General features: G+C 42.4%; 1 long non-coding RNA gene across 1 annotated transcript; it reads right to left on the minus strand.

Annotated features, from left to right (window-relative positions):
* Positions 1-14,170: 14,170 nt before the first annotated feature.
* On the minus strand, positions 14,171-110,305 carry LOC127528804 (uncharacterized). Its single transcript, XR_007935415.1, has 3 exons — positions 110,186-110,305; positions 49,788-49,827; positions 14,171-14,291 (listed from the first exon to the last, which is right to left on the minus strand). It is a non-coding gene; the product is annotated as an uncharacterized LOC127528804 (long non-coding RNA).
* Positions 110,306-144,179: the final 33,874 nt, after the last annotated feature.

The raw sequence follows: 144,179 nt of genomic DNA on the forward strand, positions 1-144,179 counted from the left end.
GTATCACTGTCTGGTATGGCAGCTGCAACATATCCGACCGCAAGCGCCTGCAAAGGATAGTGAAGACAGCAGAGAACATTATTGGGGTGCCTCTCCCTTCACTACAGGACATATTTTACAAACGCAGTGTCCGCAAGGCCTGCAGCATTGGGCAGGACCCCTTACACCCCTCACATGGACTTTTCACATTTCTGCCATCCAAGAGAAGATACTGCAGCATCAAAGTCGGATCTGCCGGGCTGCAGGAGAGTTTTTACCCTCAAGATGTTAGACTCAACACCAGGCTGACCCCTGGGACCTTCCACACGGCCTCAACCACCTCGAAAAACAGAACTTTTATACATGTGAGCCACTGTCCTGTAAAGACGAGTGTGCAGGGAGAAAAGAACTGAAAATCTCATACTGACCTTTAAGTATTTTGACACTCTTGTTATCCTTCTGCTGTGAAACATTCTGACCTGTCATTGTTTACACGTCTTAAACAACTATTATCATACACTGATCATTTCTGTATTATCTATATCTATTTTTTTATTATTTATTTATTATATTACATATCTTACACATCAATATTGCTGCTACTTCTTTGTCTTGTCTTTGCGCAATGTCTTGTCTTGTTTGTGTTTTAATTTTAACTTAAATTTTAATTCTGTTTTTAAATTATTATTTGCACATCATGTTCTTACACTGTGGACCCTGAGCTTCGCAATTTCGTCTATCTGTATACTTGTATGTGGTTGAGATGACAATAAAGTTCACTTTGACTTTGACGTGGTTAAAGACAAAAAGAGCAGTTCCACTAAATGCACATTTGAAATACCAAAGTTCATCATCAGCAGAATATAAAACCTCACCAGTTCTCCCCATTTCTTGAGATTTTTTAAATCTGATTTGTCGTTTTATAATACATTTTCACATTCAGTCTGCTGCTAATAAGAACTTTAAGCATTCATTAACAAAGTGCCAGTGTTTGGCCAGAGGCGTAGCTAGGGTTTTCAGTGTCCGGGGACAACTGAAGATTTTGTGCCCCCTCCTGTTTGCCAAAATGCAATGGGGAACATCAATTCGGTGCCCCCTGGATGCTTCGCCCGGGGACAGATGTCCCCCCCTTACCCCCCCCAGCTACGCCACTGTGTTTGGCGTATTCCCCATCTTATTACACTGCATTTTCAAAATAGCCAGCTTACCAGTTAGACGTTTCTTTTTGTTTTGTTTCTAGAGAAAAATAAAGTTCTGTGGAAGGAATATTGGCTTCCAAAAGAACAAGAAAATCGACCAGAAGTATTAGTCAAGTGCAGTGTAGAATATCACGTAAAAGTGTTTCACGGTTATGGCAAAAAGGACATTTATCAACAGTACTTGACCCAGTGGGTTTTATAAAAGAATCAGCAGCAGCTGCGACCTGCAGAGTCCTCCACTGAATCTCCTCAATTCTTTTTTTTCTTTTCTTTTCAATGGAGTTTTATAAAAAGTTTTCAAGTGCGAGAGTGTCATCGACGACTACGTCTGTAAAAGATTCCTCTGGCATGAGTCTGCCGTTCCTTCCAATGAATGAAATGGGACACTTTAAACATAAATCATAAAAAAAAAATTCTTTCTTCCTAAGAAACTGAAATAAAACACCAGCCATGTGTTTCATTTTTAAAATCTCACGTTTAGTTCTGACTTCATCCTTCACATTTGGATTGATCAGCATCCCACATTTCTCTTTTAGCTGTTGTGCCGATAAGAAGCCTTCACAAAGGGGACCTGCACTCAGGTTTGTTAAAAGTGTTGTGACGTGTGTAATTAATGAGCCCACAACAGATAAACAGATAAGTGGATAGGAAAGGCAATATCTCCGAGAAAGACTGGCAGTTACTTTATCTTAGATGTGAAAAGTACAATAGATACGTAGATAATTATGAATATGAAAGCTAGGAAGGGCAGTGTAAATGTTTTTAGACAAATAGATGAAGGGCACAATATCCTAGATCGATAATGTGAAAGTGCTACTTAATAGATATGTAGATAGACATGAAAGACACTGTATATATTAGATAAATAGGTGAAAGGCACCATATCATTAGTAAATAGATAGATAGGAAAGGTATATACAGGTGCTGGTCATAAAATTAGAATATCATGACAAAGTTGATTTATTTCAGTAATTCCATTTAAAAAGTGAAACTGTATATTAGATTCATTCATTACACACAGACTGATGTATTTCAAATGTTTATTTCTTTTAATGTTGATGATTATAACTGACAACTAATGAAAGTCCCAAATTCAGTATCTCGGAAAATTAGAATATTGTGAACAGGTTCAATATTGAAGACACCTGGTGCCACACTCTAATCAGCTAATTAACTCAAAAGCCTTTAAATGGTCTCTCCGTCTAGTTCTGTAGGCTACACAATCATGGGGAAGACTGCTGACTTGACTGTTGTCCACAAGACGACCATTGACACCTCGCACAAGGAGGGCGAGACACAAAAGGTCATTGCTAAAGAGGCTGGCTGTTCACAGAGCTCTGTGTCCAAGCACATTAATAGAGGGGCGAAGGGAAGGACAAGATGTGGTAGAAAAAAGTGGACAAGCAATAGGGATAACCGCACCCTGGAGAGGATTGGGAAACAAAAATGTGGGGGAGATTCACAAAGAGTGGACTGCAGCTGGAGTCAGTGCTTCCAGAACCACCACACACAGACGTATGCAAGACATGGGTTTCAGCTGTCGCATTCCTTGTGTCAAGCCACTCTTGAACAAGAGACAGCGTCAGAAGCGTCTCGCCTTTGGACTGCTGCTGAGTGGTCCAAAGTTATGTTCTCTGATGAAAGTAAATTTTGCATTTCCTTTGGAAATCAAGGTCCCAGAGTCTGGAGGAAGAGAGGAGAGGCACAGAATCCATGTTGCGTGAGGTCCAGTGTAAAGTTTCCACAGTCAGTGATGGTTTGGGGTGCCATGTCATCTGCTGGTGTTGGTCCATTTTGTTTTCTGAGGTCCAAAGTCAACGCAGACGTCTACCAGGAAGTTTTAGAGCACGTTATGCTTCCTGCTGCTGACGAACTTTATGGAGATGCAGATTTCATTTTCCAACAGGACCTGGCACCTGCACACAGTGCCAAAGCTACCAGTACCTGGTTTAAGGACCGTGGTATCCCTGTTCTTGATTGGCCAGCAAACTCGCCTGACCTTAACCCCATAGAAAATCTATGGGGTATTGTGAAGAGGAAGATGCAATACGCCAGACCCAACAATTCAGAAGAGCTGAAGGCCACTATCAGAGCAACATGGGCTCTCCTAACACCTGAGCAGTGCCACAGACTGATCGACTCCATGCCACGCCGCATTGCTGCAGTAATCCAGGCCAAAGGAGCCCCAACTAAATATTGAGTGCTGTACCTGCTCATACTTTTCATGTTCATACCTTTCAGTTGGCCAACATTTCTAAAAATCCTTTTTTTGCATTGGTCTTAACTGATATTATAATTTTCCGAGATACTGACTTTGGGACTTTTATTAGTTGTCAGTTATAATCATCAAAATTAAAAGAAATAAACATTTGCAATACATCAGTCTGTGTGTAATGAATGAATCTAATATACAAGTTTCACTTTTTGAATGGAATTACTGAAATAAATCAACTTTGTCATGATATTCTCATTTTATGACCAGCACCTGTATAATATATAAAAGATAGGTGTGGAAAGTGCTACATAATGGATGAAGAGATTGATATGAAAGGCACGATATAAGATAGATAGGAAGGGCGCAATTTATGTTACATAAACTAGAAACATGCTGTAAAATAGATATCTGCATAGATATATAAGAAATGATATCAGATAGATAGGAAGGGCAATATATACTGTGCATTGGACAAATATGAAAGGCACTAGACCAAGAGTCCCCCACTGTGGTCCTGGAGGGCCCCAGTGGCCGCAGGTTTTCATTCTAACCCTTTTCTTAATTAGTGACCTGTTTTTGCTGCTGATTAACTTCTTTTGAATTCATTTTAATTGACTTGTTCTTTTAAGGTTTGTTCCTCTGAATTTTTTCATCGTCCTCTGAATTTCTTCATTTCTTTCCTTAAATGGCACCCAAACAGAAATGAAATGTGATGTGAGGGAGTCAACAGAAAACCACCCAAGTCTGGGCCGCAAACTTCAACCAGTTTCACTCCAAACAGTTGCTTCATAAGGCGTCAGCTCGTTGTTAATTAAACCCGTTCTTTAATTCCATGGCTTGTTGCTCCTCCCATTGTGCAAGAGCAGACATTTTGGAAATTATTGATTTTCTCTTTACTAAGAACACCATTAAAATGTTTTGTGGACCTGAGCAGATCAGCATTCCCGATACCTTTACCTTTCTTTATTTTCAGATATCGTATGAAAGACAGTTTGCTGGTCATGTTTTGTAGCTTATTATTGTTTTCCTGCTAATTAAGGAAAAAAGAAGCAATTAATGGGTCAAAGTCTTCAAGAACAAGTCAAATAAAATGAATTCAAGAGAAGTTAATTAGCAAAAACAGGTCACTAATTAAGAAAAGGGTTAGAATGGAAACCTGCAGCCACTGGGGCCCTTCAGGACCAGAGTTGAGGACCCCTGGTCTAGAGGAAGGTGCCAGTGATGGATGCTGATGCCAACTCTACCTTTTCCTTCCACTCCATGTGCCACATAAAGAACTGAAAGGGTGGAATTCAGCATTTTGATTACATTGGAACATTAAGTGAGGCATCTTCTGCTTCTTCTCCAGACCCAGCGGGTGGTTGTGAATGCTGGCTGTGATGACTGCTGACTCTACTAAGAACTTCACCAGAAATGTTGCTTATTAATCTCTACCAGTTTGTCGTGGACCCCTGCACTATACCATAGATAGATGTGAAAAATGCTACCTAATTAGTATGTGGATAGATCTGAAAGGCACAGTTTGTGACAGACACATTGATAGGTAATTAGGAAGGGCATTCTGTATATTAGGTGAAAGGCAGTTTATCCTAGACAGATGTAAAAGTGCTATATAATAGATAAACAGAGAGATGAGAAGACACTATGCAAGACAGATGCATAGGACAATCCTCTATATTTAGTATTAGGTAGATGTTGAGGGGGGCGCGGCACGGTGGCGCAGTGGTAGGACTGCTGCCTCGCAGTTAGGAGAGCTGAGTTTGCTTCCCAGGTCCTCCCTGCATGGAGTTTGCATGTTCTCCCCGTGTCTGCGTGGGTTTCCTCCGGGTGCTCCGGTTTCCTCCCACAGTCCAAAGACATGCAGGTTATGTGCATTAGCGATTCTAAATTGTCCCTAGTGTGTGCTTGGGTGTGTGTGTGTGTGCCCTGCGGTGGGCTGGGTTTGTTCTCAGCCTTATGCCCTGTGTTGGCTGGGATTGGCTCCAGCAGACCCCTGTGACCCTGTAGTTAGGATATAGCGGGTTGGATAATGGATGGATGGATGTTGAGGGTCTGCTGTTTACTGTCCCATTTCTGAAGTCCCATTAGTTGATTGGGGTGTTTGCTGCCAGCAGTGGCTTACACTTCCCTACATGATAACTCCTTATTTTTTGGGTTACGTTTTTTTTTACAGGTATTACAGAGTACAGTCATCCCATCACCATTTCACAGGAGTCCAACCATCATTCATAATTGAGGACTATCTTTTAGCACGCACTCAGGCTCTGCTAGACACAATGCCAGATTAAAGACTGAGGCAGGGGAGGTTGGCTTTCTTTGGTAATGTCTTTCCTGTGTTTCTTAGTAAGACCTGTGAACACATGGAGTCACCTTAATTCTGGGTTCAGTACTATTTACACTCTTAATTTTTTTTGGATCACACTAAGTAAGTGCCCTCCACACACATTTGCCGTTTTCAATTCCACCAGAGTAAACAAGTGGATGACAGTGCGAGCCTTCAAGGCCCGCCAGGTTTTCTTGTCAAATCATGTAAATGAAGTTCGCTTCTCACATTACGGTGGCTTTACTGCCACAGATTTGTATGCGGCAGGTGACTCTCGACAAGGCTGTTCTCATGGGTTTGTTTTAAATGAAATAAAAATTGCAGGTCAAGTATTTGAGTTGAGCTGCTTTCCTGTTTGGCTCGGTGCTTCCTTCCATTTTAAGCCATTTGTCTCGTCATGTTGGGGGACGCTTGTCAGACCTTTCTTTGATGTGTTAAGATTTGTGCTCTGATCTTTGTCAGCAAGTGATATTTATTACCATTTCAGTGTTTGGAAATCATAATGTCACAGATCTAGTGTCCTGGGTTCAAATCCTGTACCTGCCTGTTGGCTGTATGGAGTTTCAACCTTCTTCTCGGATCTTAATGAATTTTCCTTTCTGGTTTTCAGTCCTTCAAAACACACACACACACACTATGTAACTTAAATAGTACTCCTCAGTTCAGCCCTTGGGTGGGTTTCTTCTTCACTACCAGAAACACAGATATGAAATATTAAATAAGACATCCATTTGCTGAAGGCAGATGATCCAAATTTAGGTTTGTGTGGCTCTCAAAGCACCATCGGGCACAAGACAGGAAGTAGCATTTGGTTGGGATGCCTCTCACTAGCACTGCATCTGGATCAGGATGGCACTTAAGCAAATGGCACCATTTTGAGAGATGCTGTTGATCTTACCTCATCAAAAGTGAGAATGGCCAACCATGGATTCTCTTGACTTGGCTCAGGTGAACTGAAGAATTCCGGAGGAGACAGGAGATGGGCATTCTGATGAAGTGGCCTGGCAGGAGGACTTGGCAGTACACGATCATCACTTCAGAGCTACCAGGGTGAGGAAGTTACATTTCATGGAGAGGCAATCCATGGAGAGTTTAGATAGACAGAGAGAGGGATGTATATTGTATATTGATAAGAATCTATGTCCACTCAGAAGCTGAGTTCAGTTGTATGCGACTGCCACTCTGATAAGTCGTCCTTTGTCATGTCATGTAATTATTAGCGAGAGATAGAAGGATGACTATTAAAGGGGCTACAAGTATATTTTATCTACTGTATGTGAATCTTAATAATTTGCCTGTCTCCTCACTCACTCACTCATGTCTGTCCGAAGCCGAATGCGCAGTCGCCTTCTGCGCAGCTGCCCGAAAAACCTTACGAGACCGACATCCAACCCCAACATCGCGGCAGGCAGTGGATTTATGGCCGCAAAAATTCAAAGAGAAAGGCGACTTCGATTAAAGCTCTAGAGACCTGAAAGGCGATTTCAACTACAACTCGAGGCCTAATTACACATTCTGATACAATTATGCATTTATTCAATACACCTATATCAGGTTTGTGGTGCTTATACTTATTACTATTCCGTAGTGTAGTAAAGCGGACTACATGCTGACACAAACTCGTGCCCGTTTCATCTTACGTTGTTGAAACAGGCTCTTTGTCTAGTTTTATATAATCCTTTCAACTGAATCTAGTATTTACAGTATGAATGTAGAGCCTCGTCACTGCTGGCTAAATGGCTTGAGCTGGAAATTGAGAACTGATAAGAAGAGAGCACCAGACCCCCTGATGGGCTGATTTTGGTGCTCACCAGTTGCCAGTGTTTGTGCCCGAATATTTGTCTTTAATCCTAAACGTGGGTGAGTTTTCATGCAGGCCTCCATTCATCCATAATTAACAACATTGACGCCATGGAGTTTCACAAGCACTGTAATTGATCGAGTCTGCACGTCCTGTGAAAAAGCAGCAGAAGGAATTTTTTCGGTCATGGGTGGGATGGGAATTATTTATGGTGTTGTTTGTGCTTTCATGTTTAGTTAATTAAAACGTATTGGCATCCAAAGGCAATAAAAGAGACAAATTAGCAGGGCACAGCCTTAACAGTAAGGGAGCCTTGTATCATGGCAGTTACAAATTAGAGCGCCTCTCAGCCATCTGGTTTTGGCCTGGCGCTGATGCGCGCTGACAGTGTGATGTCATGGGCTCTCCAAGTGCAGCGTGGCTGTTTGGTGTGGTTTATCCAGGCATGGTAAAAATGCCTGCTGCTCTTTTAATTGTATTGAAACAATTAGAAGAACATTAAAGTTGCTTGCTTGAAGTTAATAAAAGAAGGCCAGCACTCTCTCTCTCTCTCTTTCACTCCATTCCTTTCTTTAATTATGAGAGGGATTGCTTAACATAATCGACATTTGGGATGGTGGGCTCTTGGTGAAGCTTGTATTGTTTAATTGAAGGGTTCTGGGATGTTTTCAAGTTATTTACTTGTACTGTGTGTGTGCTTTGCATCCTCTTTACATGGGTCAGGGATAAGAGACTGAGCCCTCACGCCCACTTTTTACTCCTGACCCCAAATGACAAGGCACTCAGCTTAATGATGTGGATGTCCACCGCCTCAGTGCACCTTCAGTTATTCAGTTATTTATTTAAATAGCAGTAACGGCACACTGCTATAACGATAATGTGCAGTGAATCCACTTGACTTGAGCATTCCTAGTTTTCCTCCTCTTTCTTTCTCTGTACGTTTACCATTCATTTGCTCAGAGGTTGATGCGCTTGCTGCTTCCTGAGCAGCTCTTCTTTTCTCCACCCTAGCGGCCTGCATCTTCTCTTCTTTTGTCGCCATCTTTTCACGTTAAAACTGACTAAGTCAGTGTTTGTGTTGCGATTATTTAGTACGTTTTCCTTCATTTTTCACTTAAGCTGGCACTGAAGTCTTCACTCTGCCTCACGAATGATTTAAGATATGAAGAGGAAGGGGAAGTGATGGCAAAGGTGGTAGAGATGTCATGTGCTGCAGTGCTGCCCTGCTGGCCGCTACTGAGAGTTGATTCTACAATAAAATAAAATAAAAATAAAAAGAGAAATAACCTTGGATGTCAATCATCACGTCAAAAGCGGATAGCAGATGTCATGTAGTATATGTGTACCACATTTCAGGTCAATAAGTCAAATGGTTTGCGAGGTACAGGTGTTTAAAATCCTGGACAGACAAACGGACCACCATGGTAGTGTATTATATAAGAAGAAATAAAATTGCACTATGCAGACCCTACATTGATGGATTGAAGGCAGTAGCCCAGATGTCCACATGACCGTCATCATCCAGTTCTTTCACGTGAAGCTTGAAAGCCATCAGGACTGATTTAGATCATTTGTTCAGTAGAATCTCTTGGCATTGGAACCCCTGCAGATTTTGTCTTTTTTGTTTTTCTCCAGCCCATCCGGAGTTTGTTTTTTTTTTCTGTCCTCCCAGCCATCTAACCTTTCTTTATTTTTTGTTACTTATATATAGTTTTGCCTAATCTTATTTTTGTTTTATATAAACTTTTCTTTCTTCATCTTGTAAAGCACTGTGAACTACAGTCATCCCTCACCTATTGCGGGGGTTACGTTCCAGAGCCCCCTGCGATAGGTGAAAATCCGCGAAGTAGCGACCTATATTTATTTTATTATTTATACATATTTTAAGGCTTTATAAACCCTTCCCACACTCTTATAAACCTTTCTCACTCTCTTGTTAACCTTTCCCACACTCTTATAAACACTTCCTATGCTCTTAAACACTTTCTACATTCTTAAACACCTCAGACCAACACTGCACACTGCACGCAGCGATCAGACGTCGATGTGTCTGCACTCGCTTTGTGAAGGGGGGCAGCTGAACTCACGCTGAGCAGAAATGGACTTTGTGCTGCTTCTGCCAAAATGCCTGCTTGTCGCTCTGCGCGTTCGGAAGGAGGAGGAGGAGTGGGGGTATGTGAGGGCTGAACGCACGTTCGCTCAAACCCTCCTCCCCGGAGGCGCAGTACGCTCCTGCCACTTCGCATTGTCAAGGGGGTGGGGAGCTGAATGAACGCTAAGGAGAAGTGGACTTTGTGCTGCTTGTCGCTCTGCGTGTCAATAATTTAAAAGCCTGTACATCACCTATTTTCCTGTCTCACTATCTTGTCTTGCGTGAAGTTAAAATGTTTTATAATAGTGAGATGTTACTCATATCCTTAGCCCGACATCCACATATCATATGTGTTAACAAAGTGTGTTTTATAAGTTTACATGTGTTTAAAGCATGTGAGATGGGTATTTTAAGGCTTAAACTATAAAAATGTTTATTTATATGGTCTTTCTATATCGCAGATTTTCTCCTGTTACTGATGGGTCTGGAACATAACTTCCGCGATAGATAGGCAATCACTTGTATTTAAAAACCCGCGAAGTCGTGAATCCACGAAAAGTGAACCGCGAAGTAGCGAGGGAAAATGTGCTCTAGAAATAAATGTTGTTGGATGAATCAGGTTTAAGTTTTATAAAATGTAAAGTAAGGAAAGGCACTGTATAATAGATTATTAGGAAAGGCAGTATATGATAGACCAGTGTGAATGGTGTTATGAGATAAAGACAAATAGATAAGAAAGGCACTATATAAAATAAGAATAAATATACAATATGGCCTTCCTCTCCATGATGTGTTGTCTTGGAGCACCTAAGCTCAGCTTGTTCCACTATGGTGTGCTGGGGGGGTACACCGGCACCACAAAGGTTAACAACTGTCCCCATCATGCCTTTCTTCTGCCTAGCTATCTATTATTTAGCACATTTCATATATATATCTCTATTATGATAAAAAAAATCTTGGGAGATGAGACTTTTTATCCTGCGATGAGATGTGATCTTTCTCAGAGAGACGCTTTCACATCCCATGAGACGAGACTTTGTGCCAAGAGATTTAAAGACGCCCAGGCCAGAAATAAAAGACAGAGTAAATGACAAAGTAAAACATCGTAAAGAATTCAAAAACGTTGGCGTAATACACATGCAGAGCAGGTTAGAGATGATGGATCGCATTAGTGCAAACAAATGGAAATTATTACTCGGTGAAATAACAGCGAAAAGAGATCGAATATATTGTTCGGATTTAAACTTTAAGTCGGAGACTTGTAGATCTTCTGATTCGTGTTGCCATCAGGGAAAAGTAGTGTTTCTTCCCAATGAAGAAGCGTATCCGCGAGAAATAAAAGATTTGTTGTTTGGTGAAAGTGAAATCCCGCAAGACAAGACTTTATGTAGAGAGATTTGGAAAAGTCCTGCCCACAGTGGGAAATAGGAAATGATGTCATCAAACAGGAACCGGAAGTGACATCTTTGGCCTGGGACCAGAAGTGACATCATCGGATCCAAGTGGGATTTCCCGTGGTTGGTCTGTCAATGAAAAAGAGCAAGGATTAGTGCAGTCTGCCATCCTCTGGTTTGGCGAGGAATTACCGTCTTTTGGGCCCTTTAGCTGCCTCCCATGCACATGTGTGTGACAAGTGCCTTTCTTATTTGATTGATCTATTATAGTGCTTTTCATATCTATCCAATGATTATTTATGTCCTGCTTACTAAAAGACACCAAAGTACAATCATATGCTTGCTGCCCTGCCTAATATTAGCATCATAAACTTGTAATCCATGATTGTCATACGACACGTGCTGTACACTACAGAGACTGAAAGAAACAAAAACTGCACACTGATGATAAAATGTTTTGGATGAGACTAAGAACAGAAAAAGTAACGTCTGCTTTCCTATTTGGTGTATTTTTACTTTGCGCCCTCCCCCACTATAACCTATCATCTATGGGGCAGGAGCAAAAGCTTTAGATTCATCAAAAATTTCAATCTCCAGTTTTTCAAAAGATCACAATGTTTTAGAATGATGAATTCGTCTCGTCAGTTGCTATCATAATGACCTATTTTATGATCAGAAAGATCAGCATCATTACTGAAATGTTAGAGAATAGTTTTGTTAACTTGGCTTCTAGGGTGGAAAGCCTACTGGCGCTCCCGTCTGAAATTTTTATTAAAAAAAATCTTTTTTACAGAAAAAAATGACGATTGTAATGTTGGATGTGTCCCAAATCACATCAAAGGGAAATTATGCTTAATAATAATAATAATAATTCTTTACATTTATATAGCGCTTTTCTCACTACTCAAAGTGCTCTCCACACAGGGAGCACACCCAGGAAGCAAACCCACAATCTCCTTACTGCAAAGCAGCAGCACTACCACTGCGCCACCTGAGAGGATAAGCTGTATAACCTCCTGTGTGCAAGTGTTGTGTCCATCTTACAAAAAATAAATACATAAATAATAAAGCTGCAGTAGAGAAAGTCCAAGAAAGAACATCTAGGCCTATTTAGGACCATGTAGAGCAACTAAGGGGGAACACCTGAAGTAGTCAAACCCAATGGATAATCAGAGGTGACATGACGGCGGTGGACAGAAGCAATTAGGATGTAAAGTTATATAATAGAGCTCTGATGTGTGGAGTACAAAAGGACGTACAAAGGATAAAGATGGAAGGAGCAAATGGAGATTAAGAGAGAACCACATCCAGAGTGTGTGCAGGAGTGACTAAGGAGGCCAGTACAGTGTGAGGTTATATAGTGCCCTGATGTGTGCAGTACAAGTCATGGAGGACATAGCTAAGTTATATAAAACACTACTGAGGTCTCGCCTGTCGCACTGTGTACAGATTTGATCTCCATGTTACAAAAAATGACAAAGCAGCACTAGAGAAAGAACAGAGAAGAGCAATTAGTCCGATTCAGGACCACGGAGAGCAACCAGAGAGGACACACTGAAGGAGCTGAACCTTCATAGGTTAAGTAAATGGAGATTAAAAGGTGACAGGTGACAGGATTGAAGTAGACAGAAGCAATTTACGAGGGCTAGTAGGATGGTGGGTTCTAAAGTGCCCTGCTGTGTGCACCGCAGTTCAATGGAGGTTATGCTTAAGCTTAATGAAGAACTAGTGAGGTCTCATCTGTAGTACTGCTTGCAGTTTTTAGTCTCCATATTACCTAAAAGACAGAGGAGAGTGAGCAAAGAGGACGACTGATGGCGCTGAACCATTAAAGCAAATGGAGATTTGAGAGGTGACAGGACTGAAGAGTTTAAAATTATGTAGGGGATTAGTACTGTGGGGCCAGGCTGTTACTTTAAAATAAAACGTTCAACAAGAATGCAAGGACATATTTGGAATCTTATTAAAGGCTGATTTGCTTAATAATTAAAAAGTGTTTCTTCAAAACAAAGACAACCACAGCCATTCAAAGTAAAAAAAAAAAAAAAAGGAACAAATAGTGTGGTGGACTTAAGGGACCTCCGAGTCTCAGCTTGATGCTAGGAGCTGAATAGGATTGGCAAGCTGGTTGAGCTCGGTCTCATCCAAACTATTGTAATGTTCCTCCCTTCTCATCTATTCATATCAAAACAAGAAGAGCCATCATGTGTGAGACCACAGAGCTATTTGAAGGGTCCCTCAGCAATGACAGATATTTGAATCATCTGCACAGGTTGGTTATTGTTCCCACTTACATCCACCATCTTTTACCCAGCTGGGTAATAAATAAGCTTTTCACTTCGACACCCAAAACCATTGTGTCTACAAACATAGGAAGTTCACTCATGACTGTAGGGGACTGACATCTGAGATCTGACTACACTCCAGTGGTCAAAAACGGGACGAAACCCCATTACACCCGAGACGTCCAGTAACTGATCTGTTTTAAGGTGTCTTTGGCTACTGAAGTGGAGACCCCAGTTATGCTGATGTTTGTCATGTTGTGTTGACAGCCATTCTTATGGGTTTTATTAGACAGTAGTAGGTAAAAGACATTGGAAGCAAAGGGGTCTTGTGGCCTTTGTGAAGTCTGCAGGGTCCCTGCACCATTCCTGGTAAGGAACACCTAAAGTAGGGACACCTAAAGCCAGCGTCACATTGCAAGCCTTCGAGTTTGAGGGTTTCTCAAACTTGATGAGTGCAGTTGCTGATCATGATGTCTGATTACACAGCTAAGTATTGCAGGGTGTGTTGAATTACTGGCTCCATGGTGACTTCACATTGTCAAAGTATTGCCTGCTCAGCTGTTGTTCTCATGGCCACTAACGTCCTGCCTGACTGCGCCAGTTTACAGGTACAGTAAGTTCAGCTGCAGACTCGGCCCTGTTTGTGGGGTGCAAAACATCAGCGTTTCTCATTCCTTGTCACTGCCTTTATATGCATTGTACAGTCATATGATAAAGTCTGGGAACCCCTCTTAATTCTTTGGATTTTTGTTTCTCATTGGCTGAGCTTTCAAAGTAGCAACTTCCTTTTAATATGTGACATTCCTTATGGAAAGAGTAGGATTTCAGCAGTGACATTAAGTTTATTGGATTAAAAGAAAATATGCAATATGCATCCATCCATCCATCCATTATCCAACCCGCTATATCCTAACTACAGGGTGGAGCCAATCCCAGCCAACACAGGGCGCAAGGCAGGAAACAAACCCCGAGCAGGGTGCCAGCCCACCGTAGGGCGCACACACTAGGGACAATTTAGAATCGCCAATGCACCTAATCTGCATGTCTTTGGACTGTGGGAGGAAACCGGAGTACAGCAGACGCAGACACAGGGAGAGCATGCAAACTCCACACAGGGAGGACCCGGGAAGCGAACCCGGGTCTCCTAACTGCGAGGCAGCAGCGCTACTCACTGCGCCACTGTGCTGCCCATATGCAATATGCATCATAATGAAACTAGACAGGTGCATAAATGTGGGCACCCCAACAGAAATATGACATCAATACTTAGTTGAGCCTCCTTTTGTCCTCTAGACGCTGTCCTCCTATAGCCTCTGATGAGTGTCTGATTCTGGATGGAGGTGTTGTTGACCATTCTTCATACAAAATCTCTCCAGTTCAGTTCAATTTGATGGACAGCCTGCTTCAAATCATCCCATAGATTTTCGATGATATTCAAGTCGGGGGACTGTGACGGCCATTCCAGAACATTGTACTTCTCCCTCTGCATGAATGCCTTTGTAGATTTCCAACTGTGTTTTCGGTCATTGTCTTGTTGGAATATCCAACCCCTGTGTAACTTCAACTTTGTGACTGGTGCTTGAACATTATCCTGAAGAATTTGTTGATCTTGGGTTGAATTCATCCAACCCTCGACTTTAACAGGGGCTCCCGTCCCTGAACTAGCCACACAGCCCTACAGCATGATGGAACCAAATTTGACAGTAGGTAGCAGGTGTTTTTCTTGGAATGCAGTGTTCTTCTTCCGCCATGCAACGGCTTTTTGTTCTGACCAAATAACTCCATTTTGCTTCATCAGTCCAAAGCACTTTGTTCCAAAATGAATCTGGCTTGTCTAAATGAGCATTGGCATACAACAAGCGACTCTGTTTGTGGTGTGAGTGCAGAAAGGGCTTCTTTCTCATCACCCTGCCATACAGATGTTTGAATTGTGGAACGATGTACAGATACACCATCTGCAGCCAGATGTTCTTTGGAGGTGATCTGTGGGTTGTCTGTCACCATTCTCACAATCCTGCTCATATGCTGCTCCTGTATTTTTCTTGGCCTGCCAGACCTGCTGGGTTTAACATCAACTGTGCCTGTGGCCTTCCATTTCCTGATTCCATTCCTTACAGTTACAGAAACTGACAGTTTAAACCTCTGAGATGGCTTTTTGTAGCCTTCCCCTAAACCAGGAGATTCAACAATCTTTGTTTTCAGATCTTTGGAGAGTTGCTTTGAGGATCCCATGCTGTGACTCTTCAGAGGAGAGTCAAAGGGAAGGAAGCACAACTTGTAGTTGACCACCTTAAATCCCTTTGTATCTCATGATGGACACACCTGTCTGTGAAGTTCAAGGCTTAACGAGCTCATCCAACCATTCAAATCAGCACAATGACAAGGGGACCCACATTTGTGCACAGCCAGTTTTTCAAATTTGATTTAATTTCATACAACTAAATACTGCGTCACTAAAAATCTTTGTTCGGAAAACACCGCAGTACTCCTAGGAAATGAAAGACATACCACTGTTACCTTTTATGTTGAAAGGAGAGTCAACTATTATGCAGGCTGAGAGGGGGTCACAAACTTTTTCATATGCATTGTACTTCTGCCTGAGTGCTCATCGGCTGTCAGCTTCCACATTTATGCAGAGCCTGCCCCAAGACTAAGGACCAAATCAAACCTGCTTGAGGAACAAGTCACAGATTGGGTCACTGCGGATGTCAGACCACACGACTAGCAGTCACAGGACTCTGCTGCCTCACTAAGATTATATAAATGAAAGTCGCTGTGAAAGTTATGTAATGTGACTTGGTGTTAAAGAGGGCCAAAATGAACACTCAGGTACCGGAACCCTTGAGTTAGTATTAGGACTCATGGAGGACCCACCTATTGGTCCCAGGACTTTTTCAAGAAACCTGTGCACTGTTTATATACAGTGCATCCAGAAAGTATTCCCAGCGCTTCATCAGTTTTTCCACATTTTGTTATGTTACAGCCTTATTCCAAAATGGATTCAATTAATTTTTTTCCTCAGAATTCTACACACAACACCCCATAATGACAACATGAAAAAAGTTTACTTGAGGTTTTTACAAATTTATTAAAAATAAAAAAACTGAGAAATCCCATGTCCATAAGTATTCACAGCCTTTGCTCAATACTTTGTCGATGCCCCTTTGGCAACAATTCCAGCCTCAAGTCTTTTTGAATATGATGCCACAAGCTTGGCACACCTATCCTTGGCCAGTTTGGCCCATTCCTCTTTGCAGCACCTCTCAAGCTCCATCAGGTTGGATGGGAAGCGTCGGTGCACAGTCATTTTAAGATCTCTCCAGAGATGTTCAATCGGATTCAAGTCTGGGCTCTGGCTGGGCCACTCAAGGACATTCACAGAGTTGTCCTGAAGCCACTCCTTTGATATCTTGGCTGTGTGCTTAGGGTCGTTGTCCTGCTGAAAGATGAACCGTCACCCCAGTCTGAGGTCAAGAGCGCTCTGGAGCAGGTTTTCATCCAGGATGTCTCTGTACATTGCTGCAGTCATCTTTCCCTTTATCCTGACTAGTCTGCCAGTCCCTGCCACTGAAAAACATCCCCACAGCATGATGCTGCCACCACCATGCTTCACTGTAGGGATGGTTCCTGGTTTCCTCCAAACGTGACGTCCTGCATTCACACCAAAGACTTCAATCTTTGTCTCATCAGACCAGAGAATTTTCTTTCTCATGGTCTGAGAGTCCTTCAGGTGCCTTTTGGCAAACTCCAGGCGGGCTGCCATGTGCCTTTTACTAAAGAGTGGCTTCCGTCTGGCCACTCTACCATACAGGCCTGATAGGTGGATTGCTGCAGAGATGGTTGTCCTTTTGGAAGGTTCTCCTCTCTCCACAGAGGACCTCTGGAGCTCTGACAGAGTGACCATCGGGTTCTTGGTCACCTCCCTGACTAAGGCCCTTCTCCCCCAATCGCTCAGTTTAGATGGCTGACCAGCTCCAGGAAGAGTCGTAGTCGTTTCGAACTTCTTCCACTTACAGATGATGGAGGCCACTGTGCTCACTAGGACCTTCAAAGCAGCAGAAAGTTTTCTTTAACCTTCCCCTGATTTGTGCCTCGAGACAATCCTGTCTCGGAGGTCTACAGACAATTCCTTTGACTTTATGCTTGGTTTGTGCTCTGACATGAACTGTCAACTGTAGGACCTTCTATAGACAGGTGTGTGCCTTTCCAAATCATGTCCAGTCAACTGAATTTACCACAGGTGGACTCCAATGAAGCTGCAGAAACATCTCAAGGATGATCAGGGGAAACAGGAGGCACCTGAGCTCAATTTTGAGCTTCATGGCAAAGGCTGTGAATACTTATGGACATGGGATTTCTCCATTTTTTTATTTTTAATAAATTTGCAAAAACCTCAAACTTTTTTCATGTTGTCATTATGGGGTGTTGTGTGTAGAATTCTGAGGAAAAAAATGAATTTAATCCATTTTGGAATAAGGCTGTAACATAACAAAATGTGGACAAAGTGATGAAGCGCTGGGAATACTTTACGGATGCACTGTATATAAAAAAAAAAAAACCTCGAGGCTTTACTGAAAGTAAAATGTGGGAAGTGGAGGACAGCAGTAAGCCGTTTGATGAATTCAGGGACACTGACACAATGCAAGAGCTGGAAGAGTAAAGACGGAGGGAGAGAAGGTGACAAAAAACAAGAAGGGGGGCAGGCATCCCCCACACCTAACAGCAGTGAGGTGCTCAGAGTTTCTTGTCTCGTGTTCTATTTGCCATTACCTTCAGTCTTTTAAAGAGACGAGGCTGCTGCAGGGGGCATTGGGAGTGGGAATGAGAAGCCAGTTCAAGCATATGGCAGACAGCTTAGTGGGCTTTCATTTGTGGGCAGGTTAGGGTTCAGAGATGACAGCGGACCCCCAAGGTGACGGCACGGGTGCCTGGATTGTTGTGTTCACCATGAGGATCTGCCTGTCTTTGTTATTATATAGTGCCTTCATATCTGTGTGTCTTGTTATACTGTGCCATGTCTATATATCTGTATAGTGCCTTCCACAAGAGTGTCTCTATTGATTACATGACGGTGTTTTCAGTGTGTCAGTTGCAGAGCACCTTTCACTTCTGTTTGTCTTTCTGTCTTTTCATCACATTGTGCCTTTCACATATGTCATCTACTGTAGATTGTGTCTTTCTCCACTAGTTTTCTATATTTTATAGTGCATTGCCTATCTGTCATGTAGCACCTTTCACATTCTGCACAAGAGTTTGTGGAGCTCAGCCTCTTGGGTCACTGGATCATCCTGTTAGAGCAGCGTTTCCCAAACTCGGTCCTGGGGACCCCCTGTGGCTGCAGGCTTTTGTTCCAATCAGCTTCTGTTTTTAATTGAACTCCTGGGCTAATTAAGTGATGTGTTATTTCCCAAGTTCTGTGTTTAGGGAACAACCTAGAAATTAGAAAAATAAGTTTGCTAAAAAAAAAAAATATTCAAATGTACCAAGCAGTTATATGGGAATAATGTATATATTGTTTCTTTTTAACAGTATTTTCATCTTGATTTTCATTCTACTTTTCTAGGTGTTCTAATTGTCTAATTCAGGGGTCCTCAATCACAGTCCTGGAGGGCCGCAGTGGCTACAGGTTTTTGTTCTAACCCAGTTGCTTAATTAGAAAGCAATTATTGCCAATAATTTAATTTCATGGCTTGTTAGTGCTTTAACTCTGCTATGTCAGGTAATTCTCATATCCTAGATTTTCTTCCCCTTTCTAAGGATATCATCCAAATGATTTGAAAGCTAAAATGGAGGAGTAATTCTCAGTCCTTCACTTTTTCTCTTCACTTTCCTTCCAAGTTTTTCATTAAGTCCAATAGTGCATGATAAATACACACAGGTGTAAATGGTAACAAGCTAAATGGATAAATGCTGGTCTTTTTTGTCATTTGCATGTTATTACTAATTAGGAGCAATTAAAAACCAAGAATACAGCTGTTTAAGACTAAAATAAGTAATAAGGGTTCAAAATCTTAACGAGTGAGACAACTAAAGTGAAACAAAAGTGTTACTTGACCAATTAGTGCTTCTTACCATACCATACCATTTTTATTTGTTAAGCGCTTAAAAACACAGCATTACAACTGACCGAAGCGCTGTACAGTTAAAACAAGCAAGACTAAAAGCAAAATATTAAAAACAAACATTAAGAGAGAATTAAAACAGAGACACTAAAAACAGGTCAGGGGACCCAATAAAACAGAGAAATAGCAAAAAGCAAGTGGAAATAAGACAGGTTAAGAATTAAAAGCCAATGTGAAGAAGTGCGTTTTTAGGTGTGATTTGAATGTGGCGACTGAAGCAGCTTGCCTAACCACTAAAGGTAAGGAGTTCCAGAGCCTAGGTGCACAAACGGAAAAAGCCCTTTCACCACGAACTTTAAAATGTGCCTTGGGAACGGTTAGGAGCAGCTGATCTTCTGATCTAAGAACACGAGGGGGATTGTGACGATGGAGCAAGACATTCAAGTAGGCAGGGGCTAGACCATTTAGTGCCTTATAGGTTAAGAGGAGTATCTTAAAATCAATTCTGAATCTAACCGGCAGCCAGTGTAGGGTTTTTAAAATCGGTGTAATGTGTTGTCTTCTTATTAAGCAATTGGGTTGGAGCAAAAACCTGCAGCCACTGCGGCCCTCTAGGACCGTGATTGAGGACCCCTGGTCTAATTAATCCATTATTTACTAATTAGTGGGTCTGACTCCAAAGCAGTTGCAGCCTTTGATTATTCTGTGTTGTTTGCTGGGTGTCTGATCTGCTTGTTTTAAATTGTCATTAATAAGATACAACAAAGAGAGAAAAACTGCACAGAGAAAGGGCAAAATAGAATGAAATCAACAAAAGAGAGTTAAGCATTTAAATCTATAGAAAAAGCAGAAATATTTCTAAATGTCTTATAAATGTAAAAATCCTGCTGCTGTGCTTTTCTGAATGTCAAGTAAAAGAAAAAAAAACAGCTAATTAAATGAGATGAGTGCTCTCAGGTGTTGTCACTGATTAGGCGTCTGGTTGGAACAAAAACCTGCAGTCACAGTGAGCCCCCAGGACTGAGTTTGGGAAACACTGCGTTAGACAGACAGATAGATCATCCTTTGTATCTTATTACACTCTGCCTTTCATATTGATCTCTCCACTATATAGTGCCTTTCATGACTGGGTTTCTGTTAATTACCTGGCTAGAGCAGGGGTCGCCAACTCCAGTCCTGGAGGACCACCATGGCTACAGGTTTTGATCCCAACCCTTTTTTTTAATTGAGTGCCTGGTTTGTGCTGCTAATTAATTTCTTGTGAATTCATTGTAATTGACTTCTCTTTTAAGATTTGTTCCCCTGAATTTCTTCATCGTTCCCCTGAATTGCTTCATTTCTTTCCTTAAATGGCACCAAACAGAAATGAAATGTGAAGTGAGGTTGCCAACAGAAGACCAACTAAGTCAGGGCCTCAACCTCCAACCAGCTGTTAAATGAGGCGCCGATTCTTGTCGTTAATTAAACTCGTTCTTTAATTCCGTGGCTTGTTGCTGCTCTCGTGGTGCTTTAGCAGACATTTCTGACATTATTGATTTTCTCTTTTCTAAGAGCAGCGCTGTTAAAATGTTTTGGGTGACCTGAGCAGACCAACATTCCTGAGACCTTCACCTTTCTTTCTTTTCAGATATTGTGTGATGGACACCAGTTGTTTTGGCGCATTTTGTATCTCATTCTTGTTTGGTTGTTAATTAAATAAAAAGAAACAATTAAGGGGCCTGAGTCTTCAAGAGCAAATCAAATAAAATGAATTCAAATTTAAATCAATTAGCAGCAAAAACTGGTCAGTCATTAAGAAAAGGGTTAGAATGAAAACCTGCAGCCACAATGGTCCTCCAGGACTGGACTGAGTGACCTCTGCTGCAAACGAACCAAGTATGAAAACACTTAACATTTGCCCAGTGCAATTTTTGGGTTGGGGGGGGGGGTTACCCCAGTGCTGCTGGGACCCTCCACAGTCTTGCTGACACCAGAAGTAGAATACATCTGAAGACAACCAGGAGTGAATTCTGCTTAAAACTGGGTGGGAACAATTAGACAGCCCCTCGAGTGTCCCACTTCATTTAAGAGGTGTCGGTGAGGCCAGCGGGGGGCGCCTACCCTGTGCTGCACATTTTGTATCTCATTATTTATTGTTTGACTGTTAATTAAATAAAAAGAAACATTTAAGGGGTCTGAGTCTTCAAGAGCAAAAAGTAGCGGCTCTGAGACTAGGGATCTGAACTGGCAATCGGGAGGTTGCCAGTTCGAATCCCGTAAATGCCAATAGGGACTCTGCTCTGTTGGGCCCTTAACCTGCAATTGCTGAGCGCTTTGAATAGTGAGAAAAGCGCTATAAAACTGCAAAGAATTATTATTATTAAATCAAATAAAATGAATTCAAAAGAAGTTAATTAGCAGCATAAACAGGTCACTCATTAAGAAAAGGGTTTGAATGAAAACCTGCAGCCAGGTTTGGAGTTGGCGACCCCTGGTCTAGAGAGTAGTTGTCCCATCTATTATTATTGGTTATATAGTGTCTTTCACATCTAGTAACTGCCATTCTTTCAAAATTGAGTTTTTGGACTTACTGGGTCTTTCCTGATGATCTATGGTAGTGGTGATGGCCAAATACGTCTTCATTCCGGTCACAGCACAATGGAAGAAGCTCGTATGGACATCGTATTTTAGAAACACCTGGCAGCTCCACTGACCAAGAAGATGTGACATATCAGGTTTTATAACAGTTGGTGAGAGCTGCTGATCAATACGGTGCAGGGTGTCCATAAAGTCCATATGCAATTTAAAGTAGTTGTAACTTTGAAAGTATATGTGATAGGAAGAATCTGTAAAAAGGATTAGAAAGAAAAAACACTTACATTTTTTTATTGTTCTTATTAATTTTGAACATGTCCACCATCCTCACTAATACAAAGAGTAATACGATTCTGTAGTTCTCGCATTTTCAAGCTGATTTTCAGTAATACCAGCAATCACATCAGTTATCCTCGCTTGCAAGTCTTCTGAAGCTCGAAGTTTGGTTGAATCAACATCCGTTTATTTCTCCCCATAAAAGGAAATCCAATGGAGTCCAATCTGGCGAATGTGGAGGCCAAGAAAATGATCCACCTCCTCCAATCCATCTGTTAGGGACTTTGTCATGTAGAAACTGTCTAACATGCAAAGCCAAGTGATAAGGAGCGCCATCTTGTTGAAACACTGCATTCTCTATCAGTCCTAATTGTTCAAGTTGAGGAAGAAAGTCATTTTGCAGCATTTCTAAATAGTGTGAAAGGCGCTATATAGGCGCCCGACACAGACTGACACCGGAGGCACGTGTAAAAATCAAACAAAAAGACTTTATCTTCTTCAGCTGGGGCCATGTCTTCCCAGTGTCCCTCAGCCCTAGCACAGTCCCACACAAGCACACCAAATGTAACAAAATACTCCATCCTCCGACTCCGGCGCCTCAAGTAGTGGCTGCTGGCTCCTCTTCTAGCCCACCCAGAAGTGCTCCAGGTGACCTAATTCAGGCTGCACTTGCGGGTGGGCTACATCACATCCCATACGGGCCCAGGAAGCCATGCAGCACCCCCTGGGAGGTGGCCACAGAGCCCAACAGGCCTGAGCTCCGAAGTTCCATGATTGTGGCCCTGATGCGACCCAGGGGGGCTGCCACCAAGTGTTCTGGGGGAAGTAAGAAGCCTCTCATGGCTGCTCCCCCGGATTGAGTGTCAAAGGGGCGTCCCGGCCGTCCGCCATCACCATTAACAGCACGCCCTTCAAAACAGAATGGCCCTACGACTCGATTTTTTCCCAAAGCACACCACATATTAACTTTGGGAGAATCTCTTTCATGTTCAACACACTCGTGGATTTTCAGTTCCCCAAATATGGCAAAAATAAAACTTCTAAAGACAATAAAAACAAACCAAACCAGATACGTCAAGCTTTGTAATCCTTTTTACGAATTCTTTCTAGCACAGATAACTCACAAAGCTACGACGGTTTTAAATTGCACACGGATTTCATGGACGCCCTGTATAGTGCCTTTCATAACTGTGCCTCTGTTCTTTTACGCTCCTCAGAGATCATCGTTTGTGGGTTTTCTTGTGTTTTTCTTGCTGATTTCAAGTCTGTGTTTAGTTTTTTTTTCTTGCATGTCCAGCTAATTATATTATTGCATGATATTTGTTATAATTAGCCTGAGCGTATTACAAGATTTAACGGCAGTTGTCAGTATTTTTATGTTACGGACGGCATTAGCAGTGATTGATTGCAGTTGTTTTCTTACCTCGTAATTGTATTCATCCTGCAGTCCGTTTCTGTTTTGTTGTGTGGTTCATTCACGACGTCGCCCAATTACCGCAGATCTTCAGAAGATGTACAGATTGTACTTTAGCTGTCCACTTGGTGACCGGGGTGTATCTTGGGCCCCACATGTCATCTGATTAACAAAAAATAAAATGGATGCATTAAAATGAAAGATCTGAACGAAACAATCGTAAAAACCACTCGCAGGGTTAGAGGAGGCCAATCCTGCTGCTTTGAGAGCGAGAGGCCTGGACAGGGAGGGCCAAAGACTAAACTGTAAGAGGCGGTCCGGACTGGCGCTCGTCATGGTGATGTGTGGCACCGCCGCCACCCTGACCCACATCTCGGCCCCTGCAGACCCAGCTCCAGGTGCTTTATGCATTACCCACCCAGACAGCAGCCGGTGACCACACCTGACCGATTCTTTCATCAATAGGGGTCTCAATGTGCTGACATGATCAGGACCGTCTTCACAGCATTATGGGCCCCCGGGCAAAGCAGTGCACTGGGGTCCCCTACCTACACAAGCACTCAGCAAGTCATAACATACATAGATTAACATGGAGCCCACACAACTGCCCAGCGTGCCCATGTGTTAAGATGGCACCTAGGCATGATATCTGCTCATTGACCTGTCCATGTGGCAAATGGACAACATGGAAACTGTTTATTTCTTTAGGTGGCAAATCGGTAACACCAGGGCCCTGTAATCTGTTTGGATGGAATATGGAGAACACTGGGACCATTTATTCTTCAAGTGGAAAAGGGACAATACTGGCACATTTTATGTCTTGTGTGGCAAATGGGTCACACTGAGACTTGGTTATGTCCTAAGGTGGCAAATGGGCAGCACTGGTACAGTTTCCATCTTTAGGTAACAAATGGGTAACACCAGGAAACTGGGTAACTGTTAGTTGGGACACAGAGAAGCCTGGCATGCTTAATGCTTTAGGTAACACCAGGGCTCAGTGTGTGCTTGGGTGGCAAATGGACCACTCCAGGACATTTATATCTTTAGCTGCAAACTGGTAACACTGGGTCCCTGTTTGTCTAAAGCTGGCAAATGGACAACACTGGTGCACATTATGTCTTTTAATAATAATAATAATTCATAACATTTATATAGCGCGTTTCTCACGACTCAAAGCGCTATCCACACAGGGAGGAACCGGGAAGCGAACCCACAATCTTTTGGTGGCAAATGGGTAGCGCCAGGGTCCTGTATGTGTTTGGATGGCAAATGGAGAACACTGGGACGTTGTTAGGTAATAAATGGGTAACATCTGGGTCACTATGTCTTACATGGCAAATGGGTAACACTGGGCCCCATTATATAATTAGGAGTCAAATGGAAAACACTCTCCATGTTATTAAATGGCCTGTGCTATAAGCCCCACTGCAATGAAGTCACAATTTCCAGCTCCTCCTTCACTCTAACTCACCACTTGAGAAAGACATCAATTTTAAGTAAAGCTCTTCCTCTTTTTTGTTTCGATGGCCATCGCTGTTGCTCAGAAAAGAAAAACGAGGGAAACGAGACCGCGGAGTAAAATGAATGGCGACGGGCGCCGCCTGAAGTGAAGCGAAGCGGCCGGGAGGGAGGGGATCGTGAAACTAATTCCAGTTTTCAATACGGAAAGGGACCTGTTGAGTTTGAAAAGGTAAAACCTCATAAGCGAAATAAAATGCAGATGTAGAAGAGGAAAAAAGGAAAGCGGCCGAGGGGGATGGAGCGATTCGCCCCGGCAGGGTCGACGCAGTTCTGACCTCTCAGTCTCCGGTTTATTAAAGCCCTCAATCGGCACACATGACGCACGAGCAGCTGGAGAGACGGGACGACGCGACGCTACCGTGAAGCGCAGAACCAGAACGTTGGCCGCCGTCGCCTGCCAATAATGAAGACGTGACAGGCCGCCGCACTATGTGCCAAACTTTTTTTTTTGTTCCAGTTAGTCTTTAATCATGTAAGAAAAAAAAATGTCACACGTCAAAGATTTGGAATTGAGAAAAGAGAAGGAACAAAACAACCATAAAGCACATCCAGCCGCGTGATTTATCCAACAAATCTATCTGGGAGCCTGGCGACGCGGAAACGTTAACTGGTCGCGTTCGCGCACATCGCGGGGAGTCGTCGGCGTGCTGCTGCTGTTTGCGTTCTTGCTTCCGAGTATTTGAGCGACTCCGAGATTACATCGAGTGGGCCAAACGACTCCTTTAAGAGGCTCTCCTCGGTCCGGTAAAATTCACAATGAATCTCTGAGACTCCACAGCCGGACCTCCTGTTTGCTAGAAAAATCGAACCAAATGCACGGCAGAGAGAAAAGCCGAGGGCGGGATAGCCGTGTTTCTAAAAACGCCGTTGAACCGGAGAAGGAACGGACATTTGCGCTATAAATAAGTGAGCGAGTCATTTTAAACGAGGGCGGAAAGCCGAGAGCGACCATAGCGCGGCGACTCTTGTCAAGGCCGGCATTACCAATTAGGCGACCAGTTTGGGGCTGGGGGGCGCTCAAATTTTATTAAACAATACAGACCAACGAACACTCGGACACAATGCGACCGTCCGATTGTATTGTTTCGTCAGATGTTCTGCTACACAATCCAATAACAGCAAGAGCAACAATAATGATGACAATGATACTAATACAGAAACTGTGGTATAGAAGACCCGGGCACGGCCCATTAAAATGAAACGATGAGACAGGACTGCAGCAGCGCGTGAACGCATTGCACGAGGCTGATGACGTTCAAACTTTAATCATCACTCGAATGGGTTGACATAAAACCTTCGTGTTAAAAGTTGGCGAATATCATCGAGTGCCGTTCAGTCCCATCTACGAGATTCGCTCTCTGCACGTTAAAGCGCCTCTCGCGGGGAAAAAAGAAAACTCGGTGATTGGATAGTTTGATTGCCATATTTGCATACAGTAAAAAGGAATTGTGGGTAAAGATTCCTGCTTAAAAACAATAATTTATACTTCAGTTTCATTGAATTTTGTGATTGCATTAAATTTGCTGATTTAGTTGACATATATATGTTATTGAGCTACCTTGGTGAAATTTAAGCTACAACGGCACCATCATCTTAAAATGAATATTTGGTTATTTGAACATTTTTTTCGTTTTGTAGGAAAACGTTAAATGCAGTGACTAAAGCAAGCTGATGTCGCAGAGTTTGTATTTGTTTTCTGAATTTGCAGTCCTCAGGGTCCTGTTTTTCTGAGACATTCTTGTAAACACACATTGCTATAAGTGATCAATCGCTGCTCACAACATTCTGAAATTGTAAACTCACTGTTTTTATTTCAGACCCTCCATACTTCATTGTCCCCGGTCCTTTCTTCAGGTTTGGCTGTGATGATTCTACTCAAAGCCAAGGGGGTGGCTGGGTGTCATTTACACCATCACTTACTATTACATTCCATCTGAACTAGTGTGGTGCTGAGGTGTCACCCATTGTATGGCTGCACTTGGGTCCTAATCTGGATCCTGAGTTGGCTTGTCGTGTGGTGGGTGCGGCAATGCACTGTATCAGCGGGTGCTCCTAACCTCTCTCTCTTACACTCATGAAGTATAAAGGTGCTAGGAACGATGCCTTCAGAGAAAATAAGAACCTAAGAAATTTGACCAACGAGAGGAGACAATTCAGTCCATCAAGCCCGTTTGTTTAGCTAATAGCTAAGCTGTCCTAATATCTCATCCAGATTCTACTTAAAGGTCAGATAGATAGATACTTTATTAATCCCAAGGGGAAATTCACATACTGTTGTTGAGGTTTCTCCTTCAACTCCATGTCTCATTTGTTTTGTTTTGTTCCAGAGTCCCGCAGCTCTTTGCGTGAAGAAGTGTTTCCTGACTTCAGTTTTAAATGCTCTTCCCCTTAATTTCCAGTGATGCCCTCAAGTACGTGATTCACCTTTACACTGAACAAATGTTGATGGATATATATATATATATATATATATATATATATATATATATATATATATATATATATAATTATAATAAAAAATACTGGGATGAGACAAGACTTGTTCAGAGAGACACTTTCACGTCCTGCGGGACGAGACTTTGTGCCAAGAGATTTAACCACACCCGGGGACGGAACTAAAAGTCAAAGAGTCGATGACAAAGTAGAACGTTGTAAAGAATTTAAAAACATTGGCGCAAACAAACGGAAATTATTACTCAGTGAAATAATGGAACAGCGAAAAGAGATCAAATATATTGTTTGGATTTAAACTTGAAGTCAGAGACTTGTAGATCGTCTAATTGGTGTTGCCATCAGGGAAAAGTCGTGTTTCTTCCCAATGAAGAGGCCTATCCGTGAGAATTTAAAGATTTGTTGTTTGGTGAAAGTGAAATCTACATACGCGAGTGGCAGAGATGTGAAGTGGCTGGCATGTAGCGCAGGCCGTGCGGTTCACAAGCAAAGCGAGCAGGGGGCAAAGCCCCCTGGTATCTTATATATAAACGTCTACGCCTGGAAGTGTGTGTGTGTCTGTCTGTCCGGCCTGGAAGTGCAAGGCTACAGCAAGGCTACTTAACGAGTCAGAAAAAGAAAGCGACTCTGTCACCAAAGTAAAACTGTCGAGAAAAAAGAGAAACTTGCTTAGCCGCAAACACGCAAGCAAGGTGAGCACGTTGCCAAAACTAAACCTCCTAGGAGAGAGATGCCCAGAAGAGTTTCAATTACCTGACATCTCTGTGTTTCAGTTTTTTTTTTTTCTGATGATTTCATTAGTTTCTAGGACCCCAAGCTTTTTACATCATGGGCTTACACAGCTAGTGTCATAATAAAAGGATAAGTACCTGTGTGTCTGTGTGTCCATCCTGTCTCTGTCATTCCAACAGATGGTGCATCACAAATATTTATTGTAATAAAAATGCATTGCAATTGTCAGCAGATGGTGCATCACAAACATTTGTAGTAATCGCATTTTATCACTACACGTTTGTGATGTGCCATTTGTTGGAAATGCAAATGCAAGGCACTTTATTAATACATGCATTTCAATATATGGTGCACTAGAAACATTAACTTTAATGTCGATGACTTCGATTCCAGCCTGTCTTAGATGGGTAGCACAACTAGTGATTAAAGAAAACATCCATCCATTTTCCAACCTGCTGAATCCGAACACAGGGTCACGGGGGTCTGCTGGAGCCAATCCCAGCCAACACAGGGCAGGAACCAATCCCAGGCAGGGTGCCAACCCACCGCAGGACACACACAAACACACCAAGCACACACTAGGGCCAATTTAGAATCGCCAATCCACCTAACATGCATGTCTTAGAACTGTGGGAGGAAACCCACGCAGACATGGGGAGAATATGCAAACTCCACGCAGGGAGGACCCGGGAAGCGAACCCGGGTCTCCTAACTGTGAGGCAGAAGCGCTACCACTGCGCCACCGTGCCGCCTATTTAAAGAAAACAGTGCTAACTAAAACTAACTTTTATATACACACACATATATAATTATGGGTTATAGGGTACCTGTCAAAAAATACAAAGAGTACACGAGTATTGAACCTTGGACGTCAGAGATTCAGGCCTATGGATATAATACTCTGACTTACACCCTGTCAAGTAAGTAAACCAGCCGCCGTGGTGCAACATCTGAGGCTTCGTTTCAGGCATTGATTTCCAAGGTTCGATCTCCCCAAGGGGAAGCAAAGGTGCGTCCGCCAGTTGAGCCCCAATTAGGGCGAAACACGTGTTGTGTTTTTGTAGTCTCTTTGTATTATTTGACAGGTTTATGACCTGCTTCTCGCAATAGAGAGGGCTCGGTGGATGTTTGCTGAATGGCCAATCAACCACAAGCGCTGCCTGGTAGGTGAGCACCCAAATAATCAGACCTATGAATGGATGTATACTGGTGTGTGTGTGTGTGTGTGTTTGTATAACTATGGAAGCGCAGGTCTGTGATACGGTTTGCATATTCCATCCATCCATTTTCCAACCCGCTGAATCCGAACACAGGGTCACGGGGGTCTGCCGGAGCCAATCCCAGCCAACACAGGGCACAAGGCAGGAACCAATCCTGGGCAGGGTGCCAACCCACCGCAGGGTTTGCATATTAGTTGCTAGAAATCCACAAAGGGAGAAAATGAGTCACGTATCTTAAAATGGTTTTTATTCCTAAGCTTTTGAAAACCTACCAGGTGTCCCCATCAGAGGCAAATGATTAGATGTATAGGAATCAAAGACAATATATAGCGAATGGAGGGGTTAATAATGTAGGGTTCAGAGGGTGTTGGTCATAAAGTCTTTTTTATTATTTAGATGTTCTGCTTTTTAAGCCTGCATATGTTGAGTCCCAGTGTCTGTTAATGGCGTTTTCACTTGTTAGCCACGACTCATGCCACCCAGCTTGTATTCAAATTCTCTTATCAGTCCTCATTTCTATTCTGCCTCCTTATATTTTAGGCCTGTTATCCATAATGCATCAATAAAACATGACATTTTCTCTGTCTTGTTCTAATACTCCATCTTGATGCCCGAGGGCACAGGTATAAACGCTGATTTAACATCTCAAGGCTAAAGGCTGGGATTCTGGTAAAGTCAACATAGTAAAGAGTATACAAGGGGAAAATGGGGTCACCCAGGGGTCTATATGACAAAACAGCACCCAGCAGCCATACCTGAGTAAAAGCAGAGAGACTTCTATGGAAGTGATTCAAGTAAGAGGAGGTGTTACTCAGAAGAAAACTGATCACGGAGAAGTGTACTGAAGTATCAAAACTGCAAGTAAATGTAGAATCTCTCTCCATCCATCCATCCATTATCCAACCCGCTATATCCTAACTACAGGGTCACGGGGGTCTGCTGGAACCAATCCAAGCCAGCACAGGGCGCAAGGCAGGAACAAATCCCTGGGCAGGGCGCCAGCCCACCGCAGGGCACACACACACACACCAAGCACACAATAGGGACAATTTAGGATCACCAATGTACCTAACCTGCATGTCTTTGGACTGTGGGAGGAAACCCACGCAGACACGGGGAGAACATGCAAACTCCACACAGGGAGGACCTGGGAAGCGAACCCAGCCGGGTCTCCTAACTGCGAGGCAGCAGCGCTACCCACTGTGCCACGTTGCTGCCCAGAATCTCTCATTTTATATTATATAGAATTGATATAAAATTAAACCATGCAACCATGCAGGCTGCCTTCTATTTGCCAGCCACTAAAGTCCGAGCCGAGTAACTATGATTGCAGCAGTGCCATTCAGTGCAAGCAGCCATCGAGTCCTAATTCAGCGGGGTGGACACGCATAGGAGAGGCCTGTAGGGTTCCCTGCTTTAAGAAGGAGCTCCTCCATTCCTGAAACCCTCTTTGTAAAGTGAATTTTTGAAATGCAAAACCTAATTACAATTCATCCATCCATCCATCCATCCATTTTCCAACCCGCTGAATCCGAACACAGGGTCACGGGGGTCTGCCGGAGCCAATCCCAGCCAACACAGGGCACAAGGCAGGAAACAATCCTGGGCAGGGTGCCAACCCACCGCAGGACACACAAACACACCCACGCACGAAGCACACACTAGGGCCAATTTAGAATCGCCAATCCACCTAACCTGCATGTCTTTGGAATGTGGGAGGAAACCGGAGCGCCCGGAGGAAACCCACGCAGACACGGGGAGAACATGCAAACTCCATGCAGGGAGGACCCGGGAATCGAACCCAGGTCCCCAGATCTCCCAACTGCGAGGCAGCAGCGCTACCCACTGCGCCACCGTGCCGCCCCAATTACAATTCATATAAATGGAAAATATTTCTTAAATGTTCACAGGCCTGCAAAGCAGCCCCCATTTTTGTTGCGATAACACTGAACTATGTGAATATCGAAGGAATAAGTTAAATAATAACCCAATCAGGCATGTCCTGCATTAAGTAATCTATCTACTATACAAGAAAACACGAAGGTCTGTGTGTCCAGTCCCTCTGAGCAACCTGATTGGTCAGTTTGACTTTGGTGACACAATCAGAAGAGGAAGTGCAGTGTGAGGCACACGAGGAGGAGTGACAGCATATGAGGGGTGCTGAGAGTGTCACCTCTAAAGATGACAACGATAAAACTGGACAGGAGGTGAGAAAGACGCCTTGAATATAATAACAGAGTCTGAGAAGCGGGCTTTATGGAAACACACTTGAGAATGCGTGCCGGTGAAGAGACATTCTCTCACACACACACACACACACGTGATTACCGAGGAAAGGCGCTGAAGGTTCACGTAAAACAACAGATTGCCTGTTACCTGTCCGGCTACTGTGGCAAGTAACTAATAAAGTGCTCACTTCTACTTTCACGTTCAAAGGAATGGCCTGGGCTTTCCCAACTGTTTCACAATCTGTTTCGGAGCAACATCTGAGAAGTCGCATGAAGTACACACGTGACAGTCACAAGACATGAACACACAGGCATTCTGTGGAGTTAGCCCCATTGCACTGGGCAGGCTGTAACTGACACTGGAATTGCATGTTTTCATTATTTAGCCCCGCCCTGTTCTGCAGGCTACCATGACGACCGTGTCTGAGCACCGCAGCATTGGCCGAGGACAGGACTGACGCTGGACTGCATGTTCTCCCTGTCCAGTCCATCCGCATTCCGCAGGCTGCCATGAGCGCAGTCTACAAAAACTCGACATCAGCTGGGACTCCGCGACACCAACATTCAGCCCCGCTGTCCTGACTCAGCCAGAGCTTCACCCCTGACGGGAGTTCAGATTCACGTTTATGTCTTTTTTGTTCACATTAGATTTTTTGGTTTAATTTTGATTAGGTACAGTACATCGTTCTTTATTTTTGATTTTCTCTGTGTATATCAGTTGCCTTTGCTGTGTTCCGTGTGTTTAATGAGAGACGCAGGCCAGGTGCCAATCACCCTATAAATCTGGAGGGTCTTGGTATTGGATTAACAGAAAATATGCAATATGCATCATAACAAAATTAGACAGGTGCATAAACGTGGGCACCCCAACAGAGATATGACATCAGTACTTAGTTGAGCTTCCTTTGAACCTCTAGACGCTGTCCTCCTATAGCCTTTGAGTGTCTGATTCTGGATGGAGGTATTGTTCACCATTCTTCATACAAATTCTCTCCAGTTCAGTTCAATCTGATGGACAGCCTGCTTCAAATCATCCCATAGATTTTTGATGACATTCAAGTCAGGGGACTGTGACAGCCATTCCAGAACATTCTACTTCTCCCTGTGCATGAATGCCTATGTAGATTTTCATTGTCTTGTTGGAATATCCAACCCCTGCGTAACTTCAACTTTGTGACTGATACTTGAACATTATCCTGAAGAAACTGTCGATATTGGGTTCAATTCATCCGACCCTCGACTTTAACAAGGGCCCCAGTCCCTTAACTGGCCACACAGCCCCACAGCATGATGGGACCTCCACCAAATTTGACAGTAGGTAGCAGGTGTTTGTCTTGGAATGCGGTGTTCTTCGTCTGCTTTTTGTTCTGACCAAATAACTCAATTTTTGTCTCATCAGTCCAAAGCACTTTGTTCCACAATGAATCTGGCTTCTCTAAATGAGCATTGGCATACAACAAGCGACTCTGTTTGTGGCGTGAGTGCAGAAAGGGCTTCTTTCTCATCACCCTGCCATACAGATGTTTGAATTGTAGAACGATGTACAGATACACCATCTGCAGCAGATGTTCTTGCAGGTCTTTGGAGGTGATCTGTGGTTGTCTGTCACCATTCTCACAATCCTGCTCATATGCCGCTCCTGTATTTTTCTTGGCCTGCCAGACCTGCTGGGTTTAACAGCAACTGTGCCTGTGGCCTTCCATTTCCTGATGACCTTCCTTACAGCTGAAACTGACAGTTTAAACCTCTGAGATGGCTTTTTGTAGCCTTCCCCTAAACCAGGAGACTCAACAATCTTTGTTTTCAGATCTTCGGAGAGTTGTTCTTAGGGTTTCCATGCTGTCACTCTTCAGAGGAGAGTCAAAGGGAAGGAAGCACAACTTGTAATTGACCACCTGAAATATCTTTATATCTCCTGATTGGACACACCTGTCTATCAAGTTCAAGGCTTAATGAGCTCATCAACCAATCAGCATTGAGCAGTGACAGGCATTCAAATCAGCACAATGACAAGGGGACCCACATTTGTGCACAGCCAGTTTTTCACATTTGATTTCATTTCATACAATTAAATACTGCGTCACTAAAAATCTTTGTTCGGAAAACACCGCAGTACTCCTAGGAAATAAAAGACATCCCACTGTTATCTTTGTAGTTGAAAGGAGAGTCAGTTATTATGCAGGCTGAGAGGGGGTCCCAAACCTTTTCATATGACTGTATATATATACACTTTAAATGTTCCAAAATTACAAAAATATCTTTAATGGGAGAGGAAATTTGAAAAACCTCTCTGGCTTAAACTACAAGGCCAGTGAAGAATCTGTATAGGTATTTTTATTTTTTCTCAAAAATATTCAGAATTAAAAGAAAGATAAATTAAATGTCAGGATATATGCAAAACAGTGTATGAGGCAAATCTGAAATTCAAAGCAGAATCTAAGAAGAAGGCAAATAAACTTTAAAAAACAAAATAAATAAAGATGTCAACACTCCACTGAGGCGTTCATTTCCATCCTTTGAATATAAAGATGGAGGGCGGACGCTCAGTGGTGATGTCATGGCGGCTCAGCTCCCCAATGGTCTACTTTAAGGGGACAGGGCACATAAGCAGACAGACATATTAAAACACAACAAAGACACAAAGTACTGTTCAGTGTGTAATGACAAAGCGTGTATCTGTCTGCCTTATTGTGCTTATTTCCCAGTTTCTGTGTGTTTGTCTTCATTTCTTTCTCCTTTCAGTTCTGATGTCTCTTCTTACACACACACTCGGTATGAGGTCAGCGCCTATCGGGCATTTCCGGCGCACCTCTGTTTGTGTAGCTGCACTATAACAGTGTCACTTCACAAAGCCTAACGGTCCATTTATTTAGTTTTAAGACCCCACCGTCTCCCTGCGGACCGAGGCTGGAGCCAGCAGAGGACTTTATTGTCTCAAGACAAACACGTTTCCTCTTCCATATTCTCCCGAGGGCCACGGGTTTCTTTTCCGGCGTGTCCTCTCAACTTATTAATTTCATTTCTTTAATTAAATAATTTTAGGACAGACAAAGCAGATGATTTCCCCGTTCTTTGTAGTGTCTGTGCACGTTTAGAAACAAAAGCAGCCGTCTCTGGTAGTGTAATAACACGTTTTATTTTTATATTTGGTGTGATTTGACTCCTTCGTGGTGGCCGGAGCACTTGGACAGCTTGCTTCAGCATCTCCAACAGGTCACCTTTGGCCATTTTGTTCCCAGTCAGTGACTTCTTCTCTTTTGAAATCCAATAAAGTGCACCAAAGAAGGCTCTGCCGATTTTCCAGCCTGTTTCTCCTCACTGCAAATCGTCACCTCCTTCAAGTGACATTTAACATCAACTTTATGTCACTCACCATAGTTTGATACCAAAAGTATCCATTTATTCTGTGGACTGAGTGTGTGAAGGGCAGAGCGGGGGTGAGGACAAGAAGGGCAGACATCTCAGACCGGGTGGGCATTTTAAATACTAACAGTCATAATAACAATAATCATCTTTGTTCTTCATGCCTGTTATTATAATACAGTGCTAACTACTGCTGGTCTAATTTATAATGTGCTATTCCCATATAATGTATTTCATTTTTATCTATCTATGGTATAGTGACTTTCCCCATGTAGCTCTACCTATTTTATATATTTCATCCATCCATCCATTATCCAACCTGCTACATCCTAACTACAGGGTCACGGGGGTCTGCTGGAGCCAATCCCAGCCAGCACAGGGCGCAAGGCAGGACACAAACCCCAGGCAGGGCGCCAGCCCACCACAGTTTATATATTCCCTTTCATCTAATTATTGTTGTTTTATCTCTGTTTTTATCTTGTTTTGTCTTTATTTTTTAATGTAGCACTATGAGATTTACTACAAATGTAAAGTGCCTTATAAATAAAATGAAATTATTATTATTATTATCATCTATGTATCTATATTACCTTTGTAACATTCTACTAAATGTATATAGTGCCTTTTGTGTCTCTCTATATTAATCGATTATGCAGTGCCTTCCCTATGATTTTCCAATGTAACCTTATATATTATTAATATCTGTCTATTATAAAGGGCCTTTCCCTTTTAACTTTGTACCTAATATTATAATGTGTGTTATAAAATGCCTTCCTCATTTAACATTTTACTTAATGTGTATAGTGCCTTTAATATATATCAATTATATAGCGCTCTTCCTAATGAACTTTCTAATTCATATAGTGTGTTTTTCTATTTGTCTATATAGTGCCTTTCAGCTGTATCAATTTATGTATTATATAACGCCTTTTACTGCCTATCATTTCCTATGTAACCTTCTACATAACTGATCTAGTGACTTTCATATCTTTCTGTTTATTATATTGTGTTTATATAGTGCCTTTCCCATGTAACTTTCCACCTAATTTATGTGGCGCCTCCCCGTCTACCGTTATTTCTATGTATGGCTGCTGTAGTTAAAATGCACAGATGTATAACGGTGTTTTTTCCCTGTCTGTATGTCACTATTATATAGCGCCTTTCGCGTCTCTCTCTCTCTCTTGTCGATCAAGCTCACGTGTGTCACGATGGTCTGACGTGTCATTTTGAGAATTTCGCGGGACTCCGTGCACGTGACACTATGGACTCCCGCCACATTCCCCGACTGTGAATTCCATGGAAATCTGACCGGCTGTCTTTGATTTCGTGTACGCCCGCGGTGTCATTTTGACATTTTGACGACACGTAAGCCCTTGTGTATTTTTATTTTATTTATTTATTTTTTGCTTGGTACCGAAGTGAAGGTGGTCGTCGCATCGATTGGAGTTGACTCGCGGTGCCGTGCGGTCAACAAGTCCTCCTAGAGCAGTGCGGCAAACGGGAGTGGAGCGCGTGCGGCCTGCTTGACCTCTCCTGGGGGGGCTTTGTGTGCATTCGGCGGGGTGCGAGACCCCTGAAATGAGGCTCAGAAGCCCGCTTCCCCAGCCCCTCTCTTTCTCTGTCTCGCCTGCAGAAGCAGCCACACTGTTGCTAATAGACTTGAGAGCTCGAAAGAAATAAATCTTGGGAATCGTCGTGCAGCTCCAGGGCGGTGACATTTGACAGTCTTTTATAGTGCAGAACGAAACATGTTTGTGAGTTGAAATTCAATTGAGGCGTATTGATTTGTGGCATCAGTCATTATTCCCTGCTGATTGACAAGTGAAAATTGGTTACGTTAAGTATTTCATATGTTATATTGGCTGACATTTGCTTGCCTGCTCCTGTGTCAATATTGTTGTAGAGATCTGCAGCTTTATGAGATAGCAATATACACTGACTGTGGCTTTTGTGTGATGTTCCAGTGTTTTTCCTGACATAATTTAAGATATATTAAAAACCAGCAGCATCTTTCCTCTTGAGAAGCTTAATACCAATATTATTGTCTTCCAGAGGGAGATCATGTATGCTCATAATCGGGTGCTAATTTCCAGGCGCACGCTCATGTTTAGGCATTAGGTGCTCTAAGTGTAAAATGGAGCCCGCTTGATTGATTCATGTCAAGCCTCTCCTCGGTTCTGCCACCCAGATGACCTTCTTTTATTTTATTTTTCCTTTCCATGCCCCCCCTCCCCGACCCCCCCCAGTACAGCCTAAAAGTAGAAATGGGTGTTCGTTTCTTTCACCTGGAACTGTCCGTTTGACTGAATCATCTAATCCATTACGGCCGACATTTGTTGGGTTAGAAGAATTCGAGCAGATCGTCCTGCATGTAATGCGCTCTGATTTCCTGCTGTGTTCCATTAAAGTGACACAATGTCTGCCGGGGAGTTGGGGGGGGGTCTCGGAAGACAGAGAGAAGGGAGGACACCGGGCAGAATAAATATGAAATGAACCCTCCCAAGGCAGCACATCTGACACCTTCTAATTAGTTTACTTGAATTCACAATCATTAAATAATAAAAGTGCTTGCGTTCTGCCGGCCGAGCCTAAAGGCTCCGAAAATGAAATGCGTTGCCGGCTAATCTCCAACAATTTCGTTTTTACCGAAATGCATTTAAATGCAAATGGAGATTAAAAATAAAATAAATACATACATCGGAGGAGAGTTGCGGTTAACGTATGTTGTGGGTCTTGTTTGCGTGAGTGGCAACCATAAAGAAGAGCGGCAGGCCCGCACTGCACACGCACGAGCCGGCATTTAGGACCCGGCTGCTGCCTGGACTTGGCCTGCCCTCTTCTGGCGCCCCAATGGAAGTGCAAGTGTTCTTTGTCGTCTGCAGTATTTAAGCTCTCCCTACTTTCTTTCTCCCGACTAGAGTTGTCTCTCACATTTTCATTTCTCTCCGATTCTTTTTTGTTTCCTAATTTTGGTGTTTTCCTTGAAGTACTTAATGGATTAAAGTTGGACCTCAAAATTCTCTTTCCTTATAAACGCTTGAAAGGGATAACCAGAATAGGTGCTGCGAATGAGCATGGGACGTCCTGCCAAGTCTGTGAATTCTGTGGGTTGCCAGTCCACCCAGTCACTCCCCCCTTCCCCCTCTACCAGTCTGTATGCAGCTGCTGGAGAGGAAGAAAAAAAAAGTAGCAATCAGGAATCTGGATGTGGCCAAACAGAAGTTCTACACAAGTTGTCCGAAATGATGGCCCCCTCCGGCACAGCTCAGCCAGAGTATGCACCACCTGCCAAGGTGAGGAGTCAGGAAATGCTAAGCCACCTTTACAGCCTGGGTGGCCTTTTGTTTGTCGCAGACAAAGCCGCACTAGTGGGGATTACCCGCCGGCGTCACGTGACACCCCCGTGCGTGGAGCTCCTGGTATTCCTGACCGGGACAGATTGTGTCACCCGGGGGGCTTGGGTCTGATCTGGGGGGGGGGGGGGGGGTTGTTTGGGGCGCGTTTCAGAAAGTGCAGCCAGTGCTGAAAAGGCTTCTCTTATTAAAGATTTATGCAAGTCTGACTTCTTTGGCTTTAAACTGCTCTTTAATGAGAAAGCCGTTTTCTCAACGCTCCGCAAAGTGGAGGAGATGCAATCGCGGGTAATCCGCGGATTAGGGCGGATCTTCTAAATGGCTGTGTGTGCCGCTCCGGGGGCACCAATGCGAGAGCACTTCTTTTACCCCACCTTTGTTTTTTAGCTTTGTCTGCGAGCTCTTCTGATGAAACTTCCAAAAAAAATCATTCGCTTCTGGTTACTTAATAAGAAAGAGAGAAAGAAAGAAATAAAGAAAGAGACAAGTCCACTACAGCCCGGCAGATGACAGCCGCTCGGACGCTGGCAAGGGGAAAACTAGGACGGGGTCTACAAGGAGATACATGACATCAAATAAGAAGTGGTCGACCTCAACCCTAGATAGTGGGGGCGATTACTATCGCACATGTTATAACACAACAGAAATAGACGCGGGAACGCAATCTGGGGGGACAGCGTGCAGAAGTGGGAATCTAAAAAGAAAAGCGCGTGTGAGTCTAAATATAATATGTATATATGCTACCTTACATCTAATCTATATGTTTTATTTTCCCCCCACTTATAGATGACCACAGGTATATAGAGCCAATATAATAACAACAATAATACAGTAATATTAATAATAAAAGTAATAATAATCCAAAAGGAGTGGAAATAATAATAATGTCATAATCACTCAATTAATTTGCCTAATGTGTGTGTGTGTGTGTGTGAAATAAATACATAAATATATGCTTTGCAGTAAGGAGACTGTGGAAGATTGGGGGTTCGCTTCCCGGTTCCTCCCTGTGTGGATAGCGCTTTGAGTACTGAGAAAAGCGCTATATAAATGTAATGAATTATTATTATTATATAAATATATTTCAAGACCAGTATAGAGATTTACAGTATATGTCGTGTATGTAACGCAGGACACGGCAAATCAGAGGGTTAGAGCACCGCTGAATATCACAGCCTTGACTCTTTATCTAACTCTGCTGCTCATGTTGTTCTGTTATGTTGCGTGTGTTGTGTTTAGTAATGGAGAGATTGTGTTGATTGTGGGCCTTATTTACTTTTTATTTAATGACTGTTGCTTTTTTACTTTTTTGCTTATTTTTTTTCTGAAACATAAGTACAAGTGTAAAGGGCCAATAAAATAACAAGAGCAAGAGCAGTTCTTCTTCTTCTTATTATTATTATTGTTGTTGTTATTATGACTGTGTATTAATCATTTCATTAATTTGCCTTTATGTTATTATTATTATTATTATTAGTAGTAGTAGTAGTAGTATAATTCTTTGCATGCATGCTTATTTAATGGTCTGAACAAACATGTAATAAAATTAATAAGGATAATAATAATATTGTAGTATTGCCACATCAGCTCCAGGCCATAATATTAAATGGGGCATCAGAAATACTAGGGGGGGGGGGGCATGATGTGATAAATTCCGAAAAATCCAAGTAAAGTAACATAACTGGCAGAGTGAGTGGGGTTGGACTGGACATGATTTTTTGCCGGGGTTTAGCTGGAGCTGGGCCTGCATGTTCATAATGTAAAGATAGAATATAAAAATATGTACAATTAATATATAGTATACATTACACAAATCAGTATGTCAAAACATTTTTTATTATTTGTATTGAGCTGAGGATGAGTTGAACAGACCTGATTTTTGTAATTCATTTTGGGTCATATGTCTGTTATACAAGTAAGAAAAAATAATAATAATAATACAGATGATGATGATGATGATGATTAGCTGGCTCCATGTTCATGACTGGTTCCTACCCTGACAGCATAGGCTCCTGCTTCCTGTGGTGTTATGTTAATATAATTATATTTGGCAGTTTTCATAACCCACTTTGAGTAAAGCTGTCTAAAATATCTGCTAAATAAATAAGCATATTTGATTATTATCATCAGTTCAGTTTAGTGTCATTTAGTGCTTCTCACTGAGTGCAGATGCAGAGCTCTGTGATGAGTTCTTAAGTAAAATGCAATTACAGACTTTACCAGCAACATAAGGAGTACATAAAGACAAGCAGCGTGTTATTATTTTATTTTATTTATTTATTTTAATTTAATTTTTTTTTTCTTAACTAGTCCTGTTGCTACTGCCTTTATCATGACAAGACACAGGGAAGTTTTACGTGATGTTCATGCGTGTGTATTATTATTACTAGTAGTTTTATTATTATTATTGTTGTCCTCATCATCAGTGGCAAAAGCGTAATTTTATAATAATAATAACAGCACTTTAGTAATAATAATGTTTTAACCAGCTCATTAATTATGTCAGTTCCCTATCTATCTGTCTGTCTGTCTGTTCATTCCATGCTTATTTATGTAATTTATTTATGTTATGGCTATCTCTATTGTCATGACAGACATATTATCCAAAGTGAGCTCCAAACTGTCCAAGTCCCCGTCAGCTCTGACAGACCCTTTGACGTTTGTGACTCCAGTTCTATCCAGACAGCCGCCGTGACAAACCTGACAATGCTAAGATACAGAAGGTGATTGTCATGAACAGACGACAGAGGTGAGGTGCCAGCCCCGGGCGTACTGATACTCATTCTGCACATTAAATGTAACACACACACACACACACACACAGAGCCCACTGTGGCATAATGATATCCGTCCGGGTCACCCACAGTTAATTTAAGTTTATTCTTTAAGCCTTTTGTGTTATCCATTTAAGCTTTTTACACCCATTTCTTTCCATTATAAGATGACGTGAAGCAGATGATGTGCCCCTGTTGATATGACGCATACACACACACACACCGTGTTGATTTCTAGTGGTCCGTTAATCTCGTGTGAAAACACCGGAGGACTCGTATCAGACGTCCAGGGCCAGGGAGAGAACATGAAAACTCTGAGCCTTGCCTTAAGCGCGCAGGAGCTTTGAAGCCATAGAGCTGAGCACTGTGCCACAAAGCTGCCCATTTGCATGCTGTTCTTTGTTTATATGGTGAGAGGAGAACTTGTAAACGCTCCCCAGAGCCGGTGCTGATCTACGAATGTGTGGAAACCAATGTTTACTCCAAACACACGGAGGGATGAGCACAGGGATTCATGTAAGCACATAAGCAAGTCAGGGTTTCTGCTGGCCTTTGTCACATGACCATGGGGACCCTCTTAAGGTTTCAAGGCCTGCAGTTGTTGTCCACTCCACACCCACAAAGGTTGCCGTCCTACCACCACTTCTCCATTATTCTCCATATTCGCGGCTTTGCCTGAAGTTGGGTGGGTTTCAGATGGTGGAGTTTCAGATTATTTCCCTTCACACTCCTAGATGTTGAAGCCGGGCGAGAGTTCATTCATCTGCCTAAATGGAAGTGCCCCGTGAGCAGCGAGGCTGAAGTGGCCGTCCAGACGCAGGGCTGGCATCCGTGCGGAGCTTCCCGGCGCAGTCTGTGGGAATGGCGCTTTATCCCATCAGCGCGGCGGCTCTGCTCTCTGTTGGCTTTCATGTTGTTTGACTTGTTTCTTCATCTGGCAACACTGTGTTTGCATGGTGGCTGTTGCTCAGCAACTGTGATTTGAGGCCCCGGTAACACAGTTGTGTCTTATTGCTTTTGAACTTGGGGGGGATCAGAGCGGCAACATGCAGTATAAGAACATGTTGGCGCTCAGAAGCTCCCTGCATCTGTCACTAAATTAGTACAAAACTCTCAGAAACATGCGAGGGCCTAATGGAGGAGCGGAGAGAGCGGCCCATTGAGAAAGGCACCCTGTAGGCTCACGTCTGAAACAATGACGGGCCCCTCTGCACAATTCAGGCTTCGGCGTGTCGATTTCACTTCTTCAGAGAGAAGACCACAATGGCTGAGGGACACGAATGGAGGTGACGTGTGGGCAATTTGGAGTCAAACCGTCATCCGTTCAGTCAAATGGGAGCTGAGCAGAACTGTGAAGAAATCGGGAGTAGCCTGGCCACTGGAAAAGACCACCCGGCCATGAAGAGGACTCGGGTCCTGCCTTACAGTGCGGTACAAAACAACCCAGTGACAAGTCAGGCATACGTGGCGACACGGCGTGGCATAAAGTGACACAGTCTGCACCAATCAGAAGTCACCTGTAATTCTAAACGACTGGTGATCAAAGTGACACACGCCATGTTAAACCGTATGACACTAGGAATCCAGTGCTGTTTATTAATTATTAGGACGCAAAAGGAAGTCTCTCCGTGTTATTGACAATTCATTAACGTCTACTCTAACTGAATATTAAAAAGGTGCCTACCATAATACACCCTCTGAATGATTCAGAACTAGTCCAGTTATCACAAAATGAAATGATGACGCAAGCCACGTTATACCTCCTAAAATACGTCACACACTGTGTGATACCATGACGTGCTGCACCAATCAGAGTCCATGACTCCTCGTTAGTAAAGACAACGGCATTTGTCATGTTAGACTGCGGAAAGTGACACATTCTGGATTAGTCTGAATTAACCGATAACAATTATTATAATGATTGTACTGTCATATTATCATTAATTACTGCTAATTAAGGTGCCATTTTATGAGCTGAATGACATCTTCCTGCATGTTACTCAGAATTCATTATTGCTTATTAATTATTAATTAGAGTACTACTTACCATAATATACTGGACACAAATGTTGCACTGTCTGTCCAATCCAGATTGAATATTATTATTATTATTATTATTCATTAATGACACAAGCCAGTGTATACTGCATAAAACAACACTTTTGGAATATTTAAAATTCATGATAATTAATTAGTCACTTACATATTAAAAATGACACCTGTACTCTTTAGAATGAATCAATAACTATTTATTTTTCATTAAAATGGTACGTGCCTTATTGTCTTGTATCAGATTTTACAGTCTTTACTATTCAGAGCTAACAATTCTGTATTAATTAAAATGAAAATAGCAATATTATACAGTATAAAAGTAACACCTTAAATATTTAGTTTATTAATAATGTGACAAGTTCTGCACTATTTAGAATTAATCAGTAATTATTAGTATTCATTAAGATGTCACCTGCCATATTTCACTGGGTAAAATGACAAAATATTTATGAGTTAGAATTTCTTAATTTCTTAATTAAAAGAAAGCCAACATGTTAAACTGCATAAAAGTTTATTATTGTGATGTCATTAATATTTAATAATTATTAATTAGAATAGTTAATACCATAATTGATACCACAGAAAATGACCCCTTCTGTACTATTCAGAGTAAATCAATATTTACTGACTAAAATAACACAAGCCATACTGTACTGTATAAATATGAAACTTCCTTGTTATTCAGAATTCACTAATGCTTATTAATTATTAATTGTGTTATACTGCACAAAAATACTATTCAGAATTAATCTCTAATTATTATCATTCATTAAAATGACACACATTATATTATACTGTGTAATAAAATACACTTTCTGTGTTATTCAGAATTTATCATTAATTATTATAAATGAAAATGCAAACCATATCCAGAATTGATTACTGTTATTAATTATTTTACATTGAATTACATATCATAATATATGTAATGCATTTTATATTATTTAAAATTAATTACAGCTATTAATATGACCCCTTTGTAATGTGCTGCACAAAATGACCCACAGTGTGACGTGTGTTCAGAATTCCTTCATGTTTATTAGTTCTGATGTGGAAATCCATTTAATCTAAAACACCAAACACACAGTCAGTATGACTAAGAGTGACTTCAAATACACACCTCACCATGTAGAGCCGTATACCGAGTGACACAGCATTCAATAATTCTGTATTAATGTTAATTATTATGACACATGCCATATTACAGTTTATTTAAAGGGCATTCTGTATTATTATTATTCCCGACTAATTATGATTATTGATTCTTAATAATTTAAATATACGTTGTAGTGTCTAATACAAAATGGCACATTCTGTACATTCAGAATTAATTATGCTTATTTATTATGAATTTAAAATACACACGTCATAATATCTTGTACAAAATGGCATTTTCTGTATTATTCCCAATTAATTATAATTATTATTAATTAAAATGCACACACCCTGTATTATTTAGATTTAATTATAATTAGTAATTATTATAACTAAAATGCACAGGTTATAATGTCTTAAACAAAAATGGCACCTTTTGTATTCTTCAGAATTAATAATTATTATACATTTAAAAGCCCTTGTCATAATATCTTCTTCTAAATATATATATGTGTGTGTGTGTATATAAATGTATATTCAGAATTAATTACAAAGAGTCATTACTATAAAATTAAAGCAGAGGTGTCATAATATCCTATAAAATGTCCCACTTTGTTTAGTAATTTAGTCATTTTTTCATTAAATGACCCATTTTTTTCTCCATTAATTGTAGTTTTTACTGACGGTGAGCTCCTGCAGTTTCACACACACACACTGGTCACTCGCTCCCTGCATATCTGTGGTGGCGCTTTATGACGACTTCACAATTCACATTCCTTTACCCGTCTCCCCGCCATGCGCCACACATTTACAAATGAGACAATCCAAGCCAATCCAAAAGGGCAGCCCGACCGCACTGCGCCATGTGCACACAGAGCGGGCCTTCGAGTGAAGTCGTCTTTTCAGCGGGTTCAACTTCTCCAGTGCCAGACATAAATACAAAGTGTGAGCACCAACAAGGGAGAATAGTCAAACCAACCGACAACAACGAGTGGGCATTTTGTGCCGACTCCAGGTGCCCTTTGACCGACTAGTTGTCCAGTCTCACCCACTCTGCTCATTCCAGGATGCCCCTGACGCATCGGTGGCTCTTGCTGGACGTGATGAGATTTCCATGTTGGATTTACCTCTGGTGTTGCTTTCAGCTGCGCCCATTTTTAGGTTCCTGCCATCTTTTTTCATTTAGTTTTGAGTGGCAGGATTATTATCTGTGGATAATTCACTATTCATCATGGAAAAAAGCAAGCAGAAAAAAATGGAGACCCTAAGAAAACCACAAAACACTCAGCTGTACAAAGACACAGCTGTGCATTTCCTGAGCTGCTCTTTAAGGTGCGGCGTGGCAGAGATCTGGCGCCTGTGCTGGCAGGCAGAGACACAAGACAGGAACAAAGCTGGGCTGGGATGGCATCATGAAAAGAGGAGCAGGGCGCCTCCTGTTGATAGTTCAGGGTCATCAGCCCTCCTGTAAAGCAGTTGAAGGTCGACTTGGTGAAGCAAACATAATGAGCACACCACACAAATGTCATGAAGTCCGATTTGAAGGCACTGCCACACACTCCTTCAGAGGCTCACACTTTGATCCACCAAGCCAAGCTTCCTTATCATTCTTTAAAAGTTCAAAGCTTCACACCGCAGACACACGGGTGAGCCAGAGGAGCCCATGACATGTCACCCTTCAGCTTTAGGCCCAGGGCAGTGGCAAAGGGCAAACAGGGAGCAGACCTGAATGATCCAAAACTGGAAAAATGACAAGATGACAAAATGTTTGTCAGACTGTGACATTTGATTCAGTTAAAGACAAATACAGAAATCCCTCCGGTCACTCGGCTCATGTCTGTAATATCTGTCTTTAGATCTCTAACTCCATGATGTTAGTCTCTCTGCTTTACCGCACCTCCGTTTAAAAAAGGCTCCACACTTTCTGAGTTTCACATCTCAAAGGAAATGTCATCATAACGTCTCCAGCCATCGCTTTTATTGTTTTTATGGTTTTTTGTAATTCATTAGTATGATAACCTGCATCTATTTTAAAGGCATATGATTTTAATTGTTAGGAGCTCCTCTGGACGTGTGTCAGCCTTATGGAAGTTTTAGGAACTGGCATGTTGTGCTCTCCAACTCCGTGATAGATGGGCTTTCAGCAAGGTCAGTGCTGTGAAGAAACGCACAGAAAACGGCAATAAAACGTCGACAGGCTTTTAAAGATGACGTGGAATTGCAGAATAGGAACTAGTCAGGATCAGGCACGCACTTTCAGGAGGAGACGTCAAACTGAATTAAAAAATACACATGGAATAAAGTGAAGGAGGGAATGAGAGAATAGAAATGTGGAACTGGCCCAGAAATATTATCTGTCTGCCTGTCTACTATATAGTGTCTTTGATATCTATCAATCTATCTAATATAGCGCCTTTCATTTCTATCTATCTATCTATCTATCTATCTATCTATCTATCTATCTATCTATCTATCTATCTATCTTATATAGTGCCTTTCATTATCTCTATCTATCTATCTATCTATCTATCTATCTATCTATCTATCTATCTATCTATCTATCTATCTATCTATCTATCTATCTATCTATCTATCTATCGTGTCTTTCCCATTTAACTTTTCACTAATTTATATATTCATATATTTATATATTCATATGTCTCTATTATATAGTTCCTTTCATGTCTATCTGTCATGTAGTGTTTTTCATATTTCTCAGTTATGTAGTGTATTACTGTATATAGCACCTTTCCTATATATGATATTTTTTACTTTCCCAGTTAACCTTCTACTATTTTATGTGGAGCCTTTCATATGTACCCATCTATTATATAGTGCCTTTCCTATCTCCATATTCCTCTCCCTAAAATGGCCTTGATTTTTATTATTCTCTTTTCTGACTATCTAGTATAAGCACACGCACACACACTTTTTGCTTACCCTGCTGTTTTTGTTCTCAGTATTTTTAATGCGAGTTACTTTGTTCAGTTTGCTGTTTTAAGAAAGTCTTTCTTTCTTTTCTTTCTCTCTTTCTCTCCTTCCCAGCGGCCCCAGTTCTCTGTCTCAGCCTTTCACTGGCACAGCATTGCCACGGGGCAGAAGCCTCGCTTGCTTTCTTGCCGGAGGTCTCTTTGTCTCGCCTTTTCTTGTCTTTTTTTTTTTTTTTTTGGTCTCTTCTCATTTTTCCGCCTCCCTTCAGCTGAAGCCCCCTTGAAGCCCACCACCGTGTGCCCAGCCGCCCTGATCAGATCTCTTTTCTTGTTGCATTTCTTTTGCCCTCCAGAGTGAGGCTCGCCTTTAATCAGAATTTTTTTTTTCTTCTCACTAATGAGGCATATTTCTGGAGTGAAGAGAATTAGAAGAGACACGCCATAAACAGCTGGTGACACTTTTTAAGCTGCGTGTCATTTTTTAAAATTAGAATTGATTAAATTCACACTCCTTGAGGTTGATCAGACATCTGAACTGATGTTCACTTTCTGGCATGAAGAAAGCAAAGTATGAAATTTTCTGAGACTGCGTTAAGAGTCACAGGCAGATGTGGCTCAGCTCGCTGACTGTAGGTGGGCCGACATGAACGACACGCGCAAAACAAATGGAGACATGGAGTTAATTGTAGATTATTAATGCATAGCTTTGACAATTTTTAAAAGAAGGAAGTTCCGTTTCTCTTGGAATCAAATGCTTCCCGTGCAATGTAAGAAAAAAAAATGGGAAGTGAAGTCAGTTGAGCTTATCGTCACCAGTACAATGTAAAGGGGGGCACGGGGGGTGGGTGTTAGTCACAAGGCACACGGCAAGTGAAGCTCATTTACGTTCTCCAGCCGGCCTGTCTGCTCTGCTCTGACTGGCACAGTCCATACGCTGTACCATCAGGCTGATACCCACTGACAGACTGATGGCTATGAGTAATATGTGAAAGGCACTATATAACAGGTAGACAGATAAGAAAGTAACTTTATAATAGATAGGTCAGGTTTTAGGTTGATCTTATTAATACCCAGGAGGAAACTAAGATGCATACCACAGCAAAAGCAAAAAATACCCAAAAATACCAACACAAAGTACAATACATAAGACAAAATAATATAAAAAAAATACAACACAATGATCGTTCTGCTAAAGTAAACGTAGCGGACAGAGTCTCTATGATCTCCCTGTGGTTTCTGGCTGGAGTGATGGTCAAGAGGTTGGGAAGAAGCGTTAAAGTGCCTAAAGACAGAAGGTAGAAAAGATCCTCATAGACGCTTCTTATTACGCCACGGAGGCATGAGCCTGTGGCTGAACGTGCCCCAAGAGCGAGCGCCCCCCGGAGGTGATGGGCAGAATTATTCACGATGGCATCCACTGTTGCCACCATCCTCCATCGTGGGTCCAATGGTATGTCCTTTCATGGAACTGGCTTTTCTGATGATATTCAAAAGACCACCACATAGGACAGCACACTGGCTACTACTGATGGGACAAACCTTTCTTCAGCTTGCTGCACACATCAAAAGACCCGAGTCTTCTCAGGAAGTCCAGTCTGCCCACTTAACACAGCACCATTGTGTTTTCAGACCAGTCCAGGTTGCTGTTCATGTGGACCCCCAAATACTTGTAGGTCCGCACCACCTTCTCTTCCTCCTCCTGGATGGTGAGTGGTCCGGCAGGTGGATTGTGCTCCTTAACACATCACCAACTCTTCCCCCCTTGTTGACGTGGATGTTGCTGGTGGGTCTTCTTGCACCACAAGTCCCCCAATGACCTCCAGCTTGTCTCCATTATCAATGCCACCTGCGATTGAGGAGTCATCTGAGAACTTCTGGATGTGGCAAGAGCTGGCATTGTAGTGGAAGTGCATTGTGTAGAGCAGTGGTTCTCAACCTTTTGTTTTTGGCCGTGCCCCACCTAGGCCTCTCTAAAATCATGATGTCCCCCACTGTAACATATACCTTATTCTTATGATTACCTCTTCATAAAATGAACTTCTTCTCACGTGGAGGAAGCCCATAATGTCATTAATTTGGTGTAAAGAAGCTTCCAAAGAACATGGAAACAAAAAAGGGAAAGGAGAGTTGAGGTACTGACAAAGAAATTGTTAAAAAAAATAATATATATATAATATGAAGTAATATTGAAAACATATAATAAGAGACGTGATATTCATAAATATAAAATAACTTTAATGACAGCTTTTTCTGTAATATTTTGATCATTTTATATTTTTGTCATATTGCAAAATTTTATAATCATTGTTACAATTCCATCCATCCATTATCCAACCCGCTATATCCTAACTACAGGGTCACGGGGGTCTGCTGGAGCCAATCTCAGCCAACACAGGGCGCAAGGCAGGACACAAACCCCAGGCAGGGTGCCCGCCCACCGCAGGGCACACACACACACACACACACTGGGGACAATTTAGGATCGCCAATGCACCTAACCTGCATGTCTTTGGACGGTGGGAGGAAACCCACGCAGACATGGGGAGAACATGCAGACTCCACGCAGGGAGGACCCGGGAAGTTAACCCAGGTGGCAGCGCTACCCACTGCGCCACCATGCCGCCCTTTGTTGCAATTCATATTATTTAAATGGTAAAAACGATTTCTAAGTAGAAAAACCCAAGCCGGTTGTAAAAGCATAAATTAAAAGGTTCTTCACCGTCCCTTCTATGTTTATATAAATATATAAATGTCTCTGTAAAAAATGAAAAATTATTTATTTTTTCTATCATTTTTAATAGTGAATTTTTGCTTTTTCATTTTATAAATTGTTTAACATACCTAAATTCTCGATTTGCCCCCCTAAAAAATCAAATTGCCCCCCATGTTGGGAATCACTGATCTAAAGCAATTAGTAACCAGAATATAATCAGTCAGTCAGTCAGTCAGTCATTGTCCAACCCGCTATATCCTAACACAGGGTGGTCACGGGGGTCTGCTGGAGCCAATCCCAATCAGCACAGGGCGCAAGGCAGGAACAAGCCTCGGGCAGGGTGCCAGCCCACCGCAGGGCGAATATAATCAGATCAAGAGTTTAAATCGGATCCTCCAAGAGAGTACCTGTAGTAGTAACATAATTCAGATTAAAATAAAAAGTACGACACTAGCTCAAAAGCGTCCATGCCCTTCGCTCAACGTCTCTCTCTTGGAACTGAAGCGGCTTTGGTAAACGATATTAAATTAAACACAAAGTCAGGTTTGGTTCTTCCTGCTGAAGCTTAGCTTAGCTGACGGTTGCTGGTTCAAATCTCAGTACTTTCAGAAGGGGTCCTACGCCATTGGGCCTTTGAGGAAGGCCATTAACCTGAAGTAGCTCCAGGGGGCTGTACAGTGGCTGACCCGCCAAAGGTCACGGAAAAAGACAATTTACCCTTAGGGATTAACAAAGTACGAGGGACGTGCAAAAAGTTTCCACACTTTTATAAAGGGTGGCACACAAAAAACTGAACCGCCTCTGACTGGCTGGCTCGAGCTATTATACAGGTGGGTGCCATCGCGATCAGAGAGCCTCGTTGTCACGACGGGGTTAGCCGCCCCAACTGTGCATTAGTAAGGAAGCTGTGAGCCAGTGGGTACAGACGTGCGCGAAAGAGATCTGGAAGATGTATTCTCTGCAACAAAGGATTGGCATAGTGGAGGCGGATGTGTCTACCGGTTCTTTTACGGAAACACAGGACATTTTCGCATAGAAGTTTCCTGGCGTAAACCTACCAGCAAAGAGCAGAATTCACGAGTTGGTGAAGAAGTGGCGTAAGACTGGGTCAGTTGCAAACTGCAAAAAGAATCGGGCCCTGTTGCTCGTTTCACGTACGGGCTAAGAAACTTACCTCAACATGCGCCATCCTGTATTTTCATTGGAAACGGTGAAGGCGGGAGGAATAGTAATTGGGCATTAAAAAGTTGGTACGACACTGGGAAAATTGCATCGCAAACAAAAGTGACTATGTAGAAAAGTGATGGTATTTGTTTTTGAAATTCTTAATAAATAGAGTTAAAAAAGTTTGGAAACTTTTTGAATGTCCCTCGTATATTCAATCAAATAAATAACAAATCAACCTAACACCAATCCTTTAGCTCAGACCTCACCAGATGCTTCGCATTTCTTCATAAATCAAGAAATACCAAGATATCAAAGAAGTGGTCTTGGGGTGGCTTCTAAAAATGTAAGCGGATTGACTTCCACTGAGGCATTTGTATTAAACATTAAAGCAAATCCCTGCACAATTGTAGTACAGAAAGTGTTGAGCAGGCATCTAAATGTACAAAAACATTTCTGGGTCCTCACTAGAACAGCCTTGGAAACAAACTTAAAAAGCAGGCTTACTTTATGTGTATATAAAAGTAGAGAAAAGCCAAGCAAAATGACACTCTACCTTCATAATGGCTTACACGGTACGACACCCTAGTACTGTGTATATAAAATACTTAAATAAATAAATAAACGACAAAAAGGCAAAAAAGGGTGTGACTGAAAGGGCAAGACAAGACGATCATGTCCGTGGCACAATTGAACAACAAAGGAAAAAAATCTCCAAAAGCAGAAAATCCAAATGGCACGAACAGCCATAGTGTGCACTCCACAGCCTCTCAATAGACCTCTGCCAGGATGTAAAGGCTGGGGGCGGTGCTAGTCAGTGATGTCACTGTGGCCCCGCCTCTTGTGGGTAGTACTTCGAGAGCACAAGCGTTATGTCACAGCCACGGTTTGCCTCCAGGCATATGTTTTGTGTGTTTGTTTATTTATTTATTAATTTATTGGTTTATTTAGTTATTTCTTTTGTGCTTGTTCTTGAACTGTATTTTTTAATGTTTTTTGTTTTTATGTTAATATTGTTTTAAGTGTTAATTTAATGCATAGTGCATCTAAGTTATGTTCTTATGTTCCTTGTGTTCTGTGAGAGGATCCCAAGGAGGCGGGGCCACTCTGACATCACTGCTGCTGGGACAGCCCTCTGCCTTTTTGTTCAGGTGATGGTGTTTCATTGAATGTCCTCACTATTGTAATAATAATAATACATTGTGAATATTAATTTGTTTTTTCTGGTTGCTGCTTTTTTTTTGTATTATTTTTGGGTGTTGCCTCTGATTTACAGATGTGCACTTGTTTGCCTTGGTATGCAATTTTTTCCTTTTTCTTTGATTTCTTTGTTCATTCATAATTATCTGGTCGCTATGTATAAAATACTAAAGGTTATCCATCTGTCACAAAAAATAACTCACAAACCACTAGACCTTGAACCTTGATTTTGCTCTTAATTAAGAGCATATGATATGATAATAACACGTGCCAAGAATTGGAGGTGTGGGTTACCTTGGCCATATAATTGGGCTTCAAATACTTCTCATGACAAGCATCTGCATACCGCAGCTGACAGAGAAAAGAATAACGGAAGAAGGCATGTTACATTACTAGCAGGAGATGAACCATCGCAGCATCTGCTTATAGTGAGGCACATTGCACAAGCAGACCGGTCACTGGTCATACACTCCTCACACAAAAGAAAGCCTACATCAGCAAAGAACTGGAGGTGCAGGCTATCTCCACCATGTACTTGCCATCAGCATCAAGTGACTCCGTGAGAACCCTAACTACAAAGAGGACTATTTCATTTATGTTAGGTAGAATGCCCAGAGGGGACTGGGTGGTCTCATAGCCTGGAACCCCTGCAGATTTCATTTTTTTCTCCAGCTTTCTGGAGTTTTTTTTTTTTGTTTTTTCTGTCCACCCTGGCCATCGGACCTTACTCCTTTTCTATGTTAACTAATGTTGTCTTATTTTAATTTCTTATTTTGTCTTTTATTTTTCTTTTCTTCATTATGTAAAGCACTTTGAGTTACTTTTTGCATGAAAATGTGCTATATAAATAAATGTTGTTGTTGTTGTTGTAGACCAATAAGTTGTTTATTGATAAAGTTTCTAGTTTTGACGTTGTCTCTTCATACCACAGGTTTGGTTGCTCTCTCTCAAAGAGCATTCTTGTGAATTTTGAACATAAATATTTTGAATTTTTAAAGCCAGAGCCCTTTGTCAGCCTGTACAGGCCAAAGCCTGTCTGTGGTGGCTGGCTGGCTGGCAGTGAGGCCGTACCTGGGCAGGTTGGTAAAGGGCCTGGCCTGCTTTCGTATGATTTTTAGGAGGCCTTACACCCTTTAGCTGTGTTTGTGACCCCCTTTTTACAACAACAAGGAATGTGACATAAAAAGCCATATACTGTATACTATACAAAATACTTATAAAATATTTAAATAAAGCACAATTAACAAAATGTATATAGTAATTGAAATAAACAAAGTGCAACATCATAACATGCCTGGCTGTATCCAAACAAGTACCAGCTTACCGACCGGCAGGTCCTCCTTCATTGTTTATAACTTCATTTGGAAACTTTTTATATGTAAATTATGATCACAGAGTGTGGATGGGGCTTTTTAAAATCCTTATAGATATGGAATATCGTATCCCTGCCAGGGTCCTTCCAAATCCAGGTGTGCAAAGCAAGTAGATACTTACTTACCTAAGGGGCTTATGCAAAATACTGAGTGAAGGGTCTGAGTACTTCTAGGAAATGAGAGATTTCAGTTTTTCATTCTCAAAGAACGAGGTCACGTGACACGTCCAGTCGCATAAACGAAGAAAGTCAAGACAGTAATAAAATGGAACTTCAGAGTAAGTGAAGTGAGAAGTGAATCTCCAAAATGAAATCAACTTAAAATACACAAAAACATTTAACACTGCAGGCAAAAACTGGAGGTCCAGGTCAGGAAAGAGTTTTCAACCAGAAGTCCATAATAATGCAGAGAAACTAACTAATAATGCGAGGATTGGATGCAGTTATTGAATTTTTGCAATTTTTTCTCTTCTCGTTTTTTTGATATCCATCAGTTGTTTCAGTTTTTTTTTTTGTTTTGAGGCCTAGAATTCAAATTTAGCCTCAGTGTTTTACTTCAAAGGTTACATTTGCTGTTGTTAAACAAAATGGCCATGAAAATAGCATAAAATAATAACTTTGGATTGCTGCCATTTTCTCTTCCTCTCGTTAGGGTGACACCCGCGTTGCATCTTCAGAGAACCTGATCTGTGATTAACAATGCGACAAGCTCATCCCGGGTATCACTTCCCTGTCCGAGTCGATGGGTTCACATCAGGGGGCGAAGCTGCGGTGGGGCCTGTCGTTTCTTCCGATGAGCAGGATTTCAAATTAAATGGGATTTTCTTTCTTGGAGCCTAATTCTTTTTACATCCACCTCTCTCTTTTTGTTCCACCTCTTCCTCCTGTGACATCACTTCTGGGTGAATGATCGTGACTCCGCCTCTTCTGCCCGCCCACCTACATAACCTAGAAAAAGACTGGGAGTTGGCATTTGGGGATGGGTTAGGTTCAGCATCTGGAAACCACCTTGGTTAAATTTTTCCATTTTTTCTATCGATTAAATCGTGACGTTAAATGAGTTATCCTCAGGGATCCCATTTCTTCACCCTTTCTTATCTGTTTCTGTTCTCTATCAGACATGCAAGTCTAAAGGGTGCTTCACAAGTATCTAGGAAAAGAAAAAGGAGGTGACACCGTCAGAGACTAATTTTTCCCCCCGATGGACCTTAGTGTAGAGCAGGGGTCCCCAACTCCAGTCCTGGAGGGCCTCAGTGGCTGCAAGTTTTCATTCTAACCCTTTTCTTAATTAGTGACCTGTTTCTGTTGCTGTATTTTCGTGATATTTCACTCTACTTACCCTTTACCTGTTTTCTTCAGAGGTAAGTGTACTCGTCAAGTTCGTTACTGGGTTGGTCTAGTGCTGCACTTTAAGATGATCACTCACGTACATACTGTAGCTATATGCAGACACACAGACCCTCACCACAACAGTGCCCTATGAATGACACACACACAGCTGGTTAATCTCTAGCACTTTAAACCACACAGGTGCCTCAGAAATAACACAACTTGTCACTCTGCTAGGACTTCATGAGACTTACTTGTTATCAGCACAAACAACATACGATGTTTTAATGATATCTCAGATCTAAATGTTAGTTTTGGTCTACAAGAATACATTTAAACATACAAAGGTTCAGCACTCTTGATTATCGGCCATTTATCAGCCACGAATGCCTTACTTGACGTCCTGTTAAGTACTATTAATAATAATAATAATTCTTTACATTTATATAGCGCTGTTCTCACTACTCAAAATGCTCTCCACACAGGGAGGACCCGGGAAGCAAACCAACAACCTCCTTACTGCAAAGCAGCAGCACTGTCACTGCGCCACCTGTGAGGATACAAAACTATTGGGTGGAGCTCTCACCCTCAGCCTTAATAATAAACCTCACAGCACAGAGCGTATGGCAAACCTCCGGCTGCAACAGGTACTCAAAGAAATCGACCTTATTACTTCAATCACTCTAGACATGAAGACAGAGCATAGAAAGTTGAAAGCAGTGTGGCATTTATTACAGGAATAATAATAATAATACCAGTAGAACAAATAATAACAGACAATAGGACTGATAGTAAAGTCTGGATATATATAGTCTTTAGTAAAAGCTTAAAGAAAAGTAAAGATGACAAGGATGAATGTCGCAGGCGGCTTGTGATCGAGCACTCGCAGTTGTTCATGATGCTTTTCTGACGACCAGATGGAAACGGCCGCAGGTTGATGTCGCTCTGTTCTCTTCTGACGTCTTCGTCCCTTCCTGTATCGCTGTTCAGACGAGGCGTATTTATTCTAAAATTCTACCAGGGGGTTTTGCAAGATGTGATTGTTAGATATGCTGATTGGCTAGCTGTCTGTCAATATGATGAATGAATTCACTCTCCGTTTTCCCAAACAGTAAAACTTTTTTTTGATGTTCTCTGAGGTATCGGCAGGTCTTCCTTTCCCAGGCTGTAAACTAATTAGATGTCCCTCCTTCCTCAGATTACAAAGTCATTGATAGCCTGAGCCACCAGCATGTCTTCCTTTTCTTTGTTGGAACAGCTGTTTTAAAAGTGAGGTATAACTGGGAAGAAAACCTGCTTTGATTTGTCCTGAAAGTAATTCATCTGTTGTCTTGTCTTGAACAAAATATAATGGAAATATAAACCAAAATGTACAGATTTTGTACCCCACAACAGTTGCTAATTAATTTCTTTTGAATTCATTTTAATGGACGTGTTTTTTTAAGATTTGGTCCTCTGATTTTCTTCATCGTTCCTCTGAATTGCTTCAATGGCACCCAAACAGAAATGAAATGTGAAGTGAGGGAGCCAAGAGAAGACCAGCTAAGTCAGGGCCTCAAACTCCAAGCAGTTCCCTAATTAGGCGTTGATTCTTGTCGTTAATTAAACTCGTTCTTTCATTCCATGGCTTGTTGCTCCTCTCATTGTGTAATAGCAGAAATTTCTGCAATTGTTGATTTTCTCTTTTTTAAGGGCAACTGTTAAAATGTTTTGTGGACCTGAGCAGATCAGCATTCCTGAGACCTTCACCTTTCTTTATGTTCAGATATTGTATGATGGACACCAATTGTTTGGGCTCATTTTCTATCTCATTATTGTTTGGCTGCTAATTAAGGAAAAGAAACAATTAAGGGATCTGAGTCTTCAAGTCCAAGTCAATTAAATTAGAAGCAAAAACAGGTCCCTAATTAAGAAAAGGGTTAGAATGAAAACCTGCAGCCACTGGGGCCCTCCAGGACTGGAGTTGAGGACCCCTGGTCTAGAGGAAGGTGCCATTGATGGATGCTGATGCCAACTCTACCTTTTCCTTCCACTCCATCTGCCACGGAAAGAACTGAAAGGGGGGAATTCAGCATTTTGATTGCATTGGCACATTAAGCGAGGTATCTTCTGCTTCTTCTCCATCCCCAGCGGGTGGTTGTGTAGGCTGGCTGTGATGACCGCCGACTCTACTTAGAACTTCAGCAGAAGTGTTGCTTATTAATCTCCACCAGTTTGTCATGGCGTCACACTCCATGGCTAGACCTAAAGACTGCACTTAATTGTTGCCTATCTGCTTAACGGTCTGTCATTGTCACCCCCCCCCCCCCCCCCCCCAGGCTATAAAATATTATGAACCCAAAGTATTAAAACTTTCATTATGTTATTTCCTAAATAAACCCGTTTTATTTGATTGGAAACATATGAGAGCCTGAGAAACCACATTCGGGAAAACAGAGCAAAAAATCAAAAAGCTAACTTGCCCTCAAATTATGATGTTTAGCAGAAAAAATTCAAAAAGAAGTAAACAAAGTCATGGACGAGCAAATCTGTGTCAGCCCAACAAGTCACCGTGACACAGAGTTGTGAGCTCGTCAATAAAGGCGGTCTGCTGTGACAGTCTAGGAGGCGAACCGCCGGAACACAGAAAAGACAAACCTCAGGCTACTGTGGACGGAATGGCCGCCTCCACCGCTGCTCTCCTCTGTCCATCCACTTCATGGGCACCACAGCCTGGCCTCCTCAAACACAGGAGGGACTTCACCATGCGACCAAGTGGAGGGCCCACCCATTACTTGACTGTCAGAGGGGGCCTGATGTGACAGGTCAGTGTCACCATCTTACGTTCTCACTCTCTAAAAAAATGATAAACCTCATCTTCGGGGTTTTAGAGACCAAGGCATCCCGGGCTTACTTTTATTTCAGTGTTAGAACATGGCATCAATTTGATTCTCCCGTTGCACGACTTTTCGTTTTGAATGATGCTTTGTGCCTTTTGTCTCTGTGGTGTCGCTAGGAAAAATGAACCAGAAGCGTGTGGCACGTGACATCACCGGGCACTGCCTGCTTGTCCGGGTTTGTGGATTCTCACAAAACTTGGAGTGCACTTTGCATTGTGATTTACGCTGAAGTGCTGCTTCTGAACTCTGATGACGGTTTACTTCATGTCTTGGCTAATAGATTACCAGATATGAGCGTCGGCCTGTGCTCTCCATGATGTTTGTCTTCCTAGAGCCTTCTCCTTTAGACTTCGCCCGATTCCAACTCTTTTTCTCTCGCTGTGGTGGCGTCTTGTGAAGTCAGCAGTGAGCTGAAAGAAGATGAAGGGTGTCGCCATTTTAGATGAGAAATACTGCAGGTTTCAAACTGTACATGAATTAATAAAGATATGTGACGTATCTTAAACTGCAAAAAATATTCTATTTGAAAATTAGATATTAGATGTAACTCTCTTTTTAATTATACCAGGAGGCTTCGCCCCATGGTCGCTTCTCTCACCAACCCCCGTGTTTGTTTTTCCGGATACACACTTTTAAGATATTTTATTTCTTTGAATTGTTGCTATTTCATTAGTTTCACTTTTATTTCAGAACTTATGTAAAAACAATATTTGAAATCTTTGAAGTCCCAATGTGCTGAATCTTTTAAATGAGGTTCATGAGACATGCGTTTAATGACTTTGTACCCTAATTCAGGACAGGTTTCTCTGTTTGGAATTTCAGCACAGACAAAGCCATCGACATCATCAGCAGTTCAGATTTTTTTTTTGCATGTGAGGTAAACTCCCGTTTTTTGAAATTCTCTGACTTAAACTTCAAAGCCTTACAATATGTACATACTTCAGACATATCGCCTATGTCCATATAATCGATCTCTATTTGCCTTTTCGTTATTTCTCTGAGTAATACTTTCTCTTTTCTTGCGCTAATGCGATATTTACTGTCTTTGTTTTGACACTGTCATTTTTTTTTCTGTTTTCATATTCTGTATCTTGCTCTCATGTGTATCACGCCTACATTTTTTTTTTAGTCTTTTGAATTCCAGTTTTCATTCTCTCTAACCTGCTCTGCATGTGTTTGGCCCTCTTGTTTTTTAACCTCTTTATGACATTTTACTTTGTTTTCTACTCTTTGTCTTTTATTTCTGACCTCACTTTGTCCTGCTTTTTTTTTCAATGACACCTGGTCCGTGGTGATTATTTTCCCTTTCTTGAGTAATAATTTCCGTTTGTTTGTGCTACTGTGATCTTTACTTTCTTTTTTTTTATTTATACTTTCTAATTTTCCTACTTTCATATTCTTTAACTTTCTCCACATTTGTATCACGCCAACGTTTATTTATTTTTTTGAGCCTTTCAAATTCCACTGCTTTCATAATCTGCTGCTCTGCTTGTGTATAGCGTGAACGTCTTTATGAAGTTCTGCTTTGTCTTTTACTCTTTGTCTTTTAATTCTGAGCCCGATTGGTCGTGCTTTTTTTCAATTCCACTTGTTTCAGGCTGATAATTACTTTCCTTATTTTCTGAATTTGCACCTCGATTATTTTTTTTCTTTTTTGCTCTTTTTCTCTCCAACGCTTTTGAGTCTCTTTTCTCCACACTGCTTTCTTCTTTGCTTAGTCGTCGATGTTTCATTTATAACGTATTGTCCTCATGCGCTGAGACCCTGGATCTGTGTGTGCTCAAATCCTTTAGACGACTGAATGTTTTGCTGCATTTGATATTGGTTGTAAGTAGGGCATGTCTTGCAAGAATCTCATGTTCTGCGTCATCGCGAGATGGTCCTGGGGCAATCTCTTGGCACAAAGTCTAATATTTAAAGTCCCCGCGAGACACTCCATGCCCATTCTCTTTCATCTCGCGGGTCTTTTAAGTGTCTTCTGTGATCTTAACGTGAAGAGTGTGTCTCATCACCCATCTTTCTCTCCCAGGATTTTTTTTTATAATACAGAGATACAGATATGAATACAGAACAGTACAGTATCCACACATGACACTACCACCCATGTGGACACTCGGTGGAGCACAGACTCAAAATTCATCTCTTCCTGTATGATGTCACTCTCACCAAGCCACACCAACACTGCCAGAGACAGGAACATTTGCAACAGGCTGTCACTTTCTTTTGGTCTAACAAAAAATAGACCACCTGTTGCTGGGTTCTTGAGACTCCGCGAAAACTGTAGACACGACCTTATGTGGTTTTTTGCATCACATTGTTATCTTCGGTGGCCATTTATGGTTGAAAAACAGTCGTCATACTAAAATGTACATTTTGTTGAAACAAAATCCATTTAAAATGGTGTTGTATGAACATTTGTTTGGGCCAACAAAAAGTGTTTGATATTCTGAAAGTTTTGTTAACTTCAGAATTCGCTATAACGGGATTTTATCTATCTATCTATCTATCTATCTATCTATCTATCTATCTATCTATCTATCTATCTATCTATCTATCTATCTATCTATCTATCTATCTATCTATCTATCTATCTATCTGCAGTGCATCCAGAAAGTATTCCCAGCGCTTCATCACTGTTTCCACATTTTGTTATGTTACAGCCTTATTCCAAAATGGATTAATTTCATTTTTCTCCTCAGAATTCTACACACAACACCCCATAATGACAACGTGATAAAAGTTTACTTGAGATTTTTGCAAATTTATTAAAAATAAAAACACTGAGAAATCCCATGTACAGTGGTGTGAAAAACTATTTGCCCCCTTCCTGATTTCTTATTCTTTTGCATGTTTGTCACACAAAATGTTTCTGATCATCAAACACATTTAACCATTAGTCAAATATAACACAAGTAAACACAAAATGCAGTTTTTAAATGATGGTTTTTATTATTTAGGGAGAAAAAAAATCCAAACCTACATGGCCCTGTGTGAAAAAGTAATTGCCCCCTTATTAAAAAATAACCTAACTGTGGTGTATCACACCTGAGTTCAATTTCCGTAGCCACCCCCAGGCCTGATTACTGCCACACCTGTTTCAATCAAGAAATCACTTAAATAGGAGCTGCCTGACACAGAGAAGTAGACCAAAAGCACCTCAAAAGCTAGACATCATGCCAAGATCCAAAGAAATTCAGGAACAAATGAGAACAGAAGTAATTGAGATCTATCAGTCTGGTAAAGGTTATAAAGCCATTTCTAAAGCTTTGGGACTCCAGCGAACCACAGTGAGAGCCATTATCCACAAATGGCAAAAACATGGAACAGTGGTGAACCTTCCCAGGAGTGGCCTGCCGACCAAAATTACCCCAAGAGCGCAGAGACGACTTATCCGAGAGGTCACAAAAGACCCCAGGACAACGTCTAAAGAACTGCAGGCCTCACTTGCCTCAAATTAAGGTCAGTGTTCACGACTCCACCATAAGAAAGAGACTGGGCAAAAACGGCCTGCATGGCAGATTTCCAAGACGCAAACCACTGTTAAGCAAAAAGAACATTAGGGCTCATCTCAATTTTGCTAAGAAACATCTCAATGATTTCCAAGACTTTTGGGAAAATACCTTGTGGACTGATGAGACAAAAGTTGAACTTTTTGGAAGGCAAATGTCCCGTTACATCTGGCGTAAAAGGAACACAGCATTTCAGAAAAAGAACATCATATCAACAGTAAAATATGGTGGTGGTAGTGTGATGGTCTGGGGTTGTTTTGCTGCTTCAGGACCTGGAAGGCTTGCTGTGATAGATGGAACCATGAATTCTACTGTCTACCAAAAAATCCTGAAGGAGAATGTCCGGCCATGTGTTCGTCAACTCAAGCTGAAGTGATCTTGGGTGCTGCAACAGGACAATGACCCAAAACACACCAGCAAATCCACCTCTGAATGGCTGAAGAAAAACAAAATGAAGACTTTGGAGTGGCCTAGTCAAAGTCCTGACCTGAATCCAATTGAGATGCTATGGCATGACCTTTAAAAGGCGGTTCATGCTAGAAAACCCTCAAATAAAGCTGAATTACAACAATTTTGCAAAGATGAGTGGGCCAAAATTCCTCCAGAGCGCTGTAAAAGACTCATTGCAAGTTATCGCAAACGCTTGATTGCAGTTATTGCTGCTAAGGGTGGCCCAACCAGTTATTAGGATCAGGGGGCAATTACTTTTTCACACAGGGCCATGTAGGTTTGGATTTTTTTTTCTCCCTAAATAATAAAAACCACCATTTACAAACTGCATTTTGTGTTTACTTGTGTTATATTTGACTAATGGTTAAATGTGTTTGATGATCAGAAACATTTTGTGTGACAAACATGCAAAAGAATAAGAAATCAGGAAGGGGGCAAATAGTTTTTCACACCACTGTACATAAGTATTCACAGCCTCTGCTCAATACTTTGTCGATGCCCCTTTGGCAGCAATTCCAGCCTCAAGTCTTGTTGAATATGATGCCACAAGCTTGGCACACCTATCCTTGGCCAGTTTTGCCCATTCCTCTTTGCAGCACCTCTCAAGCTCCATCAGGTTGGATGGGAAGCGTCGGTGCACAGCCATTTTAAGATCTCTCCAGAGATGTTCAATCGGATTCAAGTCTGGGCTCTGGCTGGGCCACTCAAGGACATTCACAGAGTTGTCCTGAAGCCACTCCTTTGATATCTTGGCTGTGTGCTTAGGGTCGTTGTCCTGCTGAAAGATGAACCGTCGCCCCAGTCTGAGGTCAAGAGCGCTCTGGAGCAGGTTTTCATCCAGGATGTCTCTGTACATCGCTGCAGTCATCTTTCTCTTTATTCTGACTAGTCTCCCAGTCCCTGCCACTGAAAAACATCCCCACAGCATGATGCTGCCACCACCATGCTTCACTGTAGGGATGGTATTGGCCTGGTGATGACTGTTGCCTGGTTTCCTCCAAACGTGATGCCAGGCATTCACACCAAAGAGTTCAATCTTTGTCTCATCAGACCACAGAATTTTCTTTCTCATGGTCTGAGAGTCCTTCAGGTGCCTTTTGGCAAACTCCAGGCGGGCTGCCATGTGCCTTTTACTAAGGAGTGGCTTCCATCTGGCCACTCTACCATACAGGCCTGATAGGTGGATTGCTGCAGAGATGGTTGTCCATGGAGTGACCATCGAGTTCCTGGTCACCTCCCTGACTAAGGCCCTTCTCCCCTGATCACTCAGTTTAGATGGCCGGCCAGCTCTAGGAAGAGTCCTGGTGGTTTCGAACTTCTTCCACTTACGGATGATGGAGGCCACTGTGCTCATTGGGACCTTCAAAGCAGCAGAAATTTTTCTGTAACCTTCCCAAGATTTGTGCCTGGAGACAATCCTGTCTCGGAGGTCTACAGACAATTCCTTTGACTTCATGCTTGGTTTGTGTTCTGACATGAACTGTCAACTGTGGGACCTTCTATAGACAGGTGTGTGCCCTTCCAAATTATGTCCAGTCAACTGAATTTACCACAGGTGGACTCCAATGAAGCTGCAGAAACATCTCAAGGATGATCAGGGGAAACAGGATGCACCTGAGCTCAATTTAGAGCTTCATGGCAAAGGCTGTGAATACTTATGGACATGGGATTTCTCAGTTTTTTATTTTTAATAAATTTGCAAAAACCTCAAGTGAACTTTTTTCATGTTGTCATTATGGGGTGTTGTGTGTAGAATTCTGAGGAAAAAAATGAATTTAATCCATTTTGGAATAAGGCTGTAACATAACAAAATGTGGAAAAAGTGATGAAGCGCTGGGAATACTTTCCGGATGCTATCTATCTATCTATCTATCTATCTATCTATCTATCTATCTATCTATCTATCTATCTATCTATCTATCTGTCTATCTGTGTGTCTGTCTGTCTGTCTGTCTTAGTGCCTTTCTTATAGTGCCTCACACATCTACTGTATCATTTGAGGGTCTGTATTTTCATGCATAGTGAGGTGGTTTCATGTTCCATTCTTTCAGTTGTTAGAACCTCTCTGTCCCTTGTACATGTGACGATATGACTGCTAATGTTGATTGTTGATATTCTCCAAAGCATTTTCCGCACCAGATTTGATGGGTTTGCTGGTGACCCTGCTTACTGAGTTTTTTGCTGTGTAGGTCGCTTAGGCAAAATTTATCTTTTTTTTTTTCCCAGCTCCCCATGATGTTTCGCAAGGCCCACATGACCTCCCAGAGGTATACCAGACAATGTTGAAGGTGCCCTCTCCATCCTGTCCTCACTATCATGCTGGTTGAATCTCACACAACCCCTACCAAAACCCCTGCCTCCTGTCCACACGGCCACCAAGGGGTATCCGTCAATAAGGGCGCGCACAAAAAGGCGACCTTCAAAAGGGCGACCTCAATTGAGTGCCGAATAACTGCGTGCATAAATAAAGGAGTGCTTCAAAAGGGTGACGTCAATTGGGCGCAGCGAATAAAGGCAAACGCAACAAAATTATTACAGAAAATTTATTAGATAAAGGCAATGATTGAACGTATAAAAAGGTGAAAGCAAGAATATTAAAACATCCAATTAATTAATGCGTGAACTTCTAACGAACTATTTCTAAAGCTCTCTATATTTAGTTGTTTTCAAAATTACAGAAAATTAGATTAAGGCAATGACTGAATGTATAAAAAGGTGAAAGCAAGTTACACTTGAAGCTGTAGATTATGTGCAATGCCACGTAGATATTCGAGATGCGGTCTATTAGCATAATCAAGGACAATTAATTTAATTTGCTCTGAAGTGTCTCTGTAGGTCTTCCTTGGCTTTGGAATAGGCTGACCTGCAACGAGCTGTTCAAGACGCAGCTCAGTAAGGCTCTGCTCTTTCTTAAGGCCTTCGATCAATCTCCAGATACTTGGATGACACACTCCCAGCAAGGATGAAAACGCCCGGTGCCATCCTTCAACGGAATTATTGGTCTTTGGGAGATTGTTGATCGCTCGGTCATATACATTCCAAAGGCTGATGGGGAAGATCGGTTCGTGACGAGTAGATATGCACCTTTGTTGCTCTTCACATATTCCAGAGCCATTTCAACTAAATTATCTATGAACGCCTTTATTTGCCGTACTAAATTGAGGTCACCTTTTTGAAGCGCTCCTTAGTTTGCGAGTGCATTTATTCGGCGCTCAATTGAGGTCGCCCTTTTGAAGGTCGCCTTTTTGTGCGCGCCCTTATTGAATAGAACCCCACCAAGGTGCTGTCAGAAACGGCAAGTGTGGTGATGCCAACCTGATGGATGAATAAAGAGAGTTTTCCCAGGGTGGCAGTAGCAGCAGTCATGACCATCAGCTGGACGACATGGAGTGACAGCCTGGGAAGTTTCAATGCACATGGGTCTGTGTGTTCCTTGCTGACCCCATGGAGTTGTAGATTTTGAGAAGCTCGTTCAGTGGGCGTTGGCAGTGCTGTGTTGTCTGATCTGCAGCTTTTTTTGCTTTGGTTGTCCTTCACTCCAGATGTCTGCATTTTCCTCTCCTTTGCTCTGTTGTGTTATGATCAGCAGGTTTTATTCATTTCCATGTGCCCCTTCTTCTTCTGCTTGTTCTTCTTTTTTTTTCTTCTTTAGCTTTTTCCATTTTTATAATTTTTGATGATTGTTCCCCACACTCTGTGATCTTTCATATTCATTCCCATTTGCTCCTTTCTCCCTCAGATCTTTACTTATTCAGTCCATCCACCTCTGGTTTGGTCTCCCCCTTCTTCCCTTTTTCTCAACATCCAATCTCATCACTCTCATAGTTTATTGCCTACATACTGTAATTTTCATCTCCTCTCATCACATGGCCATACCATTGCAGCCTTTTCTTCTTGGGTCTTCTTTGACATTTTCCCAACTTTTGCTGTTTTCCTTATCCTCCCATTTTTCATCTTGCCTTGATTCTGTGGTGTTCCTCCGTGTCTAATCCACCATTGTCTTATGTTAAATTATTGATGCAACTCTTCAGGAGATTTTGTACTCAAGGATTCTGAGAATTAATTTTTTTTTCAAGACTAGGAGGCCCTGCCCCCTGCTCACTTCGCTTGCCAACCCCCGGGCTGGCACTACACGCTAGCTTCTTCACGGCTCTGCCACTCGCGTATGGGGATACGGATGTACAATTTAAAAAGATTGTTATTTTCAATGGAATTGTTACATAAACGTAATAGAATTAACTATTTTACATTACAGCGAATAGTAAAACGTAATAATTTGAAAGTAAATTATGTTTCATGTTGCGTTAGAGATATTCGTTGCATTATACGTTTTCGTTCTGTTTGGTTTTGAAATGAACACGCAAATACTTTTTAAACTTACACTTTTACTGTAAAACTTCAGTAAAAACAATATTTGGAATTAATTTTTTGTCAATATTGCATTGAATTTTGATTCCATGTTTGTACTTTCATCATGACAATGCAACATATAACTGCCCATGAGAGAATTTCGTTTTTTTCTCTCTAATAAGTAAAATAACTTTTTCAAATGTTTGGCTCTGAGATTTGTTAATTGTCATAGCAAAAGCTATTCTAACGGGAAACGGTTAACATTTTAATACGAATGGCATATTGGGATCTCCTGTGGTGTCTCGTGTTAGATGGACTACATTACCTTTCTTGTCGCCTGTTAAAATTTTACATGTCAGAATTGTTTGACCAATTTTCAATACAACTAATCTTGTCCCATTGCATAGCCCATCACTCAGACATAAATTACACAATAACATTACGATTCGTCCTTCTTTCAACAGTAATTCAGCCGGTGGAAGACCAGACGGTGTTAACGGTTGTAGATATTCTTCGTGATATTGTAAGTTGATGTTTTCATCTTCCGCACCATCACCACCAACTGTCTCAACTTAGTCTATTAATATGCATGTAACCAATTTGCTGTGTAACCGATCGACAATTATCACGTTAATTCATTTGACTTTATCGTTTCTCAGTGCTAGGATTGCCCGTGTACTCATTTCTTCTGTTGATAACCCTTCGTGATGAAATTCTTCCATAAGATTTGGACATAATATGTCGTCTTTAATTGGGAACTTAAAGTGAGGAAAATGTAAAAATTGGTAAGAGCTGAGAGCGAAGGAACTGCGTCTGACAAAAGCATTCACACCAATGAGAGGTGACAGGACCGTGAGAGGGTGTGGTCTGAGAGGAGGGCGGGACTTGAAAAAATCTCTTGTAAAAAGTTCTCGTCTCGTCTCAGGATTTTCTTTTATAATAGAGAGACATTTTGAAAAAGTTAAAAAGTTGAAGCGTTATGCCACAGTGTTGTGGAGTGGCTGTTGCTAAATGGCTGAGTAGTCAGCCCAGTAGTGCACAGGTCGGTGACAAACACTTCTTTTGTTTTCTTCCGATTGTAAAGAAATAACAAGGGGGGGGGTTATTGTGTGTTTGTTTAGTTTATGTTCCTGGTAAAAAAAGATTTCGGGTTTTGATTTTTGGCTTTATGATAGTCTACACTTGTCTTCCAGGTTACAGATCTTTTGGGTCACGTCTCTTCTTCTGGTCCCTTAATTAAAAATGTTTTCTGTCACCCCTTCGAGTCTGGGTCAGCAAATTTAATTTTGACGACCGTTAACTTAACTTTGGGCTCTGAACCTGACTCGTTCCTGGCTCCATTTCACCCCCAGGTGTTTCTTCAGACAGCTACACTGTCTCACTCTGAGTCGGTACATTTGTGTCATAGTGCACAATAATTTGGGGATTTATTGTTTGACACTCGTTTGAGAATGAGTTCGATTTATTTGATTTTTCCTGTTAATTATTTACATGATACAAATCACATATCATCTCATCTCTAATGTTACGTGTTAAGTGGATTCAAAGCTATTGACTTCCAGACAGCGTTCAGAAGCCATTAAGGAGGCTAACAGAATGTCAGGTTATATAGCGCCTTGATGTGTGGAGTACAATTCACAGGAGGTTCTGCTCAAGCTTTATAACCCACTGGTGAGGCCTCATCTGGAGTCCTGGGTACAGTTTATGACTCCATAAAGACATAGCAGCACTAGAGAAGGTCCAGAGAAGAGCGACTTGGCTGATTCAGGGCTACAGCGGATGAGTTATGAGGAAAGATTCAAAGAGCTGAGCCTAACGCCTGCATTAAGTTTAGGTCTTGTTAGGTCTGAATACACAATGCGAGGTCTGAAAATCGAGAGTCCACCGTATGAGGAGGATTTAGGAGTCACAGTGGACTCTTAAGCTATCGACTTCTCATCGGGGTTCAGAAGCCATTAAGAAGGCTGACAGAATGTCAGATTATATAGCGCCTTGATGTGTGGAGTACAAGTCACAGGAGGTCCTACTCAAGTTTTATAACACACTGGTGAGGCCTCATCTGGAGTCCTGTGTGCAGTTTTGGTCTCAAGGCTACAAAAAGGACAGGGCAGCACAAGAAAAGGTCCAGAGAAGAGCGACTAGGCTGATTCCAGGGCTACAGGGGATGAGTTAGGAGGAAAGATTAAAAGAGCTGAGCCTTTACAGTGATGAAGAGGAGACCTGACTGAAGTGTTTAAAATGATGAAGGGAATTAGTCCAGTGGGTTGAGACAGTGACTTTAAAATGAGATCACCAAGAACACCGGGACACAGCTGGAAACTTGTGAAGGGGAAATTTTGCAGAAACATTCAGAAGTTTTTCTTTACACAAAGAATGATAAACACTTGGAATAAGTGACCAAGTAGTGTGGTAGACAGTAAGACTTTAGGGACTTTCAAAACTCGACTTGATGTTTCTTTGGAAGAAATAAGTGGACAGGACTGGTGAGCTTTATGGGGCTGAATGGCCTGTTCTCGTCTGGATTGTTCTAATGTTATCAGAAATGAATATGGCTGCAACGTGACTTGAGATTATCCTTCAGTTTGTAGCAGTGCTACATAAACAGGACGTCGACTCCTAGCAGTCTCAGGGTCAGTGCACCGCTAGGCACCTTCACCTGCTAAACTCAGTGGGGCAGCTGGGAGAAAGAGGAAGCTGTAAGAAACTGTTGTGCATCATAATCATTTTAGGTTTGTTTTTTTCTGAAATCCTGTTCTGTGTCCTGTGCCTGGTTTGTTCATGTGGTGTAGTTTGGTTTCGAATGGATAGATAGATAGATGTGAGAGGAACTATATAATAGATAGACTGGAAGGCACTATATAATAGGCACATAAAGTGGCAGACATTATTTAATCAATAGATAGATGGATAAGGTGCTTTATAATGGATAGATTGATTTGTGTCTCCATGACCATCTCTAGTGGGTCCAGAAGGCTTCCATTAATTGAGACTTCCTTGACATCTTGTAAAGCGCTTTAATATGCAGCATTTGTATGAAATGTGCTCTAGAAATTCGTGTTGTTGCTGTTTATTGTGCCCTGTTTGGTGTTTGGTACTTTATATGCTGCTAATAATGCTGACAGCACAGGTTTCTGGGTTGTATATATGGGGTCTGTGGCTTCGAGCAGGGGGTTTCATGGTTACAGAGGGGGTTATGGGGATTGTAGTTTGGGTTTGTAGTCGCTGTAAATATAAAAACTGAAACAGGAGGATATGGCCCAACTTGTGACTGTTGTACTCTCTCTGTTATCTCCAGCAGGCAGAAAGTCATTTTGGAACTGCAGAGCCGTCAGGTCCAGGGACAGCGGTGAGCATTTTGACCCATTCCTGTCCTCGATGCTCGTCATGGAAGAGGCGCAGCTCAGGACCCTTCTGGATACTGGCTGGTAGGACTGAATGGCTTTCTTTTTTTCCATTCTGTTCATTGCATTTTGGGCTTCACAATCACTGTGAGGACATTTTGGACTGTATATATTGTTTGGGGGTGTGACATGGGGTCTACATGTTGTATGTTTGTTAATACTGTTTGTTGTTGTATTTGTAAAGGGTCGTAGATATTTGGTCTGTAATATATCTCGTTTATCTGGACATTTCTTCTGGTTTGTTTGTTGAACATTCACGTGGTGGGGTGTAAAAATACAGTGGGGCCGATGTGCTGGCCTAATTTATTCTAGCCGTCACTGTCATAGCACAGTGGCACGATCTCCACAGAACTCTCTCTGTGACTTTGTCACCCGTCACAATTCGGGGTTCACTACCGGCTCCTGTCATGATCTCTGCTTTTGACCGTTGCTGCCTTACTTTTGTCTTTTATCTCAGTCTTCCTATCATTTGTGTTTGGGGTCAGGCTGCCTGGGGTTTCTCCGGCTCAGGCTTAATGGATTCTTGGTCTGCTTTTTCTTGTTTTGAGACCTGCTCACCCTGTTTTTGCCATTTTTTGTTTTGAAGCATCACAACACATTGTGCACACAGCATTCCTTTATTTTTTTCCGAATTCCTTGTCAAAGTTGTAACTGGGAAGATAAAGATTCTGTTGTCATAACCAAAACATGGATCTATAAAACTGTAGACACAATTTCAGAGCCAAAAGATTGGTGACCAGGGAAACTTCTAAATGGACAGTCGTTAACAAGACGGAGTTTCTGTCTACAAAGCTTGGATTGCAAGTCAATGCCATCTGATAAGTGATGTCAGAGGTCATGACCTTTAAAGCCACACCCCTGGTAACCGGGAGTTGCATCTTAATGATGTGCCACACACCATGGCAGCGTCATAGAGAACACAAAATTGTATCAAGAACGGTGCAAAACACTTTCCATCCCTTCAAATTCATACTGAATTCCAAATTCAGAATCCTTCTTGTACCGCCTGAACGAGACACATACATTCTTGGAAAGGACCGGAAGAGAAAATGCAGTCAGAGATGCATAAAGTTTGTGTCCCAGAAGGCAAGCCTGTCTTTCGTCCAAACAAAAAGTGCAAAACCAAAATTGTAGTGAAAATTCAGAAAGAAAGAAGACTTTTTAAATCAGAAAATTCAAAGGAAAATGATCACCGAAGACTTCACAGGTTTGGATGAATTCAAAGTAAAAAGAGCAAACTTTAAATACAGTGCATCCAGAAAGTATTCCCAGCGCTTCATCACTTTTTCCACATTTTGTTATGTTACAGCCTTATTCCAAAATGGATTAAATTCATTTTTTTCCTCAGAATTCTACACACAACACCCCATAATGACAACGTGAAAAAAGTTCACTTGAGGTTTTTGCAAATTTATTTAAAATATAAAAACTGAGAAATCCCATGTCCATAAGTATTCACAGCCTTTGCTCAATACTTTGTCGATGCCCCTTTGGCAGCAATTCCAGCCTCAAGTCTTGTTGAATATGATGCCACAAGCTTGGCACACCTATCCTTGGCCAGTTTGGCCCATTCCTCTTTGCAGCACCTCTCAAGCTCCATCAGGTTGGATGGGAAGCGTCGGTGCACAGCCATTTTAAGATCTCTCCAGAGATGTTCAATCCGATTCAAGTCTGGGCTCTGGCTGGGCCACTCAAGGACATTCACAGAGTTGTCCTGAAGCCACTCCTTTGATATCTTGGCTGTGTGCTTAGGGTCGTTGTCCTGCTGAAAGATGAACCGTCGCCCCAGTCTGAGGTCAAGAACACTCTGGAGCAGGTTTTCATCCAGGATGTCTCTGTACATTGCTGCAGTCGTCTTTCTCTTTATGCTGACTAGTCTCCCAGTTCCTGCTGCTAAAAAACATCTCCACAGCATGATGCTGCCACCACCATGCTTCAATGTAGGGATGGTGTCAGGTTTCCTCCAAACATGACGCCTGGTATTCACACCAAAGAGTTCAATCTTTGTCTCATCAGACCAGAGAATTTTCTTTCTCATGGTCTGAGAGTCCTTCAGGTGCCTTTTGGCAAACTCCAGGCGGGCTGCCATGTGCCTTTTACTAAGGAGTGGCTTCCGTCTGGCCACTCTACCATACAGGCCTGATTGGTGGATTGCTGCAGAGATGGTTGTCCTTCTGGAAGGTTCTCCTCTCTCCACAGAGGACCTCTGGAGCTCTGACAGAGTGACCATTGGGTTCTTGGTCACCTCCCTGACTAAGGCCCTTCTCCCCCGATCGCTCAGTTTAGATGGCCAGCCAACTCTAGGAAGAGTCCTGGTGGTTTCGAACTTCTTCCACTTACAGATGATGGAGGCCACTGTGCTCATTGGGACCTTCAAAGCAGCAGAAATGTTTCTGTAACCTTCCCCAGATTTGTGCCTTCAGACAATCCTGTCTCGGAGGTCTACAGACAATTCCTTTGACTTCATGCTTGGTTTGTGCTCTGACATGAACTGTCAACTGTGGGACCTTCTATAGACAGGTGTGTGCCTTTCCAAATCATGTCCAGTCAACTGAATTTACCACAGGTGGACTTCAATGAAGCTGCAGAAACATCTCAAGGATGATCAGGGGAAACAGGATGCACCTGAGGTCAAATTTGAGCTTCATGGCAAAGGCTGTGAATACTTATGTACATGGGATTTCTCAATTTTTTTATTTTTATTAAATTTGCAAAAACCTCAAGTAAACTTTTTTCACGTTGTCATTATGGGGTGTTGTGTGTAGAATTCTGAGGAAAAAAATAAATTTAATCCATTTTGGAATAAGGCTGTAACATAACAAAATGGAAAAAGTGATGAAGTGCTGGGAATACTTTCTGGATGCACTGTACATGTGCTGATGATGTCATCATCATGCCATCCCGATGAATTGTGGGAAACATTGCCTGGGTAACAAACAATACAAAATCCACCAATAACGGTGCCCGTTGCACACACATAATGGTGTTAAACGGTAAAATCTAAAATAATTAGCTTTTTACTAAAGCCTTTGGGTATGTAAACAACCTGCGGAAATAAATTCCTTGGGTCCAAAAACCGCTAAATAGGCACACAGGAGAGCAGGAACTCTTCACAAAAGTGCATCAAAAAATTCAAGAAGAATCCTGTCACAATACTTGTGCTGCAACAGCCCTAAGGGTGCAGATGGCAATACATGACACATGACTAGTACCACATAAAACAAAAGAATAACAAAATGACGTTAGCACAGCACATGTCCATCAGCAGCGCTAACTGCTGACCGGCTGACCCTGAGGAGCCACCTCACCTCTGAAATTTTGGAAGTGTGGAAGCAATCCTGTAGTGTGCCTGTGAATTTGCAGGTCACGTTGGGCGTTAAGTGACTAAACGATCGATTTATTGAGATTCTCTCCCTGTAATTCAAAACCGTCAAAAGACACAGAGCAGCGGGCCGTTTGTGAAGTGCCTGCTGATGTTTTTGGGGTTGAGCTCAATTTTAAACTTCAATTCAGTAATCGTTGAAAATGTGACCGCATAGAAAACATAATTCTCACAAGGCAAGCCATGGAAGCTTGGATTAGGATAATAAGTTACTCACATGCAGTAAGACAAGACTTTAATAACAGCATGCAATTAGGGGAACACAGAAAGCCATTAATCTCCCGATGGTTTTGGTCCTGCCATGGTCGGCTCTGGCTTTCAGCACTCGGCAGCGCTCTGCGTCCAAAACGCTGTCACGACTGAGGGGCAGATGTGCACAAAAAGCAACGTCCAGCAAACGGGGCGGGGCTCAGAACGAGCAGAAAGGCGATTGGTGGAGGGGTGTGAGTGAAGTGCTAGCTGCTCCTTAACATTCTAAAAATGTGAGTGACATCGGGGGCTGAGTTTGAGCAGAAGTGACAAACAGGCGTCCTGCAAAGTGCCGGGGACTCAAATTGGTGCTGAAATGAGCAAACGTTAACAGCAGGGAACAAATTGAAGAGGCAGCCCGAGTATAACTGAAACAACATGTCGGCAAGGCGCTCTGACATTCTGGGCGAGTTGTTTGTTCCTTTATTTATGTGTTCATTTTATAAAATGATTCGTCTGCGTTGTGTCAAAGATGGCCTGAAATGATGGCACACCGTATGATTTATCTAGACCAAAATTACACAGCTGGGCTGATACCTGAACAATTGGAAAATTATTAGCGCCATTAAAAAATCCTAAAGTAAGAATTTCCACTTCATTATGTTTTTAATCATTTAGAATGTGCTTCACACACAATAGTGGAGTTCAGCCTCAGTGCTGTTTAAATTTACTTATGCAAAAATATAAAAAGAATTCTGGTAAATCCGGTTTATTCTAAAATTGTCTGTCTGGGAGTGTGTGTGCACCTTTCTGTGACTGTAAATGTGTCTGTGTGTGTGTGTGTGTGTGTGTGTGTGTGTGTGTGCACTTATACGTTGTGTCAAACATGTCAGACTGGTGAATGTCTCACAGGGCACCGGGCAGCGGAATAGAGGGTGGCAGAGTACAGCCAATAACAGTCCAGACAAGAACAATTCCCGACCAGTGACATCACATTTGCTCCGCCCCTACACCTTCCCTTCTGGTCTCTGAGCAAAAAAACCTCAAAGAACAGGAAGTGGTCCACGCAAAAGACTGGACCAATCATAAGAGAGCACAGTGGTAAGCAAAACTTGGAACAAGATGGCACCAAAGATGATTCTGGAGGAACACATTGGACTTCAGTCTCCTAAAAAAAATAAAAGCCACAAGTTTGAGGGTCCATGTGCCTTCCAACATCACTTGTGGCTACAGGGGACTTTCATCAGATGACAGTGGGGCAAGATGCCACCAGAGAAAACTTGAAAGGAAACAGAGAGAAGAGGAGGTTAGTGATGATTGTAGATATTTTAAAAGTTCTGGTTGGTTGATAGATAAATAGATATGAAAGGCACTACATAATAGATAGATAGATAGATAGATAGATAGATAGATAGATAGATAGATAGATGGGAAAAGCGCTATATAACTAATAGGTAGATAGGAAAGGTGCTATATAACTGATAGAGTGAAAGGCACTATAGAATGGATAGATAGATGGAGTGAAAGGCACTATGCGATAGATAGATAGATAGATAGATAGATAGATAGATAGATAGATAGATAGATAGATAGATAGGAAAGGAGCTATATAACTGAAAGATAGATAAATAGAGTGAAAGGCACTATAGAATGGATATATAGATGGAGTGAAAGGCATTATACGATCAATAGATAGATAGATAGATAGGAAAGGTGCTATATAACTGATAGATAGAGTGAAAGGCACTATAGAATAGATCAACGTTTCTCAACCTTTAAGTATTTGCGACCCGAGTTTTCGTAACAGTTTTAATCGCGCCCCCCTAACGTTTTTTTCAAACCCTAATAAAATTTATGACTATATTTTTTACTGCTGATACACCGCTACAAGTTTAAAAGTTTCCTACGAATAGCGAAATTACGCCACATATGGCAATATTCGCACCCCCTTTTTTGTTACTTCTTAGAGAAGGAGAAACTGTTGGTGATTAAGACATTGTGGTGCTGTTGTTTATAATAAAAGCGTGTGTTTTGGACATTCGGTGTCTGTCTGTCTGTGTCTGGGGGCTGTCTTTCCACAATAGCCTGTATCGTCCTTGTATAATGTATTATGAAATCTAGTGGCAGCCCCCAGTATAACATGAATTTGAGCATAGACATGTAGATCAACAGAAGCATAAACACGGCCTGTGCTTGCTGTATAAAACCAGTCCATATAAAGTATAAAATAGACAACTGTAGCCAAAGAGAGAGGACCTTCTGATGAAGCCATCTTATTTAATGCTGAATTTAATTCAACAATACTTTGAAGATAAAACTGTCTTGGATCCTGGAGGTCCAGGCACACAGAGTCCTGTAATGCCTGTCGGAGGACAACAGCATGAACAGATGGTGAGCGAGGTGAGCAGAGTCTTTAGCTGAATTAGTAACCCTGCAGAGACAACAAGATGTCATCCATCAGCAGAAGCTGTCTTCCAGTGACCTTTTTTTTGCAGCGCTTATACCCTGCTGCAGAACGACTGATGTGCCACACAGTCAGAGAGTAAGTGAGGACACTCTCTATGGAACATCACTAGAAGGACATCAGCAGCTGCTTAGACAGATTGAATTTCTTTAATGTTCTCAGGAAATAAAGCCGCTGCAGTGCCTTCTTGACCAGTGATGTAGTGTATATCGTCCATGAGAAGTCCTCCATGATATCATTTCTCAAAAATGTAAAGGTGGCATCACAAAAAGACTCCAGACAGTCAAAAAGGTTTGGGGCAGTCACCCGTATATTATGATCCTGGCTGCAAAAGGTTGAAAAATGATTGAGTAGTTTACAAGACTGAGTCCAAAACAGAACTGAGTACGTGGAGGTAAGATGGCGGTTTTAAGGGCTCTTCCTATGAAGTCGGTAGACGGATTGGGAGAGCATGGGGGGGTCATGAGGTCGCTGGAAAGGGGTGTGTGGCGCTCTCGATATCTATGCAAAAGGATGAAGGTCCAAGTCTTTAGAGTCCTGGTGCTTCCTGTTTGCGAGACATGGACGCTATCCAGTGACCTGAGACAAAGACTGGACTCCTTTGGTACTGTGTCTCTCCAGAAAATCCTTAGGTCCTGCTGGTCTGACTTTGTGTTGCTCATGGAGTCCCGAATGAGGCACATGACCTGCATTGTGAGGGAGCGTCAATTACGGCACTACGGCCATGTGGCGGGTTTTCCCCGAGGGTGATCCGGCTTGTCCGAAAGAACGAGATCACGAATACAAGCGGATGAAATGAGTTTCCTCCGCAGGGTGTCTGGGCTCTCCCTTAAAGATAAGGTGAGAAGCTCAGTCATCCTGGAGGGGCTCGGAGTAGAGCCGCTGCTCCTCCGTATCGAGAGGAGTCAGGTGAGGTGGCTCGGGCATCTGATCAGGATGCCTCCTGGACACCTCCCTGATGATGTGTTCCGGGCACGTCCAACTGGGTGGAGGCCCCGGGGAAGACCCAGGACACGCTGGAGGGACTATGTCTCATGGCTGGCCTGGGAACGCCTTGGGATTCTCCCGGAAGAGCTAGAAGAAGTGGCTGGAGAGAGGGAAGTCTGGGCATCTCTGCTCAAGCTGCTGCCCCCGCGACCCGACCTCGGATAAGCGGAAGAGAATGGATGGATGGATGGATGGATGGATGGATGGATGGTGATCCAGCTTGTAGGATCCTAATTGTTGGGAACCCGAGTGGCTGGATCATGCCAAGGGGTTGCCCATGTAATACCTGGCTGCGGCAGATAGAGGGTCATTTCCGGAGGGTGGGACTGGACCATGTGTCTGCCTGGGGGGTTGCCAACCAGGATCCTGAGTTGTTTCATCGTGTAGTGGATGCGCCTCGACTTGACTTGACTTGTATAAAGTCATTCCTGTGTCCTCTGAAATCCGTTATGAATTCTTTGGGATTTTTTTGGTATTGAGCAAAAGGTTAATTAACTAAGCCCCATCCTGTCAGGCTCTGTCGGTTGACTTATCACCATCTGAGGTAAGCCAGACTAATGCGGTGTCATCAGAGAGCTTAACGTTTTTTGGATGACACAGCCACAGGTGTAAAGAGGTACACGAGGGGGCTCAGCACACAACCTTGTGGAGCTCTGATACTCACTATCAGAGTGGGGGATAAATAAGAACCAAATCTGACTGTCTGGTGATGGTCTGTTAGACGATGTCACGTGTGGAAGCTTGGGAGACAATTTAAGAGCTCTGGTGAGGGTAGTTACCCACCAAACCAGAAGATGGCGATGCTTGCTGTCACCTTCTTTTTTCCTCCCTCTGCAGAATGGACGACTGACCTCTTCAGCTAGAGAGGTTTTGTTGGCTGAGGTGGGGTCACTGCTTCATGTGTAGTTGGAGAAATGCTGTATGTCTTTCCAAACTCACCGGTGGTCTGAGTTGCTGAAGTGTAAGTCTTCCTAGTGTTTCTAATCCCATTTTTCCAGCTTGCACCTGGCAGCACTGTGCAGTTCATTGATGTCGGTACTAAACGCTGCATTGTCGTCTCTAAGTGGGTACTGGATTTCTGGGGTCATCGTTGGTTTGTGGTTGGGAAAATCCCAGATGTATTTTTAACTTCCACTGCCAGTCCTTCTGGACCCTCCCATTCCTGCCTGGAAGCCATATGACCCACAGTTCGACCATCTTTAGTTCTGTTTTGAACTTGTGTCTGCAAAGACATTTCTGTAACTTTTGTGTCCTTTCAATTATGTGGGGTCACCAGAGTGGTGCCCTAACAATTTTGTCTCCTTCACCATCAGTCATACTGGACTGGCTAATCTCCAGGTCCAGAAGTAGTTTAGTGACCATTCTGCAGATAGAATCACTGAAAAGAATCCTCACTTAGGCTCCGTGATGTTCAAGATGGGTTAGTTCAGAGAGAAGAACCATGGAAATGGCATTCTCTGTAGACCTCTGATGTCATCCAGAGTGGGTGAGATGATTGATTTGATCTTCTGTAAGAACACTCTATCATATCACTACATTATTAAGGGAGTAAGAGCTACTGGTCTGTAGTCATTGAGTGACTGTTGGCTTGGGCACTGGTATTATGGCGACAGACTTCAAGCATGCAGGGACCTTGGACTGGAACAGAGACTGGTTAACCATATTTATGAATGCTGTGCAGGATGGCACACAGTCCATCCAGACACACCATCAGGTCCGGTCACCTTCTGAATGTTAACACATCACAACACGTTCCTTAACTCCCGAGTCTGTACGGAGAGCACCTGATTCTTGGCAGTGGGCAAAGACGTGTCGATGGTTGAAGTTCCTGTCACTCCAAAGCAAATAAAGAAACAGCTGAGCTCTTCAGCTTGAGAGGGAGAGTCGCTGCTTGACGTGTAGTTGGAGAAACACTGTATGTCTTGTCAGACCCGTCGGTGGTCTGAGTTGTTGAAGTGTAACCCTTCCTAATGTCCTTAATCCTTTTTTTCCCACTTTGCACCTGGCAGCATTGTACAGCTCATTGAGGTTGGTACTAAACACTGCATTGCGGTCTCTAAGCGGGTATTGGACTGCTTTGGTCATCCATGATTTGTAACAGTGGCATTCCCAACACAGGTCTTGATCTACAGTAGCATTGTGCTTCCTCAGCATCTTATAGTGCTGACAAGTTCCAGTTCACGTGTATTGACAGCAGTCCTGGAGTTGTGAGGTAACCTCCATATTGTCAGGTGGGCTGTATTGTAATGGTCCTTACAGCTGGTTTTGTCTGACCAATTGATGATTGGCTCACGTGTGGAGGGGTGTCTGCTTTATTGCTGCTCTTAATACTTATGGAAGTGTTGAACCTCCCCACCTTATCCTGCCCTGTTGGCCCACATCAACAGCTGGCATTGCCTCAGTCCACAGGGCTTACACCGTACACAGTGTGATGATCGCCATTGGCAACTTTCCTTTTGTTGAGACCACTCATGAGAGAATTAAGCCCAAATTAGTGAGGACAACGTTTCTGTGAGCAGACAATGGGAAATACAAAGTGGAATAGTGAGAGAATTTGTGGTGAAGGTGATGGCACCCCCTGCTCCTGACCCCCGGAGCTGTGCTCACCAAACACCAGGCCGTCCTTAAAACAAAGCATTTGGACTCATCCTGAAATGATTTGGCTGAGGGAACAGATTTTTTATTAAAAAATATAAAAAAAAAAAAAAACACACAAAATGTCACATCTGAGTCCCCCACTGTGAATTTTCTATCACATATGGAACAGATGAGCTCCCACGTTCAGGCCGTTTCAAGCAGCTTTGCGATTGATTTGAACCAGAACCACACGCAGATGACTCTGTCCGCAGGCTCTCTTTCAAGGCTGTTTTTTTTCTTTACAAACCTTCTGATGGACCTCTGTTTGGAGACGAGCCCAGAGTGGAACGTGAATTCTATCCCTTTTTTAGATCCCCGGCAACCGTCACACCAGCAGAGCTCTGCCTGTTACCTCGGGTGAGTCACCAGACCTGCCAGTGGCAGCAGGAGCACTAAGTGCGTGTGATGGCTACCTGAGTGATAAGCGATAGCTGAAATAACTGGAGAGGTGCATCAGTTGGGCTCTATTTGAGGGTTCAAATCCCACATCTAAACATGGAGTCTGTATGTTCACCACCTGTCAGTGTGGATTTCTCTTCAGGTACTCCAGTTGTCCTCCCACATCCCCAAAGATGTGCCTGTTATGTTATCTGATGCTGCAATGGACAGCTACTCTGAATGTCAGGAGCTCCTGTCTCACTCCGCTGGCGGACTGAGATTGTCTTTGACCTTCAAACCTTTAGTCCAACCAGTTCATAACCAGCTGCGGGCTTCACAAAGACGTCCCCTTGTGCCCCAGTCAAGTCAAGCAATGAATAATCTAACCTCTCGACCCACTAGTAGCATTACAATACAATATAATTTATTGTTGTATAGCCCAAAATCACACAAGGAGGACTGCAATGGGCTTTAACAGGCCCTCTTGACAGCCCCCCAGCCTTGACTCTCTAAGAAGACAAGAAAAAGCCCATGAAGGGAAAAAAAATGGAAGAAACCTCCGGAAAGGCAGTTCAGAGAGAGACCCCTTTCCAGGTAGGCTTGGGTGTACAGTGGGTGTCAAAATAAAGAGTTCATTACAATACACAGCAGACTTTGTCACTATCTTTAAGCCATGTCACGCATGTGTGCCTGGAGTCCACCTTCAGGGTCCCTCCGAGAGGAGGCGCTGTCACTGACTGTCCTTTCTTTCCCACCTGCAGCTCCTTGAGGAACCCCAGTGACAACTAATTCTGTCCCCTTCCCGGTCAGGACGAAATAAAAAGAGACGTATCCAGTAGAGAGAGGTGTCTCAGTCTGGACCCAGGCATGATAAAGTCCCGAGCCCCCGCCTAGTGACCACCTAAAACAAGACACCCTGGCTTACTCAGCAACAGTTCCTCATCTCTGCTAGGGGGCATGCCGACATCTTCAGGTTTCTCAAAAGTATGTGGTCAAAACAGTCAGTCAGTCATTTTGTAACCTGCCATACTGTCCAGGGGTTGTTCCTGCATTGTGTCCTATGCTAGCTGGGATAGGCTCCAGCAGACCCCCGCAATGCCCAAAAATCAAAGCTGAGTAAAAGTGACAGGCATCATTATCACTCGTGCATAAACAGCAAACTCATCCCACACCCAGCTAAAGGGGAGTTGGTAAAAAAAATCCTGCTTCATATTCCAGCTGTCCCAGCATGCACTGCAATGCCACTCAGACTAAAGGCCTATCACCTGACGTCTGGCAGCTGAAAAGTTCAGAGCAGCGCGTCTTAACCCCCTGGACTGCCATCTTTGGGTTGCAAGCTCCTTGAAAAAAAAATTAAAAACCTTTTAGTGTGTGACAAATTAAGGTCTCCGTGACCCCTTGAACCCTCCGACCACACATCAGACACCAGGTAAAAGTCCAAATATTATATTTATTAGGACAAAACGTGCACAAAGCACCCTCCTCTCCACAATACGCAATAATAAATCAATAATCAATAACCATAAACACAATCCTCCACGCCCAGACGCTTAGCCACCCTTCCTCCCAACTCAGCTCAGTGTCTGGGCTTTCCCACAATCCTTTTATACCCCCTGACCCGGAGGTGTTCCTGTCCAACAATCAACAAGTCCTTATGACTTCCGGGTCAGGGTAAAAGTCCTTTTCCTCAACCTGGAAGCACGTCGTTTCTTCTTGTCATGTGATCACGACGCACTTCCGGGTTATAGGGCACGTAAGAGTCCTTGAGCCTCCCTGCAGCGTCCTCTGGTGGGCTCCACGGTGTCCAGCAGGGTTGGGAATAAAAACTCCATTGTCCATAATTCCCTGCTGGTCTTCGGGGCACTTCCATGCTACAGGGAGGGCTCCATCTAGCGGCCTGGGGGTATTGGCCGGGGTAAATGGCCGGCCATCCCTCACAAGTGTCTGAGTTGCTCATGCTTAACCCCCATAATCCCATGCTGTAATGTCCCATTTCTAATGACACTTGTGTCACCAAGAGGAACCCCACCTCCGCTAGACTTTTTTCCCCCATTTCTAATGGTGTTCCTCACCTGGTGGGACTGTCAATAAACTAAAACAGTGAAATTGGATGCCACTCTAAGAAATTTGGGAGTTTTGCCTTTTTTGATGCCTAAACGAAGCACCGCAAGGGGCACAAACTCGCTGTGAAAAGTGAAAACACAACGCTGCATTGAAAGCTGCCTAACAAACTCCCCATAATGAAGTGGAAGATGCTGAGAAGTGACTGAGGAAGAACAACTTGTGATCAAGAGGAGCGGAGACGTGATGTCGTGTTTCCATGAACAAAAACGCGCACACTCGTAAATGTTTTCACCTTCTGTCTGTGAAAATTACCGTTGATAAAATTTACATTGATTGATATTGACACATCGGCTTTGTTTCGACGTATACGCTCCTCTTCCGTGAGTCGTCTTGTTTCCATTCAATCCCAGCTTTACTGTGTATGTGTTAATGATGGGTTCCTCGTATTCATTTTCAGAATTCAAGAGCAGGCATTTGGACCAAGAAACTGGAGGAGACCCTAACTGCCCCGTTCACAACTACAATCCAATTCAAGTGTATGAAGAGGGACATTTGTATTGTCCGCCGTTTTTTTTCCCCAAAAGATCATCACATTAAAACACAGCCAACAAGAACTTGGATCGTCAAAGGAAACTTTGCACAAGTCAATAAAACGTGTGCCGCGCCTTCGCTTCACAGACCCCTTCACATTTTTCATATTTAGTGTTGCTGCCTTGTGCTAAAATCATTTTCATTCATTTTCTGCCTCATCAAACAACACTCGATACCCCAAAATGGCAAAGCAAAAGCGGGATATGAGACAATGTTACCAATTTATTAACACCAACAAAACTGGAACCTCACAGTGACACACAATTCATGTCCTTTACTCAGCACTTTGGTGGCACATGTCACACAAATGAGACATACTCAGATAAAGGTTTGGGGCAGCCACCCGTATAATCTGGTATCCTGGCTGCAAAGTCGTTTTTCTGAAATAAACAGCACTGAAGTGCATACAACTGAGTCCAAGACAAGACTGAGGAATTAGGACAAAGGGCAAGGTTTTAAAGGGGAAGACAGGAAGTGAGGTCATAAGGATCAGGGTCGTGTTCGTTTTCCATTGGTTCGAGCCCGGACGTGACGTCAGAGGGGCCGGAGCCAGTAAGGTCTCCTTCCATTGGCTCGGTCCCGGAAATGATGTCACGAGAACCAAGTGGAATCTCCCGGGAATGGTCTGCAGCCAAGAGAGAAAAAGAGTCAGTGCACTCTGCCACCTCCTGGCATGTCTTAGAACTGCCGTCACTCAAGCCCTTTAGCTGCCTCCCATGCGCACGTGTGTGACACACTCCAGACTGGAATCTTCCTGAGCTGGAGGAGACGAGCTTCACCCACCCGGATAGGAGGATTTTCCGCCATTCTCCTCTGCACATCTTCTCCAGCTCATCAAAGCATCGGTGTGTAGCGGTCCGATGCCACTAAGATTTCCACCGTTGAAGAGACGGTGATTTATTTAGTTTTTTAGTGCCTTGGCCCGACCCTCACGCACTCACAAACAGAGACAAAAAGCCAATGGAAATAAAAGAGCAAATAAAGAATGTATTAAAAATAATAAATGAAAACAACGATCCCACCCCAGTTCCCTTTACGGCGATTATACATTAAATACAACAAACCACAAACAAAAACCACACACAGTAAAGTCCATGAAGAAACAGCAGCAGATGTAAAGATGAAGGTAAATAGTCCAGAGATCTGCATGTTGAACAGGAATGTAAAGATAGTCCTACCGGTAGATCCTGAAATGGTGAAGATGGCTGGACAGGTTCAGGAGTGCTCCGCTCTTCACGGGATGGCCATAAATCCACATACAGTCCACACGTAACAGGCAGGCAGCAGACAATCCAGACCCCGACCCAGAAACGATCCAGGACACAAATGAGAAGGCACAGCAATCAGACGAGAACTTCAGACATGAACCACAAAATCCTTCTCTCTTTTCTTTGGTCTCACTGACTTCCTTTTAAACGCCACGCTGGCCTCCTTGTACCCAGCAGCCCCTGGACCCTCAGAAGAAGACCAATCAGCGCCACTGCAGGGACTGCTGGGAGTTGCAGTTTCAAACCCCAGTAGCACCGCTCAAGAACGGTCACAGAGTTGACCCAAAGTCATTCATGTGGTGTCTTTTCTTGGTGTCCTGTTAGGAGGAGAACCTTCAGTTAAGCTTTGTGAACATTCAGCCCATGGTGAGGTGCAGAGCGGAGGTTTTCCATGAAAGGATATCTCTGCACTTTGCTCAGTTCATCTTTCCATCAACCCTGTCTGGTCTCCCAGTCCCTGCTGCTGCCACCACCACCACCACCCAGCTTCAGCATTGGAATGGTGTTGCACAGGTGATGAGTCATGTCAGGTTTCCGTCAGACTGTTCTTGGTTTCATCTGATCAGAGAGTCTTTTAGGTGTCCTTTTGGAAACTCCAAGTGGGCTACCATGTGACATCTGACCACTCTGCCATACATCCCAGATGGGTGGAGGAGTCTTTGAGTGGTGGTTGCCCTTCTGGAAGTTTCTCTCATTTCCTCATAGATTCTCTGGTACTTCACCAGAGTGACTATCTGCTTCATAGTTTCCTCTCTTACCAAAGTCCACCTCCTGTGATTGCTTAGGTGGCCAGCGCTAGGAAAGGTTGTTCCATTTAAGAACTGTGGCGGCCACCATGCTTCTGGGAACCTTCAGTGCCACAGCCTTCCCCATATCTGTGTCTGTCTGAGTCTATAAGCTCTTGAGGCAATTCCTTCGACCTCATGGCTTGGTGTTTTCTCACCCGTGTGGACCTTCTTTAGTCAGGTGTGTGACGTTCCTAATCAGACCAATGAATTGAATTGACCACAGGTGGACTCCAAACAAGGTGCCGAAACATCTCAGTGACCGTCAGCAGAATGGGATGCACCTGAGCCACACGACAAGTGTTGTACCTGAGGCTCTGAATAGTTGTGTCAATGGGATGTTTCAGATTTTTATTTTCAGTTACTGTGCCAAATCCTGGTTCCCCTTTGTCATTCTGAGATATTGTGTGCGACTTAATAAGGAAAAAAAAATAAATGTAAATTATTTTAACAAAATGTGTAAAAACTAAAGCGGGCTGAAAGCTTTTTAAATCCCCGGTATGTCTGAGTTGTTGAGTCTTAATTGGCCTCAGCTTAGCACCATGTCTTGGTTTGATTCACAGAATTCAAATTCTTTTCAAAATGCTCTTTTAAACACATGAAAGGGTGACGTTTGTCATCCTCTTATTTTACAATATGGCAGATATCCTAACACGTAATAAAAATGCACGATGGATCATTTCGACATACCCCAGAGGAGAGACAAACCAGCTGCCTTCTCCCTTCTGTTGTTGGTTTATTGCCTTGGAAGTGCCGCTCCGCAGTCGCATTGCTGAAGATGCCTCAGAGAAAAAGTCACATCTCATTAGGCCCGCGCAGGCCGATGCCGAGCAGAAAGCCTGGGAATCTCAATATCAAAAGATCCCGGATAGCAAATGGCAGCGGAGACTCTGCGTTTACACTTTCCATGAACGCGGGGCCAAGTCAGACAGGCTTTATCAATCTTGCGCAGATCTCAGCCCATTTTGAATTACCGCCACCAGGAATGAGGCAGATTCTTGGACCATGTCGAGGGACGAAAATGCGGCGGATTGAAGTCAAGTCCATTAAAATAAATGCAAAACACCCCTCTTCACTTGTCGCCTGCCTCGGAGCTTTCTGATATTGGCAGAAACTTTGAAAAAGCAGAGTATTTTTTAATGTCATTTTGCTGACATTTAGAGAAAAGAGAAGCCACACAGTACAAATTATGCAAAGACGTACAACACGCATTCAATTTACTGCGTACTCTGATAGAATAACTTGGGCTTTATTTGTTAAACTAATTCTGAAAAGGGGAAAAAAAAACAACAAGCAATTAAACCCGAGGCGATTCTTTATGCACATTTTAAATTTGAACGTTTATCGGCCTTCTCATCTGTCACCACGGCAGATGTTTCTGATTATTCTCATCGTCGTCATAAATGCTGGGCTGCCCGGATTTATTTATTTATTTAGACAAGAGTAAAAATTTCAATAAAAAATAATAAAAAGAAATATGCTCTGGGAAGCCAGTTGCAGCCCGCTGCGCGAAGATTTCCACCACTGAAAATATTTAAGATATGAAACCTCACAAAAAGGCACCAGCGTTAATATTGTGACGTCCCCTCCAGGGGTTCAAGTCTTTCCTTCATGTTCGTCTTTACTTTGCTTAATTGATTTGCATTGTTCCTTGTTTTTGATTTTTGCCGTATTACCGTAGTTTGTGTTGTGTGGGTGGTCCTCCAAGAGGCGTGGCCACCTGCCAATCACCACCAGGACCTGCCCTCCACCCAATAAATCCCGAGGGTCTCCCACAGGTCCTGGCGGTTCATTTCCAATGTGGCTGGGAGTTTGGTGAGAGTCCTCAGTTTAGCTTTGTGCTCTTGTCGTTCGTTGGATTTTTGCTCAGTTTTGTGACTTTGCCCTTGGATTGAGTTTCACGACTTTCTCGCCATGGCTTGCTCTTATTTATCCAGATGGTCTCCCACAGTTCCTCGTGGTTCATTTCATACACGCTGGGGAGTCGGTGAGTTTACTTGTGCTTTTTACTATTGCTGGATATTTTTGTCCATTTTGCTCTGATGTCTGACTTTGCCTTTAGACTGCATATTGGGATTTGCTCACCTTGGATGACTCTTGCTAGCAGCTCCTTTATGCCTTGTGTGCTCACTGGAGCGCTATGTGTTTATAGAGTGTGATGGACGGCCAGGACTCGCAAAGAGTGGAACGATGGGGGAAGGCAGCTATTTTGGGACACTGCCTCCCCCAGGATGCTAGGTGGCACTGTTGCCCCTTTAAACCCAACAGACAGACACTCAGCACACAGGATAAAAGCACCAAGAAGTATTTTTAATTGTTTTCTTCTTGCACAGTGCTCCCTAAGCAGTTAGATGTCTGAATGGACACAGGGGGGCGTTACGATGGGGTCGATGTGGAGTTTTCATTTATGCTGAATGGTGACATTTTGAATTGCCATTTTCATGAGTTGTTTCTACCATTTTTTGGTTTATTTTTCAATGTACATATCTATTGAGGGATTCTTCTACCCGAGGAATTAATTTTTTCTACTGTTACTTCATGAGGTCATTAAGTGCTCTAATGGGCGCCCCCCGCATTGTGGGTTCCATTAGAAATTCTCCCAGAAGACACCAGGGGTGTGCATAACATGTGACATCACTGAAGTTACCATAAAGAGGTGATCACTCACATCTCTGAAGTACTGTATCTGAGGTTTGGTTGAACATTGTGACAGTGGGGCGATCTTTGGTTCAAAGGAATTCACTTTTGGCTTTACGACTTTGATGCTTGATTAACGATTGGCCAAAGATTATCTTGATTCTTGGTTACCGAAACTCTGCTTGATCTTTTGGACTCTATCCATCTCTTGTTCTTCTTTCCTTCTTTCTCCCTGTGAGTCAGAACATCATTTTTATTTTGAAGATTGCTCTCATCTTCCTGTGATGACACCGTTATTGTTAACTATGGACGATGCCAGTTTTTGTCTTTTGTGTACACGTTTCCATGGTAATTCTACAGAGAAAGTGGCTGAGCCTCGTTGTGCCGAGTACAATGAAAACACAGAATAACACAGAGAGGATGACGACGTCACACTCGACTGGGACTGTGACATCATCAGTCTGACTGCACGAAGACAGGCACTTCTGGTTGTCCAAGGTTACGGATACAACCTGTGACAATTAGGCTGTTTGTTTGTTACATTTAATGGTTAAAGAAATTATTGGGACAGATTATCAAGTCCAAAATCAAGGTTTCATTTTTGGTCTCGATGACAGATCACCTCAAGTTTTCTTTGTTTTTATTTTATTTTTCAAAAACCAGAATGTTACAATGGCACAATGTTACAAGTTAACAACAGCTTTTCAGATATGGCCGTTTACTTCAAAATAAGTACAAAGTATAGAAAAACAAAATCCACTGCCCACCCAAGAATCACTTTGATGTTTTGGCTAGCAATTCCGACAAATGTTTTATCTTCCACTCCCTTATTCCGTGTTTTTATTTAACTCAGCTGCTGGCTGTATCGAGCAGTCTGAGTTGATGTCTAGTGAGAAGGGTGGCCGCTGGTGACCCCCCGTTTTAAATATCTTGATTTCAGTTCCCTATAATCATCCCTCCCGGACTGGTTTCCAATAAAATCTCCACTGTTGAGGTATTTGAGCCCTGGTGCACCCACCAGGAGGCACTCTGTTCCTAAATTGTCCCCTTTGGTATTGAATTTGCGACTTATTCACCACATACTGAACAGGCAGACACGACACTCCCAATGAACTTGCACGTTGTGGCACCCCGGGTTTGCTCTCGGCCCAAAAGCGTGAAGGCTGCCCAGGCTCTTTGTTTTGCCGTGTTTACCATCGCTAAGGTAGACTTTTAAATAACACAATGAATGTCTCGGTTAAAGCCGCCTAAGCCAACCCGAGCTCTCCAACTTGCCTTGACTGGCCATGCAGAGAATCAAACTGTTGTGACTGTGTCAGCAGAAAAGCCGGCGTGATTGTCTGAATGGAGATGCTGGAGCAGGACTCACAAAACCCGGCATAACGCCAACGTCTCATGAGGCCTTGAGCCTTGGCAGAGCGTTTGGTTACCATCACTGCCAAGGTCTGGAAATCCCCGGCGCTCCGATGAGCGACTTTGACAAACATTACTGGGCGGGACCACTCGGTCCTCCTTCGAAGTGCACCTTACCATCAAGTGAGGGTCACACGCTGTCTGTAGGCTTCTCTTAGACTCGCTACACTTTGGTTAAATCCCATTTTTTTATGGGGGGGCAGCCATTTACACCGTTTCAGCAGATTAGGCTTAAATCCCAGTCTGCCCCCCCACCCTGATTTCTGAGTTAACTTCAGCCTCCCAAAGATGTGCCCTTTGGGTTGGTTGGATGTGACAAGCTGGCTCTTCACTGATGCTGCCAGGGGAAGTGCCCTCCACCACACACTTGGTGGCATCAAGCAGATTTAGCAGTGGTTGATCAAATATCTTATTCTGATTTTTTTATGTTTTAATATCAACACCACAAAAAGAATACAAAGCTGTTGTTTCATGGTGTGTGTGGCCATCACCAAGGTTTGGAGTGCAACTCCTCAATAGTGAAGGCATTAAAACTTTATGATGAGGTCCAGAAACAGACTCACGTCCAACCTGTCATGTGTCATGTCCGCTTAGAAACATCCCGGACACATAGACCGGTGGACAAAGTGCCCAGGGCCACCAAGGGCCTTGGGGGGAATCTCAGTGTGGGCTGAGAACATTCATGAAGAATGAAAATTAAAAAATGGTGTCCTGTCACATAGGAAAGACAATCCAAAGAGCTTAAAGTGCTTGGGAGGAAAACAAATAGAAGAGTCAGCAAAGACTACTGCTGATAAGTGTCCTCAGCAAGCGTCTGCCTGCCATCGAGCTGGTGGTGTCCTTATAACGTGGGGCTGTTGTGTGTAGCTTTGACTCTGCTACTCGAACAAAGCAGGTGCCCACTGGGATCAGCAAAGGCACATCTGCTGAATGTCCCTGCTGTGTCCAGCTCTCTTTTATAAAGTGCCTTTCCTGTTTCTCTGTCTGTTATAACATGCTTTAAACAGCCATCTGATTTCTATAGTTCTTCTTTATCTCTCTATGTAATGTCAAGTAAATGTCTTACTTCTCTGTAAATTTAACTAAATTATAGTGCCTTGTTTGAGCAGTCGTCCCCCTTGGTGTTTTTATGTGTTCTGTGACATTGAAACCTGGAATTCAAATGGATCTTTAAGGGTTCAGGACCACTTGATTTACACAACATGCCTACCACTTTGAAGAAGTCGTACCAAATATCATTTATTATGACACAAACAATAATTAAGACAAAAAAACAAAAATCATGTGTGTGCATCTATCTATCTATCTATCTATCTATCTATCTATCTATCTATCTATCTATCTATTATATAGTGCCTTTCTTATCTATCTATCTATCTATCTATCTATCTATCTATCTATCTATCTATCTATCTATCTATCTATCTATCTTATATAGTGCCTTTCATTTCTACCTATCTATCTAATATAGTGCCTTTCATATCTATCTATCTATCTATCTATCTATCTATCTATCTAATATAGTGCCTTTCTCTATCTATCTATCTATCTATCTATCTATCTATCTATCTATCTATCTATCTATCTATCTATCTATCTATCTATCTATCTATCTATTATATATAGTGCCTTTCTTTATCTATCTATCTATCTATCTATCTATCTATCTATCTATCTATCTATCTATCTATCTATCTATCTATCTATCTATCTATCTATTATATAGTGCCTTTCTTATCTATCTATCTATCTATCTATCTATCTATCTATCTATCTATCTATCTATCTATCTATCTTATATAGTGCCTTTCATTTCTACCTATCTATCTAATATAGTGCCTTTCATATCTATCTATCTATCTATCTATCTATCTATCTATCTATCTATCTATCTATCTATCTATCTATCTATCTATCTATCTATCTATCTATCTATCTAATATAGTGCCTTTCTTTATCTATCTATCTATCTATCTATCTATCTATCTATCTATCTATCTATCTATCTATCTATCTATCTATCTATTATATAGTGCCTTTCTTTATCTATCTATCTATCTATCTATCTATCTATCTATCTATCTATCTATCTATCTATCTATCTATCTATCTATCTATCTATCTAATATAGTGCCTTTCATATCTATCTATCTATCTATCTATCTATCTAAACAGGCCACAGTTTACCAAGATAGAGACCGGTGGGCTTTATCGCCCGTTCTCATCACATTTCTTTCTTTTTTTTTTTTTGGTCTGAGGGTCTGTGGACGTTTCCCCCTTTTTAAATTCTCTACGGTGACCGCTGGACGTGGACTTGTGCCTGTGACTAGGTAGTACCACTGTGGTCTCGGTGGTCGTGTGTCTGTCTCTGTCTGTTTCTGTTCCTAATCAGGGTCTTTGAAGTGACATGTTTTTGTAAATTGGGCACACCGGTTAGACCTTGTTAGTCATTTTCGTGTCCCTTTCCATCTCCTCGGGCCCCTGGACTTCAGCCTGGTGTACAGTAAGCCAGTCAGAGAAACGGAGCACACTGAACAACCGCAGAGCAGGCGGACCCTCTGAAGGGTTAACGTGAATGTGCTTCCCAACAGCGAGGTGACGCAAGCGTGTCAGGTTCTTGGATAATGATATAAAATAATCCTTTCAAATAACCACATTTGCTACTGCTTCTGTTTATTTAAATATTATGTTTCTACACTTCATGGTCAATGCAGTTAAAGTACGGCTGGGGAGACACTCGGCACGTTTGGCAGCAGTGTGGCAGCTTTTGCTGTGCGAGCAGAAATCCTAACATGTGGGCTCAGAGCATGCAGACGAGAGCCAAAGACAAACCCAAATGGCTCCCACAGAGCGGAGCCCCGACACGGCTCAGTTGGAAAATCCCAGCCTTTGGGAGCCACCGGCAATCAAAGTGAAATGTAGACGGGATTCACAAGAATCCATAGGCAGGTGTTCAAATTCACTGGGATTTGGGAAAGGTTTGCATTCCAGTTTTGTTCTCTCCAGCTCTTCCAGGCCGACATCTTTGACAAGCCACTTTAACCAGAAGGCCTTTCACTACTCCTTAAATGAAACCTCAGCGCAGTGGAAGGGACCCAGCAATCCCAGGGTAGGTTTAGCGCTGGTAAATTACACCTGAGGGGGGCGCTAAGAAGCAGACAGCTGAGATCTGTGGACAAAGAGAGAGAGAAATCCCACAACTCACATCTACAAACACACATGGAGGCCGAGTTTAAAATTAGACAAGCACACGTCACAGCACAGTGTGGACAATCCAGAATGTCACTAATCTAAAACTAACACCACATGCGATGTCCCAAGTGTCATCCAATATACAAAGTAAAATACGCTGGGCCTGCAAAAAAACGTCCTCAGCTCCTAGGAGGTTTTCACATTTTTGTGTTATATTCTGTCCCAGTGGAATTTGTTTGTCTTTTATGGCACTGATCAGCAGAAAAAGACTCTTTAATGTCAAACATAAAACACAAAATTATCGATCTCGTACTGTCAATGACAATAGAGTCGAAAAAAAGGTTTGTTGGGGCAGCCACCTGTATAATTTTTCCAGGCTGCAAAAAAGTTAAATTGGGAGGACATTGTGTACGGCTCAGAGTCCAAAACAGACCTGACTTAAGGAGGACAAGATGGCGGTTTTAAGGGAGAGCAGAGGAAGTGAGGTCATCAGGGTCGGAACTGGAAGTGAGGTCATTGGGACCAGGCGGAATATCCCGTAATCGGCCTGCAGTGGAAAGGGACAAAGGGTCAGTACACTCGGCCACCTCCTGGTCTGTCGTGGAATTGCCCTTTAACTGCCTCCCATGTGCACGTGTATGTCAACTCTTACTACACGAGGACATGAGAAATCGTGATGATGATGATGACACTTTATTTGTCCCCAAAGGGAAATCAAAACTTTACAGAAGCTTAAATATGTTTGTACAGAGGCCCCCAATATTCTGTTGTAACTCCTGTTAGGATGAAGCAATCTGATCCCAAAAAAATCCGCTCTATACCTTGACGTATGTGGAATCGATTGCATTAAATGCAATGCTGGAAGTTGTTTCCATTTCCTGCCAGACACATTTCAACGTGGAGCTCCATGCTCCTGAACGTATCAGCAAGCATGTCAGAGGGTGTAGCAGCAATTTCACAATGGATGTTTTTTTTTCTTCAAATCTTCCGCAGTTGTTCCCATAGACTTTTCCTTTCAGTATAACCCAAAGGAAGAAGTCTGGTTGTGTCAGATCCGGCGACCATGGTGGCCAAAGCCCCTTTGAAATGACCCTGTTGCCAAAGAAGGACCCAGTTTCTGTCAGTGTGAGAAGGATGGTAAGGATAGAGCTGCCAGGGAATAGGAGAAGAGGAAGGCCTAAGAGAAGGTTTATGGATGTGGTGAGAGGGGACATGCAAGTGATGGGTGTGACAGAACAAGATGACGAGGACAGAAAGAGATGGAAGAAGATGATCCTCTGTGGCAACCCCAAATGGGAGCAGCTGAAAGAAGAAGAAGACCCTTTCTGACAACTCCTGTTCACCTTACATTTTTTGTTGCAATAATAATTTTGTTATTTGTGAAAATTCTACATGGCTGGGGTTACTGACAGGCTTTCACCCTCTAGTGAGCGGGTCTGTATTACTAATTCCCATTTTTCTCTTTTAAGTTTTATAAAAACTAGGGGGCTCTGCCCCCTGCACTCTTCACTTGCCAGCCCCCGGGTGGGCGCTACACGCTAGCCACTTCACGGCTCTGTCACTCACGTATGGGGATGCAGATGTACAATTTAAACAGATTTTATTTTCATTTGAATTGTGACATATGCATAATAGAACTAACTATTTTACATTACAGCGAGTAATTAACCATATTAAAAAATAGTAAAACATAAATTGAAAGAAAATTATGTTATATGTTGCGTTAGAGGTATTCATTGCGTTATATATTTTCATTCTTTTTGGCTTTAAAATTAACATGCAAATACTTTTTAAACTTACACTTTTACTGTAAAACTTCAGTAAAAACAATTTTTTGAATTAACTTTACGTCGATATAGCTTTGAATTTTGATCCTGTGTTTGTTCTTACATTGTGACAACGCAAGGTATAACTGCCCGTGAGTGAATTTCTTTCTCTCAATTAAATAAAACGACTTTTTCGAATGTATGTCCCTGTGATTTGTTAATTGTCTTTTCAAAAGCTATTCTAACAGGAAAGTGTAAACGTTTTAATACGAATGGCATATCGAGATCTTCTTTGGTGTCTAATGTTATCCCTGAAGATGGACTACATTACCTTTCTTGTCGCCTGTTCAAATTTTACATGTTAGAATTGTTCAACCAATTTTGAATACAACTAATCTTGTCCTATTGCATAGCCCATCACTCAGACATCAATTACGATACGTCCTTCTTTCTACAGTAATTCGGCTGGTGGACAACCAGACACTGTTAATGGTTGTAAATATTCTTCGTGATTTTGTAAGTTGATGTTTCATCTTCCACACCATCACCACCAACTGTTTCAGCAGAGTCTATTAATACGCATTTAACCAATTTGATGTGTAACCGATCAACACTTTTGACATTAATTCGTCGGACTTCATCGTTTCTCAGTGCTAGGATTGCTCGTGTACTCATTTCTTCTGTTCATAACCCTTTGTGATGAAATTCTTCAATAAGATTTGAACATAATACGTCTTCTTTAATTGGGAACTTAAAGTGAGGAAAACATAAAAATTGATAAGAGCTGAGAGTGCAGGAACTGAGGGAGTCTGACAAAAGCATTCACACCAATGAGAGGTGAGAGGACCGCGGTCATGGGCCGTGAACCAGAAATGGTGGAGAGGAGAGCAGGACTTGAAACAATCTCTTGGCAATAGTCTCGTCTCGTCTCAAGATTTTCTTTTATAATAGAGAGACTATCTGATATCTGATATATATGTTCTGTTCTGCGGTGTTGGACATGTTTGTACCTTTGACTCACATGCATCTTGTTATGTTATGTGTCGTGGATTCTTTGTTGTCCTGTGTTTTATGTAGCACCATGGTCCTGGAAGAACGTTGTTTTGTTTCACTATATGCTGTATTACTGTATATGGATGAAATGACAATAAATACTCTTGAATTTTGAAACAAGTAGCTTTGACCCTTCGTATTCCATTAGTGGGTGAACCTCTGGGGTTGGTTGTCGGTTTTGGCCTACACAACTTCAAGTACAACTTGTCATTTCTGTTGAAGGCACCTATTGGTTTACTCTTTATCATAAGAGCATAATTCCCTACATAACGTATGGTTTAAAAATGACCTAAAATGTTTTTTTGGGGGGGCATAGAGGTCCAAAACAACAACAACAACATTATTTATATAGCACATTTTCAAATAATGTAGCTCAAAGTGCTTAAAGTGCAAAAATTAAGGGGAACCCCATCTTGAGTAACCAGAGTTTAAGACGAGCGGAACAATGTATCATATGTGGGGGTTTTCTCATGCCAGTAATTCAGGAGGTGCCAGACAAAAAAGACAAAAAGTGATTTCAGAAAGTTTATAAATGGATTGTTATGAATGCAGATATTTGATATTTGGCATCTCCTGCCCTAAGTGTGCCCTCATCATTCCTCCTGTGCCTTGTGTGCCTCAATCTCTCTTCCAAGCCTGTTTCAGAGTTTATCATTTCAAGACTCCTTTCTTGCTTCCTGATCACTTTTTAACTACCACCAATGGTAGGTGGGCCTCTGTTACCCACCATAAAAGCATAGTTCTTATTCTTATAAATACTTCCCATCTTTGAAGGCACCTCTTTAGGTTTCAGCAGCCCAATGTCACTCAATACATTATTTGCTTTGTTGTCCTTGAACTGCTCCATTTTGCCAAAATGACCAATCAGATTGCTCAGAGAGACCAGACACACACACACACACACACACACAGATTAGTGTTGTATTATATAACAGACCAATAATGGCGGACTGCACTTGACTTATAGTTTTCCTCCTCTTTCTCCGTATGTTTAGCATTCGTTTGTTCAGAGGTTGATGCCCTTGCCGCTTCCTGAGCAGCTCTTCTCTTCTCCACCCTAGCGGCCCGCTTCTTCTCTTCTTCCGTCGGCATCTTTTCATGTTAAAACTGATTAAGTCCGTGTTTGTGTTGCAATTACTTAGTACATATTTCTTAATTTTTCACTTAACCTGGCAATTATGTCTTCAGTCTGCCTCAAGAATGAGTTAAGATATGAAGAGGTAGTGGAAGTGATGGAAAAGGTGGTAGGGAATGAGAATGGCGCCCGTATGCACGGCCACAGTGCTGCCCTGCTGGCCGCTCCCGAGAGTTGATTCTACAATAAAGAAAAATAAAAATAAAAAGAGGAATAAAAATCATCACCCCAAAAGCGGACAGTAGTGGTCACGTAATATATGTGTACCAAAATTCAGGTCAGTCGTTCAAACAGGTGATTTAAAATCCTGGACAGACAAACAGACAGTCACGGTAGCATATTAGCGTAAAGATATCTTTCGTCATGAAGATTTTGCTTGGGCTTTGTTCTCAATAGCCAGAGGTATTTTAGGTCCTTTCCCTAGTAGGACATTTTTGATGTATTTTAGAAATACTTTGAACTCTAAAAGCCGGGACCTCCTTTAGGCCTGAGTAGGCTGAAACCAGCCTGTGGAGTTTGGGATCAGACTGCCTGGGGTAGTCTCCTTTTCCTATGGATGTCTTTCTTCGCCTTCTTCTCCTTAGATGAGCACCTGAATGAATGATAAACCTCCTGTTTTCTTCTGCATGCCTAATGTAATAAGCGCAGCACTGCTCATGCGTCACCTGTGTGTCACTCTCTTGTGGCATCTCCACACTTGCAGGCCATCTTTTAAATCTGATCAGCTATCCATTCCTTCATATAAACCTCCCTCCAGACATAATTCTAGGGATCAGCATAATGCTGTCAGCAGAGACTTGAAAAGCAGAAGCAGATTGCTCTATGATTTAGCTTTATAGTTTTCATCTGTCGATGAAGAGAGTGAGTGGCGAGGCTTAAGGAGGCTGAACTCTGCTCGCCTGATTGCAGAATATTAAGGAGCCATTTACTGAGGACGTCCTGTTCTTTGAGGGGGCTTTCAAATTCCCCTATTGATTTGAACTATTCGTTTAAGTTGCGGGGTCCACCACAGCCATTGCACCAGGGAGAGCTTTTAACCCTGAACAGTCAATTAGAAGAATTCAAATATCGTAAAATAACAAAGAGAATGTATAAATATATAATAATTGCATGTATATAGTGTATATAATTTATATATATATATATGTTTATGTATATATTTATCTTTTTCTATTGCATTTTTGTCAGCTGTTCCGAGGATTTCTTTGTATTATGGAGACACGACAATAAACTTGACTTGCTACAAATCCATAACCAAGTGAAATGTCACATTGTAAACATATTATGTTAGTCATTTTAATGATGTACTTTGTCATTGTCATGACTTTCAAGGCCTAAATGGGAAGGTGTACAGGGAGACCCTCTCTAAGTTAATGTCCTTCTACATCCTCATTCAGCCCAGAAGACTCGGAACAAGCAGACGTCTTCTGTGAACGTTCCCCGTCTTCCATCCCATCTCCTTGTCTTGATGTTAATCTTCAGGACTGAGGAAGCAGAGGATGAACAAGACATGCCAGCCAGCGTCCTTCTGCTGAAGCTACCTGTTCAGGCTCCTCTGTATTAAAGTTCCCAGTTCAGAAAGAGCTGGACATTTAAGGCAAGAGAAACTTGTTCAGTTGTTAAATGTCTGGCTCATTGATAAGTGGCGAGGTGTACTCGATGAGCTGACTCACTGTATAGAATTCTCAAGTCGGAAGAAGGCTGACATTACAACTTGAGAAGGATCGGCAAGTTGATCACAAGCAATACGTTTACACGATGAGTTAATTCAACCGCTTGTGCAAAATTTAACTTGAGGGAAGCTTCTTAAAAACGTTGAAGTCCAGTATAGCAAAGATGGCGTTGCTTGCTTGATGACTTAAAAATGAAATCATCTGTGTAAAACTCACGATTCTCACTCTGTTGGGTCACAGAATTCATTTCTGCTACTGCTAGTTCAAATTTCTTTCATTCTTAAGTAGTAAAAATGATTTAACGCCTTCCTGTGACAGCATCTTGAATTTCTTGAGTGTTGCTATGTTCTCCTGTTATAACTCAGTCATGGTTCCTCTCCTGGCTGGGGTTCAATGTCAGCTTTGCTTATTTTTGATTCTTATCTGTGTATTCACTTGATTGTGTTTTATATTCCAATGTCTTGGTGATGTACCATGAGGTTTGTGGGTGGTTCCCCAGGGGGTGTGGCCACTTGCCAATCACTGCCAGGCACCGCCCTCTGCCTGTAAATCTGGAGAGACTGCCACACGTCCCGGTGGCTCATTGTGGGTGCACTCCAGAGTTGGGGAGTTTCTGTGTCTTCTGCTGGGATTTTTGCTTTTGTAAAATTCCCCAAAAAATGTTTTTTTCATTATTCCATTCTGTATGTTGACTTTGCTGTTGGAATCTGTTTTGGGATTTCTTTGCTTGGGATTGCCTTTGTGTTGCAGGTAATTTCGTTTTGACCTTCTTTTTTGTCCCTGGAGAGGTGAAGTGGTGGCTCAGAGGCTAGGGATCTGCACTGGCAATCGGAAGGTAAATGCCAATAGGGACTCTGCTCTGTTGGGCCCTTAACCTGCAATTGCTGAGCACTTTGAGCAGTGAGAAAAGCGCTATATAAATGCAAAGAATTATTATTATTTATTATTGTTATAAATAAACCGTTTTATTTTATAAAAGTTCTACTTATCCCTTTTTTCTTAACTCTGGCAAGATCTAATTCATAGAATTTTGAAATAAGAATTCATATTGAGAGAAAGGACATTGTCACTTCTGTGTTGTTTTAATTTTTGCTCTCCTCTCTTTCTCTCAGGAGGGGATTGAACTCTGCTTTTTAAAGTTTGACTTGATTGTAATGTTAAATAAAATTCAAATAAAATTAAAAAAAAAAAAAGGAGCCACTTAGCCCTCTTTGTATCTTACGGGGGTTTTTAATGGGATTTCTCACTCTAGGAGGCATTTTTGGAAGTGCTTTTGGGACTTGTGTCTTCATGACAGCGGTAGTGTGAGGATCGGGGTCATGCTATGCAGTTTCTGTCATAAATCAAAGAGTATAAAGTTCTGTCACTTAGACTTCAGGATTGTTGGAGTTTGTGGATATGAGCTTAAGGATAAATTTAAAAGGCACACGACTGGCACTTTTGCTTTTCGGCTACGAGTTTGGATTTGACACTCGGCTTTCTGATCTTTCCAGTTAAGATCTTTTTTACGATCCCTTATCTCTCTGGCCTCACAGATTTTCATTGTAGACACAACAATGTTAATTAAATCAATGGCAAAGTTATACGTCTGAATGAAAAGAAAGACTGTGGTGGGCTGGCATCCTGCCCGGGGTTTGTTTCCTGCCTTGCGCCCTGTGTTGGCTGGGATTGGCTCCAGTAGACCTCCGTGACCCTGTAGTTAGGATATAGCAGGTTGGATAATGGATGGATGAATGGATGAAAAGAAAGACCTGGAAATTTACAATGTGAGAAGCTTCTAAAAACATTTAAAGTCCAGTTCAGTAATAAATGGCGATATTTGCTCTATGATTTAAAATTACACCAAAGTTCTAAGTTAGAAACTGAGCTGGATATAAACAGAGTGAGGAAAAGCCGTGAAAAATCCACCTGAGTGGAAACTGCCGATGCTCACTTGATGACTTCATAAAATCCACCTGTGTAAAATTCTGAATTGGGAAAGAGCTCGATGCTTTAAAGACAAGAAATGTCAAGAAATATTTAAAGGTGGTCTCAACACTAAAGAGCTTGGTGTGCTAGATGAGTGAATAATTCAACAACTTGTGTAAGGTTTGGGATTAGGAGAGATTCTGATATTAAGAAAGGAGACAAGACTGTTAGAAAGTTAAAAGTCCAGTTCAGCAATACATGGCGATGATTACTCGCTAAGTTAAAACCTCTGGTACAGAATTCTTCATTAGGTGACAACTGGACATTTTGAATCACCTCCTTGACGTGTAGACATTCAAAGTCCCGTTCAGCGACAAGCAGCAATGTCTACTCGATGACATCATAAAAGCACTTGTGTAAAATTGTCAAGGCCTACAAATTTACGCTGAAGGGAGCTTTTTGTAAAGTTTTAGTCCCTTCCATTTCTGGAGTATTCCAGTTTGCAGATACGAGCCTAAGAATAAGCATGGGATTTAATCATTTGTGTGTGTGGTAAGTGCTTTTGTTTTTCAGCTATGACTTTGGCTTTTGCTTTTGGTTTTGACGCTTAACTTTCTAGTCTTTCCATTTCTCTTTTTTTCTTGCTCTTGACTCCCATTGTTCTGGTGTGGCCACCAGGGGGTGCTCCAGCTCCCCAAACACTCAACACAAGCAGCCTCAGACACAAATAGAACAGCAGAGGACGGTTCAAACCCTTTTTGATGTATCTGTGTTGTTCTTATCACTATATATATATCTATATCTATATCTATATATATATAGAGAGAGAGAGATAGATATATCCATTTTCCAACCCGCTGAATCCGAACACACGGTCACAGGGGTCTGCTGGAGCCAATCCCAGCCAACACCGGGCGCAAGGCAGGAACCAATCCCGGGCAGGGCGCCAACCTACCGCAGGACACACACACACACCCACACACACATGGGACAATTTACAATCACCAATCCAGCTAACCTGCATGTTTTTGGACTGTGGGAGGAAACCCACGCAGAGACGGGGAGAACATGCAAACTCCACGCAGGGCGGACCCGGGAAGCGAACCCAGACGGGTCTCCTAACTGCGAGGCAGCAGAGCTACCACTGCACCACCGTGCCGCCCCTAGATACATATATACTGTATATATATATATATATATATATATATATATACTGTATATATAAATAGTTATATATAGATCGATATAGATATATGAGAAATACTTGTGAAAAGTTTGGTTCAGTGAAAAAATTGTAATGTTTACTTAATGACTTAATTCAATGACCTGTAGAAAATCCATCCAACCATCCATCCCGCTATACCCTAAATACAGGGTCACGGGGGTCTGCTGGAGCCGCAGGGAGGACCCGGGAAGCGAACCCAGGTCTCTTAACTGTGAGGCAGCAGCGCTACCACCGTGCCAACCCCTATAGAAAATTCTTGATTTAAAAAGGAACTGATATTTAAAACAAGAGAAGCTTGTTCAAAAGATAAAACTCCAGTTCCACAATAAATGTCGATGTTTAATTAATAAGTTGTCACGCATGGGCGCAGCTTAAGGGCTCTAGTGATTATAATTCCCCTCCTCTCCAGGAGGTGGCGCTGTGCCCTAATGACTTTTTCCTTCCTCCCCCTGCAGACCAGAGGACTGACGGCGGTGACACCTGTGATGTCACTTCCGGTGTCCATCCGTCTGGTCCCACCTCATCCTGCCAGAAGGACTTAAAACCAGAAAATCCACCATCTTGAATCAGTTCATACTTGGACTCGGGTCTGAGAAGACTTTCTCACATTATTTTGAATGCGTGTTTGTTGTTTTGCCAACAGTTAAATGGGCCTTGTGTGCCATTTGGTGCCCCAATTCTTTATGATCTCTTTTGTCTTTTGTTACAAAATAAAAACTCCTGCTTGAAATTTTCAATTGGGTAAGCCGTGAATATTTGCAACTATTTAAACATTGAAAGTTTGTTTCAGCAATAAGCAGCAGTGTGTACTCTGAGTTATTTCAACCACTTGTGTAAAGTTCTTAATTAGAAAAGGGCTAAACATTTACAATGAAGGGAACTCGTTAAAAAACTCCAGTTTAATGATAAATGGTGATGCCTACGCGATGAATTGAAAATGTAAGCAACCGTATGAAATAATGAATTAGGAGAGAGCTGGATCTTTCCAAGGGTAAGTCTGGCTCAAAGATAAATAGCGACGTTCATTCAATGAGTTCAAATTTTGAGCAGGCGACTTTACGACGAATGAAAGGACACAGAATCGACGTTTCTCCGCTTGTCGAGAAATAACACTTAATGTGAAAATGTGCAGCTGTTATCTCCTTGTAAATAAGTCTTTCCAATGGGATTTCGGGGGGAAAGTAATTGTCGTCTTTTACCATCCAGGTATGCTTGCCAGAGGCGAGAGTCTGATTATGTCAATTATCTCTCTTCTGTAATCCCTCACTCTGTAAATTGACAGGAGGAGCAACAGAGAGCCAAAAACAACAAGGAGGCAAATACAGTCGAGCATTTTGTGGGCATTGTGCTCGACGGCCCCTTAATGGAGGCAGATTAGTGACAAGTACGAACACGGCACAGACTTTGAGAGGCGATTTGTCGAAACTTTTGTCCCGATTTCAAGTTGCTGTTGGCCAATCGCCACACATGGCTCTCTGTTTTTCTTTTTTTTTCTTGTTTTTCTTGTTCAACTCTAATGTGATGAAGGGCTAATCAGCTACCAAAGGTAAGCACGTTAATTCAGTATAACAAATATGGCAATTACACTTACAATGGTGGAAGTTCAAATGACAAAGTGACCAAAAAAATTTAAAAATGGTTCATTTTTGCCTCAAATATTAACATTTTTGCACAATAGAGTGATACAATAACTGGTGCTAAAGCCAAGGAGATAAAGAAAACGAAGCTCCCGTCAGGACAGAAATGGATGGAACTGTCAAAGTGTCCAAATCAGTTAGTGAAGCCGCCATATCGTTCCACTGTCTCTGTCACATTCACAGCCTGGAAATGTGTGCATTAGGCCTGTGTCCCAGTAGCCAGAGCTCCCCCTGGTGGCGACAGGTGTCCCTAGAACCCTGGACTCGCGCCTTCTCTTAAACTCCACGATGCCACCTATCAACTTGTGGGGTGATTGGCCTCCTATGAATATCCTGTACCGTCCATCCCTACTTATGTTCCAGGAATAGTAAACCCCTGGGAATCCTTCAGCACATTAAATTCTGTGTTTGTCAGTTAATAATAATTCATTACATTTATATAGTGCTTTTCTCAGTACTCAAAGCGCTATCCACACAGGGAGGAACCGGGAAGCAAACCCACAATCTTCCACAGTCTCCTTACTGCAGAGCAGCAGCACTACCACTGCGCCCCCTGCCCGATGTGCACCACACATGCTTACTGTAAGCTTCTTCCACCTCACACTTTACAGCCTGTTTGGCACAGGCATGAATAATTTATGGCATACGCACACATACATGATGTCACCACCCGATCAGCAGCAAATAAGCTATAATCCACGCGGTGACATAAAATGGCCTTCTATGGTTCACAGACGTGTGTCACATTTCACTTTTCTCCCACTTTGTTAGACAACAGTTACATTGCTCAGGTGAAAAATATTCTTTTCAAAGTGTTATAAAACTCATTGGTGGGTACACTGGTTGACTGTTATGAAACTTCAGAGTTCACAAGCACAAAGTCCCAAAAACTTCCTAAAAAGCCCAGTAGATGGAAAAATCATCAAACTCTAGAGCAAAAAAAAAAAAATCTTTACAAATTAAAAAAGATTTATTCTTCACCAAAAATGCTTTCTAACAGCCAGAAGCTCCGTGGAGCACAAAAGACAAAATGGAATTGCCTGAAAAAGACAAAGGTAATCCAAGGCAAGCAAAGTCCAACGTAGTCAGGAACAGAGCAAAGTGGTGAAAACGCAAAGGGAGAATCTGAAACAAACACTCGTCAACTCCCAAGTGCATTCAAATGAACCGCAAGGGACTGTGGGTTGATCCCCGCCTTTATAGGGCTGAGTGCAAACCTTTACAGTGACGAGCAGGTGACTCCGCCCTTCGGGAACTCGCCCACAAAACACAAGGCACATAACGCCAGCATCGGGAGAGGAACAAACAGCAAACGAAAGTAAGATTAGCACAAATCAAAGACTGAAAAATGACGTTAAACAAAAATTTGACCCCCAGCTCGGGGGAAGAACGGCGGTTGAAATATAAGACTGACAAACTCAATGACATTATGAAAATGATTTGTAAGTGCCTGTGGTGGGTTGGCACCCTGCCCAGGATTGGTTCCTGCCTTGTGCCCTGTGTTGGCTGGGATTGGCTCCAGCAGACCCCCATGACCAGAAAGTCTTTAAACAAAACTAACCAGATGAAGAGAAGTCAGATAATGAGAAATCTCACATGACGGCCTTAATAAAAACTTTATCAAACGCTGTATGAAAATACTCCAGAGCAATATACCATCTAACATGGCCTTCTGTAATTACAATTGAATTGTTATGTCTTGTGTATTTCTGCTGCTTTGTCTTCTGAGGTGGGCTACCATGATGTCACTGCTGAGGGACAGTGAAGGACAGCTGGGGTCCTGTGGATTGTGAGTTTTTACTGGATTGGATTTTCTGGTTCCTTTGTTTTATCTTTAGGTTTCTAATTGCTGAATTAGACTTGTTAGCCGTTTCACTCAAACCCTTTCTGTTTGATGTTTTTGCCCCCTTATTCCTTTGTGCCTTGCCGTTTTTGTTCTTGTGTTGTTATGTCATAAATCCTTTGATTTTTTTTTTTTATCTTTGTTTTGCTTTGTCCATTTAAGCCGGAGGTTTTTGGTTATCCTCTTCCTCAAATGGTAAGTTTGTGCAGTTAAAGTATTCTTAAATGTCAAAAGAGCCTGAGGCTCAATGGGGCCTGTGTAGGCCTTAACTCCTGCCTTTTGAGTATGGGGCCTGGCTGCCTGGGGTGCGGCCTGTTTGCGTAACTGACCAGTGAAGTCAGCATTTTGTTTCATGTTGAGGCCTGTTCACCTCAGTTTTGACCATTTTGTGTTGCTGTATTATTGCACCTGCTGAAGTCTCCATTTTCTTTTTCTTGTGTTTATGGTGCCTTTGATGGCGGATAGAGCCACGCGTAGGGGGAGGGGGCATCTGAAATAGCTCTGGGATTAAGTCCCAAAAATCCAAGTAGTAACAACAGCATACATGGGTGGGGAAGCCAAACATGACATTTAGTGGGGCTTACCTGGCTAAATGACCCCCTGCAGTTGGGTGTTATGTATTAATGTGTGTTTGTTATTTTGTCTTTGAATTATTATTTTTCATATATTAGGTTATTTCTGTTGATTTCATTCATAATTAGTTCATTGTGCTCTGCCACTTTAAGTTTGCCTCAGCTCTTTGTGCTTTGTGGGCGGAGCCCCAGGAGGTGGGGCCACATTGATGTTGTCACTCCTAAGACCCCCTTTGGCTATTTAAGTCAGCTGAGAAGGCTCGGGAGTAGGCAATCATTGTGTTTGTTAGGAGTTTATGAGTATTGCTCTTTTATTTGGATTTTCATTTTTTCTTGATGTATTTTGCTTCTGTTCCCAATTTTTCGTTCTGGATTGTGGATATGGACTTGTTTTCTGTAGGACTGTCTTTTCGTGAACTCCTTTTTACTTTTATTGTTCTTTTTAGCATTTATCTTGTGTTTTTTAATAACAAATCCTAATTTATGAAAACTCCTTGGTGGCCCTTTTGTGTACAAGCTGGGGGTTTATGGCAATCCTCCGCCTTTTGGGGCCTTTGCTTTGTTTGATGACATTTATTTCTAGTTCTTTTGCCAGCTCTCCTTGTTTGCTGCCTGCTATGCTGGACGCCTGTGGGTCAAAGTCTTGAGTCATCTGGACTGGGTTACCAGTGAAGCCTCTGGCCGGCCTGCTCCTTGGCTTTTTTGTTGGAGGCCTCGCGTCATTTTCATTATGTTTGTGACTGCTGGCCCAGCTGAGTTTTTGTTCCAGTTAGTTCTTCATATTAATTGGACTCCTGTCTGAATTAAATTACCTGACAGTCTGGATGTTTATTGTTTCAGTCCAGAAATGCACAATGCAGAGCTAAACAGGAATTGACCAAATATAACAAAGCTGTATTCATCTCTCCCTTTTAAGATTTTAATATTTTTTTTCTTTTTTTTTTCTTTGTTTAATCCTTATCATTAGCATTGAATGTGACTCGGCTCGGCATTCAATGTAAATACAGGTAAGCCCAAGGCAGACTCGGGGTGACGTGTAAGGATCCGCTTTACAAAGTTAAGCTCAAATAACACTTGGGACAGAACTCTGCTGCCACCTAGTGGATGAAATAACATCACCCTGAAAAATGACATGAAAATGTCTACGCGTTCTGCCACTTTATGATAACTCATCATTAATATTCATGAGTGGGATGAAGCCTTGGACCAAAAACACAATGAAAGACTAAAAGCCATAAAGGCAGTTTTAGAACCAACTAAAAGCGAGCCTTTGCTTGAATCGAGAAATAGTGGTGATGACGATGATATGAATTGTTCTTCACACGTTGACTTGGGCATTGAATCTGATGCCTGATTAGCAGATTCTGACCGTCCAGGTGTCATACAACTGCTGACAATCCTGCACCATCGCGTTACACCCCAGTCTAAAGATGTCTGCTGATCTGTTTAACAGCAAAAAATACTTGTTGAAATGAACGGCTAAACTGAGCCACCTCAGAAATGTCACAGTCACTGGCAGCCTGTCACTGCAGACATCATGTGGGTGTTTTTCAGTCTTCTGATTCTGCAGGGCATAGTGGCTTACCAGTCCAGAGATGGCAAGGCTCCTCAATCCAGACTCCCACGAGTGAGTGTTGTTTTTCACTTTTAATGAAATTTCACTAAAGACGATGACTATGAAGAAGCCAAAACTGTACACACTGTGGGACATGTATGAGGTGATGATCAAAAACATGATGAAGGTGTGCATTCCCAGTTGTGAACGCATCACCGGGTGGGCACCCTCTAACCTCCAGGACATGTACATCATTTATGAGGGAGGTCAGCCACCCCACCAGAGGGTGCTGCAGTCAGGTGGATGGCACCCTTGTCTGAAGACCACGTCAGAGAGGCTGAGGAGGAGCTTCTGCCCACCGTCCATCCATGTCCTAAGTGAGAACAGTGCCCGGCACTACGTGGTACCCTGTTATCAACTCTCATATTTCATGTGTATGTGTGTTTAATTTAGTGTTATTATTTTTGTAAATGTTTACATACATTTCTACAGTATTCATATAATAGACACCCCTACCGCCATTGTATATGTTAATTATTATTGTTCATTGTCCTTTATATTCTTCTTCTAATGCACAGACTTGGAGTTTTGCCATCAACCAACATCACTCCATACTATACTGTTTGTGATTGCTGAGGACAAATAACAGCTGATTTGATTGGGGGGGGGCTGACGTCAGGCAGACAGAAGGGTGGGCTGCTCTAAGGGACCTTGACAAGGCTACAGATCAAGACACTCGTCAGCCATAAAGAAGGCTGGGAAAGGTGGGCCGTAAGACAAAGACAATGAAGGGTTAATTTGTTTTTCCATAACCTGTCAATATTTACAAAGATGTGCGCATTTATTAAAAAAAAAAAAAAAAAAGTCTTCAATAAATTCATAAATGTCAGAGGGTATTTACAGCCCCCCCCCCCAGTATATCAGATTATTGAGTTGGTTTAGTTAATTTCAGGATGGTGAGAATATTCTCATTGCTGTGCCCATACTTTACTTACAGATGTGAAGGAGAACTGCAGCCGCGTCCAGTGCTCACCCCAAAGCCCCCCCTGGCCTGGGTGGTCACACCTGGTGACACCAAACTGGAAATGGAAGGACAAATGGGCTTGTGAAATGGTGTCATCTGTGCTTTAGATGTGAACTTGTTTACAGCCCTCGGAGTCTGCGCTCGGTGCAAGGCGCTATACAAAGTGAAATGAAGTTGGCTCAATGGTGACTTCACTCCTGCAGCATCTCGCTCCACTTACAGTTTACTTTATATTTCTTTTGAAATTCACACATTTAGCTGCAAATGAAGCATTTCTACGCTGGCCATGCTAATAATGGCCGAGTATCGCACGAGAAACACGCACATGGAGCGGTCAGCAAAAGTTCTTATGGACTCACCTCCTCGTGATCAAAGAAGGCCCAGACAGACGCCTCACTTCACGCTGAACCGTGGAACCCCCTGGGTGTAGGGGTCTTTGTCTCTTAGTGAACATCTGATGGGGTCCTCAGAAAGATAGTAGAAGATCGATGTTGGAAGCACAATGAAGACAATTGATGTCAGGGTTTAAATTTAGAAAAAGCAAAACCCTTCAGTAGTTTGTGATAGAAGTGGCAGACATGATTGACATAATCCAAAGACGGTGGATTTATACTGGAAAGTGTAACTGGGAATATTAGCAGGGCCATTGAAGATTTGGACAAGAGCTCTGCATACACGACCACCTTGAATCGAGGACGTTTACTTGGATATTACTATGATGATGATGATGATGATGGTCGCCATCGTAGTGGGGGAATGTGGATGATGATGATTGTTGTTGTCTTTGTCAGCAAAACCTACAATCTGTTACATGGAAAATGACCAGGAGGACACAGCGGCCATTTGGGTGAAGTCAATAAAACTCATTCATGAAATATGACGGCCGTGGACTCCAAAGCTGATTTTCTCCAGGATTTAGACTCCTGCAGTTTTAGTTCTCCACTTCTCGATGCAGCTATAGAATCCACCATGTCGTACGTTGTAGGATAAAAACATAAAGGCCTGAGGTGCTCTGATGTTATGTGTGCACTTTATCTACTGCATGTGTCTATCTCTCTATTATATAGCGCCTTTCAGACCTATCTACCTATATATACTTTTAAATGGGTGACGTGATGGCACAGGGGTAGAGCTGCTGTCTCACAACATGGAGGATGCTGTGAGTGCTTGAAGCATTTTAAACAAGGGTACAGTACTGTATAAATAAAATGTATTATAATATTATTTTTATTTATCTGTCTTCACATCCTGTGTCTATCTTGTGTGGCCTTTGCATGTTCTTCTTGTGCCTCCATGGATTTACTCCTGGTAGCCCAGTTTCCACCCAAACGCATGCCGCTTAAATGGATTGCCGTTGCTACATCGCCCCCTGGTGTGAGTCTGTGTGTGTTTGCCTTGTGATGGCACCCAATGATTGTTGGAATTGGCCTCAGCCGCCCTGCAGCCCTGCCCTGGAAAACGGATGGATGTTGAAATTCTGTAAAACGCTTTGAACGGGACAGCATGTGTGCGATTTACTGTATAAATAAACGTTTATTATGAGTGGCACCAGTGGTCCTGTTAGTGTTGTTAGGGATGTTTGTATTGCACTGACTTATCTTACAGGTATCTGCTTTCATGATACATCTGGTAATTATACGTAGAATTTTAAGTATTAGTATTTTGTGATTTTTGAGAAGCCTTTCAAAGTGCATTCAATATATGAAATGTGTTGCAGAAATAATTGTTTTTAATGTAATTATTATAATTAGTAGTAGTAGTGGTGGACGTGCTGCATTATTTATGCTGTGATTTATCTTACATGTACCTTCATTTACAGCACATATAGTGAATGTGTATATATATATATATATATATATATATATATATATATATATATATATATATATATATCGGGGTGGACTGGCCATTAGGGCATTTGGGCAATGCCCAGTGGGCCACGGACTCTGGTCTGGTCATGGGCCGGCCGTTTCATGAAATAAATTTTATGTACTGGTTACTGTTTGACATTAAAATGAATTTTCTAAACTACTAAACATTATCTGCCTGGCACTGCGGTTTATATAGTCCTACAGTATATCACATACCGTATTACGTCACCAAGTTGTTTTAGTTATCAACACACAACGTTGCAGCAAAAAATTTGGTCAAAACTGCCTTTTGACGATTTCTGTTTCGATATCCGCTACATTTCAGTTAGCGTGTACCTTACTGCAACTTATTTTATCTCATACCTAGTATTTAAATTCTTTGGTACTAATAGTTAGTACAGATTATGTATTATGTGTTTTATTGTTCCCTGGTTGTCGGTGTGAGCGATGATTAGTGGTTCAGCTGTGATTATTAGTATGATGAAATAAAGTTATAAAGCACAGGATAGGAATTTTTCATTTTAGGACGAAACATTTCTAGTTTATCGTTAAGTTCATGGAACATTTCAATCATGTCAGGTTTTCATTATAACCTCAGTTATCATTTATTCCATTGTTAATGAGCAGCTACTGGCCTACTAGGGTACTGACACTTGGACATGACATTGACATTTGACATGTACTCTAATGACATGTAAGCCGTGTTACAATGAGCCAAGTGGGCCAACCTCGTCACCTCAGTCGTTGAAGGATACCAGCTGGTTTGGAGACCCAGTCCACTAATGAGATAAATATATATACAGTATACAGTGTGTACCGTGTGTGTATGTGTGTGTGTATATATATATATATATATATATATATATATATATTATATGTGGCACAGCATAAAGGGGCTTTGTCTCTGACACTGACATCCAAGGTTCAATCCCCAAGAGGGGAGCAGTGGAGTGTGTATGCCTGATGAGCTCAAATGAGGGTGAAACACGTGTTGCATACTCTTTGCATTATTTGACAGTAAACCATGCAACATAAAGATATATATATGTATATCCATCTATCCATCCATTTTCCAACCCACTGAATCTGAACACAGGGTCACGGGAGTCTGCTGGAGCCAATCCCAGCCAACACAGGGCACAAGACAGGAACCAATCCCGGGCAGGGTGCCAACCCACCGCAGGACACACATAAACACACCCACACACCAGGGCCAATTTAGAATGGCCAATCCACCTAACCTGCATGTCTTTGGACTGTGGGAGGAAACCCACGCAGACACGGGGAGAACATGCAAACTTCACACAGGGAGGACCTGGGAAGTGAACCCAGGTGTCCTTACTGCCAGGCAGCAGTGCTACCACTGCCCCACCATGCCGCCATATTATATGTATGTATGGGTATATATATATATACAGTCATATTAAAAAGTTGGTAAGTTTGTGACCCCCTCTCAGCCTGCATAATAATTGACTCTCCTTTCAACAGTAAAGATATCAGTGGTCTGACTTTCATTTGCTGGAACATCTGAGTACTGCGGTGTTTTCCAAACAAAGATTTTTAGTGACGCAGTATTTAATTGTATGAAATGAAATCAAATGTGAAAAACTGGCTGTGCAAAAATGTGGGTCCCCTTGTGATTTTGCTGATTTGAATGCCTGTCACTGCTCAATGCTGATTACTTGGTTGATGAGCTCGTGACGCCTTGAACTTCATAGACCGACGTGTCCCATCATGAGATATAAAGGTATTTAAGGTGGTCAGTTACAAGTTGTGCTTCCTTCCCTTTGACTCTCATCTGAAGAGTGACAGACAGCATGGGATCCTCAAAGCAACTCTCCAAAGATCTGAAAACAAAGATTGTTGAGTCTCCTGGTTTAGGTGAAGGCTACAAAAAGCCATCTCAGAGGTTTAAACTGTCAGTTTCTGTAACTGTAAGGAATGAAATTAGGAAATGGAAGGCCACAGGCACAGTTGCTGTTAAACCCAGCAGGTCTGGCAGGCCAAGAAAAATACAGGAGCGGCATATGAGCAGGATTGTGAGAATGGTGACAGACAACCACAGATCACCTCCAAAGACCTGCAAGAACATCTGGCTGCAGATGGTATATCTGTACATCGCTCTACAATTCAAACATCTGTATGGCAGGGCGATGAGAAAGAAGCCCTTTCTGCACTCACAGCACAAACAGTCGCTTGTTGTATGCCAATGCTCATTTAGACAAGCCAGATTCATTTTGGAACACAAATGCAGTTATTTGGTCAGAACAAAAAGTGCTTTGCATGGCGGAAGAAGAACACCGCATTCCAAGACAAACACCTGCTACCTACTGTCACATTCGGTGGAGGTTCCAACATGCTGTGGGGCTGTGTGGCTAGTTAAGGGACTGGGGCCCTTGTTAAAGTTGAGGGTCAGATGAATTCAACCCAATATCAACAAATTCTTCAGGATAATGTTCAAGCATCAGTCACAAAGTTGAAGTTACGCAGGGGTTGGATATTCCAACAAGACAATGAAATCTACAATGGCATTCATGCAGAGGGAGAAGTAGAATGTTCTGGAATGGCCGTCACAGTCCCCTGACTTGAATATCATGGACAATCTATGAGATGATTTGAAGCAGGAATGTCCATCAAATTGAACTGAACTGGAGAGATTTGGTATGAAGAATGGTGAACAATACCTCCATCCAGAATCAGACACTTATCAGAGGCTATAGGAGCACAGCGTCTAGAGGACAAAAGGAGGCTCAACTAAGTATTGATGTCATATCTCTGTTGGGGTGCCCACATTTATGCACCTGTCTAATTTTGTTATGATGCATATTGTATATTTTCTGTTAATCCAATAAAGTTCATGTCACTGCTGAAATCCTACTGCTTCCATAAGGCATGTCAGATATTAAAAGGAAGTTGCTAAGCCAATGAGAAACAAAAATCCAAAGAATTAAGAGGGGCTCCCAAACTTTATCATATGACTGTATGTTTTTGTGTGTGTGTCTCTATATACATTATTCATATATATATATATATTAGTTTATATTTAAACTTTTGTGATATATTTTGAGCTCAGTCGAATGCATGAAATGCGCCCTGTCGTGGTGCCATCCTCCATCCGTGATGTGCAGCTCCTGTGCGGGGCTGATGAAGGCCGCACTCTCCATTGAGCCGAGCCGCCGCACGGGTCCCGACTTGCTGTGCCCAGGTGGTCTGCAGCGCCCCCTGCCGTGTGTCCCGCACTCAGCCCAAAACCCCCCCCCCCCCCAATACCTGTGGCCTGTGTGCCCGCGGCGCGGCTCTCCGCTTTGGTGAAGGTCTGCTTTATTCGTCTTTGTATCACTGCCGTGATTTTTCAGGTTTTAGACTTTGGGCAGTAATTGTATTGGTATAATTTGAAGTTTATTACGTAGCAGTATTTAAGTAATTACCCCCCCCCCCCCCCCCCAGTCTAAGGTGTTGATTTTTTTTTCAAGTTTCTTGTCCGGGGTAGAAATTCATTTTTTTAAAGCGCTGTCTGCCAAGAGTTGAGAGATTGTCGGTGTAGCTGTGACATCGAACGTCGTGGAAATCTTGACAATCTTTTAAAACGTTTCAGGGGGGATGCTGGGACAAGTTGGCCATTAGCTAATCAAACGATCAACAGATGGACTGATTCTTATTTTTGTTATTTTTTAACGAGATATTTTCTTGTGCCGTGATTAACGAGTTCGTGAATGGCGAGTATTAAGCAGAAGGGCCCACGACCTGCGAATACCCGGTGTGCACACAGACGTACAAACACACCAACAGTCCCGCCATGCCTTCATGCCGCACACTGGCCCACAGAGTTGTCCTGATCCTCCACGGTGGTCGCACACGCACACACGGACACCGGCGGACAGGCCAGGACGGTCATCCCTCGACTTCCCTCTCTATCCGTGATGTGTGGAACAGAAGTTTTAAAATCTCTTTAAGCCCACTTGTGAACTTTCCGATTTTTACGGTGGTCCTGATGTTTATCTTCATGCTTTACTAATAAAAGCAAAGGCTAAATGAACGCATGCGAATGTGAGGAAGGCGATCGAACTAACAATTAAAAAGCAGTTGAATGGCTCGTTCATTTCCTAAAAGGAAGCCAACGCGGTCTCTTTTTTAATTTTTTTCCTTCATCAGTTTACTTGCCTGTTCGTCTTCTCAAAAGACCGAAGCTCGTAAAACGCTTGATAAAGCCAATTGAAAATAAATGATACCTGTCGGATGTATTTGGTTTATTTTAAAACACTTAAAACATTGTGTTCATTTTCTGGAATAGGAGGCATTTGAATTATTATTCATAAATTTACTAAGGAAAAAAATCAGTAAGCAAAATTTACACGGCCGAATCGTATAACAAGGGGCACATGCAATGGCGTTATCGGCCTTTTTTCAAATGTATTAAGCATTTTTGTCTTTTCCACAATTTCATATCCCAGACGTACGGCTTTCGGTTCTTGCAGTGACGGGAAACGACAACGTAAAGCCGGCGTCAGCTCGAGCGGTAAACGCAAAGCCCTGGCGAGCAGCGGGAGAGTCGGCCATCAGCACCGGGAACAGAGCCGAGCGAAAAACCCGAACTGCTGAGCACGCGGTGGTGGTGACATCGAGGAGAAAGGGACACCTGCAGCCGAGCAGAGGACGGCGAAAAGCGCACAGTAATCGGTGCATTCAGATCTGATCAATGGGAAGGACGGCGGGATGAAGTCACTCGGGCTTTACAGCGCAAACAAAATGTGATTCTGTCAACGCACACTTGAAACAAAATAAAGTACATTACATAAATAAATACATACATGCATAAAATCATTCTCTTTGCTTTCATTTGTTAACAGTATTTCACACTCGGGCATAAGCGGCAAGCAATATAAGAGTAGAGGAAAAAAAATCACCGTTCAGCCGTCTGGGCTTTCGTCGTTACCGGTAACGGGAGGAATAAAAACTGAGAGCTCTTATTGATGATGATGATGAGCTCAATTTTGATTTTTATTGTTTGTTTTTAATTAATTATTTTTCCATACAGTCAGCGCTTTTTACGGTAAATTTAAATGGTATATTTTTACACTGATTCTGTACTTATTGCTGAAGTGTAATTTATTTAATCTTCTTCCCGATTCCCAACAGAGAGCATTTATGTTACATTTAGAAATAAACATTTCAGATCAGGACTCGGAGCCACTTCAGCCGGACTGATTTTTCTCTTTGTATTTTTTGTACGGCAACTAAAATAAAATCTTAGTTTATACTCGTCCTGGGGATTTTTTTTTTGTCTGCGGTTTGTCTCATTGTCTCATATACTTGAATGTTATCTGTTTAGATAGATAGATAGATAGATAGATAGATAGATAGATAGATAGATAGATAGATAGATAGATAGATAGATAGATAGAGTAAAAGGCACTATATAACAGATAGATAGATAGATAGTAAAAGGCACTATATAACAGATAGTGCCTTTCACTCAATCTATCTATCGTAGTGTCTTTAAAGATCTATTTAGCTATTATATATCGTCTTTATCAATACAGTGTTTATAAAAAAGTATTAAAGATGGGTTGACACTAACAGAAAAAGACTCTTTAATGTTAAAGTGAAAATCTTTCCAACGTGCTCTAATTTAATTACAAAATATAAAACATATCTTATAGTGTTTTCAATCTCTCTGTTCTGTCATGAGTTTAAATGATACCGTGTCGTTTCTATTTATCTGTCTATTATATCGTATATTTTATCTACGTGTCGTCCTGTCATATAGTGCCTTTCCAGTCTCTCTATCTAGTGTATAGTGACTTTCCTATTCATCTACATTCCAAATTGACACTTTACTAGATTGCGCCATTTCTTAACAATAACAGTTTTATTCTAGACAGTTCCCTTTCATATAAAATTGTCTCTTTGGACTTTCAAAAGCGTTCCTGATTTGTGGGCAAACCAGAAGTCTTTAATGTCGAGTGGGCTGCCTAGCAGGACAATAAAAGATGAAGAAAACCTGAAGTGAGGCCGCGTTATTGTGTGCGTCAAGAATCCTTTTAAAAATCAGGAATCCATTGGGATTTTTCAACTCTTTTACCTTCTACTCATTTATCAAACGCATTACAATTCTAAATAGATGAAAGATCTTTCTGGAACATTGCCGTGGACGAATCTTTTGGGAAGTAAAAATGACCCCACAAATGCACTCTTAAAAAATAAATACATTAAAAGGTATCGGTGGTCCTTCTGAGCGATACCAGGGGCACAAAAAGCCCGATCCACGTGAAGGTTCCAGAAAGAAACGTAATTTATGATTTAGCTCCTTAACTCACCGCATACAGTAAATAACCAGGACTAGATGGGAGCAGATTTGTGAAATACCAAGGGCTCCTGATTTTAAAAGCACTCTCGCTGTGTACGCGCAGTAACGCTGGACGAGTTTCTGTTTTCTTGTCCCGTCAAACATTAATGGGTTCTGGTTTTTGTTTTTTTTCTTCTTATATCAAAGAAGTTTTTCAAAGTGCAAAGAACCAACTTCATTAGCAAAGAACCCCGAAATGGTGCCTTCTCAAGCAAGAACCATAAAGCCCAGTATACAACCCAGTAAAGGACCTTATAGTGCCATTTCTAAGGGTGTGGTATCGCTGTAAAGAGCCTCTTTGCTGCCTTATATTTAGTGTCTTTTCTATTTATCTTTCAGTTATATAGTGCGTTTTACATGCATCGCTCTATCCATCTTTAAATACGTTGCTCTGTTTTTTATGTGATTTATGTCCGCTTCGTGTTTTATTTTATTTTTTTCCCAAATAGCAACAACACTAACCCTTCTTTAATTCCATTTTCATAGTTTTAAGCTGTTAAGTGTGAACTGCCAAAGCAGAACACAGTAACAGTATTTAGAGCTGCATGGTGTTCTTAATTATTTTTTCATAATAGCAGATATAAATCTATCAGTGCGTGCGCTTGTTTCAATTAGCTCTAACTGGAAGCGATTGTGCTTTCCTTTGTGCGTTTGTTTTATGCAGCGCAGTTCTTAAATTGAAGACGCGCATTTTAAATGTTCCGATAAGCTGCCCATCGGACACACCGATGTAAATATATCTTAATTGCTGGGACTCGATTGAAAATGCAGCCTTGAAGAACACAACTGAACTGAACGGACATTTCCGATTTGTGAAGGGGAGGCTGAAATCGCCGCACGTACATAACAAGTGGGCGCCACCTGTCGATTCCAAAGCGCTATTGTCGCCGGTGTCTCCTACCAGGCTGTTTCCTTTTTTTATTTAAGATGGACGCGCGTTTCCCTTGTAATCCTTTTTATTATTATTATTATTATTAATCGGGGCGCACACATCGCGACCCCATCCCGTGGCGGGCTCCTCTGCAGTCGTCTTTCTCGCGTTTTGTTTCTTTCTGATGTGTTTTGTGGTTGCGGTGATTACGGGAATGTGAGGTCGTGTTTCAAGCACCAATTTGTCCGTCTCTGTTTGTTTTTTTTGTGTGTGAAGGTATATCCCCGATCAGTATGCAGACGACTCAGTCACTCGTCCCCGGATCTCTATGTCAGCTCGTTTTTCAGGATGAGCAGGTTACGTTCGGCCCCGTCCCGCGCACGGATTTTCAATTGTCTGAATAAGCGCCGCTGTTTTTCTTTTTCGTCTGGAAGTTGGCCAACTGCATTCCGTCGCACTTTCCTGAGTGATAAAATGTTTGGTCTTCCATTTTTTTTAAATACACGTGCAGACAGGTACACCGAAGGCTCAGACAAGCTTTTCCAACGTGAGGCGTAATTACTGCCAATAATTATCAGCCGTCATTACCTGCGCCATTCAGACTTGACTCAGCTAATGCCATTAATTTGGTCCGAAGCCCTGGAGGGAAATAGCGAGCTGTTTGCTGAAACAAATATGGCTTTGTTAATTGGATCACACTTTAATGGCTCGTATTTACAAAAGCGCGCTCTCTGGCCAGACTTTTTTTTTTTTTGACGGGGAACGCGCCTGTCGGCCATGCGTATCGGTGGAGTTTGATGCCACCTGCTGGCACACGCCTGTCGATGCACCTAAAGGCGGACATGGAAGGCGATCCTGACACATCCATGGTGGGGTTTGAGAACTGCAACTGCTCACCATCGTGCTCGGCTCGGCTCGTCAGATACACATGCGGGTCTTGGATCTTACAGAAGGCAGGTCGATCTGGCCGCACTCTTCTCTTTTTATTGCTACTCCGCCGCCGTTGGCTTGATGCCACTTCACTCGAAATGATTTATGGGCTGTTTTAAGTCATGGCAGCGCTGGATTTACCGAAAGGGATGCCCCTTTGGCCCGAACTGCAAGAAAAAAAAATCAGCTACTGTGAGAGCGGCTTACCAAAAGATGGGGGGAAGTCAATGGGGTTTCATTCAACAGCCGTAACACCAGTGACCCCCTAAGTGGTTTCAATTCGTGGATTCGTTTGCCTTCTGGAACGTTTCATTTTGCAGCCTTTGCAAGTTTTAAGACACGTAAACAAATCCTAAGGCGCTCTATTTAATTGTAATTATCGGACGGCTGCATGTGTGTTTAATAAAATGCACGGAGCCAAACGTCCCTCAGCTTAGTTTCAAATGAAAGAATTGCAAATTGAAAAATTAAATAACTGTAATAAAATCAAAGTGACAGGAGACATGACATACTGCCGGATTTCTCAGTTAAAAAAACAAAAACACGAGAGTGCGTGTCAGGATGCGGTGAAGCGGCCAGCGTGATGACCCTGAACTGCTGTGGGCCACAAAATACATCCGGAGAGAGACTTCCGCTGTCATCATCATCATCATCATCATAGTATTGATAATAATAAAGGGGGCGTTCTAGTTAGCGCTTCTTCTTAATGGCTCCAGCGAAAAACAAGCCTTTGTAAAGTTCACATGACCTTCCAGTGTCTGCGTGGGCTTCTCTCCGGGGAGTTCAGCTTCGCCCCCGTGACAGTTAACTGGTGATTCCAAAATGCCCAAAGGGGGTGTCACTTTCAAATTGTGATGGGCTGGCACTCAAGCCAGGGTTAGTTCTCCCCTTGCACCCTGTCCTGCCAGGATAGGCCCCAGATCACGGGCGATCCTGAATTGGATTGAAGAGGCTTGGGGGTGTAATAATAATAATAATTAATAATAAAAGTAAAATATTAGTCAGTCGTCTTCTAACCTGCTTTGTTCTGAACAGGGTCACGGGGGTCTGCTAGAGCCTATCCCAGCAAGCATAGGGTTCAAGGCAGGAAAGAAACTCTGGAGAGAATGCCAGTCCACCACATGGCACACACACACACACCAAACACTCATGAGGGCTGATTTAGGATTGCCAGTCCACCTAACCTGCATGTCTATGGACTGTGGGAGGAAACACACTGCCCAGACACTGGGAGAAGAAGCCAACTCCACACTGGGAGGACTGAGACGCAATCCCTGGTCTCCTTACTGTAAGGCAGCAGCACTAGCACTGCATGATGGTGCTGTCTCTAATGAAATATTATATTTAATCAACATTCAGTTATAATAATCCATCCATTCACGCATCTGTTTTTTGCCACTTATCTGGGTCCATCCAGTCATGGGGGCAGCAGTGGAAGGAAAGCTGCCCAGACGTCCACCAACTCCTCCAGGGGGATACCAAGGCCAGCCGAGAGATTTCACCTCTGCAGCGTGTCTGGGGTCTGTCCTGAGGTGTCCTGGCTGGATGTGTCTAAAACACTCAACCCAGGGGTGTCCAGGAGCCATGCTAACCAGGTGCCCGGTCAGATACCCAAACTGCACTCTTTTAAATAACATTTATGTAATTTGACTTGTTAGTTCTTGGCTTGCTTGTGTAGGTCCTTGTAGAACTTCTGTTTGATTAAGTACAATTTAATCCTAGGATAGGTTCTTTGTGCTCTGATAAACTTCCTAATATGTAGAAGAAACCTCAAATACATCATGTACATCTCTCTGTCTAATGTAGGCTACCTTACAGGGCACTAACAGATCAGGAAAGCCTGAACTTAGCCGTTTATTGTATGCAGTGAGGGTCCTTTTAATGCCAAGACCCACTGGTATTTCACAAAACGTTTACCGTCCACTCCTGGCAATTTACTGTGTGAAGAGATCTTCGTAAATAAAAGGATCTCAGTGGAACCTTCATGTGGATGGGGCTTTTTGGAATGAAAAATGAGATAGCTGTGGCATTGCTCTGAAGAGTCAGTCTGGCACCTTTAGTGTTAACAGTTTGGCTCCACAGAGCTTTAGTGCACTGGGTAACCCGAGGGAAACTGGTCCAAGGTGAGCACCCCGTTCAAGTGTGGTTCATATCACTGTTGTTATTATGATGATGATGATGTATTCAGGGTGGCATGGTGGTGCAGTGGGTAGCGCTGCTGCCTGGCAGTAAGGAGACTCATCTGGGTTCGCTTCCTGGGTCCTCCCTGCGTGGAGTCTGCATGTTCTCCTCGTGTCTGAGTGGGTTTCCTCCGACAGTCTAAAGACATGCAGGTTAGGTGGATTGGCGATTCTAAATTGTCCCTAGTGTGTGTGTGTGTGCCCTGCAGTGGGCTGGCGCCCTGCCCGGGGTTTGTGTCCTGCCTTGCACCCTGTGTTAGCTGAGATTGACTCCAGCAGACCCCCATGACCCTGTAGTTAGGGTATAACGGGTTGGATAATGAATGGATGGATGGATGATGTGTTCATTGTACTCAGTGTCTCCTTTACCAAACTGTTTCTTAAGGGTTTCCTATGCTAATGGATTAAAAGTCACCTGAGCACTTCGCCAGTCACGAGAGTCTCAATTGAGCCCTTTTGTGGTTGTCAGTATTGTCATCCAGCCATCTTACACACTCACTGCACCTCCCTCTCGGGGAAGCGAACCTCGGACGTCAGCGCTAGAGACAAAGCCCCTAACGTTGTGCCACGGCGTGTGGTTCGTTCATTTGACAGCATGTAGATCAGGGTAATTACATTCATGGCATTCGTAGTCTGAATCACAATCTGATTGTTTGGGTGGCTACCTACCAGGTAACGCTTGTGGCTGACACGTTACCTGGTAGGTAACCACCCAAACAATCAGATTGTGATTCAGACTACGAATGCCATGAATATATATATATATATATATAACTAAAAAATCAAATTCAATTAAATTTTATTTGTCACATACACCTATAAACACAGTGTTTATTGTACTGATATGCTTAGTTAGAGAAGTTTGAGGAAAAAAAGAGTGGTGGCTCTGAGGCTAAGGATCTGCGCTGGTATCCCAAAGGTTGCCGGTTTGAATCCCCGTCACTGCCAAAAGAGATCCTACTCTTCTGGGCCCTTGAGCAAGACCCTTAACCTGTAATTGCTCCAGGGGGCACTGTACAATGGCTGACATTGCTCTCTGATGCCAAGGGGTATGCGAAAACTAACGAATTTCTAATACAAGAAATTATATAAGGCGACATAAAGAACAAAAAAAAAAAGAGTAGAAGTGCCAGCCTGGTCACTCTGTATAGTTAGAATTGGAAGTAAGAAAAAAAAAAGAAGGCACACAATAATTGTGGAGCTGCCTTTACAGACACAAGTTCACAATAGAACTAACTAAGATGGTGGATCTTCTGGCTTTACATCCTTCTGACAGGAAGAGGTGGGTCCAGGTGGACGGGCACCAGAAGTGACATCAGAAGTGTAATAGTCATCAATCATCTGGTCTGTAGATGGCAGAAGAGAGAAGGTATTGGGGCACAGTGCCAACCCCTTGAGCAGTAGTAGAATTCAAGTTACTAGAGAACTTCAGCTGTCCCCTGTGTGCAAGTGTGTGACTATGTACATACGTATGTATTATTATTACATTACAGGCTGGGCAAAAGTAGGTTTACAGTTGTTTGAATGGAAAAAGACATGCAGTTTATAATAGCTACACTCAAGCACACTTTAATAATAAGAAGACAAATAATAATACAAGGATAAACTCTGTGTTTTGCATACTCACATCAGTAAGCATACTTTGCCTACCTCTGTATATGTGTGTACACACACACACATTACTACAAATTTGTGATGCACCCTCTGTTGGAATTGCACATGCAATGCATCTATCTATCTATCTATCTATCTATCTATCTATCTATCTATCTATCTATCTATCTATCTATCTATCATATAGTGCCTTTCATCCATCTATCTATCTATCTATCTATCTATCTATCTATCTATCTATCTATCTATCTATCTATCTATCTATCTATCTATCTATGTCTCTGTTTTATGCCATATGGCATGGGATTCATAAAAGCAGTGTTAATATTTGTGAAGCACCAACTGTTAGAATGAAAAATTCAATGTATGTTAGTACTACAAATGTGTGCCATCTATTAGAATAACAGAGATATAGCAGCTGCACGGACACACAGACACTCATCCTTGTTGCCTCATATGCAAGCATAGGGAGTGTCTCTCGGGTGGCTTCCATGAGAAACAAAGGTGAATAAGATGACACCAACATCCGACACCTCCCTTCCATTTCTTATCTCAAAATAGAGAAACACTCACAGGAAGAGCTCTGACATCACAACTGGAGAATTGCTGATAGCCCCGCCCCTTCCTCCTGCACACCACATTTAAAGAAGTCGACGTTCACTTGGACACCGCAGCTACCAGGGAGGTCGAATCTCAAGTTGGCAGCTAATCAACTGGACTGAAAAGCCACGTCCAGCAACTGTCCTCAACTTTTTTTTTTCTTTTCTTATTTATTGGGATATTAGCAGCAGATCTCATTGGGCCTCAAACCTTTATGTTCTGTCGATCTGATTGTTTTTTATACATACATATACATACAGTACATATACTGATATATATATATATATATATATATATATATACTGAAGATAGATAGATATATATATATACTGTAGATGTGAATATATATATATATATATATATATATATATATATAATATCTTCTATTCTTTACACAACTGTTCTGTATCTACAGGATGTTTCCAAAGCTGATGGGATTATAAAAATGTTATTTCCTGAAAATCTTTGCTTCATATCATATGGTGTAAAAGTATGTAGACATCAACCAAAGAGCATTCAAATGATCTTCCTAAATGTACTCATAAGAACTTGACTTGCCTTACAATAAGCAGATTCACAGAATGTTTGGTTGGATGGACGGATGATGTTTTCCTTTTTCATTTGCAGGCCGCCGTTCAGTTGAAAGTTGGACTTTGAATGTTTCCCAGGCTCAGTAATGCTGTGTGCGCTCACTCTGACCACACAGTGGATCCCGCAGTGACTTTCCAGTCTCTTCTCCAAATGGACATTTTGTTTTATTCTTTAGTGACGCGTGCGCCTTTTTTGTATACACAACTGCGACTGACTGGCACAGTAAGATAAATAGAAAACCTCCAGGAAGTGACGTGTTTTCTGTGATGGACGCTTTAATGTGCATTTAGCTGAATGTTTAATACAAACACCTGAGTGCTCAGTCTCATTATTATTATTAATATTATTACTGAAGTAATTGTTGTGGTTTTGTTTCATGAACCAAGCAACATGCACCATTCACCATTTATATAACATAATGTGACCGCGTCACTCCCATTTTATCTAATTTAAGGTGCCAGCACTGGGCACAAGACGGGCAGTGTCACTATGACTTTAAACTGCAAACCCCAAGGTTGTGGGTTCAAATCCCACTACTGACACCACTGTGTGACCCTGCACAAGTCACTTCACCTGCCTCTGCTCCAGTTGTTTGAGACGGATGTCTGCAAGGATAAAGACGTCAGCCGAGTAGACGTATGACAAGGCTGACGTACACACTCGCTCACTGTTCTCCATCACTGCACAGCGGTGTGTCTTTTTTTAAATTATAAGAATAAACTGAGTTGGTGATGTTAAATCAGCCCCTGAATGGCGCCATGTCCGGTGGTTGTTCCCGGCGTTTGTGACCCTGCTTTGGATAAGTGGGCTACGAAAATGGATGGATGGATGGATTTATTAAATAATATTGAATATCTCTTGACAGGCATGGGAAGTTCCAGTATGCACCCGGATAGGATTCGACTAGTCTGCTGTGTTTGCGATGACATGTGGACACTGACGTGAAGCGATTGCTCGGCCGTGTCTGTCACCAGTCACCTCCGACATTGCCCTGTCTGCCACTTTCTCTCTTTGAGCAATGAAACGAATGTTCTGCCCCATTAACAAAGCAAATGCATGGAAAGCAATGTGGTAGTCGTGTCTGTTGCACTGCCTATCAGATGTGTAAATTCCAATTGCCTTCCGCATTTTGCGCGCGGTGCGCTCCTGAGCCCGCATTGCGCGTTACGTTTACTTGCGTCTCTGTGCGTTCAATCGCGCTGATCCACTTGAGTTTCATCCATCGGCCCGTCAGCCTGCAGCCTCCTCGACGGTCTGTGCCTCCTACGGCGGCTGTTGCGGCTGCGCACACATCGCTTTGGGTCTCCTCCATTCCGACGTCGAGGACAGGAGCAGCTGTTGGTCTCGTACTGAGTGTGCAGATGACAATGGCGGCCGTTTGCTTGTTCACGCACGCTGGCATCAGACTCTGAAACAATGAGTCACCATTTATTGTCAGGGCCTCGTGTATTAAATGAAGATATAATAGTGTCCATCTATCCATCGAGTAGTTTGCTAAAAACGCTTGTCGTGATCTGAAGGATTCATTTTCATTAATTTTTTTAATTACAAGAAAAATAAAAAAATGGAAGGTCTGAAGTTAAAACGCCTTTTTTGAGTTTTCCGTGTCACGTACAGATGGTCCCGCAGCTCGTGGCGCCGTCTTTTGTTAAAAAGCGCGCACCTGACGCCCGATGGTGTGGTGGTCGGACTTGCGCCCCCTCCAATCCCCCACGTTACTCCCATTTATAGCAAAGCCCTGCTTTTTTAAAAAAAATATGCCCACCAACACATTTGAAGAATGCAAACGGTGCTTCGCGTGCGCGCGTGTGAAATGTGACTCAAGTCCTTAACACTTCATCAAGAAACTCAGCCTGGAAATCAGGCGCCTTAGCAGCGAACTCTGATGACATCGTCCTGCCCTGCACCGAAGAGAAGGAGAATTGTGTTCCCAAACTTTATTAGTTTCGTATCCTTACTAAAGAATCACTGCAATTGTAACAGAAATGGGGGGAAGATTTTAATTTAGAAGAATTTACAGATTGTCGGTGCCCAGGAGACTCGTAGGCAGCAAAATTGTGAGGCCATCCCGTGCCTGTCGAAGTCCATTTGGAGCCGTGGAGCTGGGGGGTTTGGGACGGAAATCACCTCTTGTTGCCCATAAACTTGGACACTTCGGCGATCTGGGTGGGGTGGGGGACCTGCGTGTGGGGCTGGGGCTATGCTTGGTGTCAGGAGCGCGCGCCTCTTCTTTAGCACAAATGGCGTCCATTTGTTTACCGCGTACATTACGGAGCGCGTGCCCCTTATTGTAGTACGTAGCGTGCACTCCTTTACTTTCTTAAACGGCACCCACTCAGTATCATCAGGGTTCGACAAACGGGGTGGGTATTTAATCCCCCGTCTTGAGCGCGGCTCCCTTAACTTTCATAACTGGCGCCCCAGAGAATGCAGTTTGTTGTGTTTTTGCGAAACGTGGCTAACTACCACCATCCCAGATGCTAACGTGGAGCTACCCGGGTTTAGCACAGTTAGAGTGATGTGAATTTCCCCTTGGAATTAATAAAGTATCTATCTATCTATCTATCTATCTATCTATCTATCTATCTATCTATCTATCTATCTATCTATCTATCTATCTATCTGATGGCAGCTCAACTTGCTGTACCTGTTAACCTTTCATACAGCTTGGCCATTGTACAAAGCTGTCATAAAAATGGTTGCGAAGGACCTTGTAGTAAAAGTCATCACGCTGTCACATAATTTGACATGCCCAGCAATTTTCACTGGTGTAAATTGAATGGGTCCAGTGCTGAAATCAGCCATGCCGTCAGTAAGTCTGACATACCCTACATTGTGTAATATTGTCTTGATCCTGTTTTGGAAGAATTAAGTGGATAGGACTGGCGAAGTGTGTTGGGCTGAACGGCCAGTCCCCCTCTAGATTGCTGTAATGTTCTAATAACAGCATATTGAGGAGGACAATATGGCCACCGGCTGACATGTCATTTTAACCCTAGCAAGAATAAAATAAGAGTTTGATATCCGATTGGTTTATTTACTTAAAACCACGCCCTCCCGAAGACATATTACTCAAGTCATTAACTCAAAAGGGGCTATGCTTTCAAATATTATATTCAGGGTTGCCTTTATACCTACACAAGCAGGAGTGGCAGTGTAATTAGCACACCAGACTAATTTACCCAAGAACCTCGGTTCGAATTCTTGTATTTATTTGTTTGTCTGTTTGTTCTTCAGAGTACTTTGTTTTCTTTAACATCCTAAACACTCACCTGTGACATTCATTATTTACTTTAAATTAGCCCAAAATGAGTTAGTATGGATGTGCGTGTGGCGACTTCCGTCCCATCCAGAGCCCATAAACCGAACTAATGGATTAATCGGGTTTGAGAAGAGACTGGTGACTGGCGCTGTGCAGATTATGCAGATTAAAGATGCGGGTTTAAAACGTAACTCGTATTTGCTGTTTGTGTCTTACTCATTTTTGCACCATTAAGTCTGTCCGGGACACTCTTTCTTTCTTTCTTTCTTTCTTTTTTGTCCCCGGCAGGAGCGTGCCCGTGCGCGTGCGTCCCTCTCTCGCGCGCAGGTGCCGCTCAGTGTATGGAGGGTCTCGCCGTCGCTCTGCTTCTCTCATCTCTGCACTTTGCTGTAGACCACTTAACTATCTAAGCTTTTCTAGTGATCATCTCATTTATCTGGGATTATTGCACTGAATTTACTGTTTGGTTTTCTTCCAGAACCAAAATGTCAAGTCCAAAGTCATGTATGCAGTAGCTTTATGCTGTAAGAGCTCAGCAGATCCCCCAAAAGCTGGTAGCAGTTGATCTTTGGATAGAGCACGAAATAAATAAATCCTCTTTAGCAGATCAATATTCATCCCATTTAATGCTAGATGTGAAACTCGTGGATTTGTGGTAGTAATGCTGATGTACAGCTAATCGTTGAAAAATAAGCACGAGAGCTTTGAGCGCAGGAGCAGATAGTTAAACAGGAAGAAATGAGGGAGCGCAGAGCGGGAACCTCCAAGTCATTACGTGCGCTTCGTGCCCGACATTAGCCCGGAGCCCCTGACACATTCAAATGGGGGCCTGAAATTCTACTCATTCGACTTTGCAGAGGAAATGGGCAGAGCACAAATGATTGTTTAAACCAGTGGTTCTCAATCTGTGGGGCGGGCCCCCCTATAGGGGGGCGCGAAGATGTGAAAAAAGAAAACAAGAATCGAAAATATGAAACATGCATCTATTGAAACCAAAACAAATTAACTTAAACTACATTCTGATACTAGAAAAATAAATATAAAGTTAGATAAATGTCGCTAAATGTTAAGTAGGTATAATAAAATATGCATCTATGATATATCATTAATTAAAAAAATACAAATTGGTATTCTCCTTTCAAAAAAATCGTTAGAGGGGGGCGCGATTAAAACTGTTATGAAAACTCGGGTCGCAAATACTTAAAAGGTTGAGAAACGCTGCTTTAAAGCAAGTTCATCAAATGTCCTCGTATAAACGCATCTTAAATCCTACGGTCCGCTGTAGCTGGCTGGGTCGGCCAGTGCCGCCTCGACGATACACACGTGGATAAGGAGGGGGTCATGTCACCCAACACAGACACTTGCAAAAAAAAAAAAAAACCGCTAGCAATGCGATACGCCATTTCATTGAATTTCACGGCAGGTGGCATGGTGGCAGTTCAACCCCAAGCCCATCAACCTCTGTGTGAATTTTCCGTGATCTCCAGGTGTGTGAGTTAGGCTCTCCCCCTGTATTGTGGTGCTCATCCCATACCCAAAAATCGCTCAAATAAGTTCAAGTGCTGATGTGTGCGTGAGGGGCTGCCATTCTGGGTTTGCCACCTGCCTTGTGCCCAATGCTGCATTTTCACAGTATAAAGCGGTTTCAAAAGACTGAAGTGCTGCTTACTTTATTCTTTTATTTTCATGATTTCCTTCCTTGTCTCATGACTTAAAAATACTCAGATAACTTAATCATCGTCTTCACTTAAATTATTTGTGAGTGTCTGGAGGAAAAAAAGTGCCTCGCAGTTTGGAGACCCGTCTGGGTTCGCTTCCCGGGCCCTCCCTGTGTGGAGTTTGCATGTTCTCCCCGTGTCTGCGTGGGTTTCCTCCCACAGTCCAAAGACATGCAGGTTAGGTACATTGGCGATTCTAAATTGGCCCTATTGTGTGTGTGCTTGGTGTGTGTGTGCCCTGCGGTGGGCTGGCGCCCTGCCCGGGGTTTGTCTCCTGCCTTGTGCCCTGTGTTGGCTGGGATTGGCTCCCTGTAGTTAGGATATAGCGGGTTGGATAATGGATGGATGGATGGAGGAAAAAAAAGGACAGCGCCCAACAGTAAATGGCGGAGACTCTGCAATGCAGACTACATGAAAAAGTCAAGCAAAATCCAGCAGATGTGATGCTCTGTGTTCACACCCACAGCACTCTCTCTACCTGCTTGTTATATAGCGCCTTTCCTAGCTACCTGTCCATCTATAATACAGTGACAATGCTGGACAGGCAAAGAAGTTAGAGCCTCTCAATCACAAAACGTCATATTTCTTTTATTATCTTTTAATGTGTACTATAGTCTTAAATATGTAATTAGTTAATGTATTCATTAGATAATAACTTGTATTTTTCACGTTAAATACCTTGCTATTTTTAACAAGTGGCCTCCCGACTTTATATAGCTTAGCAGGGGTTGCCAACTGCAGTCCTGGAGGACCACCGTGGCTGCAGGTTTTCATTCTAACCCTTTTCTTAATTAGTGACCTGTTTTTGCTGCTACTTAACTTCTTTTGAATTAAATGTAATCGATTTGCTCTTGAAGACTCCGACTCCTTAATTAGCAGCCAAACAAGAATGAGATACAAAATGAGCCAAAACAACTGGTGTCCATCATACAGTATCTGAAAATAAAGAAAGATGAAGGTCTCAGGAATGTTGGTCTGCTCAGGTCCAAAAAACATTTGAACGGTGCTCTTAGAAAAGAGAAAATCAACAAATTTCAGAAATGTCTGCCACGGAATTAAAGAACGAGTTTTATTAATGACAAGAATTGGCGCCTCACTAAGCAGCTGGTTGGAGTGAAATTGGTTGGAGTTTGAGGCCCTGACTTATTGGTCTTCTCTTGGCTCCCTCACTTTACATTTCATTTCTGTTTGGGTGTCAGTTTAAGAGAAGAATTGAAGCAAATAAGAGGAACAAATGAAGAAATCTTAAAAAAAGGCAATTCAATTTAAGTGAATTCACAAGAAGTTAATTAGCAGCAGGGCACTCATTAAAAAAACCTGCAGCCACGGTGGTCCTCCAAGACTGCAGTTGGCGACCCCTGGCTTGGAGCGTCACCAAGTCCAATTCCGAAACTAGTGTCTTTCCTGTCTGTCTGTCTATCTTTATTATACAGCGCCTTACCTGTCTAGAGGGCTCTTATAAGTCTCCTCGACTGCGATTCAGACTTTGTTTTTCATAGGATCTGAATATTTTATAATCACTTTAAAGTAAGGAGGATTCGTTTCCTATTGTCTTCTCGTTCTCCGAAGCTGTGAGGGTCGCGGTGGATTCGTTTCATATCGCGCTGGACAAGGTTAATGCTTCACGTGTATTGTGGCCCCCTCGTGGCAGAAGTATGTAACAACAAAAGGTAAAGTGGCGTATTTGAACTGACGCTGGCCCGTCGCCCAGTCCGCGGTTTGCTCCCAGGCGCCGACTCCATGAACTGCAGTTGTTAAGCAAATTAGAAAATGGAGGGAATTAATCAGACCTTCTCACTTGACTGCCTGAGAAATTCACTTTTGCCAAAAATGCTCAGATTGCCGTTAAGCAGAGTCAGTTGCCGAGTACTTGTGAAGTGGCATGGAAAGGTTTGTACCACGCAAGGCGCTATAGGAATGTTAGCTTGATGCGTCAGAATTTTATCACCTGCTAATGTTGCAAGTGTAGGAATCCAGGAATGGCCATGCCGGCTGTAGTCATTCATTTCAATGGACAGTCGTCGGTGTTGTGCTTTTGTCGCGGGTGAGAGGGACGCGTGCGGCTCTTTTAGTCTCACTGGAGTTGAAACGCGCGCTGGTGACGTCACTCATACCGCGCCGGACTCGTCGGTCGGAGGGCACGCCCACGCCAGGCTGTCACGTGACGCCGGTGCCTGCGGATGTAAGCACTTTTAGTTTCCAGTTTTGTTTTTCTCTTCCTCGGGTGGCAGCTCGTTTATTGATTGATTGATTTATTGATTTTTTTTAATTACTGTGTTCCAGATTTTTTTTTTTTATCATAAAAATGGATGTTTTACACATTTGATAATGGAAACCACAAAAAGAAGAAATCCGAGATTTTCTGGTGCTGATGAAGCTGCTCAAGCAAAACATAAGTTTAGACAAAGTGGCACAGTGATTAGTGCTGCTACCTCACGCTACCTGGAACTTGGGTTCAAATCCCAGCCTGAGCACTGACACTTTATAATAATAATAATTCATTACATATATATAGCGCTTTTCTCAGTACTCAAAGCGCTATCCACACAGGGAGGAACCCACAATCTTCCACAGTCTCCTTACTGCAAAGCAGCAGCACTACCACTGCACCACCTGTGAGGACATTATATGTTCTAGTGTGTATTTTTTAGGAATTGGGTAGTAAATGAAAAGGCAGATCGCTGTCTCTGAAGCCTGGGTGCCCCTCATTCCAAAAGAGCCCCGTGTGTCGAGCGGATATTGAAACGCGAACAGATGCACAAAATGGCACTGGCAGCTGCAGCTTTTCTGATTGCAGGCAGATCACTGTGGCATATAAAGTGTGCACGGCATGGGCTTGTGTGTATTTAATTGTGATACCTACCTGTATAATAAAGTTGAACCTGCGCCCCTGTGTTACTACACACACTTACACACTTAGGGGACATCTTGAATACGCCTGCCAGGTAAGCACTTCCACCCTGGAAAGAGAGAGGGCGCTGCTGCCAACTGCCTCTTGTCCCTTTGCAAAGCCCAGAAGACGTCTGACCTCACTTCCGGGGTAGTTCCGCAAGCCCCGCCCCTTCTAAGTCCCGCGCTCTAAATGGCGGCCCCTCACATTCTGAGAGAGCTGAAGATGACAATTTTGAACCACAGCCGCAGCCGTTTGTTTCCTGTGCTTATCATTTCTAAATTAAATGGCAGGTACCCAAACCCTTGAACCCGTGTCGAGCAGTTACTTGCAACTGTGAAGCATGCAGAAAAAAATCCATTTTAAAACTATAATCTTTGGTTTTTGGCTTCCTATTTCTACAGAGCTATCTACACATTTAAAACATGAAATGTCCGCATACACTTTTGGAAACATGAAGGGCATTTATAAGATGGCAGGAGGGAGTTTTTCATCGCTTTTAAGAAATTCTTTAAAAATGTAAACAGACGTGGTTGGGGGGCACTAGGAGCTGAAGTGTCTCACTCAGGGGTGCACCGTGACTGCAGTTGAGCCTTATTAATGTTGTATGTTGGCAGCAGTGAAGACAAAAATTGCAAAGTGGGTGAGTCTGGGTCTATGTTTAGGAGGGAATCGACCCTTGAAGTTTTCAGTAGCTCAGCTTATTGATGATGGAGCATAAATCAAATAAAAACATGAAAGAGCAAACTTGCTTTGGTTAGTGGGGCTGGCTGATGAAGGGGGGGGGGGGGGTCCCCTTAGGCCCCAGTGTAGCTTTGCACCTATATAGCGACTTTCACAGTAAACACCATTCCAGGCAGGAATCGTACCCGCATGTTCGTATGATGTCCTGTGGTGGCACAGTGCAGGTCACAAAGAGTGGTGGGCACTGATCCCCAAATCCAGACAGGCATCCCTTGGACCATTTCTGTACCCACCTGAGTGATGCCAGTCACAGTCGGTCTAATACGTTCACGTATGCAAATGTTCAGTAGGACAGGGCAGCGTTGTTAAGGGGTGGGTTTCAAACGCTTAACCCCCAAGTCCGATTTTTATGTTATTCATGAATCCACTAAATGTCCCCGCTCTTCGATGTTATGTACGTTTCTGAATGCGACCGCAAGGGACAAATCTCACCCGGCCATTCGACTGTACAAAACAGTAGTAGGAGGGGGCTGAGACCCTGATACCATCAAAGCCTAGAAACGCCCCTGAGAGCAATCAGCTGTTTTCAGTGGGTATGCGAGATTTGTATCCCGGCCTCCCATATCTCGTGCTTTTATACAGCAAAATAATTATAGGAGTAAAAAACCGTTCGTGTGCACGGGGGCCCCTTAGTGGTCAGGCACCGCGCTCTTATTATAGAAATAAATGTTGTTGTCTCTGATTGTCCAGCGGCAAAACTCACATCCAGATTGTCCATTTGTGCCCCGTGTCTGATTGGTCTTCTCTTTGAATATTTAGATAATAGAGAAAAGCAGCCGCTCCATCCATCCGAGTCGTAAACGGACCTCACGGTGAGGTTGGGGTGTAGCCTGAAAATTGTAACGTGTCCTCCCAAACAGCTGATCCCTGCAGAAAAAAAGAAACCCTTGGAGCGCATCAGCCGAGCGGAGAGCTTTCTGTGTGTCCACATCCATTTGAACGTTTCCTTAATGTCGCATCCTCTTGCTGCCACCCGTAGACACCTGCACAGGGGAGTCCTGTACCGTTTATGAAAAGCAGGTGAAGTTCATGACGTGGACCAGCAGAGGGCGCCCTTACACCCTGCTCCGCAGTACCGCCGCATGTCGGTCCCTTTTAATAGGCCGGGTGTTTGACTTGAGTGGCTTATTGACTTTTTCCATTGGATCTTTGACAAGTTAAACAGGTGGTGCAGACGCCTTTGAAAGACGAGGACCGAATGTATAGAAAGTGACAGCCGTTTAATTCCTGTGGCCGGCTAATTAAACAGATGCGGGCAGAGCTAATCATGTGCAGGATCCCTGTTCAACTGCCAGATTTGGGGGGGGGAGGGAGGGGGGTTAATAAAAGCCCTCTAGCAACATGTGGGACGGAAGGCGCTATATAATAAAAAGAAGACTTCGGGGAATATTAGTTTTTTATGATTGGCACTATAATGAGCTTTAAATTAAAAAACATAATAAAAAAGACCGGACTTCCGATTCAGTCTCATCATAGTAAAACAGCCGCGATCGTGTGGTTACAGAAATTGTTATGTCCGACCATCATTATATAACATAACGTGACAATGTCATTCCCACCTTATCAAGCTTTGGGCACACGGCAGGAGCGCACCCTGGACGGGGCGCCAGACCATCACAGACAAACAACCCCCCCACGGTCAACTAAAAAAAAAAAAACTGACTTTTGTCATATTGTTCTTTTATAAGAATGTATCGAATTGGTGGTCCTTAATTGGCCCCTGATGTGCAATGCAGTGCCTCCCTGATCAGGAAGTGGTCCTGTCCTGCTGGTGATGCTTGCTGGGATAAGAAAGCACTGCCCTGGATAAACGGGTTGGGGAAATGGATGGATGGATGGAGATAAATAGTTTAGAAAGGAACTATATGATAGATAGAGTGAAATGCACTATATAAAAGATTGATAGAGTGAAAGGCACTAGATAGACAGCTATCTACTGCCTTTCACTCTATCAATCTATTATATAGTGCCTTTCACTCTATCGATCTATCTATCTATCTATCTATCTATCTATCTATCTATCTATCTCTAGATAGATAGATCGATAGAGTGAAAGGCACTAGATAGATATATAGAGATAGATCCTAAATTTAGTATAGTAGGCAGGATAGATAGATGTGAAAGGCACTATATAAAAGATTAATGGAGTGAAAGGTACTAAATAGATAGATAGATATGGCAGGCAGTGTGGCGTTCTGATTTAAGGTTGAGTCTTTGGATTTTAAACCCTGTGTTTGTTGGTTCAAGCTCCGCCACTGACGCAGTGTGACCATGAGCGAATCTCATTAGCTATGTCTCAAATGCTGTTTGTTACTTTAGATAAAGGACATATAATAAGCATAAGTGTAATAAGTTTTAAGACAGAGTTGAAAGTCGTTATATAATAAATAAAAATGCACTGTGTTGTTATACTGTATTTATTTACAGAAAAGGCGCTATATTAAGGATGAAAGACATTATATGATATATAGATCATGGCTATATTATAGATGAAAGGCACTATATAATAATAGTCGTATTGTCCCAAAGTTTTGTAATTCTTACGTGCATGTCCAACCAGCATGTATCAAATCACCACTTTCCGTCGTCTTGAGAATCAAGAATGTATGAAAATACAGAACTTGATTGTATTTAGCAGATGTGACAGACACTACACTATATAATCGATAGATAATGGATGGATGAATGGATACACGTAATTGGGGAAAAATTGAACTAAATTCTATTGACGTTTTCGGGAAACTTCAGGTTTGGCTCTATTGTGGAGTGTAAGGCACTATATGCTGTTATGATTACAGCTGGCGAGCGACATAAAAACTCAGAAAACGGAGCTGGCCGCCTGCTCCGATCGTGAACTTGAACTCCGATTGCTTTGTCGTCAGTCTGAGCGGTCTGAAGAGATGCGCGATCACGGAGGAGATAACGCTGGTATCCCCGCAGTGCGGATGTTACGTTTGTATGTCGGTGTGTTTTTGAGGTTTTTAATTGCACTCCAGTTTAGGAATTTCGTTGGATTTGTCGCGCTTTTTTTGGTGCTGGGGGGTATTAAATGGGGCGTCTGAAACTGCCCAGGGTCTCTTCAATAATGTCAGCGGCTGTCAGGCCCGATTCCCAACCAGTGCGTCATTTTCTCTTGAATTCATTTCGTGTGCTCGTCTGTTTCTTTTCTCTTATTCTGCATTCAGAAAACACAGCCGTGATTTTTACATTTATAAAACATTTCGACGTGTTTGTATTTTTTCTATATATAGATTTGAAATTCGTGACTCTCTTTTGTTTCTATCCTTTCCATTTGTAATTTTAACGTCGAGTTTGCCCCCTTCATTTTATCCCAATGATGAGAAATAACGAGCAGAGCGGGGGCGCAAACGGTCGTGAACACCGAAAGGCGTCAGTCCTGCTGACTAAGGTCCGGTGCGGTCACAGACTTGACAGTTTGAAATATCTAATCAGTTCATCAAAGAATTAGTTGTCACAATTTTTTTTCATTATATATTTTTTATAACACATAATACATTGTAATCAAAAGCGTTACATAAAATTCATCCTTCCATTTCAAACTTGCTTACCCTTTTCAGGGTTGTGGGGCAGCTGAATCCTCTCTCAGCAAACACCAGGCACAAGGCAGGAGCATTCCATAGCCAGGGTGCCAGTCCATCACACATCGGGGGTCAATTTAGCATCGCCAACTCCATTTATACACCTTAAGGACAAACATCTGTCTGTGTGTGTTTGTATATCTGTGTATGTGTCTAGTTGGTGTGTCGCTGTTATATACTATTAAGTATGGGATTTGTAAAAGCAGTGCTAATGTCTGAGATGCACCATCTGTTAGAATAAAAATGCCATGCATTTTATTACTTCAAATGTTTGTAATGCATCACCTGTTCCAATGACAAATGGAAAGCCTACGTCTAAGTTATGTGACATTTGGTATGTGATTTGTAAAAGCAGTGCTTATTTTTGAGATGCACCATCTGTTAGAATGAAACTGTAATGCATTTTATTAGTACAAATGTTTGTGATGCACCATCTGCTGGAATGAAAATCACAATGCATTTTAAATATTTGTGATGCACCACCTATTGAAATGACAAATGGAAAGCCTTTGTCTCTGTTATATGCTATTTGGTATGGGATTTATAAAATCAGTGTTAATGTTTGTGATGTGCCATCTGTTGGAATCAAACTATAATGCATTATACTATTACAAATGTTTGTGATGCACCATCTGTTGGAATGAAAAATGCAGTGCAGTTTATTTCCACCTGCATTACAAAATATCTTCTAATAGACAGTGCACTGCAAATTAACGCTGAATATGCTGAGGTTTGTGTTGATTATTTAGATTTCAATCCATCTCAGATGGGTGGCACAGCTAGCTCTTATAATAACATACTAAGGTGCATGCTTGTGCAGTGATGGAAAATAGCGAGGGTCCATGCATGAGTGGGCGCTGTGATGGTCTGAATACCAGTCCATGATGGGGTCATGCCTCGTCCTCAATGCTGGCACTTTAATGGAAGGCAGGAATTTGTTTTCTAATACCATTTTACAAATTAAATTGACTGACGTTGCTTTCATAGACTGCAGATTGCACCTCTAGTTATATAAAGATTCTTGTGCTGCTCTTGGTTTTTGATTCTTGAGGCTCTGCAGCTTATTTCTTAAACTCAAAAGTTTTCAAAGAAGATTTAAAACCTCTGCTCAAGCTGAAATTATTACTGCATCCAAACGCGATAGGCAGCAGCTCACGGTTGTGCTTTGGTGTAAATTTCAGTGTCAGAAAAACACAGAATCAAAAAACTGTTAAGAGAAGGCTGCTGTGGTGCTGTGTTTAGTGTAACGAGAACCCCGAGAACACGTTTAGTCACTAAAGTGTCACTGGGCTACCGTTCTCGCATTCCCTTTTTAAGTTTTTCAGTTATGAACTTCATGCCACTTACCCGCTTCAAGTTTCAGGAGTAGTAGGAGTAGTGAGCTGCTGTGACGAAGGTTCAAAGAAGACCCCCACAGCCGCAGAGACAAGAGTGGGATGAGTAGGAGGCAGGGCTGGCACTGGGCACAGGCTGAGTAGGCACCGGTCCAGGGGCACCGCGTCCTGAGGGGCATCAAAGTGGTGTTTCATATACGGTTTTAGCTTAAATTTGTCATTAGCTGTGAACTGGCATTGCTGTCATGTGACCCACAGAAGTTGACATCTTTAAGATGACAGTGCACCGCATTCAGCATGCAAGATTCTGAATCTTTCTAAAAACAATCTTCGTTTCTCTAATTATTTCAAATCCATTTATGGAATTAGGACCTTTTTTTTTTTTTTTACATTGACTTTGCCATTTGTATTTAGCTTTACCTGTTTATTATGATTTTAGGGCAAAAAATTTGGATGTGAGCGTCAGTAGGCATTGCACCGTGGGAATCAAGTTACCGGAATTATTCTCTAACATTTCGGCCGTTGTTTACCGCTCTGATTCTGATCTTTCTGATCATAAAGTGAGACGTTATGCTAGCAATGGACGGGAAGAATTCAGAAGTCACTGCAGAATTTCAGTATTTGAGGGCTCCTCACGAGGGCCTCTTCCTCTGACACGATTTGGCTCAAAAACTCATCAGCACATCGTCATCTCATAACAAGGAGAGTTTGGTATTATTCTGTCCAGCTTTACACATTCCTCAGGAAACTGTGACACACACACTGACAGACACACAGACAGAAACACACAGAGACACACACACAGACAGACAGACAGACTCACAGACACACACACACACATACACAGAAAGACACACAGCGACAGACACACAGAGACACAGGCACTCACACACAGACACACACACAGACAGACAGACAGACTCACAGACACACACACAGACACACACACACACACACAGACAGACTCATAGACACACACACACAGACACAGACACACAGTGACACAGGTACTGACACACACAGACAGATAAACACAGAGAGACACACAGAGACACAGACACTGACAGACAGACACCCATCATCGAGATGTCAGTGTTTTTGGTATCAGGAGACCCTAAAACGATAAGATCCATCGAAACCCGGAGACTGGAAATGTGACAAATCTAAAGCTGATGTGCCTCCCCCATTGATGGTAGGTTGTGGTGGGTTTTGTTGTTAAAGTAGAAAATGTAAAATAGGGCTGAATAGCACAACTGGCCCAAGGAGGCCCCAGAAGGCCTAAGCAGGCTCGTTTTTGTGTCACCTCCTGAGTCTCCTCATTAAAGACATGTCTCTGTCTCCCAGTACCGACTCATCCGAGATTCCGGATATTCTTCAAACGCAGACTTTGTGTGCATAGCAATGAAGCTGTTATGCTAGTAAGCCAGTAAGAAAAGATTTGAAATGGTAACCAGGAGGAGAGACGGAGTCAAAACGAGAAGAAGGACTGAGAACCTGCTGCCTCATTACCAAAGCCAAAATGAGAGACAAAACTCACGGCTGAAAAATATACACAAGGATCAAAGAACTGGAAGATTGAGTAGGCAATAAAAGGTTTGACTTTGTGTGTGCCAGCTTGGGTGACAAGTGACCTCTCCAAGAGATTCTTAACACCCACGAGTATCCGGATAAAGTTCATGAACTTTGAAGACACACAAAGGCGGCCTTAGCATCCAGATCACAAAATGGTGCTGGCTGTTCCTAAACAAAATGGCGGTGATAGTAATAAAAATAAAGAAAAACAAAAATACGTCTTAAAGCTACCGGAACAGCCCAAAACCGCCAATAAAGTTGTTCAAGGATGGCACTTGTACTAGAAGGGGACGCAGTAAGAGGTCCAATATAAGAGAGAGACGGAGTCAACATCAAAATGGAGAACACAGTGATGGCTGTAAAATAAAATGGCGGCGTGTAAGCTGACAGTAAAGAACAATCCAAAGTGAACAATAAACTCAGAAACATGAGCATCGAGTCTCGGGGCAACTAACTGGTGACTTACTCCATGCTGTTCTGTTCCTTCCCTCGCTTATGTTTTTCATCCTTTTCGGTTTTTTTCCAGTCTAAATTATTGTGTTTATTTTCTTTACTGTTGCTCATTTTTTTATCATTTAGTTGACCTGTCTGAAGTACTCTTGTCTTTCTTATGTTTAAGATGATTTTTGTACCGTTTCTTTAAATGTCTTTATGTTCCTTATATTTTGTGGGTGGTCCCAGGAGAGGCTGGGCCATCTGTCCATCACAGTTGAGGAACCGCCCCCAGTCCTGTAGAGGCTGATGGGTAATGCAGTCCCTCGCCCTTCGTTGAATGCGCTTTGGCGGTGGGTGGTGTATCTGCTTTTGGATTTTAATTTTGTATTTTGCACTGGGACTTGTTTGCTTTCAGATTGCATTGTTGGCATCACTTTTTTTGTCTTTTTTTTCTCGCTCTTTTCTTATATTTTTCAGACTGTTTGTGATTAAATCTTCAATTATATTGCCGACTTGTCTCTTCCCCTAGCCGGAGTTTTTACAGTTCTTTTCCCTTTGGAGCTTTTTGAGACTCTTTGCTGTCATTATTTACTTTAAACGCCTGTTCTGTGTTTTGGGGCCTAGTCTGGCTTGAAGCCTCCCAGTTTCCTAGAGTAAGGCCAGAGTAAGAGAGGCTTATATTGGGGCTGGCCAGTCAGGTTTCTCGCCTGTTTTTTTATATTTTATGGTGCCAGAATCACAACTCCTGTTTTATTTCTCTGAACAGCAATGTGATTTTCTTTACACTAAAAGCTCTTTTTTTGTTCGCCCAAATGTTCCTAATTATTATATTTCAAGTCTGCGTGTAATCGGAGGCAGCGGAGACACACAGATGTGATTGATGGCTTTTCATACTGCGGCCTAAAATATTGCACTGCCTTTTTTTTTGCCTTTGTTCTTCTCACTTAATCTTTCTCTTGTATTAGCGGTGGTGTTTACTCAGTCTTCCCATCAGATTTAATCTGCTTTAAATTAAACACTTGTTTATGTGGTTTAATCAAAACCAGGAAGCTGCGTGTTTTATTTGAACTGGGGGGAGAAAAAAAGAAAAAAAAGGAAAGCTTCAGTGATGAAATCAGAAAAAAAAAAGAAAGTGACGGGACGCCACACGTCCCCCTAAAGCGCCGATGCTGAAAGTATCCTTGGTATTCACTTTAATTTAACATTCTTGCCTTCAGCCTGAAATCAATCTACTCCCCCGTGCTGGCCGGGGGTCACCAAAGTTATTGTGCACATTAGGAAAACAAACGAGACCCCGATGTGCGTCTTCCTATTTGCTGAAATCCTTACTGAGCATCGGCTGAGCGCAAACACGTGGTGGGCAGCCAGCCGGTGCCTTCTGGCCTTCTGCCCACGTGGCGCACTCACTGGAGAAAATATTCAGGCAGGTGAGAAGGCAGAAGGGGTAGCGCTGTGGCCCCCTCATCTGCAGGCCTCGTCACTGTCTGTGTGGGGGGCCGCATGTTCTCACCGTCTTCAATCTGCCCTCATCCCCAGGGACATGTTGGTGTGTTGATTGGCAGCGGCAAGCTGGGCACCGGGTGGGCTGGGGTCTTGTCAAAGGGAAGGTTCATGCTGGGCTGGGACCCCCAGAGAGTCCACATTGGATTAAATGGGTGTTATGTGATGCCAGGTTGTGCTCCCTGACTTATGATGATTTTTCCCTTTTGGTTTCTTCTTTATTTATTCTAAACTAATATGTTATGTGTATATTTTCTTTATTGTTGTATTAAGTGGTCTATTTATGTTTGTCTCCTTTCCCTACGCTGCTTGTGCTTTGTGGGTGGAACCTCCCAAGAGGCGGAGTCACCATGACATCACAGTAGAGTTTAGACAGAGGGGAACCCCTTCAACCACCTGATTGGTGCGATGGCAGCCATTTAATCAGTAACCTCACCACACATGCGCTGTTAGGGAGTGAAGTGGTGAGAGAGACAATTAGAGACGGCCAGCATATCTAAGCCGTGGTGGGCACTGTAGTCAGCACGTCAGGATACACCCCACTCTTTACGAAGGACGCCACAGAGAGTCAGGAGCTCGGGTTTATGTCTCATCCGAAGGACGGCGCCATTTTTACAGGCCGGTGTCCCCGTCACTGCACTGTGGCATTGGGGTCCACATTCAGAAGGCCCGCCCTCAGCCCCTATTGCTATAATTTGTTCACATTGAGAATTTTTTTTTTCTCTTAAAATAATTTTTTCAAGAACAAAAATATACGAGGAATCACTGGATGCTTTTCTTACATTATCATGTCTTCTAAATGTAATGTTTAGTTAATTCGTGGTGCTGAGATATTATTTTGTTGGAGTTAAACGTCATCATCGGCCACCGGGAATCTGAAAACAAGAACTGGGGCCTGCAATCGTTTTCTTCTTCTTCTTCTTTTATTTTATATTTTTGTTTAGTCGTTCAGCTGCACTTCAGAACACGCCATCAACCAAAATCTAAGAACATTTGAGCCCGGCCAGCACTTGGATAGGAGATCATCCAGGAAAAGCTGCTAGAAGAGGTGTTGGTGAGACCAGCAGGGGGCGCTGAGCCTGTGGTCTGAATGTGGACCCCAATGCCACAGTGCAGTGATGGAGACACCGGCCTGTAAAAATGGCACCATCCTTCAAATGAGACATAAACCCGAGGTCCTGACTCTCTGTGGCGTCCTTCGTAAAGAGTGGGGTGTATCCTGACGTGCTGACTACAGTGCCCACCATGGCTTAGATATGCTGGCCGTCTCTAATTGTCTCTCTCACCACTTCACTCCTTAACAGCTCATGTGTTGTGAGGTTACTGGGGCAAAAATGGCTGCCATCGCACCATCCGGGTGGTTGAAGTGGTTCCCCTCTGTCTTAACTATATAAAAGCACTATGTAAATGTAATTAATTATTATTGTTATTACTAGGGAGCTCTGCCCCCTGTTCACCAACCCCCAGGCGGGCGCTACATGCTAGTCACTTCACGGCTCTGCCACTCGCCTATGGGATGTACAATTTAAACAGATTGTTATTTACATGGGAATTGTTACATATACATAATAGACCTATTTTACATTAAAGCGAGTAATTAACCATTTTAAAAAATAGTCAAACGTAATAAATTGAAAGAAAATTATGTTTCATGTTGCGTCAGAGGTATTCATTACGTTATACGTTTTCATTCTGTTTGGCTTTGAAATTAACACACAAAAACTTTTACTGTAAAACGTCAATAAAAACAGTTTTTTTTTAATTAACTTTTCGTCAGTATCAAGGTGGCACGGTGGTAGCGCTGCTGCCTCACAGTTAGGAGATCTGGGTTTGCTTCCCGGGTCCTCCCTGCGTGGAGTTTGCATGTTCTCCCTGTGTCTGTGTGGGTTTCCTCCCACAGTCCAACGACATGCAGGTTAGGTGCATTGGCGATCCTAAATTGTCCCTAGTGTGTGCTTGGTGTGTGTGTGTGTGTGTGTGTGCCCTGTGGTGGGCTGGCACTCTGCCCGGGGTTTGTTTCCTGCCTTGCGCCCTGTGTTGGCTGGGATTGGCTTCAGCAGACCCCTGTGACCCTGTAGTTAGGATATAGCGGGTTGGTTAATAGATGGATAGATAGATGGATGATCAATATCACATTGAATTTTGATTCCATGTTTGGACTTTCATTGTGACAACGCAACGTATAACTGCCCGTGAGTGAATTTCGTTTCTTTCTCTGTAATAAATAATCCGACTTTTTTGAATGTTTGTCCTGGTGATTTGTTAATTGTCCTTGCAAAAGCTCTTCTAATGGGAAACTGTAAACGTTTTAATACGAATGTCATATCGAGATCTCCTGTGGTGTCTCATGTTAGATGGACTACATTACCTTTCTTGTTGCCTGTTAAAATTTGACATGTCAGAATTGTTTGACTAATTTTGAATACAACTAATCTTGTCCCATTGCACAGCCCATCACTCAGACATCATTACGATACATCTACAGTAATTCGGCCGGTGGAAGACCAGACGGTGTTAACGGTTGTAAATATTCTTCGTGAATTTGTAAGTTGATGTTTTCAGCTTCAGCACCATCACCACCAACTGTTTCAGCAGAGTCTATTGATACGCATTTAAGCAATTTGACGTGTAACCGATCGACTATTTTGATGTTAATTTATTTGACTTCATCATTTCTCGGTGCTAGGATTGCCTGTGTACTCATTTTTTCTGTTGATAACCCTTCATGATGAAATTCTTCTATAAGATTTGGACATAATACGTTTTCATTAATTGGAAAGTTAAAGTGAGGAAAACGTAAAAATTAATAAGAGCTGAGAGTGCAGGAACTGAGGGAGTCTGACAAAAACATTCACACCAATGAGAGGGCGCGGTCTGAGAGGAGGGGGGACTTGAAAAATCTCTTGGAAATAGTCTTGTCTCATCTCAGGATTTCTTTTATAACAGAGATATTATTATTATTATTATTATTAATATGTGTTGTGAAGAAAATCACATTTATCCCTTGTTTTGTCTCGGTCGATTTCTCTATTCCTCGACTGTCCCCCTTTTGTATTATTAATGTGTAGCCTTTATCAGATAGTGTCAAATCTCACAGACTCGCCACTCTTTCTAAGCCATTGTACTTTATAACTTCTCCTCATCTTCCCTTCTACATTCATAACCTCAGACAATTAGGTGTAGTAAAAGACAAGCAGGAGTTAAGTTACACTTTAAATATGAATGTATTATTGGTAATATTCATAAATCATAACAATGAGCCAAGTACAAGTGAACTCTGTCAGCCATACAGCCTGATAAATGCTGAGTGGAGTGTCAGGCGGCCCACTGACTTGTCTCCAGTTAAGGCCTCATTTGTGCTCATGCCTGACTCAGTATGGCTGCCGTGTTGTGCTCCTGCTCTTCATTGTGTTGTCTTTTTCAGTTCATGGTGTGTGAGCTGCTCCTTCATCAGATGGTATGAGAGAGAGAGAGAGAGAGAGGGATAAAGCAAGCCAATTGATAGACTCTCTGTCCAAACCCCACAGCCAATATGGCGTCATGGTACTTAATGTTGCCAGACAGGTGACTTTCGACCAATAGAATTCTAGTGTGACACAATAGTTTTACCCCTGCCCCCAAACCCATTTGTTGAGCTGATGTTTGCCAGTCAGGTAGTTGGCCTCCATGAGGGGGTTGACTGAGAGAGTCCTGCAGAGAATCACTGGCCCCTCCCCTGACCCCTGTCATAAAATTACAAAGACTCAGTCCTAAAGACTAGGGGGGGCGGGGGGCTTTAACCCATTGTTGTTATCAATGATATAACACTAATGTCACATTGCTTTGTCTAAATTACAAATAAAGACATACAGAATATTTATCAACGTTCACCCCACAACAACGTTTCTCAACCTTTAAGTATTTGTGACCCGAGTTTTCATAACAGTTTTAATCGTGCTCCCCTAACGTTTTTTTGAAAACCTAATAAAATTTATTCCTATATTTTTTACTGCCGATGCACCGCTACAAGTTTAAAATTTCCCTACGAATAGCGAAATTACGCCACATATGGCAACATTCGCACCCCCTTTTTTGTTACTTCGGGGCGCGCCCCACAGTTTGAGAACCGCTGCCCCACAACATCCCTTTTTACATCCCTGCCGTGAGATCTCGATGATGTGCGGTATGAACACTGGCCGCTGCGTCACCCAGTCACCATAGCTGAGTGAATACTAAACTGACGCTTCATTTACTGGCTTAGACTCCGCCCACTCTCTACCGGTTAAGCAGCGTGTCACTTCTCGCTCTCTCAGAACATCAAGCACTGCTCGTCTCGAACCTCCCTTACTTAAAAGAAGAGGACGACATGCATCAAGACTCTTTGCAGTGTTGGCTCCTCAGTGGTGGAACGAACTTCCTCTTGCTGTACGAACAGCGGAGACCCTCACTGTCTCCAAACGTCGTCTGAAGACACACTTCTTTAAACAGCACTTGGGGGACTAAAGTCACCATACTTTTTTTTTCTACCCTTTTCTCAAAAAAAAAAAAAAAATGTACTAACAACTTACTATTATTTTTTTCTAGCATGGTTTTGTGTACAACTTGGTCAGCGGTAATTTGTTTAATGACAGTAGATTTAATCCTAGCCTTAAAGACTGAAGAACAGTCGTAGACTACTAAGCACTGTTGTAAGTCGCTCTGGATAAGAGCGTCTGCTAAATGTTGTAAATGTAAATGTACCACTTCACTGTGCGATGAGCGGCGTACCGACACGCCACGTGCGCTTCAGGCCTTACACAAGGGCTGCTGCACCGAGAAGAATAACAACACAGGTATGTTTACTTCAAGTAGAGCATTAGGTTACTCGTTACTTTAAAAAATAACCGATGACATCACACGCGTTACTTTTATCATGTCCCGCCGATCTTTTGCACTGCACGTTCAGCTTATCAACGCAGATTTATCAATTTCTGAATTATTGAGACAGGATTCCAACCAGGAGAAGAATCATGTGACCACCTGGGCATTTCTCTCATGAAGTTGGTCTTGTGGACACTTCCACTGC

This window comes from Erpetoichthys calabaricus, chromosome 7 (assembly GCF_900747795.2).
Source record: "Erpetoichthys calabaricus chromosome 7, fErpCal1.3, whole genome shotgun sequence".
NCBI lineage: Eukaryota > Metazoa > Chordata > Cladistia > Polypteriformes > Polypteridae > Erpetoichthys > Erpetoichthys calabaricus.